Here is a 116,331-nt window from a genome sequence, read left to right as displayed (position 1 = left end):
AGGACCAATCTGATGTTCTCCCAGCACCCAACACCCAGCCCTAGTCCACAGCTCTGACGATTTTTAGAGGAGCTTAGTCACTTTGAAAGCTTAATTAGACTAAGCTCCAGGAGGGCAGGCCAACCTCCCTATTGGCAGCATCTTGCCCAGAATATAGCAGGCACCGAAAAGAGATTTACTGGATGAATAGAAGGGAGAGGAATGAAAAAAACTGGAAAGAATGCGGGGAAAAAGGAGTCCTCCAGCAGCTCTCCCCTCTCACTGTAATGGTAACCACTGGACAGAGAGCAGAGAAGGGAGCTGGCTCCAGGAAGGTGTGGGATGTGGGTCCCGGTGTCTGTACTAGGCCAGCCTAGAAGCCAGCCTCATAGCCATTGGAACATTCCAGAATAAAGTGAAAAACTGTGGGTGTAGGCCAGTCCGCAATTGGAGAATGGCGTGTGGGAATTCCACCGGCTTCCTGAGACCCTGGCGTTACCTTGATGGTGGTGGTGCTGCGCTCCTCGTACCTGCACTCGCACAGCAGGCAGTAGGCCTCCACGTCGTGGCCAGGCACTGGCATGGGCTCCACCACGTGCAGGCAGTTGCTGCAACAGAGAGAGACAGGGCTGTCGAGGCAGGGCCACCAGGTCTTAAAGCCTCAAGACCAGGGAAGCAGGTAGCCAGGGGAGCTGAGAGGTAGGGGCTAGGCAAAGGTGAAGGGTGCTCCCAGAGAAGGCCGAGGGCTTATAAAGGATTAGGCTGGCAGAATCCCTTCCCAACCCACAGCCTCACAGTCCATGTCCCTTGCACATCAAAACCAGCTCTCCAAACTGCCTACAGTGCTGGCTCCAAAACCATCAACGTTCCCAGAGTTCTACCCCCAGCCGCCTTCCTCATCTCATGCTATGCTCTCCCTGCATGAGCTCATCTGTCCCAAAGGTTCAACTCAGAAGCTGATGGATCTTTGATCAGAATCTCCAACCAGGGCCGCTCTCCTCTATGAGCTACAGGAGTCACTATTTGCATGTCCCACAGAGACCATGAACTCTACACCCGCCCCTGCACACCCTTTGCCCCCAACTCCCTACTCCTGCAAACTGGCTCCCCATTTGCAATGGCAGAGAGAACACCTCTACCGTCCACTTCACTGTCTGGGTCAAACCCTGGAAATCATCTTTGACACTGCCTTCCTCTCATCTAAGTAAAATCACCAAAGGCCAGTGATTTTACTTCCCTAAAAATTCCTAGAATCCATCTCCTTTATTCTCTCCCACTGCTGTGTCTTAGCTGAGGCCCTCATCCTATTTTCCTCGGACAACCGCGCCAGCCTCCGCACTGCCCTCCCGCCTCTAGTTTGGCCTTTCTGACACATACTACCTTCCCACGGCAGCCAAGTTTGTCTTCCAGAATGCAACTCTGGTCATGTCATTCCCCAGCTTAGGCCCGGTCAGTGCCTCCACAGAGCCCCTAGGGCCAATGCTAACTCAATTGCTCTGCCAGGGGCCCCAACCCACCTCACTCCAGTTCCATCTCTTGCTACGCCTCCCTCACCCACTTTCCCATCCTCTAGCCACACGGATCTGCCAGGCTGCTCTCTGAATGAGCCACACCCACACTCTCACCAGGAGGGCATGGCTTTGCCACCTCGTCTCATCTTTTAACTCTCAGCTCAGCCACCTGTGCCCAACAGCCAGCTCCCCCCAACCCCCCGCCAGTGCACTGCATTGTAATCCAATCTTTGTGCTGCCTCCCCAGGAGATATACGTTCCTTGAACACAGGGTTATGTCTCATACATCTCCATATTCCCAGTACCTAGCTGGGTGCTGGCCAGAGCAGGCTTAGCAACTACGTGATTCCCAAAGGAAGACTAGACCCACTTTCATCTAACAGCACTCTAGCGTAAGGTGGAATAAAGATCATAGGTTCCACATCTAAAAACAGGGAAAGAGGCTTAGGAGGCAAAGTGGCATCTCCATAGTCGTGGTGAGGCCAGAACCCAAATCTAGACCCTCAGCCACAGGTCTTTACTTCTGACTCAGCCTCAGGAGGGCCTGGGCTGGTACCTGGCTTGTCTCAGGCCTCTCATTCCCAGCCTTCCTCAGATCAGCATGGTTCCAACCCGTTTGGTTCATGGACCACACTGACAAAGCAAAAAACTCTACAGAACGCACCTTCATTACTACCAACGGGAAAACCCAAACCCCTCGGAGGTGTGCAGAGGTGAAGCAGGGGTCATGCTGCAATGCACCTGGGCTCTGTCCTGGCTCTGCCACCAAGTGTCTATAACCTGGGCCCGTTCTCTTCTCTGTGAGATAAAGTGGTTGTACCAGATAATCTTTAAAAGGCCCTTCCAGCTCTGACAGGAGTCCTGCAAGAGTCAAGCACAGCTCCCTTTTGAGCTATAGGGCTGGGTTTCCGGCAGAAGCATCAAGGGTGTGTGATATAAAGATCATGTGTTGGAATAAGAATGCGATGTGCTCTAAAAGACTCTGTTCTCCTAAAAATCCATATGTGGCATACATGAGTTTATCTAAACCATTCATGATCCAGTTCCATCTCTGTGTCCAACATGTTATTCCCTGCTGTGAGGTCTGCCCTGTTGTAAATTAAAGTACTGCTTTCAGGCCTTGCACGCTGCTTCCTCTGGGAGGGAGGGGTTAAGGGGCAAGGTCAGGGTCACCCAGGGCACTTGGCTATCATTCCTGTCCAGAGGCAATGCCATCTTCCCTTCTCCAGGAAGTCTCTACAAGCCTCCAGATTCCTCCCTTACCTGAGCTACACTGGGTCCTGGGTCTAGAAGGTCATACCAGTACTGCAGTGGAATCTATGGATTTCTCACAAGGCCAAGGTGTCAGGGGCAGTTTGGAAGGGCGACCTGAGTTCTTCAATGTGGGATCCTGCTACCCAGGGGAACAGCAATAAGGAGCTGAAATAGTTCTGCTGTCTCCAACTCTCCTGTGATTGGGGGCAATTTATTTAACTTCTCCAGGCCTCAGTTTCCTCATTTATAAATGGAGACTGAACTTGGTTAGTGTCTTTCAAACTGTACTCTTTTGGGACCCACAGGAACCACTGTATGGTGGAGTGGTAGTCGGGGAGGGGCTGAGGGACACTTCCCTCTCAGCCAGAGCAATTCCGACTTTATGTTTTATAGATTTTGTTTCCAAAACGGATTTTGTTTGCAGAGAAGTTCTATTTTAACAAGTTTGAAAGGCAAGGAACTAGCCAACTTACTAAGTACTTTCCTGCTCTGGGAGTGTCTCTAATAACACATCTCCTTGCCAGACCCACCAATGGGGCAAAGCCGGGGTTTTTGCCTTTTTATGCACATATGGTTATAAACTCTCAACACTAGATGGCAGGATACCTGTAAACACAGGAACATACATGGCTTGGCCATTAAACCTGAGGACCGCATCTCAGATGATTCTGGCTTTACTCTGCACAACCAAGGGGAAGGGTTCAAGTGTTCTTTAGCATGGACCAATGTGACAGCAAAGTGAAAACGTGGCAGAGACCAGAAGACCCATTGAAACTGGCCTCCTCTAACCCTAGCACTGAGGTACTCAGATCAATGTCAAGGCCCCACCCTACCCTTAAGGGGCTCCAGGCAAGCACAGGATGACTCCCAGTCAAGTTTAGTGTCACTGGGTCCTAGAATCCTGGAGTCTTTCCTCCAGCCTCAGTTTACACCCACCACCCTCAGTTTACACCCACCACCCTCAGTTTACACCCACCACCCTTAATGGAGCTGCCCTGAGGTTCCTGAGGTAAGGCTATTCATCAGGCAGCCCCTTAATTCTGACTTCTGAGGGTAAGGAGATAAACTATAGCCTGAGAGGTCTAGAAGGCATCCAACCTTGGGTTTTCAGGCCATCTATAGCTCCAGGACAGACAGAGTGTTCCTAAATTTGCAAGTGTCTACCTGCATAAGGAGTGTGGGATATAGCCTTGTTATCTGCTGAACTGCTAAGACAGCCCATCAAAGTTTTTACTGATGCTATTTGAACTATAATCACAAGATACAAGGGGGTTACTTGGACTTCTCCTAAGTAGAAGGCTAGTGCTTCAGGAAGAGCCCATTTTCTCAGTCTGTGGTGTAAGTTTAACCATGACTATCTATGTGGCCACCAGTAAGGCATGATAATATACATTAATATCAGCTAACATTTATATAAGCACTTACTGTGCGCCAGGTATTGTTCTAAGTGCTATAGTTACTTACCTGTGCACACACACGCACAACACACAAACACGTACATACTTAACACTCAAAATACTGCCACTATTTATAGATAAGGAAATCAAAGTGCAGTGGAGATTAAGTAATTTGTCACACAATTAACAAGCAGCTAAGCTAAATTTGAAGTCACGAAGGTGGAACACAGAGTCTATCTAACTAGATTGCCTCTCAGAAAATCACTGACAGTCTCAGAGCTGGAAATTCAACTAGTTTCAAAATTCTTGAGTGTTGCTCTGGATCAACTGCATCCTAAGCACCAAAGGAAAGAAAGGTTACTGCCTCCCCCCACCCTCACTCTGTATTTGAAGAATCAAAATCGAGGGGTGGTGGTGGTGGTACTGGAAATGTGTATTTTCTCAAAGCTCATCTGCTTTGAGAAAGCAGGAGGCAGCACTGACCTGGACCTCTCATCTGATGTTGATCTTTTCCACAGTGACCTCAGCCCATCTGTGCTCGGGGCCCTCCAAGGACACAGCTTCCTGGCTCCCAAAACTGCCTAGATTAGAAATGCTCCCTCAACTCATGCTTAAGTCAGTTTCCCTGAAGCTTTTATCCCTTGGCCCCAACTCTACACCAAGAAACCCCACTGAACGTAACTGATCCACACCAGTACCTGCTCCCACATGTACCACCTCCCATAACATGCCAGCTTTCAATCAATCATCGTGTGTCCCCAAGTCCTCTCCTCTTTATCCTCTTTAGGCTTTCCTTGCTTCCTTAAACCATTCCTTCCAGGACAATGTGTTGAAACTTCCCTTCACCGCACTAGTCTCCTTTCTCTGAATGAATTCTGGGTTATTCTTCTCTCTTTAAAAGTGAGGTACCCAGAAATGAATTCAACACTCTAAATTATTTCTTTGGGCCTCTGTCTCTGCTATTATAAAATGGGAGCAAAATCCATCCCACCTATTTTACAAGGATGCTATGAGACTGGCACAGAGTAACACATGTAACAGAGCTTTGCAAAAGCATTAGGTATCCTACAGTATGTGGCCAGAATACCTACATCTGCCAACTTCTCTACTACCATTCTGTATGCATCACTAAAGACCAATATTCAAAACAAAACAATAAAATCCACTTCTCTAGCCAGGGACCACTCGGCTAGAATTCAGACACCTGGATCCTGTTTCCATAGACAGCTGACAACTATGAAATTGGTTCTGTGACATGAATAATTATTCCTTTGAAAGGCTCTCCATAGGAATGGGAGAGCATGCTTATCCTCCAGGGTCCAAGAACTCTAGTAAACACCCATAACTTCAACTGGGTATAGCAGCCAGGGGCCTGTGTGTAATGCCTTACCAGTCCTTCTGGGATACATTCTGGTTGTAAATGTGCCCACTGATGTTTCTATAAGGTGGACAGATGCATTTGCACCGGATGTCTTCAGAACTCTGGAAGAGAAAGCACATGTCAAGCATACAGAGACCCTGCCTGGGGTTCAGGCTCTAGCAAGGTTGTCAACTTTCTGTTCCCCATCCTGTTAGGTGAACCATATCTATGCTCTTGAACTTTCTCCATCCCAAAGTTCAAGTCCAGCAAGGACTGCCACTGTAGGAAGCAAGCTACAGCACAGGGTCCTAAAGACAGAAAATGTCCAGGTGGCAAATGAGACTCACAGAAAGTTGTCTAGGCCTGCCAGTCCCAAAGTAGGTACTTACAGGAATGCGGGGAGAGGGATGGGGGGAAATGGGTGTGTGTGTGTGTAGCAAAGTGGCAGTCCTCTACCCCAGACTCCACACTTGTGTGTGCACCTCTGTCCAGTGTACTTGGCAGCCAGCCTCTTCCCCACATTCCATCTCCAACTTCTTAGGTAGGATTAGGGAAACATAAAGGGCAAGGGTGAATAAGAAAAAGTGGATCATTTCTGTGGGAATACTCAAGCAACCCCTTTGAAAGTTCTTCTCTTCTGAAATGGGTAAGAGATACCACCATAAATGTCTTTACTAATTAGGAATTCTGAGGAGAGAATGGAAGCAAACTCTCAGCCTTAACCTTACTTCAAAGCCTGGATGATCTTTAGTTCCACAGATCTACCCAAACAGCTCCATAGGAATGTAGCCTTAAAGAATGGAAGTTATCTCAGGAGTCCTAGAACTTAGGTGGGTCACCCTTAATAATGCAAACTTCAAACTGTATAGGACTTTACACTTACAGGGCATTTTTACATTGTTTGATTCTCCCTAAGTAGAGTAATAGATACAAATGCTACTACAGGTGGTAGTACTAGCATCCCTAAAACAAAAATGCAAAATGCTCCCAATCTAAAACTTGTTAAGCATGGAAATGACCACAAAGATGATGTTAACACTGCAGAAAAGCACCTACAGACATGGTAAAAATGAGTGACGGGCTTCTTGAAAGCCTAGAGCAGAGTGCATCCATAACAGAACAAGAAATCGTGTCAATCTATAAAATCAAAGAGACTTCTAAGACAAAAGCTTGTTAATGAATCAGGTGACTGGCAGAAACATTTTTAAAAGCCATCTGGCAGAATGCCTCCTCATCTCCAGAGGACCCACTTTCTGGTCCCTCTACTGCTTCAGATACTACTTCTCACCTAAAAAAATACTGTGCACAGTAACCTTTAACCAAAACACAGCATCATAGCAGGAGACAGAAAGCCTGATGCTGCTGTGTCTAACAGCTGATATAGGTATTCTGATGATGCTACTGTGCTTAGTTACCCTGAACACATCATTTATTTTCACTGTGTTAATAGTACATCATATTTTTTACTGCTAAGAATTTATGTGTAAGTGTAAGAAAATATTTATCGGTAGCATATAAATTCATTGTCAGGAATGGTGGTGATGCCAACCAACCAGACTATCCACATGGGTGCCTGAGACAGTGACACCTTTGCTTTCTGATGGTTCAGTGTAGATAAACTGTTTCATGCACAAAATTATTGAAAATATTGTATAAAATTACCTTCAGGCTATGTATATACAGCATATATGAAACATAAACGAACTTGAGGTTTAGACTTGGGTCCCCTCCCCACGATAGCTCATTCTGTATGTGCAAATACTCCCAAATCCAAAAATATCTGAAACAAAAAATATTTCTGGTCCAAAGCAAAGGAAGGTACGGGAACTTAGATAACTTCTCCAAACTTCCTTGCTGGAAGTCCACCACTGATATGTCTGATCAGAGTGAGCCAGAGCTCTGTGCCCCACCCTTCTTCACTCCTCCTCCCCCGCACTATCCTTAGGGAGGCCAGCAGCCTTGAACCTGAAGGAAGACCACTAAAAAAAGTATGGCCCATAGGTTGAGTGAGAGGCAGGCTTAAGGAGCAGCTAGCTACCTCTGAGTCAGCCCTGTAGACAGGGTGGCCGTGCACGGTGGTCGTGACCAGGTGCTGCAGGCTCACCTCCCTCACCTTGTTGGCTTCAGCTGGGGGCACCAGCAAACACCCGACCACAGCCACCAAAGATAAGAGCTTCATGCTTATCAGGCTTGCTGGGCCAGCAAAGCCGGACACCTGGAAAAAGAGATACGGAGTCGGAGAAGTGGAAGGGGGCCACACCGCAGCCAGCACGCTAGGCCCTTAACCATCCTGCTAAGAAGTGGGAATGGGGTTGGGGGCTGGGCTCCAGGATTCCAAGGCCTGCTAAACCCGGTCGCCAAACCCTGCTTCCCTCCCGCCCAACTCTCCGGCTCTCCGCCGGCCACCTGGTGGGACCGGCAGAGGGGTCCCCGAGGGGACACCGCTGCCAGGGGCCTCCACTTTCTTCTTAAGGCCCGGCTCTGACCCGCGCATCTCGTCCCACCGCCCTCCGCCATCTCCGCGTCTGCCCGCCCCGCAGCTCCTCCCCGCTCGGGCCCGTCGGGAACTTTTGGGTGCGAGTCTGGGACCCCTGCTCCGACGGCGAAGGCCGGTGCCCACCACGCCCAGAGGTCTTAGGCTGGACTGGGACTCCCAGTAGCCCCGCGACCCCCGTCCCCTCCCCCAATGCCGCGTCCACGAACCTGCAAGCCCGCCGCAGCCGCAAAAGACCCAGTTGGCCCCGCCTTCTCCTAGCTTCTATTGGCTGCCAGAGCAGCCCCTTAGCCCAACCGCGCTGTCGCCATGGCAACAAGACCCGCCTTCACCTGGGCGTGGAGACTCTCGCACAAGGGAGAGGCGGGCATTTCTCAAACCCGACCAAACCAGAAAAGGGAACGTCAGCTTTCCAAACTCCTGGGGAAGGGTCTTGCCTTTGTGTGGCCTGAGAACTCCCACTGCAGTGCTTCTCCCTTCCTTGTATTATAAAACTCAGCTTGTTTCATCTTGCTGTTTTAGAGAGAAAGCGCTTTATACACTGTAAGCTAGTAACGTCAACAAAAACGGTACGAGATTGAAGGGCTTTGTCGTCATTCAAAATCTGGAAATGTTATTTAGGGATACATGTCTTTGCTGCAGAAGACTTTCTTCTCTACCCCTACACACACCCCTGAGAAGAAGAAATTGAGGGTTGGTGATGGGGTGGTGTGGGCTGGGCCTGCGAAGAGTGTGCACAACAGCGTCCTCAGCCTGATCCCCCTACCCCATGCTGGTGCTGGGTCTGGCAAAATGGGGCAAAGTGTGCATGGCCAGGATGCAGGGGTGGGGGTCCCCGGCTGCTATGGGGCAGATGTGAACTTCTTGCCAGCTGTGAAGGTAAGAGGAGTCATCTGAATTCAGGGCACCAGACCTGGAGTGAGGACACCGGGGCTTTGGCCCTGGCTCTGCCCCTAAACAGCTGTGTTAGCCTGGAAAAGATACCTCCCTTCTCTGGGCCTCAGCTTCCCTTACTTCCCTTATCTGTAAAATGATTTGGTTGGATTCTAAGATACCCTTCAGCTTTGATATGTTGGGATTCCTTAGGGGTGGGTGGGAGGGGTATCAATATGGCCCAAACTTGAGGTTGCTGGCTGGATTAGCATATGGGCTGGGTCCAGGTGGAATCAAGCCCCTTGCAGGCCCTGTGAACTGAGGTGGGCACTTATCTGGAGGCCACTGAGTTTGTGTTCCTCTCTCCTATGCTTATGTCTTATTCCTCTTTATATCTTTGCCACCTGGCAGAGTGACCTGTGCTTGGTAGGTGCTCAGGAAGTGTTTGCTAAACTGAATTCTATAGAATTAAATTAAATCTAGTTGGCAGGGGGCAGGGGCAGGAGGCCTGTGCTGTGATGCAAAGGTCAGGGGCTTTGGAGCTAGAGTGACCAGGGCAGGAATCCTGGTTCCCCCCTTCCTAGTTGTGTGAATTTGGGTGGTTTCCTTTAGGACACCGCCCTTGGGTCTTTGGAAGTCTTTGGAATCCTTTCAGAAGTCTTGGTTTCCATGCCCATAAAATGGGATTAATATTACCAAATTTTCAAGATGGTTGTGGGGACATAATGAGTTTACATGTGCAAAGCACCTAGAACAGCATCTGACACAAAGAGGGAGCCTCTATAAATGGCAATGTTAGCTCATTGTGGAGGTCAGAATGGCTGCTTTGGTGAACAAGCTCAGGCAGAGACAGGATGCCTACCTCGTGGGGGCGGAAGGGATAGTTCAAGTACTGGAAAAAGACACTTCTTCCCCCCATATACGTTCTATATGAAAGTGGGACTTTCATGGGGACAAAAGCATGGGGCTGAGTCTGTCACCTCCAATGGATGACCCTCTGACACACAACACTAAAGATACCCAATGCTGAGCTCACCATCTTCCTCATCAAACAGAAGGGAGGCCTTCCACTGTCATTCCGCATTTCTGCAGGTCCTAGATTGTGGCATCAAACTATCTTTGGCTTCTGTCTCCTATTTCCACATCTTGTCTATCCAGGTGTCCCCAGGAGGTAGCTATCATCACCCTGCCTGTATCTTTCCTCGGCTAGCATTCTGCTCCCTGAAATGCACTCCCTTCCTGTGTCCTGCTAGGTCCATCCTATCTTCCTCCAATTCTGTTTTCAGCACATCGCTCATTGCTCAATCCCTGGTAGCAAGCACCCTGTTGCAGCCAATTCAGACCCCTCCACTCGGCAACCAAGCCAAGTGATTACCATTTCTGTGCTTCCCCACCCCATCTCATTACTGGTTACTCCCCTCACTGGCTGTCCCTACATTTGACTTTGCTCATTGCAGTCCTCCATAGGACATTATCACCCCCAGCCCTGCCAGTCCTTATCTTTCATCTTATTCAAATCTTTGCCCAAGTGTTTGCCTTGCAGAAGCTTTTCCCAAATAGTCCTACCTGACCCAGGGCACCTCATTCCCATACATCTTCCATGTGCCCTGTGTTTATGAGCCATACCAGTGAAGTGAGTCTGAACCTATTCATTAAACTCCATAAACATGTGCCAAGCACTATCTGTGAGCCAAACTCCAGGGCTCACAGATGCTAGGTACCCCAGGAATACAACAGACAAATCACATGCAACTCTGCTTTCAAGTAATGCACAACCTAATAGGAGACCAATCACACGGTCAGAATGTAACACAGAAAGTGATGTGTTGTAGAAGTGAAGCAGCCTTGTTGTCTGTGGTGACACTCAAGGTTTGTTGTCTCCTGGCCAGGAAGATCAAGGATGTAGACACACAAAGAGTGAGGTTAAGAGTGGAAATTTAATAGGTGAAAGAAAGAGAATAGCTCTCTGCTACAGAGAGGGGTCCTGGAAAAATGAGTTGCCGATTCGAGGTGAAATGCAAGGGGTTTGATAGATGAGCTAGTGGGGAGGCGGTATTTCATCTATACAAGGCATCTCAAAAAAAGTTAGCACCAGATGTGCCATCTGCATAGGGCACAAATCTCTGGCAGCTCCCAGCCCAATCTTCATTATGCAGGTGGCTTCTCTGCCTGAGTTTCTCCATGTTGCCCAGTTCGTTCTTACTGTACATGTGCTAACAAAAAAGGGAAGGTGGAGCCCCATGGTGAACATGCCTGGCCCCCTGGTAGCCCTTTTCTATGAGTACAGCTGCCGGCATTCCCCCGTGCAAGCTTCCAGCTTCCTTAGATATGTTTGCAGCCCAATCTTTCAGGCTGCTCTGTGTTAGAAAAGAAATGATTTCTAGGGCTGCTTCTTATTAGAAGGGAAGTTCTGCCAAGGACTTTTTTGTCCTTGCTATCTGCCTAAATAAGTTCTATCTCCCGTATCAGAAATGCTTTTTCCCTTCAAAAATTTTTTGAGCACTGTGCTAGGTGCTGGGGATATCTCAGTAAACAAGACAAACCCTGTCCCTGTTCCCACAGAACTTGAAGTTTATTGCAATAAAACGACAGATCAACAAGCAATGACAATTCAGGGTGGTAAGAGCTGTGCTGGGGGAAGGCTGCAGAGGCACTTGGGAAACCTAGACCAAGGGCCAGGGGAGCCCAGAATGGTAGAGAGGGGGCTTTGAGGGCAGTGAGGGCTACTTAGGCTGGGCCAGAGTGGTGGGCAGAACAATGTCGCACCCCCAAATGTCCACATCCTAATCCCTGGAACTTGTGAATATTGTCTTACACAGTAAAAGGCACTTGGCAAATATAATTAAATTAAGGCCCTTGGTTGGGGAGAGTGGCTTGGATTATCCAGGTGGGCCCAATCTAATTAGATGGCTCCTTAACAGAGGAACCTTTTCTGGCTGTGGTTAGAGAAGGAGATGGACATGGATGTAGGGTCAGAGAGATACTATGCTGCTGGCTTCGAAGATGCAGGCAGGGGGCCACCAGGCAAGGACTGTGGGTGCTGCAGAAGCTGGTCAAGGCCAGCCAATGCATTCTTCCCTAGAGCTTCTAGAAGGAATGCAGCCCTGTAGACACCCTGATTTTAGTTCAAGAGAACACCTCTGTCAGACTTATGGCCTACAGAGCTGTCAGATAATACATTTGTGTTGTTTGAAGCCACCAGGTTTATGGTAATTTGTGACAGCAGCCACGGGAAATAAATACTGCCAGGAAGGGTGGGCAAAATTTGAGACACAATTCAAGAGCAGGGTGATGGTGAGGAGGGCATTCTGGTGGGGGGTGGGGGTGGGGGTGGGGGCGGTGTAGGGAGAGCAAAGAGATGGAACTGGGGAAGTACAGGGAGAGGCATGTAGAGAAAGAGCCAACGGTTCAGTTTGGTTTGATCCCAGGACAAGCGAATGGGAAAGGAGGGCAGGGAGCTCAGTGACATCAGAGTCAGAATGTGAGCCAGGAGGGAGCAGGGAGCCCCTGGCTCAGGGCTCACTGAGAGGGTGGAGACCAGGTAACATCAGCAATGCACTCTCCCCAGCAGAGGAGGCCTAAGGAAGCTCTGGAGCCTTCCACTGCTTCCTCTCAGGACTTAGCCTTCATCCTACCTCCAAGTTTGGAGCTCTAGAACTCAGGCCAAAACCCATACCCTCTAGTTCATACCTGTTTTTATCCAACAACCCTAAAATCAGTTTGACTTGATGAGGCGAGGTCTTGGCATCCGTGCCACAGCTGTGGATCTGGGTTCCTCCTCACTCCCTGCCCCTACCGTTGGTGCTCCTGGATAGGGGATGAGTGCTGTCATCACTCCAAATGGTGTCTACTCTCCCTGGCATCAACTATATGCCCCCGCTTTTCCTGTAATCCCCACTGAAGCTTATCTGTCCAATGTCTCATAACCTCAAGCTCCTATGAGATGATTAACTTCCTAATTTTTGCATTAGCAACCATGTCTTAGACACACTAAAAGATCATCCAACCTAAACAGAGAACAAAGCTCAAGTGATAGAATACATATACGTGTTAACACTCTCAAAGGGGCAGTAATGTGGGGGTACAAAGGAGCGCTTGACCCACCTCTTATAGGACATTGCCCTCTAGCCACAGATGGCAGGTCAGGTGCCTGACGATGTCCTTGAAATAGTATGGGCACCATCCTCAGATACCTGAGTACCTCTTATCTCTCTGGCCACAGCAGGATTTCTCAGGCATCAGGGAAATGGGGGCACTGAGCAAAGGGCAGAGAGTGCCCTGCTGTGTAGTACCCTTTTCTAGCTTGGCAAGGCCCTGGACAAGCATGCTCTTTTTGGCTGGGGTCCCCACATTTGCCTTTTTATACACACACACACACACACACACACTGCTCTCTCAACACCACTTGACTAAAGCAACACTTAAGCAAATAGCAATTACACCTTTTTTTTTTTTTTTTTTTTTTTTTAAGAGATGAGGGTTTTGCTATGTTGCCCAAGCTAGTCTCAAACTCTTGACCACAAGCGATCCTTCTGCTTTGGCTTCCCAGTGTTGGGATTATAGGCATGAGCCCGTACGCCTGTCTGAATTACATTTTAATTGAACAAAACTTAGAATAAAAGCATTATTCTACCTAAAGCTTAATAAATGACAAACTCTGCCTGGTTTACTATTTTTTCTATATAAATGCATACACAGCTGTAATATGCACACACATATTTAAATTGATATACTAGACCCAGTTTATGTCAGGCATTCTACCAGCAGTTGCCCATTAGGCACCCTGATGTGCACAGTCCTAGGTGCTACATGTTCTGCTCTGTTGTATTTTTCCTGGTTCAGCTCCCACCACTGCATGTGCTCTTTTGGGTGTAGACTTCATGGCACTGCATAAATAGAGGATAACAGCTCACTTTTTGGTTTCAGTGTTCTTAATTTCATCAAATATCTTGGGTTTTTGTTTTTCAGCTCGCAGTAGTGAGTAGGAGGCAGGGTAGGGTTCTGGTAAGTCCCTGGGGCCAGAAATCATAAGTTCCGGCTTCTAGTTTGAACTTACTCCTGTCAAAGCACTAGTCCATTGGGCCTCAGTTTCCCCCTGAAAAGATTTGTTTAGAAGAGCAGTTTTTAAACTTTCAGGTCTTGTGTCCTTTTACATTCTTAAAAATTATTGAGGTTAGGCCAGGCATGGTGGCTCACGCCTGTAATCCCAGCACTTTGGGAGGCCGAGGCAGGCGGATCACCTGAGGTCGGAAGTTCGAGACCAGCCTGACCAATATGGAGAAACCCTGTCTCTACTAAAAATACAAAATTAGCCAGGTGTGGTGGCACATGCCTGTAATCCCAGCTACTCAGGAGGCTGAGGCAAGAGAATAGCTTGAACCCAGGAGGCGGAGGTTGTGGTGAGCCGAGATCGTGCCATTGCACTTCAGCCTAGGCAACAAGAGTGAAAATCTGCCTCAAAAAAAAATATATTGAGGTTATACTGGGGAAAAAATTGTTTTTAAAAAATTGAGGACCCTAGGGCCGGGTGCGGTGGCTCTCGCCTGTAATCCCACCACTTTGGGAGGCCGAGGCGGGCGGATCACGAAGTCAGGAGATCGAGAACATCCTGGCTAACACGGTGAAACCCCGTCTCTACTAAAAATACAAAAAATTAGCCGGGCGTGGTGGCGGGCGCCTGTAGTCCCAGCTACAACAGAGGCCGAGGCAGGAGAATGGCGTGAACCCGGGAGGCGGAGCTTGCAGTGAGCTGAGATCGCGCCACTGCACTCCAGCCTGGGCGACAGAGTGAGACTCTGTCTCAAAAAAAAAAAAAAATTGAGGACCCTAAAGAACTTTTGTTTATCTGGGTCCTATCAATATTTGCAGCATTAAAACTAAAACAGAAAATTTAAACATATTTATTTGTTTTGAAATAACAACAATAAATTCATTGTATGCATAAGCATCTTTTGGTCAAAAAAAACCCCTATATTTTCCAAAAGATAAAATTTAGCAAGAAGAGTGGCATTAATTTATTTTTTTGTAAATCCCTTTACCATCTGGTTGAATAGAAAACAGGTGCATTTTCACATCTGGTTCTGCCTTCAGTCAGTTGCAATATCATATGTCATCTAACCTTTTGAAAACTCCACTATATGCTTGCAGGAGAATGAGTGAAAAAAGCAAATAACATCTTAGTATTTCTAGGAAAATAGTTAGAACTTGTTTCCCTAAAAGAGCCTTGGAGACCCACAAAGTCCTCAGACCATACTTCAAAAATGGCTGGTTTAGAAGGTCCTAAGTCTCCTACCAGATCTGATAATCTGAAGTCTTTCTGATAATACTGTATGGTAGCATTTTTCAAAATACACTTCAGGGAATATGCTCCCAGGAACAGTATCATGGGATGTTATTGTACGTGGGATGCAAACTGTATGTGGGGAAAATGTGGTTTCTATGAATAAATTAGTTCGGGGAGCCTTAAAGTAAATGAAATAGGCACATTTTACTTCAGGACTTTTCAGATGCTTTCATGTGATAAAACATATTATGAATCCCTTACATTATTGTATATAGTGTTTCCCCACAGTTTTGACCACAAACTCTTTTTCGAAGAGTAGCCTTCAAGACTAGTGTACCAAGGAACACACTTTGGGAAGTGCTGCTCCAGTGACTTCTAGATCCTTTCCCTGAGTATTAACAGATCAGGTTCTATCATTTGGAACCGATTTTCCTCTAAATAAAATTCTACTTATACACTTTTTGGTTCTTTTAATGCAGAGACTTTATGATAGCCATTTCTAAGGCTAAGAGAACTTCAAGTTGCTAAAATAGATAAGGGGCATTTTTGCTGAAAATTAAAGAATATTGGTAACTATGTGAATAGTAGTATATATTAATTGGGTGATTGAATAATAATTCCATGTATTGAGCATCTACTACATGCCAGGAACCTTTTAATACATATGAGTGATCAAGAGTGTGTGGTATTAGTGGAGGTATAGACATATAGAACAGGGAACCCAGGGATAGATCTAAACAAATATGCCCAATTGATTTTTTTTTTTTCCTGAGACAGGGTCTCTGTGACCCAGGCACAATCATGGCTCACTGCAGCCTTGACCTCCAGGCTCTTGAGTAGCTGGGACTACAGGCATGTGCTACCATGCCAGGCTAATTTTTTTACTTTTATTTTTTGTGGAGACAGAGTCTTGCTATATTGCCCGGGTTGATCTTGAACTCCTGGGTTCAAGCAATCCTCCCACCTCGGCCTCCCAAAGTGCTGGGATTCCAGGCGTGAGCCACCATGCCAGGCCTTATGCCCCATTGATTTTTGACAAAAGTGTATAAGCAATGAAGTGGGGGAAAGATAGCCTTCCAATGAATGGTGCCGGAACAACTGGACATACATAGGGAAAAAAAAAAGAACCCTGATTGAAGTCTCATACCTTATAAAAAAATATAACTCAAAATAATCATAGACTTAAATATAAAACCGAAAACTTTAAAAATACTTAGAAAAAATCATAAGAGAAAATTATTGGAATCTAGGGCTAGGCAAAGAGTTCTTAACACCAAAAGCACACTCCACAAAGAAAAAAATGGTTAATTGGACTTCATCAAAATTAAAAACTTTTGCTCTGTGAAAGACCCTGTTAAGAGATGAAAAAGAAAATATTTGCACATGACATATCTAATGAAGGACTGGTATGTAATAGATATGAAGAACTTTTACAACAGTAAAAAAATACAATTAGAAAGTAGGCAAAAGACACAGACATTTCACTAAAGAGGATATACATATGGCAAATAAGTACATGAAAAGATATTCAACATCACAGCCATTAGGGAAATGCAAATTAAAATAATGAAGGCAGAGTGTGGTGGCTCATGCCTGTAATCTTAGCACTTTGGGAGGCTGAGGCAGGCAGACTGCTTGAGCCCAGGAGTTTGAGACCAGCCTGACCAACCGGGCGAAACCCTGTCTCTACCAAAAATACAAAAAATTAGCTGGGTGTAGTGGTGCACACCTGTAGTACCAGCTACTCAGGAGGCTGAGATGGGACAATCACCTGAGCCTGGGAAGTTGAAGCTGCAGTGAACCATGGTCGTGCCACTGTACTCCAGCCTGGGCGACACAGTGAGACCCTGTCTCAAATAAAAAAATAAAAAACAAGGCCGGGCGCGGTGTCTCACACCCATAATCCCAACACTTTGGGAGGCTGAGGCGGGCAGATCACCTGAGGTCAGGAGTTTGAAACCAGCCTGGTCAACATGGCGAAACCCCGTCTCTACTAAAGATACAAAAATTAGCTGGGCATGGTGGCATGCACCTGTAGTCCCAGCTACTTGGAAGGCTGAGGCATGAGAATTGCTTGAACCCGGGAGGCAGAGGGTGCAGTGAGCCAAGATCACGCCACTGCACTCCAACCTGGGTGACAGAGTGAGATTACGTCTCAAAAAATAAAAGTAAATAAATAATAAATGAAAAATATTTTAGAAATAAAAACAATGAGCTATCACTACATATCTATCAGAATGGCTAACTATGTATCTGTCGGAATGGCTAAAATAAAAAAAAAATAGTGACAATTCCAAATGCTGGTGAAGATGTGAAGGGACTGGCTCATTCATATGTTGCTGGTGGGGATAGAAAATGGCACAGCCTCTTTGGAAAACAGTTTGGCAGTTTCTTTAAAACTAAACCTGGAACTACCACATGACTCTAGGCAATTGCACTCCTGGGCATTTAGCCTAGAAAAAAGAAGACTTATGTTCACATAAAAATCTGTGCATGAATGCTTGTAGCAACTTTATTTAAAATAGCCCTAAACTGGAAACAACTCAGATGTCCAATTATGGGTGAACAGTTAAACAAACTTCAATACGTCTGTACCATGAAATAGAACCCAGCCAAAAACAAACAAAAAAGGAATCAACTATTGATATATGCAACAACTCTGATGAATCTCTGGAGAATTATGTTGAGTAAAAATACCAATCCCAAAAGTTTACATACTGTATGATTCCATTTATATAAATTCTTGAAATGGCAAAACTGTAGAAATGGAAAACACATTAGCAGGTGTTAAGGAGGGGGTGGAGGTGGATATGACTATAAAAGGCAAAGTAAGGGATCCTTGTAGTGATGGAAATGTTTTGTATCTTGTTTATGGAAATGTTAATAACCTGGTTTTAATACTGTACCATCATTTAATAAGATGTTATAAGTGATCTTTGTGTATTATTTCTTATAACTACATGCAAATCTACAACTGTCTCAAAAGTTAATTTTTTTTTTTTTTTGAGACGGAGTCTCGCTCTGTCACCCAGGCTGGAGTGCAGTGGCGCGATCTCGGCTCACTGCAAGCTCCGCCTCCCAGGTTCACGCCATTCTCCTGCCTCAGCCTCTCCGAGTAGCTGGGACTACAGGCGCCCACCACCACGCCCGGCTAATTTTTTTGTATTTTTAGTAGAGACGGGGTTTCACCGTGGTCTCGATCTCCTGACCTCGTGATCCGCCCGCCTCGGCCTCCCAAAGTGCTGGGATTACAAGTGTGAGCCACCACGCCTGGCCAAAAGTTAATTTTTTAAAAGTCTACCTGAATTAGTCAAGATGCTAACTTGCAATCTAACTCAAATTTGCTTTGATCATTAAGCTGAGCCATATAAAATTGCCAGTATTTGACTGCTTTTGACTTACAAAAATGGTGGTTTCATATGGTTCAACCTAATAAAAATAATAAATAGTAATGCATTAGCACACATAACTAGGAAATTAATGTGTAGAACCAGCTTCAGGCACAGTGGGATCCAATAGAGAAATGGTATCCTGAGGGCTCTATGACTGTCTCCATTTCTTGGCTCTGCTTTCCTCTGTGAACTTGCTTTATCCTCAGACAGGATCATTTCACATCGTTGGAAAGATGCTGCCAATGACCTCAGCCCCGCATTGTTGTGGCTTATGAACATCAAAGAAAAAGTGACCCTCTTTATCATAGCATCCATGCGGCCAGTCTCAGGGAAGACTCTAACTGGCTTTGCTTGCATCACAAGCTGATCCATCAACCGATTATTGTGGCCAGGTTGATGAATAACTCCGATTGGCAGTCTCCCTAGGGAGGGTGAAACACCATAATTAACTCCTGTCAGGCCCAATTGGATGCTAAGCAGGGAAAAAACAGATTGTTTGCTTGTTTTTCACAGGAATGGATAAGGAAAGAACAGTGGGTAACTTGTTTTTTATTTTACTTTTCCTGTAAAATTTTTCTTTCGTGAGGATGCATCACATTTTATCAATTTTTAAGATAAAATTTTATATATATATATATATATATATATATATTATACACACTCATTATCATGAGGGTAATATTTAGGAGAGATAAAAGTCCAGGATGAGCTGTGAGCTAAGTCTGCCAAAAATTCTAAGAATATTCAGCAACGGCTCTTTTATAAAGTTATATTAGTAACTTAGATGGAAGAAGGTATAGGTTTGCTACCTGGAGCCAAGGGTGTAATGCTCATGGTGAATACAGAAAAAAGAGAACAGAAATGCAGATGATGTTTTATGTCTATGGTTTCTGCTAAAGAGAATTGTCTTTTAATTTTCTTTTTCTTTCTTTCTTTCTTTTTTTTTTTTTTTTGAGACACAGTCTTGCTCTGTTGCCAGGCTGGAGTGCAATGGCACGATCTCGACTCACTACAACCTCTGACTCCCTGGTTCAAGGGATCCTCCTGCCTCAGCCTCCTGAGTAGCTGGGATTACAGGCGTGTGCCACCACGCCCAGCTAATTTTTGTATTTTTAGTAGAGACTGGGTTTCACCATGTTGGCCAGGCTGGTCTTGAACTCCTGACCTCATAATCCTCCCACCTCAGCCTCCCAAAGTGCTGGGATTATAGGTGTGAGCCACCGCGCCTGGCCAATTGTCTTTTAATTTTAAAGGGTGGGACCTTGCTTAGCCAGAATGGCAGACTGAAACGGAGGCCTTGATCGTAAGCAATTGCTCTCCACTCACGTCCCCTGATCACTTATGCGTGGAGTCCTAATTAGGGAAAAGGAGTTAGACTGTCAGGAGCAGGGGAAAGCAAAAAGAAAAAGCAGATAAGCTATAAGTCTGCCTTTCTTCGTGGTCCAGGACATATAGCCCTCCCGTTCAAATATCTCACAGTCTTTCTGTGACCGACTTATCACCAGACCCTCAGCTGACAGAAAAATGCAAGTTAGTTCACTGCAACCTTGGCATTATCAGTATTGCATGTAGCCCCCTCCAGCACACAGCACAGGCACCATCCTATAAAATCCCCAGCAAACCTTTGTCTCCTTGCAGTCAGCTCCTCTCTTGCTAATTTGTCCGTTGCTTTTTTGCAATGGAAAAGTTTTGCTACTTTCTCTAATCTGCCTTTCTTTCCTATGACTGTCTTGGTATATTCCTTTTACCACCCACACCACTGGCCCCAGTTAGTTAGTCACTACCTACCTATGATACTATGTATGAGCTTCACAATTTTTTTCCAAGTCCATCTAGTATTGGACTTGGAAAAAAAAGACTATGATTCTTTTTTTTTTTTTTTGAGACAGAGTCTCACTCTGTCACCCAGGCTAGAAATACAGTGGCATGATCTCAGCTCACTGCACCTTCTGCCTCCTGGATTCAAGCAATTCTTGTGCCTCAGCCTCCCAAGTAGCTGAGATTGCAGGCACCTGACACCATGCCCGGCTACTTTTTGTGTTTTTAGTAGAGACGGGGTTAGTCATGTTGCCCAGGGTGGTCTTGAACTCCTGGCCTCAAGTGACCCGCCTGCGTTAGCCTCCCAAAGTGCTGGGATTATAGGTGTGAGCCACCATGCCCAGCCTGACTTTTTATAGTTTTATTAGACTCCTCTACCAGTGGTCAAAAGGGAGAAAATAAACCCTAGTCCTGTCATATATTTTGTTTTTTTTTTTAATGGAGGTATAACAGATCTACCATAAAGTATATAATCCCCAGTGTACAGCTGCATGAATTTTTACATTGGAAAACTCAGGTCTAGGAGCCAGGATCCCTGGTTCTGCCACAGCTCTGCTGTTAAATCTCTGCGCAGGGCGGCTCTTTCCTCCTGAATTTCAGTTTCCCTAACTGTAAAGTGAGAGCCCTAAACAAGATCATTATTTTACAAAGTGTGCTATGTGTATGCAAGTCGATTCTAAGTGTATTTGGGAGAGATTTTTGATAGAGATGTATTTTTTATTTTTTAAACCTTCATATTGAGTTACAATTTGTATAGGATAAAGTATACAAATCTTAATTGAAGGGTTCAATGAATTGTTACTATAATCGCCCTATGGGTTTTTCCTTCCACCTGCACAAACAAAATCAATTCCTGAAGACCGTGGCACTGCAGTACACAAAGAGTTTAATTGATGCGGGGCCAGCCATGCCATGAGAGAGACAGAGTTATTACTCAAATCAATCTCTCTGAAGGCTCAGAGGTTAGGGGTTTTTCAAAGGTAGTTTGGTGGGCAGGGGGCTAGGGCATGGGGAATGCTGATTGGTTGGGTCGGAGATAAAATTATAGGGAGTCAAAGCTGTCCTCTTGAGCTGATTTGCTTCTGCATGGGGCCACAGGAGTGGTTGGCGAGTCCAGGTGGAGCATGGTGTTAGACATGGAAAAAACCTGAAAAAGCTGTTCTGGGGTTCTACAACAGTGACGTTATCTGCAGGAGTCACTGGGGAAGTTGCATATCTTGTGACTTCCAGAATAATGACTGGCGATCATTTATGTCTACACCTTAGCTGAATTCAGGCTTCTCTATCCTCCTGGCCTTGTGGTCTCTCATTAGCTTTGCAAAGGTGGTTGAGTTTGAGGGATGGGCTATTATCCTTTAAACTATAAACTAAATGTCTCCCAAAGTTAGTTTTGCCTAAGCCTAGGAATAATTAAGGGCAGCTTGAAGGCCAAAGGCAAGATGAAGTTTAGCTAGATCAGATCTCCCCTACTGCCATAAGTTTCTTACTGATATAATTTTTGCAAGGATGGTTTCATTACCTATGCATAAACTTGTGTAACTATAGATATAAATCATTCCCAGTTTCCCCAGAAAGCTCTTTGTGCCCTAGTTACCTTCACTGTGAAGGTAACTCGTATTCTGAGTTTTTTCAACATAGATTGGTTTTTGCCTGTTTTGAACTTCCTGTAATTAAATCATACAGTAACTACTCTTCATCTGTGCCTTGCTTTTCTGGGTCATCATTATGTTTGTGAAAATTATCCATATTGTTCTATGTAGCAGTTCATTCATTTGCATTGCTAAATAGTATTCCATTGTATGAATATACCACACTTTACTTATCCATTCTATTGCAGCTGGACATTTGCATTGTTTTCTTTGGCTATTGTGAACAAAGCTACTACTATTGTAAATGTCTTTTGGTGGACATGTGCACTCATCTCTCTGGGGTATATGCCTAGGAGTAGAATTGCTGAGAGATAGGGTACTCAGTGTTATCACCATACACAATCTTGTATGAATCTTGTATGAATATACACAGGTGTATTTTAGGGGAGGGAAATAAAGATGATCTTAAACTTTTTCAGATTCTTACAGGGATTTTCTAATTTAAAAAGGTTTTTAGGCCAGGCATGGTGGCTCATGCCTGTAATCTCAGCACTTTGGGAGGCTGAGACAGGTGGATCACTTGAGGTCAGGAGTTCAAGATTAGCCTGGCCAACATGGTGAAACCCCATTTCTACTAAAAATACAAAAATTAGCTGGGTGTGGTGGCGCATGCCTGTAATCCCAGCTACTTGGGAGGCTGAGGCAGGAGACTCGCTTGAACCCAGCAGGCAGAGTTTGCAGTCAGTTGATATTGCACCACTGCACTTTAGCCTGGGCAGCAAAGTAAGATTCTGTCTCAAAAAATAAATAAAATAAAATAAAAATAAAATATAAAATAAAATAAAATATAAAATAAAATAAAATAAAATAAAATAAAATAAAATAAAATAAAATAAAATAAAATGGGTTTTAGTGTCCTGGTAAACAATCCTGGGGCAGGGGGCATTATTTTTATTTTTATTTACTTATTTATTTTCTAGACAAGGTTTCACTGTGTCACCCAGGCTGGAGTACAGAGGTGCTATCATGGCTCACTGCAGCCTTGACCTCTTGGGCTCAAGTGATCCTCCCACCTTAGTCTCCCAAGTAGCTGGGACTTCAAGCTTGTGCCATCACGCCCAGCTAATTATATTACATTTTTTTTTTTTTGTAGAGATGGGGTCTCACTACGTTGCCCGGACTGGTCTGAACTCCTGAGCTAAAGCGATTAGAGGGAGGGTTTTAGAATGCACACATCTGTGTAAAGAACTTAGATGAGGAGAGAGCACATGCTTAGAAAATTGCGGAAACTGCAAAACTGTGTGTAGGTATAGAGGTGGGTTGGGGAGGAGGGTACAGGAGCAGGGAACATCAGGATCCAAAAAGATACCGTAAGGTTGAAATGAAGGCTGAATCTAAGTTTCCCACTTACACAAATATGAGAGGGACAGGTGAAAGTAACAGGATAGCTTGGTGAATAGTACGAGTGTAAAGTGACTGACAAGAACAAACAAGCTAATTTGACCTCAGGCTGAATTAGAGGAACTTAGGATCTAAGAACTCATTTTCTCTAGAATAAGGATAGTGGTGATCCACCCACTCTGCACCAGTAGCGTACAGCTGGGTGCTCTGTTCCATGTTAGGGACACATGCTCCAAGGAACACAGACCAGAATGCATTTAGAGGACAGTGGCCAGTATGGTGAAGGCCTCAAACCCTGCCACATGAGGAACAGCTGTAGGAAATGGAACATTGTCCTGGAAAAGAAAAATCTTGGTGGTGATAGCAGTCTTTGGCTCTCTGAGGGGATGTCATGTGGAAGAGAAATGAGTTGCCCAGAGAAATTTCTTGCTATCACTGAGGGTGTTCACACATTTTTTTTGGATGGGCACTTGCTGAAGCTATTTCAGACGGAGATTAAATATCAGATGAAAAGTTTGATTCATGACTCTGAGTTCCCTTTTAACTCTGAGATCCTGTGAATCTGGCTATGTGACCTTGACTTGGTCACTGAACTTCTTGGAACCTTAGTTCTTCATCTGTAAAATAATAGGTAGACTAAGGATTCTTTAGTGCTGAACACAATCTACTGAGTTGCTTCCCAGAGAAGCTAGGTGGTGTTACATATTCCCAATCTTCAGCTGTGACTCCTGCAGTTAAGGTGCTTTGGTCGTAAGCAACAGAAACTGACCGTTTATGGAAAAAAAGAGTTTGTTGGAAAGAAGTGGGAAATTCATATAATCTATGAAATGACTGAAGAACAAGACTTGAAGAAGAGAGAAATTAGAGCGTCCTTCCCTGGCATGCCATGGGGGTGCATTGGCTGTGATGGATTTTTCCCTTATTCTTAGGTCACTATTCAGCATTCAAAGTCCAGTTGACAGAGTCAGTCCCTTGGACCTAACTTGGCCTCAAGCCTGCTGCTTGGCAGGAAGGTCAGGACACCTTGATTATCAGCCCAATGTCATCCCCCGAGATGAAATCAAACGCTCTTACTAGAACAAGAGCCAAATAACATGTCCCCTACAACCTCCACCCTTTTCTCTTCCATTTATAATAGCACATCAGACTCAAGAGAGTGAGCAGCATTATGATGGAAATAGTCTTCAATCTATTTCAACTTACCTTTAAAAGTGAAAAATGCACTCATCTGGATGCTCACATTTTTACCAGTAGTAGCCCACGTGACATGTCATAACTGGGTGCTGAAATGCTGACAAGTCTGAGAACACGACTCCCCTAGGAGACAGACACGCTGATGGGCTTGAGCATTCACAAACAGATATCGGATGCCTACTATGTGTCAAGCCCTGTGGTAGACACCGAGACTCATTAAGTCAGTGCAAAAAATGGAAAGGTTAAATATAAACGGAAAGGGCAAGTGCATTGCATCAGGGTTAAACAGGGTGGCGCCGACCAAGGAGGGATTCCTTTCAGGCCCGGCCTCGCAGCCCAAGCGTGGCCCGCCCTAGCCCCACCCCCGAGTGACCTCACACTCCAGCCGTCCAATCCCGTCACCACCCCGTCCAGTCTCCACCCCGGGAGGCTCCACTCCGGGTCCAGGCCGCCTGGGGCGTTTGCAGTCCTCTGTGGGAGGTGGCGCCCCCCAGAATGAGAACATTTCTGTCCCGGGCCAGCAGGTGTTACCTGAGTAAGATTGAGATTCTCTCACCAGGCGACAAGGCTTGTTGTGCCCGAGACAGGCACAGCTCAGATTCCCTACCCGTGGTAATTAACCTGGGGAAAAATGTAACCAATCCCCGAGACTCGGGCCTCCAGCCAGCCGCCCGCTTGCTCCGTCCTTCCCCACGCGGGAGCCGAGCCTGGAAGGATTGCGGGGGGCGGAGGGGTGCGGTGCGGCGGGTGGAGGTGGGAGGGTTTGAAATGGATCCTGGCTGGGAGGACTTCCCAGGCCCCCTGCCGGACGGCGAGCTAAAAGCGTGAGGCGAAGGTCGTGGAAAGCCCGCGGGAACCCACCGCGGAGGTGCACTGGCCGCTGGGTCTCAGGCGCCGCGGGGATTTACCGCGCCTGGAGGTCACCGCTCCGCGTCCCAGGGCGGGGCAGGAGGCTGGGTCCTGCTGATCCCAGAAGACATAGCAGCACGGAGACACTAATCCGCTGTTTTTACACATCAACACTTCACACGAGAGAGATTACGTACCTCACATTGCAGTCATAGAGGGATCTGTGGGTGTTAGAGGCTTTCAGCTCCTGCTCTCGGGTGCATTGTGGGACAGAGCCTAGCAGGGAGGGAGCAGAGGCCGCGGCAGCCTCTCGGGTTCTAATCTCCCACCTGCCGCTCGCCCTAAATCATGGCGGCTCCCTGGACCTCAGTTTTCTCACCTGCGCAGTGGTTAAGCTAAAACCTGTGCATCTCTCTGCTTTTTAAGGATAAAACTGAGACTCCGAAGAGTGTTTGGAAAGAACACGTCAGGAGTGTGCAAGGGTTTCTTTGAACTGTGGATCTCACATCCCTGTCTGGCCTGCACATTTGCTCACCAAGGAATGCCAATTTCGTTGTTTTTTGTTTGTTTGTTTTTTAAATGGTGATAATTGACTTGAAGGAAACCAACCTAATTACTTGGCTGGATAAGTGTAGAGAGGCAGGGGATGACCAGGTGGAAGAGGGCTGCTGCTTTGGAGAGATTCTCTCAGGGAAAGAAGGAATGGGACTAAGGCCTGGAGTGTGATTTTTTTTTTTTTTTTTTTGTAAAGATTCCTGTATTCAGAACCACTCTTAAGTCTGCTGAGTAGAGTAGGAGACTGGGAATCATTTTGAATCAAACCTCTCATTTAACAAATAATGAAACCGAGGCCCAGATAGGAGAAAGTGACTTACCCAAGGGCACGAAGCTGTTGGCTTGTTGGCTCTGGGATCTCTCTGAGGCTGATTGAAACTACCTTCTCTGACCTGGACTTTAATTCCATCTCGCCTAGGCTCCACTCCATGTGAAACCAGGTTTTAGGATTTGGGCCTTTCCCCCAAAGAATTCATGGAGTTGTTTCCTGCTTCCAAGGCACTTTGAATTCCTCTGGTTAAAGGTACTCTCTGTCACTATGTCTGTCAAACGAGGCAAGGCAGGAGGTTTCGGGGGTTAAGGAGTGGGTACTCACTGGTGTGGAATTTAGCAGAGGTGAGATTTTCATGGGCACTGTGTACTTTATCAGTTTACAACTTGCTGTTAATAGAGGCCATTAATCACAGCCAACTGCAGCTGGCTTAGCCTGGGACAGGGACGGTCCAGCCATGGTTAGGAGGGGCAGGCACAGGCAGGAGTAACCAGGGAAGGACCTCCTACAGTTACCCTTGAGGCCCGAAAATCGTGCTAGGAAGAAGACAGTGGAATAAGTGCTCCCAAAATGAAGACACTGGCACATATAAATGGTCTCACTGTCTCCGGCTGAGTCCTTCCAAATGACCCAACCTGCGTTAAATGCCTAACAGTGTCTGGCACACATTAGGTGCTCAATGAATACTCTGGAATTTGAAAGTCCTTGCCCCAAACATCAAGATATCATTTTATTCCCACTTTACAAGCATGGAAACAGAGGAATAGAAAGGTTAAATTATTTCACCCAAGTTATAGAGCAAGGAAGTGGCAGAGCTGGGATTCAAACCCAGACCCTCTGGCTCCAGAGTCCATCCTCTGAGCCACCCAGCAGGGATGGGCCTGGGAAGAACTTACTAACAGTCTAGTTGTCAGCCTCAGACTCCATCCATCCAAAATATCCTCCCTCCCTCCAGCTGGGTGTGTGCAGCTCTTGCTGGAGAAGGGGTGATCAAGATGACCTCTGGAGGCCCTTGCAGATTTACAATCCTCCAATCCGCCCCTGGAGAATTCCCCCCTCTCAGACTTCACTTGCTTCTCTTTCTGTACTGTCCAACAGGCCAGCCTGGGCCTCCTGACTGAGTTCAGCTGTCATTGTGGGACAGAAGAGGAGTGTGCAAACCCTGCAGGATTAGGGGTGCTGATGAGGCAGCCATCAGAAGACATCACTTGACAGGGCCTCTCTATTTCATGAGTCATGAGGGCTGAGCATGGAGCCCTCTTCCTGCTCCTCCAGAAGCCCTGGCCTCCCCATGACCCAGCCCTTCTTGTTTCCACCTGATGCTTCTCTCACAGCTGCCATGATTTCATAATCTTTTGTCATAACCTTCCACGTCATCCCTCCATCATCTGGTCTCAGCTCACACAGAGGGCTAGGAGGTAAAAAAGTCTACTTCCTGCTTCTCTGCTGGATGACCCCTCCTCCATGCCCAACTGAGAGCTCTTCTTACAAATCTCCATAGAAGGGGGTTCTTCATGTTTCTTGTCAATGTTTCTCAGTGTTGACAACTTATAAGGCCGGGGTATTTGGTGAAATGGAATTTCTGGGGGCTGGCTTTCAGGGATTTGTTGGGGGCATATATAAGGATTTAAAGTATTCAGATAATCTAGCTCAGGGGTCTGCAAACTTTTCCTGTAAAGGCCTAGACAGTGAATATTTTAGGCAGGTTATACAAGTTCTGTGGCAACGACTCAGTTCTGCTGTTGGAACACAAAAGCAGCCACAGGTGATATGTAAATAAATGAGTGTGGCTTTTTCCAATAAATTGTTATTTATAAAACTAGGCTGTAGACCAGGTTAGGTTTGTGGGCCATAGTTTTGCTGGCCTCTGATAGAAGTGGTTTAAGGTTGGGGCCTGGGTGGTCACCCCAGGGGAGAGCAGTGGGTAATTTCTGTGTAATGCCTTTGGCTGGCTAAGGTGCACCCTGGACCTGCACAAGCATGGGGCACCTCCCTCACCCATCCTACCAGAGGTCATCAGTGGACAGAGGGCGTTGGGGAGCACTAACCAAGGGTCAAGATTGCTCTTCTGTAATGGAGCTGTGGGATGCTGTGTCAAGAGGGAGAAGACCCATAGGTCTTTTTTTTTTTTTTTTTTTTTTGAGACGGACTCTCACTCTGCTACCCAGGGTGGAGTGCAGTGGTGTGATCTTGGCTCACTGCAACCTCCACCTCCTGTGTTCAAGTGACTCTCCTGCCTCAGCCTTCCAAGCAGCCGGATTACGGGCATGTGCCACCACGCCTGGCTAATTTTTGTATTTTTAGTAGAAATGGGGTTTTGCCATGTTGGCCAGGCTGGTCTCAAACCTGTGACTTCAGGTGATCCGCCTGCCTCGGCCTCCCAAAGTGCTGGGATTACAGGTGTGAGCCACTGCGCCTGGCCCCCACAGGTCTTCTGACCACTGTATTCAGTCCTGACCTGCCCAGACAGCCTTCTCCCTAAGGAAGGAGTCCCACACAAATCTCATTGGCGAATGCCCTGATCTTCTGCAGCTGGAGCAGCAGCTTACTAGGCCTTTCAGATACACTTAGGAAGAAATCCTGAAGCAGAACCTCATTAGCTTGTGTGTGGCTGGTGAGGTGGTTTTTGCTCAGGACAAGGTGCCCAACAGCTCTGGGAGGTCTTTGGTGAGGAGGTGCCTCGAGGAATTATCTCAGATGTGATGGACTTATTTCATTTCCTCTGGGGCACCCCCTCTTTCTTCCACCTCTAAGCCTCTGCATATGCTGCATTCTCTGCTGTTTCTTCCATCTTCTCCACATAGCTAAGTCCTTCTCATTCTGTCAGCTCCTCCAGGAAGCCTCCTCAGATTGCTCTCCTCTCCCAGTTTTTGGTTGGTGTTCCTGTATGTGCTCCCACTGAGCTCTGATTGATAGTCACCCACTAAAGCCTTTGTTATGCTTCTCTGTGATCACTTGTTTCACCTGTATCTTCCACTAGAATGTAAGTTAGACTGAAAACTCTGTGAGGACAAGGACCCCAGCACGTTGCACAATATCTGATCTACAGAAGTAGCTCGATAAATATTTATTAAGCGGATTAATGAATTTCACTCACATCAGTGGGCAGAACTTTCCTTTAACTATTGTGAAAATGAATGTGTCCATCACATTCTCTGTAAACTTCCCAAGAAGTTTGAGAGAGCAAAGGTCCTTTCCTGTGGTTATAGAACCAAACTTTCCCTTTCAGCTTCTCTTCCTATTAGTATGTGTGCCGCATGTTCCAATAATTGTTTGAACAGAGGCAGGCATCTTGTTTCAGTGAGCCTTCATTTGGAGAGGAAAGTGAAGGGAGGAATATTTTCCTGGACTCCTCCTGGAAGGGGAACTTCCTGTCTCCCTTTATTCTTAAGCACCATATTATTTCTCTGTGACTTAGTTCCCCTTCATAAGTATGAAGGTATACCCAGAGCTCTGGGAGGCCAAGGGAGGAGCATCGCTTGAACCCAGGAGTGCGAGGTTGCAGTGAGCGATGATGACTGTGCCACAGCACTCCAGCCTGGGTGACAAAGTGAGACCTTGTCTCTAAAAATACATACATACATACAAAATAAGTACAAAGGTACTGTGTGTGTGTGTGTGTGTGTGTGAAGGAACCCTTGGTAGAGTGAATGTTTACGTTGGGAGTATTTTGAGGGGTTTTCTTTTGAAAGGGGTGTTCCTGAGCTCATTGTGTTCTTCAGAAAATTCCAACTGTAGCTGGGATTAGGATTTTTACACCACCACAGATTAATTGCAGACCACCCCCAACCCTCCTCTCCTGGGGGTTGACACAGTCCCCCAGCTGGGGAACAAGGCCTGGGTTTACAGCCTAAGGGTTCTGATAATACCCCTTGGACTCAGCAACCATCTCCCAAGGAGCAGCAAGAACCTTCCAGATGTCATCATACCAACCTTCCCAATTTCCCCAGAAAGGAGGAGAGGCACCCAGATGTGTGTTGCAGAGTCAGGGAAACTGAAACACAAGTTGAAGAAAATCAGGTGAAAGGAGTCAGTGAGAATTTGAATTCAAATAGCAGCCCACCCTCCCTTCTGTGCACCGCCTTGCTCTAGCCACACCGCTGTGTTCCTCAGTGCCCTCATTGAGGCCATTGGAGGTGGTAGCTCTGCTGCCCCAGGCTGGTCAGCGACCAACTTGTGAGTGGACGGGAGTTGGGGAGAGGAGGAAGGAGAGATGCGTTTCCAGCCTGTTCAGGCATCCTCCATGCCCATCTCTCCTTATCTCTTTGGAAAACCTGTCTTGACCTATTTTCACCCGTTTTTTGGGGGCCAGCCACAAATGGCCCCAATCACAGCCCTTGGGTAGTGCCAGACCTGTGACTCAGGAGTTGCTGACTCTCTTGATTTCAGGATTTTGTGACTTTGATGGGATAACCTTTGAGGAATTCTTGGGGGCAGCTGGAATGAGCCTGCTTGGAAGCTCAGTTAGGCCTTGGTTATGAGCAAAGCATGTTTATGGGATATTAAAAATAGATTTCAAGCAAATATATAAATCTCTTTCTCTCCTGGCCCTTTGTCTCTGGCCTCTGGCCTCTCACCTCCTGGGGTGGCCCTCAGTACAGGGGCTTGATTTGCCCAGGTCCCCTTTAGATTGTAGAGCCTCTGCAACCCCCTGCCCTGTAAGACTTGCCCTCCTTCCCCATAGTTCAGGTTCTTCTTACCTCCTCTCCTCATCAGAGTGTCCCTGGCAGAAAAGCTAACAATGAACTGAAGGCAATTAACAGCCTGGGCAGCTCATTCATTGCTAGAGCTGGATAGGTACTAAATCTTCTCCAGCCAGTCAAGGGCAACCTCCTGTAGGTCATTTAGTAGGGGAGGTCCATGTCAAGTTCTGAGACTGGCCTTGCTGGGTGAGAAGCCTCATCCTAGCACCTGTAGTCCTGAGCCAGCCACTCTCTGATTGTCCCGTCCACACCCCTCTCCATTCCTCAGGCAGTCATTTGGTAAACATGTGATACGCTTAGTCTGCCCGGGTCTCTGCCCTTAAAGATCCCATCTCCTGGCGAAACACCCAGGGCTGAGTAATTCCTGGGCGGAACCCAGGCTGAGGTGCTGTGGGGATAACCAGAGGGAGAAGGAGACACCGTCCTCTCCTTAGGGAGCTCACAGGGATTGTGTATTGAGTGTGTATGTGGCAGGGAGGGGAATGGATAAGACATGCAGGCCTGGTCTCTGGCAGGCATTCGTGTGATGCTGGAATGGCAGCAGATGGAGGGGGAAATAGGGAGGAGAGGGCAGGAGGAAACTGAGTCAAGAAGAGTTAACCAGGGAAGATTTCTGGCAGAGACAGTGCTTCAACAAGCTTTGAAGAATGGCGCATGACAAAAACAAAGAGATCCAAATTCAGAGCAGATTAAGTGACTTTAAAATAGGCTCAGAGGCAGCAAAGGGGACCTTTGATTGGAAGGACTACAATAAGGCTCTTGTAGGTATGTTAGGCTAGAATAAAATTCCAGTATCACCAGAATTTTCTCTCTCCAGATTAGACCTAGGAGAAGAATGATGAGGCAAGAAAGGCATCACATTTCAGGGCAGGACTTGCAATCTGAAGACTAAATTGCCTGGTGCCTAGAGGGGTGTGTGTGTGTGTGTGTCATATGTATGCATGTGTTTACACACACATGTTAGACAACCAAATGTGTGAGGTTCTTCTATGGGTGAGGCAGTGGAGAAAGCAAGGAGTGTGTGCACTTATATGTCACAGGTAGCAAGGTGAGCTGTGTATGGGGGTGAGTGTGGGCTGTGGCCACAGCTATGAAACAGCCTGTGAACATGTGTGAATCCCTGCTGAAGACAGGGATGGTGCATGATGGCCTGGTGAGGGAGGATCACTAATTTAAAAAGAAGATGACAAGGCTGGGCACAGTGGCTCACGCCTGTAATCCCAGCACTTTGGGAGGCTGAGGCAGGCGGATCACATCAGGAGTTCAAAACCAGCTTAACCAACATGATGAAACCCATCTCTACTAACAATACAAAAATTAGCCGGTCATGGTGGCACGCATCTATAATCCCAGCTACTCAGGAGGCTGAGGCAGGAGAATTGTTTGAACCCTGGAGGCAGAGGTTGCCGTGAGATGCGATTGCGCCATTGCACTCTCCAGCCTGGGTGACAGGGTGAGACTCTGTCTCAGAAAAAAAAAAAAAAAGAAGATGACATGGGTCAGAAGAGGGGCATCCCTGTATTTCTGTGCCCCCCTTTCTTGTGATCCCCTCTGTTTTTCTCCTTCAGACCCCAGCCATGGTCTGCTCTCTGGTTGTCCCTGAGGTGCATTCACGCCCTGCCACACACCTCCACATGCACTATTCTCCTCCTTCAGCTTTGCTCTCATATACACATGCCCCTTGGTATGGTTTGAATGCCTCCTCCAAAACTCATGTTGAAATGTGATTGCCATTGTGGTGGTATTAGGAGGTGGGGCCTTTAAGAGGGGATCAAGTCATGAGGGCTCTGCCCTCATGGGAGAATTAATGCCATTATCTTGGGAATGGGTTATTTATCATGGGAGTGGGACCCTGATAGAAAGGATAAGTTTATCCCCCTTTCTCTTTCTGTCTCATGCACTCTTCTGCTTTCTGCCTTCCACCATGAGATGACATTCACCAGATGTTGGTGCCATGCTGTTGGACTTCCCAGCCTCCAGAACGACAAGCCAAATAAACTTTTATCATTCATAAATTACACAGCCTGTGGTGTTCTGTTACAGCAGCATAAAACAGACTTAGACACCTCTTCAACCCCAATATCTCCACCCACCCACATCCATTTCTACCCTGTCCCAGAACCACCAAAGGCTACAAAAGAGGAGGAAGTCAGATATAGACCTTCGACTATTGGTGCCCAGGGAAGAGCACAAGCTAACAACTCCATGCCTCCCAGTATTTCTGATGTAAAGTCCACCCCTACCATGCCAGTGAATCAATGTCACTGGTGGACTGATCTCAGAGGAGCACCTACACTAACATTAGCCATAGAAAAGCCCTGGTTCCATTTCTGTCTTCTTTTGGCCCCAGCCTCAATCCTCCATGTGACTCTCCCATCTCCTCCATGTGACTCTCCCATCTCTTCCCTCTCTTTGTCCCTGTGATTATTCAGGCTGCTGCCTGAGTATGTCCTTCTCATCTCCACATTTCCTTCCCCTCCACCTCCAACACCACTTTTCTACCACTCTCCCCGTTTGTCCGTGGCTGCAATTCCTCTCTGGCCTCAGCTCCAACCAACCTGTCACTTTGCTGTGGAGTCAGAGAATTGCTGGAGAGAAGTGGAGAGGGTGGGCAAGAGAGAGGTGGCTTAGGGGGCACAGCAGACATGGCTTGTCAAGATGTTCAGGTTTCATTCCTTCATCAAATATTGCTGAACTGAGCTCAACATAGGAAACTCATCAGTGCATAAAATACACATATGATTCTTACCCTATAGAGTATTCAATTTAGTAGATTAGATAAATTCTTAAAAAAATAACTACTCAGTTATATAATGATAAACTGTGACAAGTCAGTAAATCCTTAGAATCCACCTGCAAGTACATCTAGAATCTGACTGCTCACCATCTCCACTGTGACACCATTGTCCAAAGTGTCATCTTCTCTCACTTAGATTATTGCAGGGGCTGCATATCTGGGTCTCTGACTTTCCACCCTTTTTTCCCTTCAGTCTATTTTCAACCCAGCAGCCAGGCCAGTATCTTAAAAACATGAGTTACATCTTGTGATCCCTCTGCTCAAAACATTGCAACTGATTCCCATCTTATTCAGAGTAAAGGCCAAGGTCATTACTATGGCCTTATAGCCCAATGTGATCACTGGCCCCTTCACTCTCTGATAATTCTCCTCCCACTTCCCCTCTGCTCCATCCACTCCAGGCTCATGGCCTCCAGGTAGTAAAAGTGGGATTTAAACCTGGGTCTCTCTGGTTCAAAAGTCCATGCTCCTTCCACTAATAATATTGTCATCCCTTCTTACAAATGAGGAAACAGACATTCAGTGAGTTTAAGACTAAGCTATAGTCACTTGACTAGGAAATGTCAGCATACTTGTAAATCCTGAGAGAGTCTCCATGACAATTCTTCTAGAGGATCATAAATGTCCTCCAGTGTGGACCAGGATATGATATTGTTGATAGTTCAGGTCCCTTCCACTGTACCAAATTCCTCATAATCCTCCTTTCTGCCATAGCTTGTGGTCTTGGTCCTTCTAGCTTACGGTCAGTTTAAAGTGATCTCAGAAAGTCAACCAGGAAATGAAAATTTCTCTTCCTTTAAATTCTTATGCTACCAGAATGTAAGGGCAGTTTTTTTTCATTCCCACGAGTTTTTAAAATAAAGTAGAGGGTAGCACCTGGGAAGTCTGCTCCCAGCCTCTTGTAGAGAGGGCAGTCAGGGCACTCTAGGAGATTCAGGAGATGCCAATGAAAGCTTTCATTGTATCATCAGTGGAGCCATCATGGGGAGACAGTGAAAAGCCCTTTAGACAAGAAAGCCCCAGGAGAGAACCAGCAGGCTCAAGACACCATTTTCCATTCATGTGGGTCAGATCACACCCATGCAATGAGAAGAAATGGGGAAGAGAGTCTCAGAGAATTTTCTTCAGCATGGAGATGAAAACCAGTGTTACTATCTTCAGGATGGACGCAAGACTGAACCAAGAATGGATCTTGGGTCTTCAGGTTCTCAGTTCTGTGAAGCCACCGTACTGGCACGCTGTCAAGTGGTTTCTGATTGAGTTCCTTCAGGAACACAAATCAGTCACCAGGCAGCAAAGCTCTTTTCCACCCTGGGCATTAGTGAGATCCAGCCGGCTCCGTCAATCTCCCGGGAGCAAGCATCTAACAACCTAGGCTGACAGGTGGCCCCCTGGGATATTGTCTAAGTTAGCCCAGGGACTGCCTGGGGCACTTTCCAGAATTAACTGCAGGGAGAGTGGGAGGAATGGGGGTTTTAGGAAAAGGGAAGCTGGGACCAAAGAGGGAGAAGCACGCTCTGGCTGCCTGAAATCACTGGTTGATGCTGTCTGGGCATTTGGACAGAACAGCACCAAAGGATGTCACTGAGCTAAACAAACCAAAGGGTTTGTCACCTTTTCTCATGACTGGTACTAATGGTATTCCTCTGGTGAAATTCTCCTTTTCTTCTTCTTCTTCTTTTTTTTTTTTTTTTAGGTTTGTCTTTCTCTTTCTTTCTTCCACATGCTGTCTCTCCTTCCTTCCATCCATCCCTTACTCCCTTCCTTTCTTTTTCTTCTGTCTTTTCTGGTTCTCTAGGAGGACTTCTGTAGGGGGAACAGAACAGGGTTGCTGTCATGCACATCTTGGTTTCTTGTTTTATAAATGGAGGAGCCCAAATTTTGAGAGGCCAGGAGACTTGTGTGCCGGTTCCATTTCCAGCTCTGCCACTGCATTGATTAGGGCTCACTCTGTCACCTAAACTGACTTTACCTCTCATGTCTCAGGTTTCCTATGTGTAAAGCAGGGAAAAGAATCCCACCTTACAGGGGGGTTGTGGGATTGAAGGTCTCCATACATGTAAGAGCCAAGCATGGCACCTGGCACTAAGCCAGGGCATAAAGTTACTGTCCTGCTAAAGGGCTTCATGTTCACCCGACCTCTCATTCACTGGACTCTGACAGTGGCACAAACCTCCCAGAACATGGGATTTAATTTTTAGAAAAGAAACCCCAAATTTATTTGGGGCTATGTTTGAGAAATTAAATGAGTAGGGATTAATTGTGGTAAAAACTTCTGAGAAGTCAAAAAAAGATGCAAATTTAAAACAGAAAGACCTCACAGGGCAAGGTTTTCCACATTGCATAGAGCCAAATGCCTTGCATATCACCAAACACACCCCAAATCCTGGTTCTAACTTTAGAGTGACTGATGTTACTCCAGCACTCGATGGTTATTTCCTTTTGCTGCCCTTTTGTACTTGTGTTTGGGAATATTTAAATATTTGAGGAAGTTTTAACACTTTGCATCACAAATTCTGACTGAATCGTTGAAGCACCAGTTGCTCTTTTCAAACCAAAATCAATAGAGAAGTGAGTTTGGCTTTCTACTGTGGAGCCCTTTGAGTCTTCAGTTGTTAACCAATTCTCCATCGCTGTTCAGAAATTGGGAGGGTGGACAACTTTGGTAATCCATTTGTTGACTGTAAAACACTGTCGTAATGCAAAAGTCAGGGCTGAGGAAAGAGAGGGTTTCTTTATTAATCCTACATCATGACCCTATTCTCAGCCCCTAGCTTTAAGGCCCAGCCATGCTTGTTTTTGTTTTGTTTTGTTTTGTTTTTTGTTTAGATGGAGTCTTGCTCTGTCATGCAGTGGTGCAATCTCGGCTCACTGCAACCTCCACCTCCCAGGTTCAAGTGATTCTTCTGCCTCAGCCTGCCAAGTAGCTGGGATTACAGGCACCCACCACCATGACTGGCGAATTTTGTATTTTTAGTAGAGACAGGGTTTCACCGTGTTGGCTAGGCTGGTCTCGAACTTCTGGCCTGAGGTGATCCACCTGCCTCGGCCTCCCAAAGTGCTGGGATTACAGGCATGAGCCTCTGCACCCAGCTCAGCCACATTTCTAATTTGGCTCCTAAAGTGTGTAATTCCATTCTCACTCAGAATCTCATTGTTCTCTTTTATGTGGAACCTCTCCCTTCCCTGTCTTCAAGTTTTATTATACGAAGCCTTAATAGACATCTCCTCTCTCGTAGTTACAGTTACAGAAGAGTCTCCAAATATCTCCAGACTTAAAATCAAGTCATGGTGGTAAATAATCTATTCTTCCTCACCCTCCCCTACTCCCTCTTAAAATTAGAGTCAGGTAAACTATTTGCAGATTCTCTCAGGCCCTGTTCATTTAATAAGTGAATGCCAAGCACTATTCTCAAAGTCAGTGAACAAGACAGAATCCCTCTCATGGGGCTTGCAATCTAAGTTGCATTTTACGTGAGGAGAGAGCCCATAAACCAATACATGCCCTAAAGATGGATGAGATAATTGCAATGACAATAAGTGCTAGTTACTTTGCGTTGGACAATCGAAGGTCATATTAAACCAATCTGAAAATAAGTCAGCTAGGCAGAGGCTACAGCGTGTACAAACACCTCTCTACAATCCACAGTGGAAACAGTAAAATGAAATGAGATAATTAAAGAGAGAATTGCACAGTGCCAAGTGCCTTGCACAGTCACCCACTGTAGATGCATACTACCTGTGAGCTTCCATTTCTACTTGTCATAGACAGGACTGGCTGTCAGAGCCGACCATAGCAATGACAGATACCACTTAATGGTGACCTGATAGTGAAGATCGTGTCTCTTCAATCAGAAGACTGAGTTTTTGCCTCTGCCATCCTAGGTGGAAGCCTGAGGCTAAGCCTCTTGTGGGCAGGAACTGTCTCCTCACTAGCCCTCAGGGGAGGGTCCTGTCCCCGTGTTTCTTAGGCAGGGGAGTGTCAGCCACCTTTCCTCCCCATGGCTGGGCTTCCCAAGGACTTGAGGTGCCCAGCAGGCCCCAGCTGCTCCCTGCCCAGCCCTCAGCCTGTCCTGCCCGCGGTGTTCTGCTTTGGCTCAGTATCCCAGGGCCAAGCCACTGGGCAGGGATGGGGTTTCAGCCTGATCTTTACCACCAGCTGTGTGTGGCTGGGCTGCTGGGAATTTAGGAAATTGGTGCCAGAAAGAGGACAGATGATCCAGGGAAGGAGCCACGCTGGAGGCAGGGGGACTGTGTCACATGGTTGCATCCCCAGGGTCCATTTCTGGGCTGGCCAGGGGGAGTGAGGGTTCCTGGAGATAAGTTATGTCCCCATCAGCCTCAATTTCCACCTCAGGTAAATCAGTCCACAGGCATTAAGCTTTCCCTGAGTGTGTGCCCAGGCTTGAGCATAGGAGTTGGGAGTCCCTGTCCCTGCCCTTGGGAGCCCCCCAGTCTGATGTAGGAGACATGGTCCCTACGCTTGGGAGAGTCAGGTCCTGGCTTCAGAATTTTTTCTACTCCAATCTAACCAATGCACACCACCCACGGGCTCTTTCTAGCATACAAATATATTATTTCTCTGCCTGAGAGCCTCCCATGACTCCTCATCCGCTTCAAAATTAGTGCCAAACTCCATAGCAAAGTACAAATGACACTTTACAGCTTGCCTGGATGTGGGTGGTCCTGTTGGTAATGGGCTCTTTCCTGTCATGTCACGAAATTTGACCTGCTTGAAGCTTGTTTTTGGGAATCTGCTAAACACATGTTTAGCCAGGACTCTCTTTTACTTAAAGGGAACTCTTCCTTGCAGGGTGGGGATGGGAAAGGGCCGATACAGCTTCTGAGCATCTCCCGACTCCAGGCTCAGGAGAAACTGCCCTATCATAAAGCTTCTGTGATCAGAGCCTTGTCCTGAGGTGTGGTGGGCTGTGGAAAAGTGAAATAGAAGGAGAGGCCATTCTGGCTCTTGGGAAATTCCCAGGACTCAGAAGGAGACAGAGTGTCTGCAAGACAGACTGAGACCTAAAAACTGAGGTGAATTAATGCAGTCACATGGAAATGCCACTTAATATGGTGATCACAGGAAGGCAGGGAGGTCAGCATTCCAGGCAGGAGGGAGAACGCAGTGGGGAAGAGAGGCCAGCCTGCCTGAGTTGGAGGGAACACTCTGGGAGGTCAGTGGCGAGAGTGTTGGTTGGTGTAATGCTCTGGATGCCGGGAAGAGTTCAGATTTGTCATAAGCCAGGCTCCACGCGTGGGCAGGAGAGTGCCCTCTTCAGCATGGAAGAGTGACTCCACTCCAAATCCAGCCTGATGGAGTCTGTTTCTAATAGAAGAGTCTGAGTCAGGTTGTCCAGCTTGGGGCTTCCAGGAGACAGTTCCAGGACTCAGGTCTCCTGGCTCCCCCCAGCCCAGTCTGCCTCAGGGTCTCCCAACTCAAGGTGGCTGGCTCCTCCAAACTGCCTCACTGCTACTTACCCAGCATTCTAGCTCCTTTTGGACTCTGTTTCTGCACCTGAGAAAATGGCTTTCAGCCCTGGGTTCCAAGACTTGCTCAGGGTGGTGACTTAGCTGAGAGCTGGGTGAGGATTCCACAGGACTGCAAGGTGGGTTCTGCAGTCCCACCCCTCCCCATCTCCTGCCAGCATAAAGCCTCTTGCTGCGAGGCCCAGGGCCACCAGGAGAAGCAGCAGTGGTGGTTGTCAGAGGCATGTGGCATGGCTGCTCTGAGTTGTGGGGGCAACAGCCCCAGCCTTCTGACCGCTCTTGGAAGAGATGGGTAGAAGGGCACCTTTTCCCAGCGACTTGCTACCACCTTCCTCTCTGCCAGTCACTAGGTCAGTCTTCCAAGGCCATTGTGAGCTGGAGCCACTGTGCGGAGACAGCCAGGGCCTGGAAGGGGTGAGGCAGAGCTTCCTCTAACCTCCTGCAGACCTGCCTCCCTTGCTGGGCTCCTGCCCTAGACAGAGCCTGTCATGGGAATGGGGAGGGGGTGCTTCTTGAAGAGCCCAACACTATATACAAATGATTTATCCACACTGCCATGGAAAAACCACTGATGGAAATGAAAGAAGAGAATACTCATTTTATACCTTTAACCACAAATAGTGTTTATTCCTGGTAAACACTATTACCCTACGGGTAGGGCATCAGGAATGAACTATTTTAACTCACAGGCACAAAATGCCTTGCAATGTAATCATGCTTTTCATAGACTATTACAGGATTTATAAAAGTTTTAAGTGGTTTGATGTAAATATTTTAAATGTACTACCCATTATTTCTAGTCCTATTTTCTTCTTTTAAAAAAATACCAGAAGACTCAAAAATTGCAAGTGGCCAGGTCCTTCTCAACTTCCAATAGGCCCTGTTAGATCTTTTGAGGCTAACATTGATGATTAAAAGAATATAGCCATGAAGCCTGCAAAATGTGAGACTATGTCTATTTTTAAAGAATCTGATATCTAGGGCAGGAGGCAGAAGTGTAGTAGAATCAGATGGCCTGGTTTACATCTTTTCTCAATCACTCACTAGTTGTGTAACAGTGGAAACATTATTTAGTTGCTGTTAGCTTCAACTTCCTTCTCTGTAAAATGGAGATATGTTTCTACATCACAGGGTGTTATGTGGGCTAAATGAAATAACCCATGTAGAAAACATCACACAGTAGGTTGGGGGCCAGTGAGTGCTGTGATTTGCTGATTATGAAAATAGGCAAGTGTCTCTGCAAAATGAAAATGCAACATTAGAAAGCTGAGTGGGTTTGCATCTGTTTGGCTGGAGTGGTTTATTTACCTTTTCACCACCTGATGGAGATTTGAAGGGAGCAGCTTTCTGGAATGACTTAGGGTTTGGTGCTTCATTCCCACCAGGAGGCAGATCTGGCTGCAAAACACTTCACTGTGTGCCTTCCAGGAGGAAACCACTCCTCTCCAGGCCCCAGTGTCCTTATCTGAAAAGAAGGGAGTTGGATTGGATCCACAGGACATTGGTCGTTAAGAGTGTAGACTTGGCACTGGATGGCCTTGGTCCACATCCTGGCTCTGCCACTCATCATCTGTGTGACCTTGGCCAAGTTACATAATGTCTCTGTATCTCAGTTTCCCCTTCTGTAAAATGGAGTTAATGATAGATTCTGCCTTTTGGATTTGTAGTGAGGGATTAAATGAGTTAACATAGCTAAAGATTCAAAAGAATATCTGGCATGTAGCAAGAACTCTATCAGGGTTAAATACTGTTGTTACTGCTATAATGTTATTGCTGTTGTTAGATGTCCTCAATGGTCCTGTCCAGCTCTGATATTCTGTGAGAGTCTACACTGCCTCAATAGACTGAAGCCCGTTGTGGCTCAAGCATTCCTGGAAAGTGGAGTGGGATTTCCTCCCCAGCTTCTCCTCATTGAGGGTCCAAAGGACCCCCTCCTGTAGCCCTTGCGCCAGCTGAGCCTGCTGGACTAGGCCCTTCCAGATTAGGGATTGGCTCCTGACTCAAGTTTCTCTGTCACTGAAAGCCAGCTTTGCAAACATGAAATTGCCCCTGGGGTCTCCAGGGTCTTCTTTCACATGAGGCTACATGGGATTCATTACACTGCAGGTGGGGTGAGAAAGACATGAACTAAGGCTGACACATGGGCTGGACTGGAGATAGGGAGGAATACTGGCCAGGCAGGCAGCTGGGGGGCGGAGTGGATGGTTCAAGGGAGCAGGTGGACTGGACGGCATCCTTGACAGTGGCCAAGGAGGATGGTGGGAAGCACAGGAGGGGTGTAAATTTGCCCCATGGAGCCTCATTTATATGACCCTTTTTAGCAAGGACATTTTCATCATCCAAACCCTTAACTTTTCAGCTAAGCTGGTTCCTTGGGACCTCTGACACCATAAGTCACACAGATACATAAAGCCACTGCCCTCTTGGGAATCACACCTCAAAGTGGTATCAAGCAGGCAGCAAACTTTGGGCGTGGGAGGGAAGGCAGCCAATAATGGAGTCACAGACACAGAGTCCACTGAGAGTGACCAGGAAGTCACTGGTTTGTCCACTGGTCCTCCCAGCTCCATCTTCCTGGGTAGGGACTGTGGTTGAAATAGAATCTTATGCCCTAGCTCCAGGCTTAGAGAAGGCTCCTAGCCTCTGGAGCCATCTCCACAGGGCAGCTCGTAGTCTTCTACCTTTCACAAAGACCCGCTCTGTTGGTGTTGTGTGGTGTATGTGTATGTTTGTGTGTGAGCATGTTTGCATGTCTTTGGTTAGAACCCTCCTCTGCTAACCCATCTACATGGACCCATTGGGTGCAAGAGAGGACACCCTCCTCTGGTGAGTACCCTCAGTGACTCACCCAGCTGGGACAGAACCAGTTTTACACCAAGCATAGAGGCAATGAATGCCTGTGAATGAATTTAAACTCTCTCCTGAGTCACATGGACTGCTTTTCAAGTCCACACGGCCTTCCCCATTCAGTCATAGGACTGTGGAAGGTTCAAGTTGGCCAGGATCTCAGAGATCATCTCATCCGACCCATGCCATCAGGAGTAAAAGGGTCCCAAGAGAGGCCTTTATGGGGCCTGAGCCTCTTGGTACCTGCCATATAATGCATTTCGTTCTTGTGGGGACAGGAGAGCATTAATGAATTGTGACCCTATCCCTGCCCAAAGTCCCTGAGCCCTTTCCGTAAGGCACTGAGGAACAATGAATAATGCACACAAATTCACTGTCCAGAGTTCTTTTGACTTGGATAGTCCCCTAATCGATGAAGGTAAGGTCTTGTCTCTCTCTTTTTTTTTTTTTTTGGAGATGGAGTCCCACTGTCGCCAGGCTGGAGTGCAGTGATGCAATCTCGGCTCACTGCAACTTTCGCCTCCCGGGTTCAAGCGATTGTCCTGCCTCACCTCCCAAGTAGCTGGGACTACAGGCATATGCCACCACAGCCAGCTAATTTTTGTATCTTTAGTAGAGACGGGGTTTCAACATGTTGGCCAGGATGGTCTCAATCTCCTGACCTTGTGATCCACCCGCCTCAGCCTCCCAAAGTGGTGGGATTACAGGCATGAGCCACCGTGCCCAGCCAGGTCTTGTCTCTTTATCTCCCAAAGGAAAAGTCTATCAGGAGGTGTAATAAGATTATACCCTGGGAAGTGGTGGTGGATGGCTGGAGATCCAGACATAGCTAAATATTATTGGACATTACGTTTTATAGAGGATAAAGTGGGGAGAGTGGTAAAAACTGTGTAACTCATCTTAGCTCCTTGGAGTCCCGAAATTTCCGTTTTATTGCAATGACAGGGATCCATGTATGACACAGTGCAGAGAGGAGTGGGTTCCCTAATGTGGGCTGCTGTTAAAACATGGAAAATGGGGTGAGTGTAGTGGCTCACGCTTGCCATTCCAGCACTTTGGGAGGCCGATGCGGGAGGATCACTTGAGCCCAGGAGTTTGAGACCAGCCTGGACAACATGGCAAGATCTCACCTCTGTTTAGAAAACAACAACAACAACAACAACGTGGGAAATGGAGGCCAGGTAGCAGGGCACACCTTGACTCATGGATCTGCAGGCCGTCCCCAGGCCCCAGGGAAGAGCACATGGGCTATCTAGGGGGACAACAGAGGCACTTGAAATGCTAAAGGACTCTGCACTGGGCCATGTTCACAGCCTCCTCCTTCCCCACCCCCGGAATGATGCAGCATTGTGGCTCAGGAGGCCCCTGGAGCTCAGGGCCCCACCATGAGAAAGAACACCCTGGGGTGTTCTCCTGGGACTGCACTCCTGGGAGGTAGACTCCTGCTTCTCACTTCTTCCTTCCTCCAATCCCTTCCATCTCTGCAGCCAGAATGAGTTCTTTTAAAATGCAGATTGGATCCTGTCACCTCTCCAGCTTAAACAAACCTCAGTAACGCTTACAATAGAGATCAAAACTCTTCAATGGCCTCCAAAGCCTACCTGTCCAAACTCAACTCTCACTGCCACTCTTTCCCTTGCTCTCCAAGGTCCAGCCCTCCCCTCACACTCTCCATTGTCCCCTTCGGAGCCCCCACATCTGCCTGACCCATTAGACTGCGAACTTCATGATGGGAGGGCCCTGTCATTTGCTTACCTTTGTATTCCCAGGGCTTGACACAGTGCCAGAGCCAGGGCTCAACCCAGGGTAGGTGTTCAACACATGTTTGTTGAACAAATGAAAGATCAGCCCTGACACTCAGAAACACACAGGGAGGACACACAAATGCATGTGTGTGTGCATGCACGGACACACAAACACACACTTGCGCAGACAAGGTCAAACACCTCCCCTCTCGGAGCACATCCAGAGGTGGCACCTGTAGAAATCGGCAAGGTGCTAATGAACACATGTAAATATTCAGTGTCCTCCCCTGGATGAAAGCATTCACCCCATTTCCCTTCTACTTCACCTGAATCCTCAATCAAGCCTCACTTATGGGTGGCAACAAAGCAGTTCTCTGTCCTTAAGGAGAGAGAAGGTGGCTCTTTCAAAGCACACCAGGTGGCCTTATCTCCTGGGCCTCACCTGTCCTCCACTCTCCTTAAGAAAATCTGTTACCAGCCATTGTATTTCCAATTTCCACTTACCATCCATCTGTCCAACCAAAAACCCAACCACCCGCCCTGCCAACTTCACCCCCAACCCTGCTGGTCAGGTCACCCCTTCTATTCCTTGGAAAAGCTCCTGAGCAAGTTCACCTTCTCCAGCAGGCCTCCTGACTACACAATTCCCAGGGTCTCCTCCTTCCTGGTCACTCTCAGTGGACTCTGTGTCTGTGACTCCATTATTGGCTGCCTTCCCTCCCACTCCCAAAGTTTGCTGCCTGTTTGATACCACTTTGAGGTGTGATTCCCAAGAGGGCAGTGGCTTTATGTATCTGTGTGACTTATGGTGTCAAAGGTCCCAAGGGACCAGCTTAGCTGAAAAGTTAAGGGTTTGGATGATGAAAATGTCCTTGCTAAAAAGGGTCGTATAGATGAGGCTTCATGGGGCAAATTTACACTAAGCCAGTCTGGTTAAGAGCTTAAAGCTCTGCAAAGTGAGGAGTTGGATGGACTGATGTCACAGGACCCTTCCATCTCTGACCTCCTCTGAGCTAGAGCGTTAGCCCTGGGGGGCCTTGCCCTGCCAAGCCTGGACTGGAGGAGGAGGAGGAGGAGGAGGAGGAGGAGGCGGGGTGAGGGGGAGGGGCAGAGGGAGCAGAGGCGCCTGCAGCAACCGACACCTGCTCTAGCCCTGCCTGTTCACTACCAGTCGATCCAGAGCCTCCAGCAAGCAGCAGCTGGAAACGCGGAAGAGGGAGCAGACACGAAGCGGGAGGTCAGCTGTACACCCAGGTAAGCGGGCACTCACACCTGGCTGCCCTCCCAGGCAACGGTAGGGCCAGAATGGAGACACTAGCCTGCTGTCCAGCTTTTCTATGCAGGAAGGGGCAGGCAGTGGGCAGGACGTCTGCCTGGGGAACATTCCCTGGCTGGCAGATCATATGCTGGGGTGCACCTGTATCCCCTCTAGGTTACTCCAGGATATGTGGAGGAGAGAATTTCAGTGTGTCCTGTCTGGGCGGTTCTGTCCTGGCTCTAATTTTCTGGACACATCTTGACTTTGGGTGTGATACGATGACCAGATTAAAAATATCACTAGCAGTCCAGCATAAGGACCTCGGGCTGGGACTTGTTATATTTTGGTTAGTATCATGGTCAAAGCAGTTGAGAGAACCCCGTTTGGCTCTTCCTGCCTCAATTTCTACCAGTTGAGAGGTAGCAGGGACCAGCTGGAGGTAGCAGGGACCTGGATCTGCAGGATGGATCCAGGGAGGGTAGGGAAAAAGGATGGGGAGACATAGGTCCTGGAGAGGGACCAGGGAGACACTGTCCCAGGATCCAGTGCTGAGAATGTTGTTGGAACAGCTGAAGTGAGGACACAAGCTGCTGTTTGCTTCTGGGAAGAATTGGAATTCTTCTCAAATGTAGGAATGAATTATGGAGGAGAGAATTCATTTCCTTTGTCATCCCTTCCAACTGAGACCACAACCTGCTAGTCTCCAGTCCAACAGATATCTTCCCCTACGTCATTGACTTTGTACCAAATCTGGCTTATTCTAAAAGAGAGTGGAGCTCCAGCAGTGGATGGCTTAACATCACATCCCTAAGTTCCCCCAAGAGCTTTGCTTCTTTTGCCCTCCTCAGCTGGGAGCTGTAGGCAGGAGGCTGGAGAGAGAAGAGTGGTATCAGCGTTATCCTTCTTCACATGTGACCAATAGCTGAGTAACAGGATGATAGCTGCTCATGGTGATGATGTGGGTGGCAATGGGGATGATGACTCAGATAGCTGTGTTGAACTCAAACTACTCCAGTGTGGGGGTCACCAACTGGCGCCAGTGCACTTGCATCTACCAGGAGGCTGCACTGAGGAGTGGGTGGGACGGGGGGCCCTGCAGCCCTCCCCCTGGCCGTGTCCAGCTGGGTCCTTGTCCATTGGTGGCTGCCTTCCCTCCCACCCTTCCTCGTGACTCCCTTCGGCGTAGTGCCTGTGGCACCCGTGACCGCTCCAGAACGCAGTTGGCGTACCATGGCATTCCAGCACACTAGGGTGCAGCGGCTGGGCTGGTGAGGGGCTGCCAGGGGCCAGAAGTGCCAGTGGGTGGCCGGTGTGAAATGGAACGATCTCCATGGGAGAGAGGAATTTGCTCTGTCATGTGTGATTCTATATCAATAATAGGGCTCTTTGGGCAGAAAATGGAGTCCCCAAAATGGAACTGCTTGGCCATGGGCCAATCGCACAGAGGGTGGGACTGCTGGAGAATTCTTTCAAGACATCCCCCCACCCCCATTTATGGCTCTCATCCCATCCCAGACCCAACCCCCTTCCTCTCCTGTGTGGGACTCCCCATTGGCCATAACAGATGGATGCAATTAAGAGGAAATCGGGAGACATGGCGGTGGTGAGAGAATGGAAAATACTCCTATTCACCTGACACTATAATTCACTGGCTTCTGAGGGGAGCAGATGGATTTATGGGGATCCTACGGGCCTGGGCCAAGAAGAGCTTAAGAGCAGCAAAGTTGAGGCCTCTCCCCTGCAGACCTTGTGACCGGAAGGATTCTAGATTGGTGGAGTGTGGGAAGTAGAGGGCTTCGGTGTCCTGCCAGAAAATCTCAGAGTTGGGGAAGGAGCCAGGAGGCCCAAAGAATGTCCTTGGAGAATTCCCATTCCAAAGTCAATGGGGCAAGCTGGTTACACAGCTGAAAGGATCCTGAATGGGTCTGATTTCCTCAGGTTTGGGAGGGTTGTGTCTCACCCTCTGGGCAGGGTCAGGTCTGGGGTCCCACCAGGAGGCCAGGCCACCAGCACAGTGTGCAGGCTCAGCTTATGGTTCCCTTTACCTGGGAATGTTAACAACTGGGTAGCATGCTACGCACTCCCTGGTCTCTGGGAAATTGGTTTTGCTGGGGACAGGGAATTGCAGGAAACTAATCAGTGCCATTAGTGGGTTAGAAAAGCTCTTGGGGGCAGCAGCTTTTTCCAGCTCCCACCCCAGACACTGGCTGATGCACTGATGGTGTGGGAGGGGTGGGGTGAGACCAGCCTGGATTTCTCAAAAGCAATTCCATTTCTGTTCTCAGGAAAATAGAACTTCTACCCTCAGAGGAGTCAAAGAGGAGGCAGAACTATGGCAGGTGAGAGAAGAACTAATCTCCCCTCCCCAGCCCTCTCTGGCTATCCTTACCAGGACAGAGAAGAGAGAAGTGGTAGGGATCAGAGATTTCTGGGAACTCGCCCATCTTGTATTTTTTCTTTTCCTTATTTTATTTTATTTTTTTATTGTTGTTGGGTTTTTTTGAGACAGAGTCTCACTCTGTTGCCCAGGCTGGAGTGCAGTGGTGCGATCTCAGCTCACTGCAACCTCTGCCTCCCAGGTTGAAGTGATTCTCCCACCTCAGCCTCCAGAGTAGCTGGGATCACAGGCACCCGCAACCATGCCTGGCTAATTTTTGTATTTTTAGTAAAGATGGAGTTTCACCACGTTGGTCAGGCTGGTATCGAATGCCTGACCTCAGGTGATCCGCCCACCTCAGCCTCCCAAAGTGCTGGGATTACAGGCATGAGCCACCATGCTTGGCTTTTTTTTTTTTTTTTTTGAGTCTTGGCTTTGGGTTTTGATTTGTTTTCCTGAGTAAGGAGTACAAAGCCCCCACATGAGCTCCTGCTTCTTGGCTTCCTGAGAAGAAGCCCTTTCCCACTCTTTCTTCCCAGCTTTTCCCCAGTGACACACTCAGGGACTTCCTAGGGTGCCCCACCCACTTCCTAGAGGCTCCATTCACACTGCCGGAGGGGTGCCACCAGATTCCCACTAGAGAATTAAAAAGCACTGTGCACAGGCAGGAGGTAGGACAAATAATCCTGACCCAAAAGTAGGGCAAGAAGGGGCTTCTTGCTCCTTCGGTGAGTGGGTGGATGCCCATTCTGTTGAAGGGCCACCCAATAGGGAGAAGGCGGAAGGCCCATCTCCTTCCCTCCTGCGTTCTCCAGGAAAGCTCCGGAAGTCCTACATCCCTGGAGTGAGCATCTGGCAGCTGGTGGAGGAGATCCCCGAAGGCTGCAGCATGCCGGACTTTGAGCAGAAGCCCGTCACCTTGGCTCTGCCAGAGGGTGAGAACCCAGAGGGGAGCTGCGGAGGGGAGGCAAGATTCCTGCTCTCCTACCTCCCAGGGGAGAGGGCTGGGGCACCCACCTTCCTGGGGACCGAGGCCCTATATCCATCACCAGGCCATAGCCTGTCTCCCTCCTATCCTTGAGGGAGTATGTGCTTACCTGGAACCCTAGAAGTGACAAGGGGCCTGGGGAAAAGAGTGGATAAAGAGAGTGAAGAGATACCATGCTATTCTGGTGTGAGAAATATCTGGGGGGCAAGGATGGAAAAATGCTAAATTGGGGAGCAGGGAGAGGTTGTGGTGTTTCCTGGTCCCTCTCTCCTTGCCTCAAAGCCACTGCTGCAGAGAGGCACTGTTGAAACAGTTAATTTGACTCCCCCCAATCCTCGCCTCCAGGCAGCAGCACCTGCTATGGCTCACAGGCTGGGCTCAGGAAGGCCCTTCTAGAAGGCCACATAAAAAGGTGTCCAAGAAAGTGAAGGGAACAAAGGCTTATTGGGGAAAAAGTGGGAATTGGCGTTCTTTCCCCAACACACACCCTGCAATAAATTTTAGTTCATAGCATCCTGGTAATAAGAAAAAGAATGATATTTTGTTTTTCTAAATCTGGAACAAGGTAATGAGAAATTGGGAAGGGCCCTTGGGCCTTTGGTCTATATTGCTTTCTACTGAGATGTTCTTGGTAGGAGGCTGAGGGATTCCTTGAGGGCGGGCAGTTCCCAGGCCTCCATGACAGGCATGGAGCTTGGGGTCTTTTCTGAGGCTGGAACCTGTGTCTCAGGACCAGCTCCTTCGGGCACCAAATAGCCACTCCTCCTCCCTCTAGCTGTGATTCCTCCTCCCACTAGAGAGTAGGAAGGGAAGCCACACAATCTCTTTCTTTTTTTTTTCTTTTTTTGAGATGGAGTCTCACTCTGTTGCCCAGGCTGGAGTGCAGTGGCACAATCTCTGATCACTACAACATCTGCCTCCGGGGTGCAAGTGATTCTCCTGCCTCAGCCACCCCAGTAGCTGGGATTACAGGCACATGCCACCATGCCTGGCTAATTTTTGTATTTTTAGTAGAGATGCGGTTTCACCATGTTGGCCAGGCTGGTCTCGAGCTCCTGACCTCAGGTGATCCGCCTGCCTTGGCCTCCCAAAGCGCTAGGATTACATGCGTGAGCCCCTGTGCCTGGCCGGAACTCACAAAATCTCATTCCCTTCCCAGTCTTGGCAGAGGCTTCAGACTCCTTGCTCACCCACTCTCAAAGAAAAGCCCCTCTCCCCTAAAGCCCTGCTGGCCTCCCCTTTCACCAGGGCCAGTCCACCTGTCTCTTTCCCTCAAGCAGCCCAAACTTCTGCAATATAGAAAGAGGAATGACTGCCTTCTGGGTGCCTGGAATCTGCTGCTTTCCACCTGCATGTTCTGAGTCCCGAGTCAAGGGGACCAAGGCCTGGCACCCTTTTTGGAAGGGGCAGTTGAAATACGTAGATGAGGAAGACGATATAAATTAGAATTTAAATAAAGTATACAGTTACCCTCTCCCAACTTGTCAGTCTCCTTGCTCATCTCTTCCTGCTGCAGGGAAAAATGCTATCTTTCGGGCTGTCGTCTGTGGGGAGCCCAGGCCTGAGGTGCGTTGGCAGAACTCCAAAGGTGACCTCGGTGATTCCAGCAAGTACAAGATCTCCTCCAGCCCTGGCAGCAAGGAGCACGTGCTGCAGGTAAGAACCATAGCTCTTCCCCCGACCAGGGTCTACTCATCTTTTCCCATCCCCTTGAAGGTCTCTTTGGCAGCCTCCAATCCCTAGAGGAGTAAGACATACTCCTCGTTGAAGTTGAATCCATTCAACTCCATCTTGTGACTCAAAGTTGCCTGAGCCAAGAATGGATCTGGCAGGCTCACAGATACCTCTGCTGATAACCTGGGAGGTGGTGTAGACTGGAGCTTAAGAGCTCAAGCTCTGCAGAAGTCAGACTGCTGGGTTACAATCCCAGGCCCACCACCTTGGCTTTAGAAAGTCACTTTACTCTTTTTACCTCTGTCTCCTCATTTGTAAAAATGGGGTAATAATAGTACCTACTTTAAGGAGTTGTTGTGAGTTGTTGTTGAGACAGATCTCGCTTTGTCACCCAGGCTGGAGTGCAATGGCATGATCTCGGCTCACTGCAACCTCTGCCTTCCAGGTTCAAGCGATTCTCCTGCTTTGGCCTCCCAAGTAGCTGAGATTGCAGGCATGCGCCATCATGCCCGGCTAATTTTTGTATTTTTAGTAGAGATGGGGTTTCACCATGTTGGCCAGGCTAGTCTTGAACTCCTGACCAACAGCGATCCGTCCGCCTTGGCCTCCCAAAGTGCTGGGATTACAGACGTGAGCCACTGCGTCTGGCCAGGAGTTGTTATGAGGATGAAAGTTTTATGTAAAGTGTCTAGCTAGTGCCTGGCCTATAGTGAGTACTCAATCAATCTTGGCTAATCTGAGCAATATTATAAATACTAACCATGGGATACCTACTACGTGCCAGGCCCTACTATGTCCCAGGGGCTAAACATGTGACATAGATTATATATTTAATTCTAATCATTCACCACTTTTTTGAGGTATTATATTCCCATCTTACAAATGAAGAAACTGAAGTTGAGAGAAGTTAGGTAACTTGCCCAAGGTCCCACAGCTAGTAATACAGGACAGAGACTGTTTTCAGGCCCGGATCCATCTGACCCTCAGAAGCACACTCTTTCTACTTCGCTACATTGCCTGTGATGGCAAAGAATTGATACATCCACCCTCTGTCCCAAACCAGGTTTCTGTTTTGGGGTCTGTCTTTCCTGATAAAGACTGTGAGCTCCATGAGGACAAGGACCATGTCTTACTCACTTTATATCCCCAACACATAGCCATGTCTAGTAAATGGAGGAAGGGGATGTGGTAGCCCTGTTCCTCTGCCCTTGGCCTCTCTGCAGATCAACAAGCTGACAGGCGAGGACACGGATCTGTACCGCTGCACAGCAGTAAATGCGTACGGAGAGGCCGCTTGCTCAGCGAGACTCACCGTCATCGAAGGTGGGCTTTTCCCTGAGTTTGTCTCATTAGTGCACAGGGCAGAGACCCACAGAGGAATCAGAGGCCCCGTGGCTAGTGAGGGAGGGGAGGGAAGGGAGGCCCATCCAGGCTGCTGCCGCTGCTGCAGCCCCACCTTGTGCTGGGCCCCCGGCTTCATCCACATGCACACTGAGTCTGCATGTGTTTAAAAAGGCACACCTTGGCAGATACTCTGAAGGATATTCTCTTGGCCCAGTAAATGAGCAGGACCTGAAAGCTGGCTTCTAGTCCTAGAACTTCTGCTAACTCATTCAATGGGCTTTGTTCTCCTCTCTGGGTCTCAGTTTCTCCACCGTGCAAAGGATATTTTGGACAGGCCTATGCCAGAGGTGACAAACAGGTCACACAAAAGCCAAATTCTCTCTCAGACATGTTTTTTTGGCGTGCGTGGTGTTTAAAATTTTTAAAATTGTCAACCTGTAGTAATTAAAAGGTAGATATCTCTTGAGGAAGCAGGTCTAGTCTCACCATTGGTTATGCTTACAATTGATCTGCCTACAAGTAACAGAAAATCCTACTAAGAGTAGCCTAAGAAATAAAGATATTTCATTCCTTCACATAAGAAGTTTTGTGAGTGGTGCCCAGGGCTCATACCACAGCTCAGGGCTGCCATCAGAGAGCTGATTCCTTTGGTCCCACTGCTCTGCCATCCTTAGCAGATTGGCTTATCACCTCATGGCCATAAGAGGGCTGTGGCAGATCCAAACATAATCCATGTTCAAGGTAGGAAGGTGGAAGAGGTGGCCCAGGTCCATCTGCCTCTCTTATTTTTATTTTTATATTTTTGAGATGGACCAGAGTCTTGTTCCATCGCGTAGGCTGGAGTACAGTGGCGCAATCTCGGCTCACTGCAACATCTACCTCCCGGGTTCAAGCAATTCTCCTGCCTCAGCCTCCTGAGTAGCTAGGATTACAGGCGTTTACCACCACGCCTGGCTAATTTTTATATTTTTAGTTGAGACAGGATTTCACCACGTTGGCCGGGCTGGTCTCAAACTCCTGATCTCAGGTGATCCACCCGCCTCGGCCTCCCAAAGTGCTGGGATTACAGGCATGAGCCACTGTGCCTGGCCTTTTATTTTTTATTTTTTGAGACCTGTTGCCCAGGCTGGAGTGCAGTGGTGTGATTATGGCTCACTGCAGCCTTGACCTCCCAGGCCCAAGTGATCCTCCCACCTCATCCTCCCAAGTAGCTGGGACTACATGCATGTGTCATCACACCCAGCTAATTTTTTGATTTTTTTTGTAGAAGCAGGGTCTTCCTGTGTTGCCCAGGCTGGTCTGGAACTCCTGGGCTCAAGCTATCCTCCCGCATTGGCCTCCCAAAGTGCTGGGATTACAGGCATGAACCATCACGACCAGTCCATCCACCCTTTTTATAGAGGAAGCAAAGGCTTTCTCAGAAATTCCTGGAGCTCACTGGTCAGGACAGTGTCACATGAGCACTGCTAGTTGCAAGGGAAGCTGGGAAGGCAACTGTTTAGCTTTTTCAGCCTCTCTAGTGGAAGCAGATGATGAAGATTACAAATGGCTGCAGGATTAGCCAAACAGCAGTGTCTGACCTATTTGGCAATATTGGGCCTATACCCTGAAATGGCAGCTCCCGGGTGGAGTGAAAGAGCAGCTGCCCCTTTAGATACTCTTGAGTTTGTTGTGGTTGCCAGTGTCTGCTTCACGCATTTATGCCACCTCCCTGGCTCCTGCGGACACAAGACTGGGCCTCCCCTGCATGAGATGATGCTTAGATTGGTCTCCTTGGTCATGGTAAGGCCCTGGGGTAAAAAAGCTTATGACCCTCCACTCTGCTCCATCCCTCTTGCTGGGATCGTCCACGCCTTAGAGGACAGTGGGGAGAGAAGGGCTCTGGGACTCCATCAGTTTCTCAGGAAGACCATCAGCATGTCTTGCTTCTCTCCCTGCTTGTCCACATCAACTGCTTCCTCTCCTCCCTGGATGTTCCAGTTGGCTTTCGGAAGAATCGGAAGAGGCACAAGGAACCGCAGGAAGGTAGGTAGATTCGTCAGAAACCTCCTTGGGGCCTGTGGGGGATAGGCTACTCTTTTCCTGGTGTTCCCTGCTTGGTTGAGCCACCGTGCACACCTTGTGCGTCACCACCAGTCTTCAAGAGAGCCCCTTCCAAAGGCTCAGTTGTCAGCATGGACCACACAGAAAAGCTCTGCATCCACCCTCAGTCCTCCCACCTGGGACTGAGGCCTCATTCCTGCTCCTTTTTCAGACCTCAGGAATGAGCTGATGGACTTCCGGAAGTTGCTGAAAAAGAGGTGGGTTTGGGCCTGTCCATGAGGGATTTTGGAGGCTCCCATAGTATTCACCCCCTGCTATTTCCATAAGTAAGCTGGGCTTGGGCCCCACCTCTACCCAACACAGCAGAGAGATAGACTGCCAGTAGCAGATGGGAGGATGGGGAGGGGACTGAACTGGGAATTCCAGCTGTGCCATTTCAAAGCTCTATATCCTCGAGTTAATAATCTCTCCTCTGATTTCCTCATTTACAAAATGTGGTGGTCCACCGGAACAATGATGTAATTTTTTTTTTTTTTTTAAGCAACAGAACAATGCAACACCCACTTTCCCCAGACATCTTCCTCAGAAATCTACAATACAAGTTGTCAGGAGCATTTCTCCTGAAAGTTGTGGGGTGAGGCTGAGGCTCGCCCCACCCATCTCTGAATCCTTCTGGCCTCAACAGTGGTCAGTCCCAGAGATTCCAGGCTCTGTGTTTCCTCGAGTGCAGATAGAGCAGCTTCCCAGAACTACTTGGGGCACCAGACCCAGGTGGCCAACAGAGGAGCAGGGGTTCCTCTGGCCTCTGACCTGCCAGCCTTGCTCCCCAGGGCCCCACCAGCCCCCAAGAAAAAGGTGGACCTTGAGCAGATATGGCAACTGCTGATGACAGCAGACAGGAAGGACTACGAGCAGATCTGCTTGAAGTACGGCATCGTCGACTACCGTGGCATGCTGCGCAGGCTGCAGGAGATGAAGAAGGAACAGGAGGACAAGATGGCACAGGTGCCTCACCACATGGTCACCCCTCACCGCATGCCCACCCCACACACCTGGACCACAGGTGCCTCACCCCATGCCCACCCCTCACTGCATGCCCACCCCACACACCTGGACCATAGGTGCCTCACACCTGGAGGTGGGCTTGGAGGCAGAACTTAGGAAACCAAGTATGGTCGAGGGGCCTGTCTCCATCTAGTCCCCAGTGGGGTATCTGGCTAAGGCCCTGGGATACCAGGTTGGTGTCCTGCCTTTGCCACCTGGTTCTGATACTTACTAAACTCTGGAGCTTTGGAAGAGTTAGGGCCTCTGTATCTTGGTTTCTTCCTCTGTAAAATGGGAATTATAGTCATGCCTACCTTGTAGGGTTATTGGGAGGATAAATGAGAGAATGTAATTAAAGTACTTAGCTTAGTGCCTTGATTTTTGCTATCATTATCATTGTCACCAGATGGGGGGGTACCTTTTTTTTTTTTTTTTAAGATGGAGTCTTGCTCTTTCGCCCAGGCTGGAGTGCATTGGTGCGATCTCAGCTCACTGCAAGCTCCGCCTCCCGGGTTCATGCCATTCTCCTGCCTCAGCCTCCTGAGTAGCTGGGACTACAGGTGCCCGCCACCACACCCGGCTAACTTTTTGTATTTTTAGTAGAGACGGGGTTTCACCGTGTTAGCCAGGATGGTCTCGATCTCCTGACCTCGTGATCCGCCTACCTCGGCCTCCCAAAGTGCTGGGATTACAGGCGTGAGCCACCGCGCCTGGCTACCTGGTTTATTGCTAAAGGCTTTCATGGAAGGGAATTTCACAGTTCCCATTAGCACTCTGATCCCAGAATCTTATCAGCTGTACAGGAATTTCTTTCCTGTGTCTAACTTAACTATAGCGTAAGTCTAATTTTTCTTCTGAAAACGGAAAACAACTAGTTTTCATTATCCTGAAAATAGTATCTTATCCCCTTGAAAGATAAGTTTCCTTAAACCTAACACCTGGGGTCTCAGCCTTCTCTCCTCCAAGCTTTCTCATTGGCTTTAACATAGGACCCAGCACAGAGCTTTGCACACAGTAAGTGTTCAACTAATGTTTGTTAGAAGTACAGATAAATGGAAAAGCCCTACTGTGTTCTAGCACCTGGACACCTGGGGTCTTTTCTTGGTTGTCTTCCTGATCTGATCTCTCATCTTGGAGAATTTCCTTCCTTGAGACGCTTACTTTTCCCCACTTGTAAAAGGGGCCAATGCATGCTCCTCTGGAATGCTATGGGCCTGGGATGTTACCAGGGCCTATGTTACCAGGGTTTGGAGTACCCCAAAGAGAGAGCTTCATGAACTCTCCTGGTGGGTTTGTCTGCTTTGTAGTACCTCAATGCCATCTCCAGCTTAAGACACATCAGGGTCACCAAAGATGGGATTGCAAAGTTTGACCTGGAGCTGGATCTCAAGGATTCTCAGAGCAAGATTTACCTGTATAAGGTGAGGCTGAAGGGGCTATGGGTGGGGGGATCTGGCAGGGATGCTGCAGGTCTAGTGGGGAGGGAACTATGGGTACCCAGGATTCCTCCATGGGAACAACCAGAGCACACAAGTGGTGAGCCCCTCATCCCATGGAGTTCCTGGCTGGATTTGGGCCAAGCCCTGGTGTAGACCATCCATCCACAGGGACTTCTTATCTCATACTGAGCAACTAGGCTCTCCAGCTGGGCCTGTGATTCTCTGTAAATTGTGTCTAACACCAGAGCACAGGGGTGAAAAAAGGGTTCTGAGAAAGTGCACCCCTTTCCATCTGAGCTTTCTTTCCAGAGACTTCATACATCCCTATCTGGGCTCTAGGAGTAATTACCTGCCAACCAGATGGGGGCAGAGGCAGGTGGGGAGCAGCTGGTAAAATTTGGCTAGTTTTGTAGCCAAACTCATCCAGCTTCATCACTTATAAGCTGTATGACCTCAGACAAGATACTTATCTTCCCCATGCCTCGGCTTCCTCACTTGTGAACTGGGGATAATATAGGACCTGCCTCATGGTGTACTGCAGCGCTAAATGACATAATGCGTGACTTACCCCTTCCCTCACCTCTCTGCTCATTCCTGCTTCTCTTCCCCTTGTCCCTCAGTTCCTGCCCCATTGGCCTTGTCCCTGTTCCTTTGCCCAGGTGTTCCCTCTGCTTGGCATGTTCATCCCCCATATCAACAGGGCTAATTCCTTCATGGCAAAGAGACTTCCCTTGGCCACTCCGTGTGATTCCACTATGTCCCTCCAGCCCCATCCGGGCACTCAGGAGCCCTGGACACATATCTACCTTTTTGTTCCCTAGTTTTCTCTCTCTTTCTCTCTTTCTTTTTCTTTCTTTCCTTCCTTCCTTCCTTCCTTCCTTCCTTCCTTCCTTCCTTCCTTCCTTCCTTCCTTCCTTCCTTCCTTCCTTCCTTCCTTTTGTCTCATTCTGTTGCCCAGCCTGGAGTGCAGTGGTGCAATCTCGGCTCACTGCAACCTCTCCCTCCCAGGTTCAAGCAATTCTTCTGCCTCAGCCTTCCGAGTAGCTGGGATTACAGGTGTTTGCCACCACATCCAGCTAATTTTTTGTATTTTCAGTACAGACAGGGTTTCACCATGTTGGCCAGCTGCTCTTGAACTCTTGGCCTCAAGTGATTCACCCGCCTCAACCTCCCAAAATGCTGGGATTACATGCATGAGCCATCACGCCCGGCCAGTTCTATTTTTTTCTAACATAAATTATTTACTTATTTATGACATTTATTATTTATATTTTTCCTCCGTAGGATTTTAGCTAGTGAGAGCAGGAATCTTTGTTTTATGCATTGATGTGTCCTAAGTACCTGAAACAGTGCCTGGCACACAGTGGGCCCCTAATAAGTATTAGCTGTTGTTAATATTCAGCAAGTAGCAAAGCTATCTAGGGCTTAGTTAAAGTAGGTATGCATATAGATGACTGGGTTTTGTAGAGCCTTATGGATATCTGATGTTATACTCTGCAAGTTCCTGTTGGTGAATAAGTTGAGCTGGGGCCTCTGGGCCATGGGTGTTGTGTCTGGCCTCCCCTGTATCCTTGCAGGGCTGCTGGGGAGTAACCCTACTCACAGCCTGAGCTGGAATGTCAGCAACTTCAGGTGCCCCTTTGTATAACACTTGCAGACTTTTCACTCCATGGACATTGCTAGAGCATGGATTCCCATCCAGCTCATAATCCCTGTTCCCATGTCCTCCAGGCCCTGCTGTCCACCCCATCCCAGCTCCTCTATGGTTTCAGGAATCTGTTGTCTGGTGACTGGGCCCGTGGGAGAAAACTGCTGGTTATAGCCAGAATGGGACTGGGGCAGGAAGCACTGAGGACCCACTGAGGCCCGCCTCCTCTTCCTTTTCTGGCCTTAGGATGGTGAGATGATCCCCTATGGCTTCAACAACCAGACCAAGCACTGTCTGCGCCGGCTGGGGAAGCGCTATGAGTTCCAGATCCAAGATCTGAGGCCTGAGGATGCTGGCATTTACCAGGTCAAGGTGGAGGATGCTGTGGTCTTCTCCACAGAACTGGAGGCCGGTGGTGAGTGGTCTACACTGCCGAAGTTGGAGTTGGGGAGATCTGTTAGAAATGGAGTCCATGTTGGTGCAATGTGTGTGTTGGGGGGTAAATGTGACGTGGCCCCAGCTGCAAAGACAATTGGGAGAGGGACACATACCTAGATGGCCAAATTTTGATGCTTTCTGCTTTCCAAAGCCTTGGTGCAAGTTATCTCTCCTGGTGCTGAGCTGGGTTCTACTGAATTACTGTCACAGACATAGAACATACGTGTCATGCCTCTGCTTAGACCTTCTGCAGCCACCAATTAGTTTCGGATCAGATCCAGACTAATCGCACAGCCTCTAAAACTCCTTTCTGTTGCATGCCCTCATCTCCCACAACGCCCTAGCAAGAATCTCTGGGTTAGGCATCCTCGAGCTCCATACCAGACCTTTCCTTTCCTGCTTCCTGTATTCCTTCCCCATCTAGGAACTGACACTCCTCCTTCATCAAACTCTGTCCCATCCCCATGAGTACCTGTGTCCACATCACTCTCAGAGCACCTGCCAGCTCGAGGGGGTTCTTGAAAGGACAAGGAGAGGCCTGGGGAAGGCAGCTTTGGACAGACATGTCATAAGAACATGGCCAAATCAAAGTTGGGGAAGAAAAAAGGGGGTTATGTGTCCCAGCATGGGGAGGTGCCCAGATGGGGCTTTGGAAAGCAGTTTGGGAAAAGGAGTATGGGTTTGGGAGTCAGCCAGACCTGGGTGTGAATCTTGGTTTCTCTTAACTGCGTAAGACTGGGGCAAGTTATTTAACTTTTTAAGCCTCAGTTTTCTCACCTGTAAAAAGAAATTGATAATACTTACCTTAGAGATGGTCACAAGGATGAATAAGATAAACTACTGGCTCTTAGCATAGTGGTTTCCTTCATGCATCCACCTTGTCCCAAATACAACTTTTGGGTTTAGAAGTATAGAATCCCAGAGCTGAAAATAAGCCTCGTTGCTCATAATTGTAACCCCTCATTTTATGTGGGGGGAATTGACACCTGAGGTCCGGAGGTGACCTGTCCAAGGTAACACGGGGAGTTTGTGGCTGAGCTGGTCTAAGCCAGGATTTCTGAACGGCCAGCCTTGCCGCCTCAGATCACACTGTGTCAAACCATCAAGCTGATATCCCCATTCCTGCTTCTCTGGCAGCCATCCCCCCAAGAGTGGCGGTCCCACTGGCGGAGACCCACTGTGAGGAGCAGGGTGACGCAGTCTTCGAATGTACCCTCTCCAGTCCCTGCCCTAGTGCAGCCTGGCATTTCCGGCACCGGCTACTCCACCCCAGTGACAAATATGAAGTGTTCGTGTCCCCCGACGGGCTGACCCACCGGCTGGTGGTGAGGGGGGTCCATTTCTCAGACATGGGCCCCTACTCCCTGGGCACTGGGCTCTATACTTCCAGCGCCTGGCTGGTGGTTGAAGGTGAGTGCTTCACAGCTCTGTCTTTCTCTGCCTCCAGGGAAGACCTTGGGGCTGCAGAGGCATGAGGAAGATGAAGCAGTGGGATTTCCTTTGGTCAGTCATTTGCTCTGGAACGATTCCCTTGCTCAGGGAGAATAAGGAAGGCTCCTTAGATTATTCTCCACCCACTGCAGTGCAGACCTTCATGGCCAACCCAACCCTTCTCAGCTATGCCTGCTCCACTGGGTCTGTTGGAATTACTCTGGGGCACAGATGGCTCTAGGGTCCTAGGCAGCCTTGGGACAGTGGCCCAAGTTCAGTCTGGATGAGAAGCCCCTGCACCAGACCAGAGAGCACTCTCAAACTTCCCTGGGGATTGAAATTTGGGTTCAAGATGTTCCCAGGAAAGTGTAAATTGGACATAAGTAAGGCAGGTGGTAGAGCAAGTCGATATTTTAAAAACCATGCACCTGCTGCGGCAGTTTGATAAACAAATGACTTTTGGCTTACACGTTTTCTCCAAAACCCTCATGAAGCCTGTAGCAGGGTGGCCTATGGGTATAGGACTAGGGAAGGTGGTGATGGGATTCACCCATCCATCCCTGGAACACCCTGGCTTCCTTCCCAGGTGGTCACCTTGCTTCTCTCCTGGGGAAGCCCAGGTCAGGCAAGCAGTTGGGCTCAGGCGGGTGCTTTGGCCAGATTTAACAGGAGTTTTGGTATTTTCTCTTGTCTCTCCATGTGGGCACTGACCTTCCATATGAATAATCCCTCACCGAAGCTGGGAAGGATAAAGACCTTCAGTCCACAAGTGCTGACCACCAACTGCAGAGGCAAGGAGCCCAGGCCTCAGGAGCAGAAAAGTCTGGGAGCATCAACAGCCAGGGAGAGAAATCCAGAGAGCAGGGCCCCAGGGAGGGCTCCCTTGAAGGGGCTGGGCCGGCTTCTGGGCTCCAGCACATAGCCAGCCCAGACAGGGATGGCCTTGGCAGACATGGCTACTCCTTGATGAGGGACAAAGGGGCAGCTGACTCAGCCTGGGGCCCTGGACAGGAGGGCGAGGGCTTTCTAGTAGCAGAGGGAAGTAGAGCCACTCTTCCCAGGGAAAATCAATCCCGCAGAGAGGGAGGCTGGGCCAGAAGCCTTGCAGAGAGGCCCCATCTACAGGGAGAGAGCTCAGAATCAGGGTTGGGCCTCCCAGAAAAACGACAGCAAGATCGTGGCAGAGACAGCAATGGTGATGAATGCTGGAGGACAGCAAGAGGCTGGGAAGCTGAGTCCAGTCTGCTTCAGTCTGGAGGACTGGGGAGCAGAAGGGAAGGAAAGGAGCACAGAGGGGTCAGTGGAAGACAACTGGACAGGCACGCCCCAGAGCAACTGTGGGATGCTCGACTGGGACCTGGGAGAGGAAAGAGCGACCTGCAGGGATGCCAGTCTGATCCTGTAGGGTCCTGGCCAAGAGGAAAGCAGATAGAGATTTCACAGGATGACAGCCTGGCTGAGATGGACAGAGGGGATGCTCCAAGTAGGGAAAGGGGGAGAGGAATAGAAGTGTGGGGTAGTGGGACTGGCCTGGGAGAAGCTGGAGACAGCAATGGGGCAGGAGGTCCTGGCACCCTGGAGTTTACTGGAGGAAGAGGTTCTGGCTCCAAGGTAGGCATGGGCCCTGAATCCTGGGGTTCTCAGGGAGATAGAGATACTGACTATTGGGAAGCCAGGGGCTACTGGGGTTCAGGAGAGTTTCTAGGACAGACACCTGGAGGCAAGGGCTTCCAGGAACCATCAATATCAGGTGGTAGAAAATTCCTTCTGGGAGATGTGAGTCCTGAGCTCAAAGCTGAAGACTCACTGCAGGAGGCAGATGGTCTATGCCAGGGGGAGTCTGTAGTTGGAGGAAGTGCCTACAAAACTGGCCCTGGAGGCCCAGGAGACCCCAGAGGCTGCGAAGGTGGCCTACAGGAGCTCAGGGGAGGGGATGGCCAGGAAACAGCTTGGGCCTCGGGTGAGGTAGGGGATGACCCCAGAAGCTTCCAGTCTTCCCAGGGCTGGACAGCAGGTCAAAGAGCAGCAGGGGGTGTTGGCAGAATAGAATCTAAGGGCACAAGTCCTTGGGATGACACACCATCTAGCCTCAGAAAAACTGGGGCCCACCATGGGCCTGGAGTGCTGGGGTCCAGTGGAGGGCAAGAGGGTATGGGTGGTATCTGGGTGGCTGAACTGACGGAGTCTGGTCAGGGGGTGGATGCCAGAAGCTGTGGGCTAACTAGGGCTCCAGGCCTGGGTGCTCAGGGATCTGGGGGGACACTAGGAGATAAGGAAGGATTAAGAGGTCCTGGGTCAATAGGGTCTGAACTAGATTTCTGGAATGGGTCAGGGAACTCCAGAGTAAAAAGACCCAGAGGTGGGACAGGCTATAAAGATGGCTTGGAAGGTCCCGGGAGAATAGAATCTAGGTACGAGGGTGGCTTAGGATATTCTAGGAGAATAGGCCCTAAAAGCGGGGTTGGTTATAGCTATGGCTCAGGGGTTCCAGGAGAAATGGGATCCGGCCATGGTGCTGGTTGTACAGTTTCCCCTAGGGCACCTGCAGAAATGGAGTCTGACGAAGGGGGTGCGTATAGGCATGGCTCCGGAGTGCCTGGGGGAGTGTGGTCTGGAAACGAAGATTCTGGCCCTGCAGGAGGAGGGTCTGGGAGAGTTGCCAGTCTTAAGAATGGCTCAGGTAGTCCTGATGGAGCACCCACGGATGACACCAGGAATTGGGCCTCTGCATGCCAGGGCGGCATGGACCCTAGGGGAGGGCACCATTCAGATGCCAGCTTAGGGAGTCCTGGGGTGACAGGGTCTGTGGGTAGAGGTGGTCTCAAGGCCCCTGGAGTAGTGGAGACTGCTGGGATGGGATGTGTGGAAGCAGAACCAGAGAGCTCTGGAAAAATAAGGCCTTGGGGTCAGACTGGAAATTATGGGGGCTTCAGAGCCTTAGAGGCCCTGGGGACCTTTGGAGAAGGAGGCTATGAAGATGGCTCTAGGGGTCCAGGAGCCATGGGACCAGGGTCTCTGAGGGCAGGGAGCAAAGTGGGTGAGGGGGATGGGGCAAGATGCCCTGGTGCTAGGGCCTCTGGAGCTGGAGCTGGTTATAGGGATGATACCAGGCACCCTGAGTCACTCGCACCTCACACTGGGGCTGCTTCTGAGAGCCAGTGGGCTTATGGGGCTGGCAATGTGCTGGGTTATGAGGATGGATCAGAACTTCCAGGGCCTCAGGGAACTGGGGTCAGAACAGCCTATGGAGGAAGGTCAAGGGCCCTTGGTCCTAGGAGTACAGGGCCAGGGGGTGAGGCAGGCTTTAGAGATGGTTCAGGAGGCCTCCAAGGAATGGGATCAGCAGATGGGCCAGGTTGTAGGAAGGGTATTGGGGAAATGGGGTCAGTGGATAAGGAAGGTTATAGGAAAGATTTGGGGGCTCTTGAGAATATGGGTTCGGGGAGCAAGGCAGATTATAGGGATGGTGTAGGGGGTTCTGGGGCAATGGGGTCAATGGATGAAGCAGGTTATAGGAAAGATTTAGGGGCTCCTGAGGGAATAAGTTCAGGGAGCAAGGCAGATTATAGGGGTGGTTTAAAGGGTTCCAGGGAAATGGAGTCAATGGATGAAGCAGATAATAGGAAAGATTTGGGAGTTCCTGAGGGAATGGGTGCAGGTTATAGGGGTGGTTTAAGGGGTCCTGGGGAGATGGGGTCAGTGGATGAGTCAGGTCATAGGAATGGGATTGGAGGTTATGGGAAAATGGGGTCAGGTTATAGAGAGGATTTGGGGGCTCCTGAGGGAATGGGCACAGGGAGCAAGGCAGGTTATAGGGATGGCTTAAGGGGTTCTGGAGAAATGAGGTCAATGGATGACGCAGGTTATAGGAGAAATTTGGGAGCTCCTGAGGGAATGGATTCAGGCAGCAAGGCAGGTTACAGGGGTGGTTTAAGGGGTTCTGGGGAAATGGGGTTAATTGATGAGGCAGGCTGTAGGAAAGATTTGGGGGTTTCTGAGGGAGTGGGTTCAGGGAGCAAAGCAGGTTATAGGGGTGGTTTAAGGGGTTCTGGAGAAATGGGGTCAGTGGATAAGGCAGGTTATAGGAAGGATTTGGGGACTCCTGAGGGAATGGGTTCAGGGAGTAAGGCAGGTTTTAGGGATGGTTTAGGGGGTTCTGAAGAAATGGGGTCAGTGAATAAGGCAGGTTATAGGAAGAATTTGGGGGCTCCTAAGAGAATGGGTTCAGGGAGTAAGGCAAGTTTTAGGGATGGTTTAGGGGGTTCTGGAGAAATGGGGTCAGTGAATGAAGCAGGTTATAGGAAGGATTTAGGGGCTCCTGAGGGAATGGGTTCAGGGAATAAGGCAGGTTTTAGGGATGGTTTAGGGAGTTCTGGGGAAATGGGGTCAGTGGATGAGGCAGGTTATAGGAAGGATTTGGGGGCTCCTGAGGGAATGGGTTCAGGGAGTAAGGCAGGTTTCAGGGATGGTTTAGGGGGTTCTGAAGAAATGGGGTCAGTGAATAAGGCAGGTTATAGGAAGGATTTGGGGGCTCCTAAGGGAATGGGTTCAGGGAGTAAGGCAGGTTTTAGGGATGGTTTAGGGGGTTCTGGAGAAATGGGGTCAGTGGATAAGGAAGGTTGTAGGAAGGATTTGGGGGCTCCTAAGGGAATGGGTTCAGGGAGTAAGGCAGGTTTTAGGGATGGTTTAGGGAGTTCTGGAGAAATGGGGTCAGTGGATGAGGCAGATTGTAGGAAGGATTTGGGGGCTCCTAAGGGAATGGGTTCAGGGAGTAAGGCAGGTTTTAGGGATGGTTTAGGAGGTTCTGGAGAAATGGGGTCAGTGGATGAGGCAGATTGTAGGAAGGATTTGGGGGCTCCTGAGGGAATGGGTTCAGGGAGTAAGGCAGGTTTTAGGGATGGTTTAGGGGGTTCTGGAGAAATGGGGTCAGTGGATGAGGCAGATTGTAGGAAGGATTTAGGGGCTCCTGAGGGAATGGGTTCAGGGAGTAAGGCAGGTTTTAGGGATGGTTTAGAGGGTTCTGGAGAAATGGGGTCAGTGGATGAGGCAGATTGTAGGAAGGATTTGGGGGCTCCTAAGGGAATGGGTTCAGGGAGTAAGGCAGGTTTTAGGGATGGTTTAAGGGATTCTGGAGAAATGGGGTCAGTGAATGAGGCAGATTATAGGAAGGATTTGGGGGCTCCTGAGGGAATGGGTTCAGGGAGTAAGGCAGGTTTTAGGGATGGTTTAGGGAGTTCTGGAGAAATGGGGTCAGTGGATGAAGCAGGTTATAGGAAGGATTTGGGGGCTCCTAAGGGAATGGGTTCAGGGAGTAAGGCAGGTTTCAGGGATGGTTTAGGGGGTTCTGGGGAAATGGGGTCAGTGAATAAGGCAGGTTATAGGAAGGATTTGGGGGCTCCTAAGGGAATGGGTTCAGGGAGTAAGGCAGGTTTTAGGGATGGTTTAGGGAGTTCTGGAGAAATGGGGTCAGTGGATGAGGCAGGTTATAGGAAGGATTTGGGGGCTCCTGAGGGAATGGGTTCAGGGAGTAAGGCAGGTTTCAGGGATGGTTTAGGGGGTTCTGGAGATATGGGGTCAGTGGATGAGGCAGGTTATAGGAAGGATTTGGGGGCTCTTGAGGGAATGGGATCAGGGAGTAAGGCAGGTTTTAGGGATGGTTTAGGGAGTTCTGGAGAATTGGGGTCAGTGAATGAGGCAGGTTACAGGAAGGATTTGGGGGTTCCTAAGGGAATGGGTTCAAGGAGTAAGGCAGGTTTTAGGGATGGTTTAAGGGATTCTGGAGAAATGGGGTCAGTGGATGAGGCAGGTTATAGGAAGGATTTGGGGGCTCCTGAGGGAATGGGTTCAAGGAGTAAGGCAGGTTTTGGGGATGGTTTAGAGGGTTCTGGAGAAATGGGGTCAGTGGATGAGGCAGATTGTAGGAAGGATTTGGGGGCTCCTAAGGGAATGGGTTCAGGGAGTAAGGCAGGTTTTAGGGATGGTTTAAGGGATTCTGGAGAAATGGGGTCAGTGAATGAGGCAGATTATAGGAAAGATTTGGGGGCTCCTGAGGGAATAGTTTCAGGGAGTAAGGCAGGTTTTAGGGATGGTTTAGGGAGTTCTGGAGAAATGGGGTCAGTGGATGAAGCAGGTTATAGGAAGGATTTTGGGGCTCCTGAGGGAATGGGTTCAGGGAGTAAGGCAGGTTTTAGGGATGGTTTAAGGGATTCTGGAGAAATGGGGTCAGTGGATGAGGCAGGTTGTAGGAAGGATTTGGGGGCTCCTGAGGGAATGGGTTCAGGGAATAAGGCAGGTTTTAGGGATGGTTTAGGCAGTTCTGGGGAAATGGGGTCAATGGATGTGGCAGGTTATAGGAAGGGTTTGGGAGCTCCTGAGGCAATGGGTTCAGGGAGTTACACAAATTACAGGAATGGTTTAGGCGGTTCTGGAAAAATCAGTTCAGGGAGTGAGGCAGTTTATAAGAATGTTTTAGGGGGTTCTGGGAGGATTCCATTAGGGAGCGAGGCAGGTTCTAGGGGTAGTTTGGGGGATTCTGGGTGCATTTTGTCATGGAATGAGGCGGGTTCTAGGCAAGGCTTTGGGGAAACTAATGGCATGGGGTCAGGGAGTGAGGTCAGTTATAGGGGAGGCTCGGGAGGATCTGGGGAAATGGGGCCAGAGGGTGAGATGGGTTATGGAGATGGTTCAGGGAGGCTTGGAGTACCAGGCTCACCAGCTGGTATAGGACATGAGGCTGGACCCAGAGGCCATAAAGCCATGGGGCACCGGTCAGGATATTGGGTAGCATCAGAGGGTGGCACGAGCTCCAAGGATGGTCCAGAGCGAGCCAGGGATACAGGGCTTGTGGATGGGGCAGGACCTGGGGTGGAACCTGGGATGGCTAGAATGTCAGGCACTCCAGGTGGCATGACACACAGAGACAGCCCCAGGGGCCCAGGGGTGCTGGGGTCTCAGGGAGGGCGACAGACTCTTTCAGATGAGCGAGGCTCCACCAAAGATCTTGGGGGCTATGGAACTTCAGGGATCCCTGAGGCCTCGGAGGCTGCTGGTGCCAAGGGAAAACCAGATGTCAAAGAATGGCAAGATAGTTCTGGGACTCCAGGGTCTTCTAGAGACAGAGGGGCTCCCAGGGTGAAGGATAGGCCTCCAGACCAAGCAGGGATTATGGGGGCTTCTGGGTTTCTTGATGGCAAGGGGGCAGTGGAAGTTGAGACCTGGGCAGGAATGGCTGCTCTAGGGTCTGGACATGAACAGGACATCTGGAAAGCAGGCCCAGGAATGACAGACAGGGGTAGAGTTGCTGGCCAGGGGGGGTTGGCATCTCAGGGAAGCGGGGACTCACTTTTGGGAAGCAGAAGGATAGGCTCAGGGAGTTCAGCGGGGACAGGCCAGGATCTGGACTGCAGCTCTATGCCTGGGGGAAGGGGCAAGTCAACATCAGGGCCTGCTGATGGACAAGGGATGAGCAATGCTTGGGCTCCTGATTGGGAAAACCAGGGGTTTAGCCGAGGCAGCATAGGTGCTGGGAAGCAGCCCGCAGGCTCCAGAGCTTCTGGTTCTCTGCAGGAGAAAGATGCCGCTTTTAGTGGGACCCATGAAGGGCCACGGGGCTTTAAGGGCGGGGAGGGTGCACCAGGCCAAGAGGCGGCTGGTGGATGCCGAAGCCCATGGTCCCAGGATAGCAAAGGTTCAAGTCCTGGAAGGGGCAGTTCTGGTGGTGCAGAGGACTCAGGTATCCTGGGCAAGGGGAATTCTACTGAGTGGGGGAATGCCCTCACTCCAAAACCTGGGGAGTCGGGACCTCAGGGAGCCTGGAATGGCTTAGATGGTCCCTTTGGCAGAAAAGCCTCTAGAGATAGGTCAGGAGGGACCCAGGACCTGAGCTTTCAGCTAGGCAAGGGACAGAGAGGAGGAAAGAGGTCCTTCGGGGAGCAGGGGTCCCTGGAAGCTGAGAATGGTGAGGTCCAGGGTCCTGGGGCCCTAAAGGAGGATGAAGGGCAGGGAGTGGAAGAGGCTGGGAGGTCAGGCAGGAGGCCTGGCTCACTCAGGAGCAGGTCTCAGGCACAGTCAGGGGCTGAGGTTGGAGGAGGAAAGAGAAGGGGAGCAGATGAGGCTGGAAGCATGGAGTGGCAGCCTATGGGGGAGAACTGGGGGTGCCTGGAGGAGATGCTGAATGAAGATCAGAGCTGGGAGCCCCCTGGTCACCTTGGTAGCAGGAGAGGTGGCAAAGACAGCAGGTTGGACATCTATGGAGAGAGGAGAGATGCTACCCGGAGTTCCACATCCAGATACAAGCCTGGCACTAGCAGTTTCTCCAAGGATGCCCGAGGTAGGTGCTTCTCCACTGAGCTGGCTCCCATGGGTTAGAGACAGTGGGGAGCTCCCTGGCCACTGGGATGCTTGGGTCTGTCCCAGTTCTGCCTCCGGCCCCAGGACTTTGTCCCTGCCAGTGCTCCCCATTCTCAGGAACCTTTTGCAAATTTAGGGAGCAACCTCTTCCTCTTTACGCAGATGGGGTCCAGCCTGTGAGAGGCTCAGAGGTCTCCTAGGTATCTGCTCTTGAAACCTTATGTCCACAGCACCAGAGTTGTTGACCCAATTCTCTGTGGGTTACCAGACTTCTCACCTATGGCAGGGGGGCCCTTCATATACCTTACACCCCAGGTCTCCTGGACCAGCCTAGGTCCTACTGAGAAAAGCAGCAATGCATGGGCTCCTGTCTGGGAAGACCAGGGCATTGGAGGCAAGGCAGCATAGGTGCTGGGAACCAGCCCTGCTGACACCAGCTGAGCCCAGTTGGCAGGACCATGGTGGCCTTACAGGGCACAGCGCAGGCCATGGCCTGGGGGGCTCAGTCCTGGGGACTCCCTCTGTGTCTCTCCAGGCCCCATGGGCCACTTCTCCCAGGGCCTGGCTGACATTGAGGTGCATCAGGGGGAGGCTGCCACACTCTCCTGTACCCTCACCAGTGACCTGGGACCTGGCACCTGGTTTAAGGATGGCATCAAGGTACTGCCTCCCCTCACACCTTCTCTTTACCAGCGGGAGGGACAGAGGTAAAGCAGAGAGGAGGAAGAGGGTAGAGGCTTTGAAAGAAAGACTTTTCATTCTTCATTTTGCTAATGTATCTACCTTGGGAGAAGTTTAAATCGCCAATAACTTGGTGTGTTTAAAATAAAATTGGATTTTTAAATGACGTGTATCCTACACCCCTCAGCATACCCCTTGTTCTTCCACCATCCAAAACACCGCTTCTATACCCATACCTGCTGAATCTTACCCATCCTTCAAGGCCTTGTAGAAATGCCATCTTCTCATCCCAACCAGAAGGGGCCCTCATCTCCCTGCACAACCCCCCATCCTCCATTAAAGCTGTCACCCCAAGAGAGACATCACAGTGACTCAGGACATGGGGCTTAGTGTCAGCTAGGTCTGGCTTCAGATCCCAGCTCTGCTACTACCAGTTATGGGACTTCAAGCAAGCTGGCAAACAGTCTGGCTTCCTCATCTATAAAGTGGGACAAATAATAGTACTTACTTCATAAGGTTGTTACGACAATTAAATAAGGTGCTAAGCACAGAGAGCATTGGCACGCAATAAGCATTCCATTCACACAGCTGTTATCAGGATCCCAGCATCAGTAAAGGGCTCTGGTTAGCTAGCCTGGATGAGCTGGGATGGGAGTGGGGTGACCTTCTCCTGCTGTGGCCCTGTCTCCAGCTCACCGCCCAGGATGGAGTCATCTTTAAGCAAGATGGTCTCAGGCACAGCCTCTTCATCACGCACGTGCAGGGGACCCAAGCCGGGAGGTACACCTTTGTAGCCGGTGACCAGCAGAGCGAGGCCACCCTGACTGTCCAGGGTAAGGCCCAGCCCTGCCCTGCCCTGTCCCACAGTCTCTTTGTACCAGCTGATATGCCTTGCTTTAAAACACCTGAATTTGTGGCTAGTCTGCAGCCAGTATCTAATCTCATCCCCAGAGAAGATGATTTAAAAAGCTGACTCATACCCTGTCTATTCCAGCATCTTAGCTCTTTCCCTGTCAGGAAGTTCTTGGTGAAGTCTAAACCTGGTCTCTCCTGCTGCAGATGAAGCCCTTCCGCTTGTTTGTCCTCATGTGGTGGGGCAGGGGATTCCTTACTCTTCCCCCAAACTTCCTTCTCTGGGTCCTCCTTTCTATATTCCCCAGGTGCCCAGTGCCCTGGTCTTCCTCGACTGTCTTGTTTTATTTCTAGATTCCCCTACCATTGCTCCAGATGTGACAGAGAAACTGAGAGAGCCACTGGTGGTCAAGGCTGGGAAGCCGGTGACAGTGAAGATCCCCTTCCAGAGCCACCTCCCCATTCAGGCTGCCTGGAGGAAGGACGGGGCTGAGGTGGTGGGCAGTGGTGACAGGGAGGCCCAGGTGGACCTGGGGGATGGCTACACGCGGCTGTGCCTCCCCAGTGCAGGCAGGAAGGACTGTGGCCAGTACAGCGTGACGCTGACGAGCGAGGGAGGCTCTGTGCAGGCCAAGCTCACTCTGCAAGTCATAGGTACCAGCCCTGTCTTCCCCCAACCAAGGCCTGAGAATCCCTGGGGTTCTGGGCCCTCCCTGCCATCAAGGGCAGGCCTGGGGTATGATCTCTGCTGGCTCTGATCCTCATTTGTATGCGGTTTAAGATCTAGACCTACCCCTGACTCTGCTCAGACTGCTTAGGAAGAAGTAGTTGAGATCAACACAGTGCTGGGCTCCTGCTGGGGGGGAGGAGCCGGTTATGCTTCTCTGACCCCAATACACTGGGTCCTCAGGAAGTTGCTGGGTAGGATGGTGGTCCCCAGCCCTGAGTGGCGCCAGCAAGGTAGGACTGCTCTGGGCCGAGCAGGTGCCCATACCAGCCATCGGACGGTGGGGCTGGGAGGGGCTGGCTCATTCCATGGCACATCCCTGGGTGCATGTATGTGTTGGGGGTGGAGACATCTCAAGAATGTGTGGCCCTCTGGGTAATGCCCAAGGCTCTCTGGACAGTCTGCCCCATTGCAGGCTTATCTGCTGATGAGTGGATGGGGGTGGGGGGGGAGTCGGGGTGGGGGGGAGTCGGGGGTGTCGGTACTGCTCCCCTCCAGCTCCTCTGACCCCTCCTCTTCCCGCTCCTCTCTGTGGGTCCCCAGACAAGCCTGATCCCCCACAAGGCCCCATGGAGGTTCAGGATTGCCATAGGGCTGGAGTCCGCCTCCGCTGGCGGCCCCCAAGGGATGATGGGGGCCGGACTGTAGAGCGCTACGTGGTGGAGAGACGGCAGGCTGGCAGAAGCACTTGGCTGAAGGTGGGCGAGGCCCCCGCTGACAGCACCACCTTCACGGATGCCCATGTGGAGCCAGGCAGGAAGTATGCCTTCCGAGTGCGGGCTGTGACCTCAGAGGGGGCTGGCGAGGCCCTGGAGTCTGAGGAGACATTGGTGGCTCCTGAGGGTGAGAGAAAAGGCTGGGGCTGGGGGTGGGGGACACTCCTGGGCTCCCCACTGTGCTGAGGAGGGCAGGCTGTCCCAGAGGCTGAGTGACACCAGCCTGTGCTCGGGGCTTTGGAGGCCCTTCTGTAGCACTCTGGAGACTCCTTCCCTCAGCTGCATTTGGGATCTGGCACCCAGATTAGGAAGTGTTTTACAGAGTCTCCGGGAATGGGTGTATGGGCCAGCAAAGCCCACTGTCGTGGGCCCCAGGGAGAGAGGAGCATCTTCTTCCAACATCTTGTCAGAGGACTGGAGGCTGAGGGGCCTCAGGGCTGGTTCTAGGCTCCGAGGCTACAGTGCCTTCTCTGTCCTTTCATTCCTTCCCTTGAATAGCCAGAACACTGACCTAGGGCGGGCTGGCTCAGCCCCGACACTCACCAGGACAGGGCGGAGTGTGTCCTGTCCCAGATGCCTGTGCCCCCTACCCCCAGGGGCTCCCCATGAGCTGGCACCTTTCCCAGGCCTCTGGCTGACTGGAATCTTTCTTGCCCCCAGCTCTCCCCAAGGCCCCTTCTGCGCCAGCCATTTTGTCGGCCTCCAGCCAGGGCATCACACTGACATGGACAGCACCTCGGGGCCCTGGCAGCGCCCACATCCTGGGCTACCTGATCGAGAGGCGTAAGAAGGGGAGCAACACGTGGACAGCAGTGAACGACCAGCCGGTGCCTGGTGAGCATTGTCCTGGCTTCCAGAGCTTCCTTAGACCCCTCCTGGCACCAGGATCCCAGGGACTTTTCAGTTCAGATTGGTTTAATACAGTCATTCTCATCTAGGGTGGTTTGGCAATGTCTGGAGATATTTTTCATGGTCACAATGGGGTGGAGGGTAAATGTTACTGGCATCTAGTGCAAAGAGGTCAGGGATGCTGTTAAACATCCTACAGTACACAGGACAGAACCCACCTCGTCCTCTCAAAAATCCCGAAGAAGAATCTGGCAAAAAAATTTCAATTGTGCTGAGGTGAAGAAGCCCTGATTCAGAAATCCCAGCTGAGAGCCAGAGATGAAGCCGTTAGCCTTGGCCCCTCTACTTCCGGCCTTGACCTTGGACAGTTCACTTCCTCTCTAGATCTGAATTTCCACACCCATAAAGGGGAGAGAAGGATTCCCTGCCCCACTAAGTAGTTTCCGAAGAAACAAACTCCATTCTGAGATCAGAAAGAACTTGGAAAAGCCAAAGGGCTGGGCAGATGCTGAAGGGTCTTGTGATAACACTTAGCATTTCTTTGCTCTGCATGCATGCTGCGGAAGTCCAGGTTTGAGGAGGAAAGAACAGGCTTGGAAGAGCTTGCCAGGAGACCTGGATTCAGGTCATGGTTCTGCTACTTAGAAGCTGAGGCCTGTCAGGGCTTCAGTTTCCTTATCTCTAGAAAGAGAGAGATGAACATTCTTCCAATTTCACTATTTAGTGATTCTGCTTTATTTAAATATGACAGCAACTCTGTAAGGCAGAGACAACCAGAGAGATTAAGGTACTTGCCCAAGAACATCCAGCAAGTTAGTGGTGGAACCAGACAGGGATCCGAGGCTCCTGACGTCCTGAGCAGTGCTCTTTCCACCTTGGAGGGAACTGAGTCACAGCGGGTGGAGGGATGTAGGGAGGAATGTGTTAGGACCCCAGGCTTGGTGTCCTTCAGAACTTGGAGGCACCCAAGCTATCTCCCCATGTCCAGCCCCATCAGGGTGGGACTCACATGGGCGGGCTGTTCACAGAGAGGAAGTGGACGGTGGCGGACGTGCGGCAGGGCTGTCAGTATGAGTTCCGGGTCACAGCTGTGGCTCCCTCAGGCCCCGGAGAGCCTGGACCCCCATCGGATGCCGTCTTTGCTCGGGACTCCATGAGTAAGTAGGGCACCAACCCAGGATGGGGGTGGAGGTGAGCACGGGATAGCCCTGAAGCTGGGTGGGACTTGATGGGAGGTCAAAGGTCACAGGTTGGGGCAGTCCTGAAGGAGATGGTCAGGAGGGCTAGGATATAAAAATCAAAAGGCCTCTTGGGTGAGCTACATCTTAGGGGCCCTACATGAGATCAAATAGGCCCAGAAGCCAGGCAGTGGGATTAGAAGATTCCTTCCCTGCCAAGTGTAATGGTTCCTACTTGTAATCCTAGCATTTGGGGAGGCAGAGGCAGGAGGATTGCTTGAGCTGGGAGTTTGAGGCTGCAGTGAACTATGATTGCACCACTGCACTCCAGCCTGCATGACAGAGGGAGACCTTGTCTCAAAAAAAAAAAAAAAAAAAGAAAGAAAAGAAAGAAGAAGAAGAAAAAAGGAGAGTCCTTTTCAAGATCACTTCACTCACTCTTTGGCCTCTAGGCAGGCCAGCCCCCAAGCTGGCCACCTGCCTCAGTCTCATAAACATCCACTCACTCTAGTGTGCCCATCAGGCAGGGCAGAGGGCAGGTAACAGAGGAAGCTCAGCATCAATTCTCTATCCAATGAATATTTGCCCATCACCTACTAAATGGCCATCATTGTGCCAGGAAGTAGGTGAATCAATCCTGATCTCTGCCCTTGAGAAACTTACAGTCTGAGATAGCATTTCCAATCTGAGACCTGTGGTCTCGGGAACATGGAGTGTATTGAGAGATGCCAACAGACATTCTGAGAATAACAGGAACAGCAAAAAATGTCTGTGATCAAAGATGTGTATGATGTGAGCTTATGATGTTTCCAAGTCCTGCAGGGGAAAAAAACCTGTCTAACCTTGATGCGAATCTAGCTTTTTCACAAAATGCCTATTAAAAGCATCACTCCAAGGCGTACAGCTTAGAAAATGCTGCTCTGTATTTCTCATCCCCTAATCAGTTGCCTACGCCAAGTCCTCTGGGGAGCAGCACATTTCTGGCACTTGACGGATGGGCCAGGTGGTCAACACCTGGAGATCATCTCTGTGGCCCACAGGACCCAGCCCACTGCAGGTGTTCAGGCTGTTTGAATGAACCCAACAAGACCGGAACATTCTGTACTTTTCATTGTTCAAGTGGTATCTGAGTTTTAGTCCTAGGAAGGGCAAAACGTGGAATAGAGGGATGGGGGAGGAAAGCCGGCCCATGCAACTTACTCCTTGCAAATGGACCAAGCCTGTCCTATCTTTTCTCTTTCTTTTCTTTTCTTCTGTGTTCTTTTCTTTTCTTCTCTGTTCTTTTCTTTTCTGTCTCTCTCTCTTTCCTTCTTTCTTTCTTTCTTTCTTTCTTTCTTTCTTTCTTTCTTTCTTTCTATCTCTCTCTCTCCCCCCTTCCTCCCTCCCTCTCTTCTTTCTTTCTCTTTCCTTTCTTTTTCTTTTCTTTTCTTTCTGTCTCTTTTTCTCTCTTTCTTTCTCTCTCTCTCCCCCTTCCTCCCTCCCTCTCTTCTTTCTTTCTCTTTCCATTCTTTTCTTTTTTTTCTTTTCTCTCTCTCTCTCTCTTTCTGACAGGGTCTCACTCTTACCCAGGCTGGAGTGCAGTGATGCAATCTCGGCTCACTGCAGCCTTGAACTCCTGGCCTCAAGCAATCCTCCTGCCTCAGCCTCCTAAGCAGCTGGAACTATGAGCATGTGCCACCATGCCCTGCTAATTTATCTTTTTGTAGAGACAGGGTCTCACTGTATTGCCCAGGCTGGTCTTGAACTCCTGCTTTCAAGCTATCCTCCTGCCTCGGCCTCCTAAAGTGCTGGGATTACAGGCATGAGCCACAGGCCCACAGCCTGTTAATCTCTCTTATCAGTGGTGGGAAGTAGAGACAATAGATAGGATAAGCAGTGTCTAACAGTAGCCACAGCAATCACTACATTTTCTGGATTCTTGTTGCTAAGCAAGGCCCATGGCCCAGCAACATCATCTTATTAGAACTTGTGAGAAATGCTGAATCTCAGGCCTCACCCCAGACCTACTGAGTCAGGGTCTATATTTTTTACCAAAATCCCCAGGTAACTTCTATACTAATTAAAGTTTGAGAAGTACTGCCCTAGCCCAGTGGTTTTCAAACTTCATTGCATATTTAGAAACACCTGGAAAACTCTTAAAAATGTTGATGCCTAGACTGCACCACAGACTAATTAAATCAGAATCTCTGGGGTGGCATCTAGGTGCCAGCATTTTTAAGCTCACCAGGTGATTCCAACGTGCAGCCAGGCTTGAGGGCCAGAGCCCTTTCACACTCACTGTGCTTTTTGCTTGTTCTAAAACCTCTGTGGGTAGGTGGGGCTATTATTTTTTTTTTTTGAAAAGAAGTCTCGCTCTTTCACCCAGGCTGGAGTGCAGTGGCGCGATCTCTGCTCACTGCAGGCTCCGCCCCCTGGGGTTCACGCCATTCTCCTGCCTCAGCCTCCCGCGTAGCTGGGACTACAGGCGCCCGCCACCTCGCCTAGCTAATTTTTTGTATTTTTAGTAGAGACGGGGTTTCACCGTATTAGCCAGGATGGTCTTGATCTCCTGACCTCGTGATCCGCCCGCCTCGGCCTCCCAAAGTGCTGGGATTACAGGCGTGAGCCACCGCGCCCGGCTATTATTATTGTTCTCATGTAACAAGTGGAGAACAAGAAGCCTGCACTGAGTGCCCAAAAGGCAGAGTCTTGACTCTAAGAGCTTAGAGTCCAGAATAAAAACACATAGAAGTCTAGTCTTACGGGATAATGGAACCCAAGAGTTCATCAACTAAAATATCAGTTTTCAGGAATTACAGAAGGATAGTTAGGAGAAGGCGTTTGGCAGGTTGGTGAATGAATGAGGGGAATGAGTTGAGGGAGGCTTCCTGGTGGAGGTGGCCTGGCATCTGTGTGCATAACGGAGACAAAGTGCTGGTTACAGTAAGAATTTGGAACAAGGTAGGTGCTTCAGGAAGAATCTAAAGGCAGAATTGCTAAGTGAAAACAATTCCCAGTCTCCCACAAGGAAGGCTAGTCAATATCCACACTGAGTGGCCTCCCTCAGGAGATGCCATTCCTGACTCTCCCATGCTGCCTGGCAGGACCCCCTGGGCCGGTGAGGAATCTCCAAGTCACAGACACATCGAACACCAGCATCACTCTGAGCTGGGCTGGGCCAGACACCCAGGACGGGGATGAAGCCCAGGGGTATGTGGTGGAGCTGTGCAGCTCAGACAGTCTCCAGTGGCTCCCATGCCATGCAGGCACCGTGCCAGTCACCACCTACACGGCCAAGGGGCTTCGGCCTGGAGAGGGCTACTTCGTGCGGGTGACAGCAGTTAATGAAGGAGGCCAGAGCCAGCCCACTGCCCTGGACACATTAGTGCAAGCCATGCCTGTTACTGGTGAGTGCTGCCTCCTTCCCTGACCCCTGAGCCCTGCAGGCCCCTCCTGAGAGGGGGCCCCTGAGTAGCCGCCATGCACTTGCTAAGCCAGGATCCCCACCCTCAGTTTCAGGAAGTAACATTTATTGAGCACCTACTAGGTGCTAGGCACTGGGCTAGGCAGTCCCTTCTTAGAAATGTTTTCTCATTACAACTCATAACTATACTACAATATTAATGTTTTATTCCGAAGTTACAGAGAAGGAAACTGAGGTTCAAAGTACTTTGCCCAAGTTGTCACTAATGGTATGTGGATTTAAACCTGGAGCCAGGATTTAAACCTGGAGACTCCAAAGTTGATGTTCTGTAGGAGAGAGAGTGGCTGCTTCCCGGGCATGGCCTTCGAAGGCCTAAGTGCAGCTCAGCTCCCATGGTTCACGTTCAGAATGGGACATGCCCAGCTCCCCGTTATTATTGAAAAGAGGTTTGTCTTTCCCTTTGGGCTTTAACCACCACAAGCACCTGATCTGCCTTTGACCCAAGCCGACACCGGGCCACCCCAGCTGACCCTAGTCATCACTGTGGCAGTAGGGAGACACAAACACAGCACATGGAGTCCAGAGTCCCAGAATCTTGTCCTGGCTCTCTCCCGAGCAAGGTGTGACCTCAGGCAAGTCACTTCCTGTCTTAGATTGGTGTTTATCTCATCTGCAAAACATACGCGCTCTGCCACATATCAGTATCTTCCTCTGTTCCAGCCTAGTCCACCCCTCTCCCTGCAGGATCCCTTCCTCAGCTCCTGTCTCTCCCCTGCTAGCATCTCCCCACCAGCCTCTGGGGTCCCCCCTGAAGATTCTGCTCCCAGCTGCACTCCAGTCTTTTAGAGGCCCCAGTGTGTTGGGATCTCAGCATCAATCCAACTGGCCCAGTCTTCCCCTCCAGCCCTGCCTTGCTGGGGACCTAGGGCTGGGGTCCAACTGCAAGGGAAGAGGGAGGTAACCAGTCCTCTTGTGTGTTTCAGTCTGTCCCAAGTTCCTCGTGGACTCCAGCACCAAGGACTTGCTGATGGTCAAGGTCGGGGACACTGTTCGTGTGCCCGTCTCCTTTGAAGTGAGTGTACCTACAGGGATGTGGGGAGGAAAGCCCAGAGAGGCCAAGGGGGCCAGACTCAGCCCTGTGGCTCTCTTTTCTTCCCTGTTCCTTTTTGGCCCCTAGTCAGTGCCCTGGGCTTGTGGAAATCAGGCGAGAGACATGAGGAAGGAAGGATTCAGTTACTCCTTGAAGGTACCTCCCTCACTTGGCCGCTGGGTGGCCATCCTGCTCCAGGCCTGCAAATCCCTCTAGTGGTAGCTTCTGCTACTGCACCTCCAAACTAAGGCTCTTAGGTTCTCCACCTCTCCTAGTCTTGGGAATTCAGGGAGCCGGCCGTGCGGATGATCCCCTTTGACTTCACAATGTATTCTTGTGCAAGCACATGACCTACATTTGACTCAGGGTGATCCTTAACCAACACCAACACCACCTGACTTTACAACAGTAGGATGGTGGCTAAAAGTACAAACTGCCTGGGTTCAAATTTTGATGTCATCACTCACAGCCGTTTGACTTTGGACAAATATTATTTCTTTATTTATTTATTTTGAGATGGAGTCTCACTCTGTCGCCCAGGCTGGAGTGCAGCGGCGCGATCTCGGCTTACTGCAACCTCCACCTCCCGGGTTCAAGCGATTCTCCTGCTTTAGTCTCCCAAGTAGCTGGGATTACAGGCGCCCGCCATCACGCCCGGCTAATTTTTGTATTTTTAGTAGAGATGGGGTTTCGCCATGTTGGCCAGGCTGGTCTCGAACTCCTGACCTCAAGTGATCTGCCCACCTCGGCCTCCCAAAGTGCTGGGATTAGAAGTGTGAGCCACTGTGCCCAGCCAGGACAAATATCTTAATGTCTCTGTGTTTCACCTTCCTCATCTGTCAAAAGGAGATAATAATAGTAACCTATCTCAAAGGTCTGAGGGTTCAAGGAATTAATATATTGAAAGTGTGTATGTAGGGCCTGGCATATGGCAGCACCCAATATGTTTTAATATTATTATTGTTTAAAATCATCATCATCTGTGTAGGAAGCTCATAGCACACGGAGCCAGATTCAAAACAGTCTATCTTACTCTAAATGACTTGTTCTTAACCACAATAATGACAATGATAATGATGACAAAAATATTTAACGCACATTGAGTAGTTACCATGTCCTAGGCCTTGTTCTCTCTGCTTTCCGTGTATGTATTATTAATGCCTTAAATTCTCAGAACAATCTTGTGAGGTCAGTTAGTGACTATCAGCATCTTCATTTGACTCTGGTGCCCACCGTGCCCTGTACTGATGGCCCCGTAGGGAGCTGGCGGCAAGGTCACCAAGCAGCTGGGCTGGCCTTCCCACCCTGCTCAGGGTCACCACAGTTCAAGGCCAGGACACTTCCTCCTAGACTATTGCCAAATTATCTCCTATGTGGTCTTGGCTGCCAGGGTGGTTAACACTCCCCTCCCCACACATCCCTTCTCATTCCCATCCCACCCCCTGCCATGTGAATCCAGAACTCGTTATGCTTTCCTGCTCAGAATCTGACAACAGCGGCTCCTGGCTTACAGGATAACGTCCAGATGTCTGTAGAGGTGTCACGTGGAGGGCACTTTGCATTTTTGCCGAACCTCTTCGTCCAACTTCCTTTCCTGTTCTACCGCCCCCCACCATACCCGCCTGCCAACCTCACACTTTATCACCACCCCTCTTTCCCATCTGTGTTTTCTTGTCGACGTTCTGTGTTTTCTTGTTGACTTTCTCCTTGCAGAAGACTCTTCTCACCGCTTCTACCTTTGGCTTAGCTTAAATGCCATCACCTCCATGAAACTGCCAGCTGCCCCTTCTCAACTTTTCCTTCCTCTCCTTTCTCAGGCCATGCCCATGCCTGAGGTGACCTGGCTGAAGGATGGCTTGCCCTTGCCCAAAAGAAGTGTGACCATTACTAAGGATGGCCTCACCCAGCTTCTGATCCCTGTGGCTGGACTCTCAGACAGTGGTCTCTACACTGTGGTGCTGAGGACCCTGCAGGGGAAGGAGGTTGCCCACAGCTTCCGTATCAGGGTGGCAGGTAAGGCAGGCCTGGCTCTGGGCTCTGGATGCTGGCTTGGCCACTCACCAAGGCAAAGAGGTGTCCACTGGTCTGATCATAGGTCTCAGCCACTGTACCAGGGCTAAGTATGCAAGGTGACCATTCTCCACCTTTCCTCCCTGCTTGATGATAGAAAGTAGAAAGGACCCTGGAAGATCCCCTGGGGACTTCCATTGTCCTTCTGCCTCAGGAGCCTAGAGACAGTCATGTCATATCTCCTCTCCAACCTCAGTTATCCTTCCCTTTGAGTCAGTGAGCTGAGGCAGTCACCACTGTTACATCACTCCAAAGACCCAGGGGACAAAATTGTCTGTAGCCATTGCATGGGATAAAGGCTTTCCTCCCCAGCTGTGGCTCCACGCAGCCCCTGCCCTGGAGGAGCTTCTGGATATCCAGAAATGATCAAATAGACTAACAGTGGGGGCTCTGTAATGCAGCCTCATGAGAGCCTTGCCTCTGTCCAAAAATGCATGCCTTGTCCTGTGTCATTTTACTTAAAAACTGAAGTGAATTTGGTGAAACCCCGTCTCTACAAAAAACACAAAAAATTAGCCAGGCGTGGAGGCGGCCACCTGTAGTCCCAGCTACTTGGGAGGCTGAGGCAGGAGAATGCGTGAACCCAGGAGTTGGAGCTTGCAGTGAGCTGAGATCATGCCACTGCACTCCAGCCTGGGCAACAGAGCCAGACTCCGTCTCAAAAACAAACAAACAAACTGAAGTGAGTTAAAATTACTCTTTTGGGGAGATTTTCTACCCTCTAGAGATAACTGCGGACCTCTGGCCAAGCTTACTGTGGCTCCAGCTACTTGTGTGGCAAGACTGCATTCCCCAGGACCCTCAGAAGTCCTGGGACCCGGAGGGGGCTGGCAGCAGCCCTGCTGGGTCCCCTCCACATGACCTCCCTCTGCCGTCTCTCTTGAAGCATGTCCGCAGGCGCCTGGGCCCATCCACCTGCAGGAGAACGTGCCTGGGACGGTGACCGCCGAGTGGGAACCCTCTCCTGACGAGGCCCAGGATGTCCCGCTGCACTACGCGGTGTTCACACGCTCCTCAGCGCACGGCCCCTGGCGCGAGGCAGCCGACCGCATCCACACCAACCACTTCACCCTCCTGGGCATCCTCCCTGGCCACGAGTACCACTTCAGGGTGGTGGCCAAGAATGAGCTGGGGGCCAGCAAACCCTCGGACACCAGCCAGCCCTGGTGCATCCCCCGGCAGCGCAGTAAGCAGCCCCTGAGAGGGAGGAGCAGGCAGGGTGGGGGTTGCTCTCTGCAAGGCAGCGGGATGCACCCAGGCGTGGCAGGCACACAGGATAGGGACTGTGGCAGAGATGGCCTGGAGCATGCCAAATAACAGCCAGCAGCCCCGAGCTGCTGCTCTTCTTCCCGCTCCTGCCTCGCACCCACCTGTACTGGCATCCTCTGCACCCCTGACCTCCGTGGGGAGAATGAGATTGGTGTGGGTGTTTTGGTGTCTGAGGTGCCTTTGGGAGGATTTTCAAAAGCAGCCACAGACAATAAGGCAAATAGAGGTTAATGTTTCTCTGAAAACAAAGTGTATTTTACAGCAAAGTAGATGTGGACCTTAAGATCAGTCACTAGAAAAGCAGGCTATAAAATCAAATGAAAGTTTCATTTTCATAAAATACAAAAATGTCAGGAAAACTCTACACCAGCATGCCAGTTATAGTCATCTATAGGTAGTGGGATTATGACTGGTTTTTATTCTTTCTCCTTTGATTCTCTGTGTATTCTAATTGTCCACAGTGAATGTGTGTTAGCTACAAAAAAATTCATAAAGAATTTTAGGAAAAGGATAGAATGAGGCAAGCCTTGGGGTCCAATTTGCAGGCAAGATGTGGCAGGAAATCCCAGATAAGGCCTACGTGGTAGCATCATGAGCTCTTTACCCAGACTTGGGTCTCAGCCAGGCCTTCCTCACTTTCTCACCCTCCTGTCTCACCCTGGCTTTCACCACAGACAGGTTCACAGTGAAGTCTCCGAGCTACAGGGAGCCCGACCTGAGCCAGAAGCCCCGGTTCCTGGTGGGCCTGCGGTCCCACCTGCTGCCCCAGGGCTGCGAGTGCTGCATGAGCTGCGCCGTGCAGGGCTCGCCCCGGCCCCACGTCACCTGGTTCAAGAACGACCAGAGCCTGGAAGGAAACCCTGCGGTGTACAGCACCGACCTGCTGGGCGTGTGCTCCCTCACCATCCCCAGCGTATCCCCGAAGGACAGCGGGGAGTACAAGGCTGTGGCTGAGAACACGCTGGGCCAGGCAGTCAGCACTGCCACCCTCATTGTCATAGGTAATGGTGGCTGCCCTGGCAGTGGGGCAGGAAGGAGACCCAGGACAGCAGCCACCTGCCTGCCTTCAGGGAGCCTCCGGGGGGTGCCTAGAGGGATTCAGCCGGGAGTCAGGAGACCAGGACTCTCTGCCTGACTCTATGAACTTTCAGCTATTTAACTTACCAACACTGGCCCACATGTGGTCTTGATTTGCCCACTTTTTAAAAAATGTATTTTTATTTTTAGTTTTATTTTTTTGAGATGGAGTTTTGCTCTTGTTGCCCAGGTTGGAGTGCAATGGCATGATCTCGGCTCACTGCAGCCTCCACCTCCTGGATTCAAGAGATTCTCCTGCCTCAGCCTCCCGAGTAGCTGGGATTGCAGGCATCCGCCACCACACCCAGCTGATTTTTTTGTATTTTTAGTAGAAGCGGGGTTTCACCATGTTGGCCAGGCTGGTCTCAAACTCCTGACCTCAGGTGATCCACCTGCCTCAGCCTCCCAAAGAGCTAGGATTACAGGTGTGAGCCACTGTGCCCGGCAGATTTGCCCACTTTTAAAATGAGATATTTGAACTTGGTGAGCAACTCTTGATGGAGGGGCTGTGTACTGCTCACCTAAGCTTCCCAGTGGGGCCACGCGACACATTGCAGGCTGAGAGATGAACAGGCGTCCGTATTGCTCTTTCTTAAGTATGTCGAGATATGGACGTTTAGTGCCTAGAAAGGCATGCTGATTCTCTCATTGGTAGTCTCCTTTTCAGTAGCTCAGATATATATGTTAATAAAAGTTTTTCCTTCAATAGTACTTAAAACACTTTATATTTTGAATAGCAATAAAAGGCAAGCCTCAATTGACCTTCATGGAAAAATGACCCCTCTGCACTGGAGCAGAGCATCTCTCCTCTCTGTAGCACCTGTGCTTAGGCATTTAGGAAGCCACTCTCAAAGCTCCCCAGCTTGTGTACATATGTAGTCCTGGAACAAAGCTGGCATTAGGGGTGGTTATGGTTCCCCGAGGGGCCAGCAAAGGGCTTTGCCCAAGCTCAGAGAGCACATGGTGGCTCTGGATTTGAACCCACACCCCCTGATGGCAGAGCCTGTAGCCTAAGCCCCATGCTGAGTTTTCTTCACCACTGAACAGGTGCGGGGTGGGGTGGCTGCCCCTCTGGACCAACTGGAATATCCTGTGTCTTGCAGAACCCAGCCCCTAGCTTCACCTCACCCTGGGATGGTCCTGGACCCTTGAAGCTTCACTTCCGACACCTGCACTGGCCCGGGAAGCCAATCCCAAGGATGGAGGCTGTGCCCAGAGCCCCAGGAAAATGGGAGTGAGAAGATGCCTGGCAAGGTTTTGGCCAGGAAGACATGAAGTCCTTGCGGAAGAAAAACAAGGGAGGAGGGCATTCCACCGCCTGGCTCCAAGCTAAGTCGCTCAACGGAATGACAGCGAACCTCCTGGACCCTCACCTTATGGGTTTCTTTCTTCTTCGCTTCAGGAGATCCAGAGGGCACTTGCCTGCAGGATGGGCCGGCTCCTTATTTTCCTGGGCTGAGCCCTTTGGAGGGAGGGTGGGCACAGCTGGGCCTGCTGTGACCACTGGGAGGGAAGAGAAGAGGAGGTCAGAGGACCTGGGTGAGGACTAGGGCATCGAGGGCATGTGTGTGGGTGGGGGCAGCCTCCACTTCCTGGATTCAAGAGATTCCAGGGGTGCAGCATGTGCTTTCTGTATGTTTTCTTCATTAAAACATTAGGCTAATACGGGCAGATCATTGGCAAATTTACTTGGGGTGGGTGTGTTGGAGGAAAGATTTCCAAAGCAGAGCCTTTATTCCAGTCTTCAGTTGGGAGGATGGGTGGGTTCTGGGTGGAGGGAAGGATGGGCTCAGAACTGGACTCTTCTCCTGCAGCCCAGGCCTGCATAGTTGATTGCAATGGCGAGAAAGCCAAGAAAGGTTAGAGGGTAATGGAGATGCTTCTCTTCCTCCTGGCCTGTGTTTCCTGCACTCTTCTGACTGGCAGAAATCCTGTGAGCAGCAGAGCTGGAGGCCTCCCCAGGTGTTACGTGTGTGGGGACCACAGGGCTGGGGTTGCCTAGGGTTGGCCTATGTCTGTCACTCCCCAGGCCCAGAAAGAGACTGAGTTAGGGAGAATCCCACTCCAGGATCTGAGCCCCTGTCAGAAGGGGAAGAAAGAGGCTATTAAGTGCACGAGGGTGTGACTCTCACTCAAGGCTCCAGGAGGCCTCTTCACCTTCACAGTCCCCACTGCCCCATGTCACAGGAGGGATGGCATGCCTCCCTTTCCCAGGTGGGTCACCCCACCACTGCCCCCAGAACTCTTGCACTCCATTATCCTCAAGGCATGGCCCCCAAACTCTCAGCCTCCCAGAAAATATTCCAGAGTTCCCAGGAGCCAAAAGAAAGGAAGGAGGCCCGGGGAAGGCTGAACCCCACTCTCTCCCAGGGCATCAGCTCTGAGGCCCAGCAGGTGACCCGATGAGCTAGAACGCTGTCTGCCCTTCACTCCCTCTGCTCAGATCCTGGCTTCTGCTTCCCTCAGCCTCCCTTTGCCACTAGTTGCAGGTCAGATGCATGAAGGAAGGAGGGTGAATCACAGGAGGAGGGGTTAATGCCAAAAATCTGTTTCTGAAGAGTGAGAATATGTGACCAAGGGAAGGTTCTCTGAACCGGAGAGGGAACTGTTCACCTAAAATAGACCAAGAGTGTCCCCCAGAGGCAGGGGCGCAGACCAGACAACCTTTTATAGCTCATTCCTTCTCCCACCAAAGAAACCTGCATGAGCTGTTTTCCTTGGAATTTCTCTTGTTATCTCTACCTTGCTAACACAGCAGGCCAACACCATGGCCATAGGAAAAGAAGGAAGTTCTTAGAAACTGAGAGGCAGTGGCTGGACACCTCAGCCTGTGTGGGGCAGTTCTCATGAGTTCTTTCCATGCTGCACAGTCCTGGAGTTGAAGGAGGGCAGGGCCTCAGGCCAGTAGTCTGTGGTTTCAGAAATGCAGAGAAGAGGTTGTTTGCACAGAGGTGGTAACCCAGTGCCTGTGGCATGCCTAGCTCTGAGCAGACACTCATATTGAGGATGAGAAGAGAGACCTTTCTGTACCTCTAAGAGTGGGCTACAGGGGACTGACCTATTGAGGCAATATAAGGACAAAAGACTATAACTCATGATGGCTTCATAAGACACCTTCATTTTTTTTTTTTGATGAGCCTGGATCAGGGACTGTGGAGGTGGAGATGAAGATGACACAGATATGAGTCCTATAGCCAAGGGACCCATGGCAGGGACACAAGACTTGAATACCAACAGCCATAATCCAAAGTAGCCTGTGATGCATATTCTAAGAAAGGCACCAATAAAGTCCAGAGGAGTTCAGAGGAGGAGAGATGCTGCAGGCTGAGAACCTCAAGGAGGGCTTCCTAAAGTGGTAACATGCTTGAGGGAAAAGTAGCAACTGGACAGGCAGGAATGGGCAAGGGTCTATCAGGGTGGAGAACACCATGAACAAAGGCAAGGAGGTAGGGAAGCACAAATTGGGTTCGAGGGCTGGCAAGTGGTTCAGATTAGACAATTCAGGGTGACCTGTGTAGCTATCACAGCCCTTTGGTCTAATGCCAAAGGGAAGCATTCTGGGACCAAATTTACAGGTGTATGTGTGCTCTGGGCACCAACCACGATGGAGGCAGAGTTCCTGCTCTCGGAGGCCTGGGACAGTGAAAAGCAGTGGTCTCTTTTGGCAGTGGACAGCAGAGTGCCAATATCCTGGGGCAGGCCAGGTTAGGTGTCCCTGGGAGGGGCTAGCATACTTCTGTAACTGGGGTGGGATATGAAGGCAAAAGGAACGGTCATGGCATTTTCATTCATTTCCACACAAAGACAAAAAAAGTCCCTGCCAGTCAGGTATAGAACCTGAGCGTATCTCAAAATAATAAGAGCTATCTATGACAAACCCACAGCCAATATCATACTGAATGGGCAAAAACTGGAAGCATTCCCTTTGAAAACCAGCACGAGACAAGGATGCCCTCTCTCACCACTCCTAGTCAACATAGTGTTGGAAGTTCTGGCCAGGGCAATCAGGCAAGAGAAAGAAATAAAGGGTATTCAGTTAGGAAAAGAGGAAGTCAAATTGTCCCTGTTTGCAGATGACATGATTGTATATTTAGAAAACCCCATTGTCTCAGCCCAAAATCTCCTTAAGCTTATAAGCAACTTCAGCAAAGTCTCAGGATACAAAATCAATGTGTAAAAATCACAAGCATTTCTATACACCAATAACAGAAAAACAGAGAGCCAAATCATGAGTGAACTCCCATTCACAATTGCTACAAAGAGAATAAAATACCTAGGAATCCAACTTACAAGGGATGTGAAGGACCTCTTCAAGGAGAACTACAAACCACTGCTCAACGAAATAAAAGAGGACACAAATAAGTGGAAGAACATTCCATGCTCATGGATAGGAAGAATCAGTATTGTGAAAATGGCCATACTGCCCAAGGTAATTTATAAATTCAATGCCATCCCCATCAAGCTACCAATGACTTTCTTCACAGAATTGGAAAAAACTACTTTGAAGTTCATATGGAACAAAAAAAGAGCCTGCATATCCACAATTCTAAGCAAAAAGAACAAAGCTGGAAGTGTCACACTACCTGACTTCAAACTATACTACAAGGCTACAGTAACCAAAACAGCATGGTACTGGTACCAAAACAGATGTATAGACCAATGGAACAGAACAGAGGCCTCAGAAATAACACCACACATCTACAACCATCTGATCTTTGACAAACCTGACAAAAACAAGAAATGGCGAAAAGATTCCCAATTTAATAAATGGTGCTGGGAAAACTGGCTAGCCATATGTAGAAAGCTGAAACTGGATCCCTTCCTTACACCTTATACAAAAATTAATTCAAGATGGATTAAAGACTTAAATGTTAGACCTAAAACCATAAAAACCCTAGAAGAAAACCTAGGCAATATCATTCAGGACATAGGAATGGGCAAAGATTTCACGACTAAAACACAAAAAGCAATGGCAACAAAAGCCAAAATAGACAAATGGGATCTACTGAAACTGAAGAGCTTCTGCACAGCAAAAGAAACTACCATCAGAGTGAACAGGCAACCTATAGAATGGGAGAAAATGTTTCCAATTTACCCATCTGACAAAGGGCTAATGTCCAGAATCTAAAAAGAACTTAAACAAGTTTACAAGAAAAAAACAAACAAGCCCATCAAAAAGTGGGCAAAGGATATGAACAGACACTTCTCAAAAGAAGACATTTAGGCAGCCAACAGACACGTGGAAAAATGCTCATCATCACCGGTCATCAGAGAAATGCAAATCAAAATCACAATGAGATACCATCTCACACCAGTTAGAGTGGCAATCATTAAAAAGTCAGGAAACAACAAAGGCTGGAGAGGATGTGGAGAAATAGGAATGCTTTTACACTGTTGGTGGGAGTGTAAATTAGTTCAACCATTGTGGAAAACAGTGTGGCGATTCCCCAAGGATCTAGAACTAGAAATACCATTTGACCCAGTGATCCCATTACTGGGTATATACCCAAAGGATTATAAATCATGCTACTATAAACACATATGCATACGTATGTTTATTGCAGCACTATTCACAATAGCAAAGACTTGGAACCAACCCCAATGTCCATCAATGATAGACTGGATTAGGAAAATGTGGCACATATACACCATGGAATACTATGCAGCCACAAAAAAGGATGAGTTCATGTCCTTTTCAGGGACATGGGTGAAGCTGGAAACCATCATCCTCAGCAAACTATCACAAGGACAGAAAACCAAACACTGCGTGTTCTCACTCACAGGTGGGAATGGAACAATGAGAACACTTGGACACAGGGTGGGGAACATCACACACGGGGGCCTGTTGGAGGGTGGGGGGCTGGGGGAGGGATAGCATTAGGAGAAACAGCTGATGTAAATGACGAGTTGATGGGTGCAGCAAACCAACATGGCACCTGTATACCTATGTAACTAACCTGCACGTTGTGCACATGTACCCTAGAACTTAAAGTATAATGAAAAAAAAAAAAGAATCTGAGTATAAATTTAAGGGTTTAGAGACTAGTTCCGCTACTAACTAGTTGTGCAAGATCTTTAACCTATCTATGCCTTGTTCCTCATTTGTAAATTAAGAATAGGAGTTGCCTAATCAAGGTCACAAAGATTTTTCTCCTGTTTTCTTCCAGAAGTGTTATGGTTTTACTTCTTGCATTTCATTCTATGCATTTTAAGTTAATTTTTGTATGTGGTGTGTGTGGTGTGAGGTGTTAAGAGTCAAGCTGGGTTTTTTTGTTAGAGTTTCTTTCTCTCCATTGAATTACCTTGGAATGCTTGTTGAAAGTCAATTGACCACACATGTGTGGGTCGACGTTCAGACTCTTTATTACTTACTCCTCTTCTATTTTCTGGAAAAGTTTGTTTAGAGTTGATGTTACATCTTCGTTAAGTTTGGTAGAATTTACCAATAAAGCCACTGGACCTGGAGTTTTGTTTGTGGGAAGGATTTGACCTCAGACTCAATTTTTTCAACAAACATGTAGGGCTATCCAAGCTACCAATGACTTCCTGAACGAACTTTGATAATTTGCGACTTTTAAAGAATTTGTCAATTTCATCTACATTGTTGAATTTGTTGGTACAAAGTTGTTTATAATATTCCCTTGTAATCATTTTACTATCTATAGGCTCTGTAGTGATATCCTCTTTCATTCTTCACAGTAGAAACACGTGTCTTCTTTTTGTTCTTAATTTGTTACCTCATTACCTTTTCTCACTTAATTATCTTTTGATTTGCAATTTTTGTTGAAATGTCTGCTATCGTTCTTATCTTTGTTCTTAGGTACAAAGAACACTTTTCTCTGCTTTTAATATTTTCTCCTTATCAGCAATTTAATTACAATGTATCAGCTTGCGGGGTTGTTGAAAGTCAATTGACCATATGTGTGGGTCTACTTTTAGACTCTTTATTACTTAATCCTCTTCTATTTTCTGGAAAAGTTTGTATAGAGTTGATGTTATATCTTCCTTAAGTGTTTGGTAGAATTTACTGATAAAACCCCTGGGCCTGGGGTTTTCTTTGTTGGGAAGGATTTGTGAGTTCTAATTTTCATCAAATTTAGAAATGTTTGGCTATTATTTATTCAAATATTTTTCTGTACCTCTACTTTAGTGGCTCCAGTTTCACTTAGGTTAGAATGCTTGACATTTGAACACAGCTCATTAGGGCTGTATTCTTTTTGTTTGTTTTTCATTCCATTTTTCTCCGTGCTTCAATAACTATGTATTGAAGTTCATTGAATTTTTTTCTTCTGCAGTGTCTAAACTACTGGTGATCTCATTTTGTATGTTTTTCATTTCAGATACTGTATCCTTTAAATCTCTAGAACTTCTAGAGGTATGTATCTTTTGTTTCTCTTACCACATTCACGTGTTTCTACCTTCTTGAGTTTACGGAGCACATTTGTAATAGTGGTTTTAACATCCTTGTCTGCTAATTCTACCATCTCTGGGTAATTTCTGGATATGTTTATTTTGATGGATTTTCTCCTGGTAATGGGACATGTATTCATCATTGACATGCCTGGTAATGTTTTATTTTATGCCTGGCATTGTACATTTACACTGTTGTATCTTTGATTTTGTTGCATTCCTTTAAATAGTGTTGGTCTTTGTTCTGGCACACAGTTAAGCTTCTTGGAATCAGTTTGATCCTTTTAAGGCTTATTTCACCAAAGGTCCTACTTCATGTCCCTCTACCCCTTTCATTAAAATTGATAAACTCGAAAGTGTTGATGATGGCACAACACTCACTTGACACTCAGGATTTGTGCTACCAGTTTATTTTTGGCCTCTGAGGATTTTCCTTTCTTTCTTGCAATCTCAGCTATGCATTTAAAATTACATTTAAAAATATTTTGTGTAGCATTTTTTAGGTGTTTTGCAGCACTGGGTTTTCAGGATTTTTTTTCCATTATATTGCTAGAAATAGAAGGCTCCTAACCTATCATGTTTGTTAACTTAACCTATGGTGCTTTTTAGTAAACAAAAATCATTAATTTGGATGTAGCAAAATCCATTATTCTTTTTCTTTATAGTTTGTGCGTGTGTGTGTGTGTGTGTGTGTGTGTATGTGTGTGTGTGTTGCAAGGGAGTTTTGTTTAAGAAATTCTTCCCAACCCAAAGTCACAAAGATATCCCACTACATTTCCTTCAGTTAGCTGTTTTACCTTCACATTTACGTCTTTAATTCGTTTGTAGTTCACCTTCATAAATGGATTGAGGTAAAAGCTATCTTTATTTCTCTCCATTTAGTGATCTAGTTTTCCTAATGCTATTCAATAGTCTCTTCTGTTACCACCGGGGAAAGTTCTCGTATATAATTTTGTATGTTTCCGGTCTCTGTATTCTATTATTTGGTCCATTTCCTGTTTCCACACCAGTAGTATAGTGGTGTAATTTTTAGTATGACTTCATATCTGATAGATTAGATCCCTCTTTTGGATTTTCTTTTACAAAATTAGCATGGCAATTTGTAGAACTTTATTTTTTCAATATAGACTTTAGTATAAGTTTGGGTTTTAAAAAATACTGCTGGAATTTTCATTGAGATTACATTGATTTAATGTAATCAAGGGGATAATGGACAAATTTACAATATTCAGTTATTCTACTGATGAGTGAGATTTAACCTCTTCACTTATTCAAGTCTTTTAAAAGACTTTATTAAATGTCTTTTATTAAATGCCCTTTATTAAATTTTACATTTTCCCTATGAATGTGATGTGCATCCTTTGTTAGAGTAATTCCTAGCTACTTTGTAGCTTTTTTAACACTGTGAATGACATTCTATTGTCTACTCTATTTTTTAGTTGGTTATTGATGGTGTAAAACAATGATATTGATTTTTTAAAAGTTAATCTTGTATTCAGCAATTTTGCTGAACTTATTCATTATAATAGTTCATTAAATCTTTTCAGTGTCTAAATATTTTATCATATCATCTGCAAAAATACAGTTTTATTTCTTCTCTTCCTGTTTTTTACACCCTAATTTTCTTCACCTATTGCATTGACTACTGCTTCCAACACTGTATTGAACTGCTGCATGGATAACAGGCATCCCTGTATTGTTTACCATGTTAAAGGAATGCGTCTACCATTTCATTATTTGTCTTTTCTGTATATTTGTCTGTCTCTCCAACTAGAACATTAGCTCCGTGAGAGTAGGTACGGGATCTTATTTGTTCTTGTCTTCACAACTTTTTCCTCAGTCCCTGGGATATAGTGAGCTCAAATATTTTTTATTACTTCTCAAGACGTGATCCCTCCCAATCTCTCAAGAGACCCACGTATAGAGACAGCATTACTCACATATCTTATCCTCTCTCGGCTCTAATTTATAAAAAGGAGAGAGAGTTTAAAGAGACACAATGAGGCAAATGTACAGAAAATGAAATAAATGTTTGATGTAAGTGCAATTTTTGGTCATATTTGGTTGAGGAAATCTACCAAATGCCATATGGATGGAGAGAAAGACTTTATTCAAACAAGCAAAAAATAAAATGCTTAGTTTAAAGGTGAAATAAAGATGGCTTTTTGAGTAAGGACAGAAATAGTACTTGGATAATTGATCAACTAGTTGGGAAAAAATTAATTGGATGCTTACTTCATACCATACACCATAATACATTTCAAATGGATTAAAGAGAGTTATAAAACATGCATAAATAAAAGTAAAAGAAAAAAATCTAAGTTATTATTTATTTCATCTTGGGACTGGGAAAGGGCTTTCTGAGCCCTTTACATCAAAGACAAAAACTTTTTATAGAGTTGACTACATAACAAAATAATTTTGAATTTTAAAACGACTATAAACAAAGTTAAAAGACAAATGAAAAATTGTTTTAAAATTTTTACAACATATATGGCAGTCAAATTTTGATAATAAATAGAGTTCTCATAAGTCAACAAGAAAAGGACAACATTGTAATAGACAATTGTACGAAAAGGAATCATGGAGTTTATAAAAATTATGAAGCAGTGTATTGCAATTATGTGCCACTTGTCACCCATCAGTTTAGCAAGAGTTAAAGAACTATAATAACTAATTTTTCAGTGTATCAAAAATATAAACTTTCATATACTGCTGTTCTATAAATTAATAGAATATATCTGCAGGAAAATTAGTTAATATATACCAAAACCTTAACATGTATAGATCTCTTGGTAATACAATAATTTAACTTCTCTGAATGTGTTATTATGCAGGCAAAATAGAGACTTTTTCAGAAAACAGAGCTGGGAGAATTAACCAATAAACTGAATAACTTTCACTCATTAACTTCAGATAGAAGAAAAATGATTCTAGAGATAAGTTCTGAGAAGCAAAAAAGAATGATCAGTATAGATATTTTAAAATAAAAAAGTATATAAAAAGTCCATACATCTGGAAATTCAAAAGCATACCATTGAACAATTAATTACAAAAAGAAAAAATCATAATAAAAAAGAAAATATATAGAACTAAATAATAATTTTTAAAACTACACATCAAAACTTGTAGAATCCAGTGAAAATAAAATGTAGAAGAAAATTTGTAGCTTATATGCTTACTCTGAAAAAGAATAGAAAGGTTCAATATTAATAAGATAATGATCCACGTCAGAGACAATTTTCCAGCCTCCCACAATCTGCTATGATCATGTGACCGAGCTCTGGTCAAGGGAATAAGGACAGAAACAATGTGAATAACGTTACTTCCTGTACAAGCATCCATTCTTTCTCTCCTCCTTCAGCTACCAGCTGAATGCAAAGCATCTTTTGTAGGACTCTTCAATCCAGAGTATAGCGGAGCCAATTGATGAAAGCATCTCCAGTTCCTGAGTGACTTTGGGTGGAGCAAGGTCCTCCATGGCAACCTACATTGGACTGAGAAATGAGAAATAAACTTTAACTGTATTAGGCTACTGAGATTTGGAGGTTGTCACAGCAATTAGCATATCCTGACTAACATAGAAAATAACTTTTTAAAAATGAAAAAAAAATCAAAATAAATGTAAAAGAACTTAAAAGAAAACAATAAAAGGCAGCAATTAATGATTTTAAAACACATTAAAGAGTGGATAATCAAACTCAAATATGGTCTTTTTGAAGTGGCTATTAATATTAACAAATGTGACACGACTAATCAAAGAAAAAAGAGATGTCAAATGTTATTAAGAATGAAAAAGCGGACCCCTTACAGATTCAGAAGAGATAAAAGATACTATTTAAAACAATAGGTTAATGCAATTGAAAAGGTCAATGGCATGTGAAATTTCTAGGAAAAAAAATCATTTACCAAAACAGACTCAAGAAAAGATAGAAAACCCGAATAGCCCTATATTATCAAATAAATCCCACTGGCAGTTAAGCATTTTCCCACAAAGAAAACACAGCCCAAAAATCTGATAGGTGGAAAGTTCTTCCAAATGTCTGAGGAACATTTACAATCTTTACAAACTTTTCCAGTCCATTCAGTTCCTGTTATGGACTGAATGTTTATGTCCTCCCAAAATATGCATGTTGAAGCCCTAACCCTCAGTGTGATGGTCTTTGGAGATGAGGCCTTTGGAAGGTAATTAGGGTTAGATGAAGTCATGAGGGTGGGCCCCTCATGGTGGGATTAATGTCCTTATACGAAGAGACACTAGAGAGCTTTCTCTCCCTCTTCATGTGCACACACCAAGGAAAAGCCAGGTGAGTGCACAGCAGGAAGGGTGCCATCTGCAAGCCAGGAAGAGAGCCTTCGCCGGGAGTGGAATCAGCTGGCACCTTGATCTTGGACTTCCTGGCCAAGAACCAAGAGAAACAAATTTCTGTTGTTGAAGCCACCCAATCTATAATATTTTGTTGTGGCAGCCTGAGCTGACTAATATACTCCTCAATTTATTAAATAAAATTAGCCTAATATTGACACTAGAATCACAAGGAGAGCACAAAGGAGAAAATTTACAGGCTAATCTAATTTAGTAATATAGATGCAAAATCTTTAACACAATTCTTAACAAATGTCAGTGAATTGAATTCAGCAAGAAGGAAACATGTTTAACATCATGACCAAGATAGATTTATACCAGAGTTGCAAAATGGGGTTAATACTAGAAAAATGATTAATATAATTCACCACATTGATAAAAGAAAAAAACCATACAATCACTTAAGTAGATGTAGATAAAGGATTCAACAAAATTCAACATTCAGTGAGAGGTAGTAGCATGTTATAAGAGGGACTCTGGAGCCAAACTGCCTGGTTTCGAATGCTAATTATACTATTAAGAAACTTTACAACCTTCAGCAAGCTATTTAATCTCTCTGAGCTTCAGTTTCGTTTCTTAACTATACAGATAAAATTAATAATAACTTCTTCATAGGTATTACCTATGAAGTTGTGAGGATTAAAATAATTTACATATGTAAAGCATTTACAACAATCTTTTCTGGTAATACATGTTTGCTCTTATATTTGTGATTTTAAAAAACTGTTAGTTAACTACAAAAAGAAGGAAAACATCCGTAACCCTGGAAAGAGCATCTAGAAAGACCTGCAGGAAACATCATAATTAATGTTGGAATGTTGAAAGCATTCTCTTCAAAATCAGAAGCAAGACAAATCGTTACTGTCGTCAGTTATAGAAATTATCATTGTACTGGGGCTACTAGTCAGTGCAATGAACATGTAAGAATTGGAAAGAGAGAAGCAAAGCTGGCATTACTGCAGATGATATAACTGCCAACATAAAACTGCCAAATAATCTATAAATTATGAAAATTAATAAAACAATTTAACAAAAGTTCTGAATAAAATAATCTACATTAAAAAATTATTTGTATTTCCATGAACAGCTATGGTCAATTAGAAAATGTTACTTTAAACAAATATTGTTTTGCATAGCAACAAACATATGAAACACCCAGAAATAGATCTAAGAAAAAGTGTGCAAAAACTACATGAAGAAATTATGAAACTTTATTGAAACAAATTTTAAAAGGCATAAATAAATGAGCATGCTATGTTCCAGGATAGGAAGATAATATTTCAAAGATGTTAATTGAGTCTGTAGATTCAATGCATTTCAATAAAAATCCCAACAGGATTTTTCATGCAAATTGACAAAGTGATTATAAAATTGATGTGAATGAGCCAAGAATCAAAAATAGTGAAGACATTGCTGAAGAAGAAAAAGGAAGGGGGAAAATGTGCCCTATTAGATATCAAGACTTATTATTTCTATAGTAATTAAAACAGTGTGATATTGGTGTATCAATAGACACATAGAATAGTAGAAAACAATAGACCCATGCCTATTTGGAAACTTAATTTACGACACAGTGGTTATTACAGGTCAATAGTTTAAGGATAAACTGTTTAATGCGTTGTTCTGGGACAATTGGTTATCCAAGTGAAATTGAATCCCTACCTTATACCATATACAAAAATGAATTCCAGATGTATTAGACATTTATATGTAGGTGGCAACACTAAAAATATTAGAAGATGCTATAGGAAAATATCTCTGTTCCTCTTAGGTAGAGAAGGATTTCTTTTTTTTTTTTTTTTTTTTTGAGACGGAGTCTCGCTCTGACGCCCAGGCTGGAGGGCAGTGGCGCGATCTCGGCTCACTGCAAGCTCCGCCTCCCGGGTTCACGCCATTCTCTTGTCTCAGCCTCCGGAGTAGTAGCTGGAACTAGGCGCCCGCCACCGCGCCCGGCTAATTTTTTGTATTTTTAGTAGAGACGGGGTTTCACCGTGGTCTCGATCTCCTGACCTCGTGATCCACCCGCCTCGGCCTCCCAAAGTGCTAGGATTACGGGCGTGAGCCACCGTGCCCGGCCGAGAAGGATTTCTTGAACAAGATTCCAAAAGCAAAGCCATAAAGGAAAAGATTATAAATTTGACTATATTAAAATTAGACATGTGTTTTCATCAAAAGACAATAAAGAATGTCAAGGGGTATGCCACAGGGTAGGAAAAATATTTGCCACAGAAATATCTGTCAAATTATTGTACATAATTAATATTCATGAGAAACCCTTCAAATCAGTGAGAAAAAACAATCTCAAGAAAAAAATTGGCAAAAAATAAAGACATTTCAAACAAGAGATAATAACAATATTGGCCCATAAACTTGTGAAAAGATACTTAGCATCATTTATAACTCTAGAAGTGCATATTTAAGCCACAATTGAATATTTCATCTCTATTCGATTGGCAAAACTTAATAGCCTGTTACAAGTTTTGGTGAAACTGAAAAAATGAGAACTCTCACCCACTAATAGGAGTGCTGGTAGGAGTATAAACTGGAGAAACTCTGCCGTTACCTGATCAGGTTGACCATGGGAATTATGTCTTTTTTTTTTAACGGAGTCTAGCTCTGTCGCCCAGGCTGGAGTGCAGTGGCCCGATCTCGGCTCACTGCAACCTCCACCTCCCAGGTTCAAGCGATTCTCCTGCCTTAGCCTCCCAAGTAGCTGGGATTACAGGCACCTGCCACCATGCCCAGCTGATTTCTGTATTTTTAGTAGAGACGGGGGTTTCACTGTGTCGGCCAGGCTGGTCTCGAACTCCTGACCTGATGATCCGCCCGCCTTGGCCTCCCAAAGTTCTGGAATTACAAGCGTGAGCCACTGCGCCCGGCCAGGAATTATGTTTTTTGAGCAGAAATTCCAATTTATATGTCTAGTATATAAGCTAGATGATAAGCTTTTGCATATGTGTCCTGTGTAAAAGAATGTTCATAACAGCACTGTGGCTATTCAATAGCCACAAACTGGAAATAACCCAATACCCTCCGTGGTAGAATAGATATAAAATACAATAAAGCTTTGAAAAAGCAAAAACAACTGCTTTATTCATCAATGTGAATGTATTGCAAAAACAATTTGAGAGAAACAAATAACATAAACTACAAACAGTACAAGCCCATTATATAAAGGTCAAAACTAAATATAATAAAGCTATACATGCAGGATGGATGCATGCATAGGTGGTACAGCTATAAAGAAAAGCAAATGGGTAATTAAAATAGGTGTCAGGATAGTGGTTGTTCCTGAGGGGAAGAGGATAAGATAGGGGAGGAACTAAGAGGAGGCCTTTAGGGAACTGGTAATGGTCTATTTCTTCATTTCTTAATATGGGTAGTGTAACATGGAGTTTATTATCATTCTTTAAGCCAAAAAATATTTGTTAATAATTTCTCATATGGATGATACATTTAACAATAAAATAAGTAAAAGTAATAAACAATTGCACAAAACACTTCTCTCCCTCCCTCTTCTTTCTCTCTTCATCTCTCCTGACTCCCCTTAACTGAATTAGATACATAATATATAGTAGTTCAAAGAGTGCTGTTGATTGTATTAATTTAGATTCCAAACCTAAATTTATTAGATTTGATTGCAGATGTATTCGAGTTATGTGTTTTCTGTTCCTAATTTTAGACTCTGGACAGGATAAAAGTTGTTACACCTGCACTGACATATAAAAGATAATATTGCATTATTGTTCTGACGACCCTTGAGCCTCCTTCTGGGACTTCGCAGGTTGGGCTCACCTAGGCCGGGTGCAGGGTGCCAGGCCTGCGCCTTAGGTTCCTGGAGCTTGGTGTTGTGGGGAGCGCTGATTGGGGAGGATGTAGTTTCTGGCTCCAGACTAGCATATCCCCCTGCCCCTGTACAAACAAGAAAGAGGATCACCGTCATCTCTGTCCTTTCTGGCCCCCACCCTCCAAACCCTAAACACACAAAGAACAGATGATCCTTGTGGGGAAGTCACTGTTTTCTTTGGCCAAGGAACCACCCCGGGCCTCAATTTTCTCCTTCTGTAAGATTGGGCCATCCCTCCCTTACCTGCCACTTGCCATGGTTGGGCCAACGAAGTGACTTGGTAGATGTGGAGTGAATGAGAAACCTGGTGCCAAACCACCCACAGCTGGGTAAACTTGACATCTTTCATTATGCTTGGGTACTGTATCCAGTCGCATTGTCTTAGGGAGGCTGTTCCTGGCGTGCCTGTACCTCTCTGAGCGCAGCTGGTGGTCTTGGCCACCTTTGTTCCAGCCCCACTGGTCTCCTTATTGTCCCCCTCCCTGGAACATTCTTCCTCCAGATACCCGCACGGCTGACTCCCACGCCTCCTTCAGGCCTGTGTTACAAAGCACCTTCTCCGTGAGGCCTTTTCTGACCACCTTATCTAAGATGGCAACCTCCCTTCCTGTCATCAATCTCTGTCCATTTTCCTTGCTTTATCTTTCTCCAAAGCATAATATCACTATATGACACACTGCTTTTATTGGTTTGCCTTGTATCTGTATCACTCCTATGAGAATGTAAGATTCCTTACCTGCCACTTGCTTTTTTACAGACTTGTTTTTTCTTTTATGTTCACTGCTCTATTTCCAGTCCTAAAATAGTACCTGGCACAAAACCGATACTCAAAGATTTGATAAATAATGAATAGGGTAGTGTTTTAGTCTGTTCTCTGTTGCTTATAACAGAATGCCTGAAACTGGGTAATTTATAAGAAAGAAAACTTATTTCTTACAATTATAGAGCCTGAGAAGCCCATGGTCGAGGGGCTGCATCTGGTGAGGGCCTTCTTGCTGGCGGGGACTCTGCAGCGTCCTGGACCCAGGGCATCCCATGGCAAAGGGACTGAGCATGCTAGCTCAGGTCTCTCCTCCTCTTCTTACAAAGCCACCAGCCCTGCTCCTGTGATAACCCATTCACCCACCAACCTATGAATGGGTTAACCCATTCATGAGGGCAGAGTCCTCATGACCCAGCCACCTCTTACATACAGGCCTCACTTCTCCATACTGCCACATTGAGGATTAAGTTTCAACATAAGTCTTGGAAGGGACGAACATTCAAACCATAGTGGTTGTAATTCAGTTATGGGCTTTGGAGTTAGACTAATGTCTCAACTCAGTAAACTGACCGGCTATGTGATATTGAGCAAGTTCCTTAACCTCTCTGAATCTCAGCTTCCTTATCAGCAAAATGAGCACAAAACAGCACTCCTTTCAGAGTTGCGAGAAATAAAGCAGGAACTGGATGAGCTTCGGATGGTGCAGGCCCAGCTGGGGCTGAAGCTCCAAGAAACAGAGGTACCCAAGCAGGCACTGGCCAAAGCCCCCCCTAGAGAGATTGGCCTAGGCACTCTGGGGCAGGGTGGAGGTGCAGGGCCAGTTGGCCATGCTGCAGGAGAGGCAGGCCTGCCTAGGAGCAGGGACCCGAGGCTGCTTAGCCAAGGACTGGACTGGGGCCAGGCATCAGGCTCCCGTTTGGTGTGCCTTGTCTAGACCCTGGCCACCAGCCTCTGGGAGACCCAGGAGATGCTCCAAGCCCTGGAGAGAGAAGTATAGGAGGCACAGGAACCAACTAGGCCAGAGGCTGGGGGATGTAGCCCAGAGCACCTTGGAGGTGGAGAGGGTGCTGGGCCAGGTGAGCTGCTCTCCCAGGCTCTGCAGCTACAGCTGGACGGGAGCCAGCGGGAGCTGAGAGAGGTGAAAGAGAGTGTGGCAGAGTTGACAAGTGGAGGCTCTGGGGTGTAGCAGCTGGAGAACATCTGGTGAGAATAGGGGTGGTCAGTCGGACTGCATGGGGAGTCAGAAGGGTAACCCTGCCCTGCGGGGAGGCCTTGGGTACCTCACTTAGCCACCCTGAGCCTTGGGCTTTCCTTAAATGAGATGAGATGCTGTCCTGCCTGCTTTGCAAGGTTGGGAGGATGAACGTGCTTCGGGCACTCCCAATACTGGGTGATGTATAACTGGCCCCGCTGGGTCTCCTTCGTTGTCCTGCTGATGCTGGCGAATGTCAGCAGGCCCCTGGGTTTTGTAGGGAGGAGTATTGATGGGGCAGAGGAGACCCTGCTGTCTCACTTCTTCCATTGTGGATGTTTTCTGAGCCCCAAAGCCTCAGGATTTCCTAAGCATTATTCTCATTAATGTATCCATTCCCCCATCCACTAGTTACGGAGTGCTTGCTATGTGCCAGGTATCATCTGGGTGATAAGAGAACATGATATGGCCTAGAGTTGCCCCCAGTTTAGGAGACACTGGCCAGTGGCCAGGCAGTTGCATTATTAGCAGGTAAGTCCTAGCTTAGATAAACACAGGGTGCCATGGGGGTGCTTCAGTGGGATACCCAACTCAGCCTAGAGGAATCAAGGAAGGCTTCATGGAGGAGGTGGCACCTGAGCGGTGTCCCAAAGGACAAATCAGAAATTGGAGCATCATAAAGGCAAGGAGGAAGTTCAAGATAGAGGAGCCATTGAGAAGTGGGTGCTCTGGGAGAGAAGGAGGTGAAGTTCATGGCTCTTTGTGATTGGCTGTCAGCTGAGAGGGGCAGTGATGCCACTCCCTGAGAGATGGGAAAGGTAGAGATGAGGTCATTTTAAACACAGCATGTTGACTGGTGGGAAGTTGGGTCGGGGTATTGGGGTTGGAAATGTGCATTTGGGAGACATCACCATCCCTTTAGTTAGGAGCACATGGGAGGGGTTGAGGTCGCCCCGGGATAGGTGCCGACTGAGAATACGGGTGAGCTGATGGTGGGCTCCAAAGTGGACAGAGGGTTCAGAAGCAGCCAGAGGCCAAGCAGCAAGGCTGGTGGGAGGGACACCCACAGAGTGCCAAGGTGGGAGGATCTGCAGAACTGAGCGAGACGTTCTGGGCAGAGAAGGATGCGCATAAGCCAAAGCATGGGGGAGATGGTGCTACCTCCTTGGGGCACTGAAGACTCTGCCCACAAGGGCAGACCTTGGGAGGAAGTGGCTGCTCGTGGGCCCAGCTCATGGAGCCCCATGCCCTCCAGCTCCCAGTCCCCTGCTACAGAAGCTGTAGGCCGAGAAGCTGGCCCGGGAGCAGCAGACACAGCTTGCCCCGCAGGGCCACTGGCAGCAGAGTGCAGAGCCAGGCAGCAGGGCCACCATCCTGGAGACCTCTCCAACCGCCCTGTGTGGTGCCTGACCCGGGTTGGGGGTGCTGCTGGGATGTAGAGAACGGGCAGGGATGGTGAGGAAGCCAGGCAGGGAGAGAAGTCTGAAGGGGCTGTAGGGAGGGGAACAGCGGCAGGCAGCCAACTTCTCATGGCCACTTCATCGCCCACACTGCATTGTCCTCATCTGTCAAATGAGGTAATAATACCTGTATCTTGGAGTTGTTGGGATTAAATGAGGAAACATGTGTGGGAAGAGCTTAGCACCTAGCAGGTATTCAATTGCTGTCAGGCTACTAATAGGCTACTAGTATTAGGCTATTTATAATAGCAGTAATAACAGGCTTCAATGTCAGGTTGCTAGGAATTTAAATTCCCCAGGGAGCAAGATGTTGGTGAACAGAACCCAAGGGGGAGGAGGGCTCTGCTCCTGTCTCTTGCCTGGAGGAATCCAGTCCTTCAGTCCTACCCTATCCCCTAATCAACAGCACTGTGTCTTAAAGGACACAACTATGTGGGGAGGTGGGTCAGGGACTCTCCTGCCTCCATGGGGACTCTTCCTGTAGCACCCAGGACCACAGACAGTGCAAGAACCCTGGGCCAGGACACCTGGCCTCCGACCTCAGCTCTGAGAGGCTGGCAAGTCCCTGCCTCATCTGTGCCTCTGTTCACTTCTCTGTGCGTGAGAAGGCTGGCCCAGGTGACTCCCAGGGTTCCTTCCTGCTTGTCCTGTGCTTCTGACACCCTCTGGCCACAGTGGGGCTGGGCCTCCTCCCTCCTCCTGGCATTCTACATGTGTCCACTCCCCAGGTTTGCGCTCAGGGGCTAGGGGGTGGCAATGTGTCAGGCACCTTCCCAGGATGCCTGTGATGTGGATAACAGCAGGCTGAATCCAGGGCTGGAGGAGGACCCCAAGCAGCAGCCTCTCCTCTCCTCTATGGGAGGCAGGAGAGGCAGAGCTTCTGTCTTTAGGTGGACAGAGGGTGCAGGGGGTACAAAATGTGTGAAAGTAAGTGTGGGGCCAGATGCCATGAGCAGGTGGCGATGGACAGTTACAGCAGGCTGCACACTAAAGTGCTTAGGCATTTGGAGCATCTGCTGCATGCCATGTGCAGCACTGGACCCAGGGTACAGCAACATGCTCCCTGTGAAGCTTCCCAGAGGGCTGACTGTACCAGTCAAACTAGTACCTATTCCATAGAAAGTGCTGGGTGCCGTGGGGCCATATAACACAGGGACCCGAGCAGGCCTGGACTGAGGCCTGGCGGGGCAGAGGCTTCCAGGCTAAGCGGTGAGGGGACAGCATTCCAGGGCGGAGAGGCCCGTGCAGTGGGAGGCCCGGGAGAGCACCTCTGACAGCCAGAAAGAAGCCCGAGGGGACTGGAGTCCATGGTGCACGGGGAGTGAGAGGAGGGCTTTGAAGGCTGCCTTCCAAGGGGAAGCCAGGGGCTTTAAGGAATTGTCAGAGGTGCTTCCTGGAAGGAGGAGAGGTGGGGCACAAAGGAGTTGTCTTGGAGCCTTAACCTGCAGTCTGTGAGGGCCCATTTCAGACACCACAGTCAGAACTCAGGGTTTCATTTAATACTTTCCTGTGGGAGCTGCAGCCGCTCAGCCAAGCCCAGCCAAGCCCAGCCCTGCAGGCAGCAGCCTGGACCTCTGAGCCCAGGGCCCAGCTCCAGCTCGGGAATGCGTGGGATTGCCTGGTCTGACTCCCCCAGGGTAGAGAAGGCCCCGACAGAGAAAGGGCCTTGCCCTGAGTCCCACGGTGAGTTAGTGCCAGAGCTGGGCTTAAAACCAAACTTCTAGTTTACGTTCTTTCCACTCTCCCCATCCAAGGCTAGCGCTTGTCCTGGGATTGAGGCTGTGGACTCCATCAGCCTCTGCTGGGGGAAGCTCTGGGGTTCCTGCATGTGTGTTTCAATGCAGTGTCATGTTTACTAGTTGCGTAGCCTTGGGCAAGTGACTTAACATCTGGAGGCCAGCTCCTCATCAGTAAAATGGAGATAATAGTAGACCCTCCCCCAGAGCACTGCGAGGGTTCAAGGTCACTCCGCATCATGGTGCTGCTGTTATTTCCAGATCTCTTCTCACACCCCTGGTGGAGGTTAGCATGGCGTGGCTCTCCAGCACACCCAAGGAGCAGCTGTGAACACTGCGGCTGAATCAGTGGGGGCCAGCAACATAATGGCCAGAAGCCCCAGGGAGAGCAAAGCAAGGGTTGAGTGGGTGAACAGAGCTGGAGGGAGCAGGAGAGGCCTGGACCCCTTCTCAAGTCCCTGGGGTCAGCCTGCCATCCCAGACATGACCACCAGGTGGCACCACAGGCCTTGCGGCGGGGCTGGAGCCTGGGAGAGGACAGTGGGCCCTTTGAGACCTCTGGGGACAACCTGGGGCAGGGAACAGGTGAGTGGGGTGGAAAGTGGGCTGGAGCTGGAGTGGTGGGCGCCGGCAGGTCTCTCGGAAAGACGGCATGCTGTCCCCAGGAGGCCTGCACCTGGCCCCGGGTGAGGGGTGCCTCCTTCTTCCCCTCCGCAGTGTCCTCCATGGTCCTCAGCCCGGGGTCTTCTGGGTGTTCTGGAGGTCAGGACTCAGGCTCTGGGTATCACAGAGGGTCTGCACAGTGGAGGTCGGTAGGGCGGGCCCTGGGAAGCCCCGGGGTGTGTGTGAGGGAAGGGCTAAGTGGCCCTCGGTGCCCCAGCCTGGCGCCACCCTCTCTCGCCGGTGCGCCCGGCCCTCTTGGCCTCCTCACTCTACTCCCCACACCCACCGCCGCGCAGCCGCCCCTCTTTCCGCTTCCTTCCCTCAGGGATGATGGCGGGATTCTAGACTCCCTCCTCCTCCGCCCCTGCGGGACCCTGGGGTCAGAGCGGGTGGAACAGAGGCCGGACCCACACATCAGACCTCACCTCTTCTTCCCAGGGTCTCCAGCTGGGGTCTCTCTGAGAGTCAAGGAGAGCATGGCAGCTCCCTCAGGACCTGGCTCAGATGACCTGGACAGGACTGCAGAGTGTCCCATCAAGGGACAGGAGCTGGAACAGAGGACACTGAGGCCAGGAGCCGGCACTGGGCTCGCTGGCAAGACATGCTCCCTGGAAGATGGCGTCGGACCCTTTCCCTCCACCCTGCAGCCCTTGGCAGGGGAGCCCGTGGGGGTGGCCAGGAGACAGGAGAGCGGCCTCAGGGGCGCGGCCTTGGCTGCTGACAGCACTGTCGCACTCCTAGGACATGTGTCCTGGGTGAGGCGCCCGGGATATGGGGCACAGGCTCAGTGAGAGGCCCAGAGGGAAGGGACAGGCTCTCTCCTCCGCAGTTGGCTGCCGCTGATGCTGCAGAAGCCGCCAGGCTGGAAGGGGCCGGAATCCAGCTGCTGGGGAGGGCTCCTCTGAGCCCTGAGTGATGGGGTGAGATGGAGTGATCAAAGAGTGATGGAGTGAGATGGAGTGATCAAAGAGTGATGGAGTGAGATGGAATGACGGAGTGATAGAGTGAGATGGAGTGATCGAGGAGTGATGGAGTGAGATGGAGTGATTGAGTGAGATGCAGTGATGGAGTGATGGAGTAAGATAGAGTGTGGAGTGATGGAGTGAGATGGAGTGAGACAGAATGATGGAGTGAGATACAGTGATGGAGTGAGGGAGTGCTGGAGTGAGATGGAGTGACGGAGTGAGATGGAGTGATGGAGTGAGATTGAGTTATGGAGTGATGGAGTGATGGAGTGAGATGGAGTGATGGGGTGAGATGGAGTGATGGAGTGAGATGGAGTGATGGAGTGATGGAGTGACGGAGTGAGATGGAGTGGTGGGGTGAGATGGAGTGATGGAGTGAGATGGAGTGATGGGGTGAGATGGAGTGATGGAGTGATGGAGTGAGATGGAGTGATGGAGTGACGGAGTGAGATGGAGTGATGGAGTGAGATTGAGTTATGGAGTGATGGAGTGACGGAGTGAGATGGAGTGATGGGGTGAGATGGAGTGATGGAGTGAGATGGAGTGATGGAGTGATGGAGTGACGGAGTGAGATGGAGTGGTGGGGTGAGATGGAGTGATGGAGTGAGATGGAGTGATGGGGTGAGATGGAGTGATGGAGTGATGGAGTGAGATGGAGTGATGGAGTGATGGAGTGATGGAGTGAGATGGAGTGATGGGGTGAGATGGAGTGATGGAGTGATGGAGTGATGGAGTGATGGGGTGAGATGGAGTGATGGAGTGATGGAGTGATGGGGTGAGATGGAGTGATGGGGTGAGATGGAGTGATGGGGTGAGATGGAGTGATGGAGTGATGGGGTGAGATGGAGTGATGGAGTGATGGGGTGAGATGGAGTGATGGAGTGAGATGGAGTGATGGAGTGATGGAGTGATGGAGTGAGATGGAGTGATGGGGTGAGATGGAGTGATGGAGTGATGGAGTGATGGAGTGATGGGGTGAGATGGAGTGATGGAGTGATGGAGTGATGGGGTGAGATGGAGTGATGGGGTGAGATGGAGTGATGGAGTGATGGAGTGATGGGGTGAGATGGAGTGATGGGGTGAGATGGAGTGATGGGGTGAGATGGAGTGATGGAGTGAGATGGAGTGATGGGGTGAGATGGAGTGATGGAGTGATGGAGTGATGGAGTGAGATGGAGTGATGGGGTGAGATGGAGTGATGGAGTGATGGAGTGATGGAGTGATGGGGTGAGATGGAGTGATGGAGTGATGGAGTGATGGGGTGAGATGGAGTGATGGGGTGAGATGGAGTGATGGAGTGATGGAGTGATGGAGTGATGGAGTGATGGAGTGAGATGGAGTGATGGAGTGAGATGGAGTGATGGAGTGATGGTGTGATGGAGTGATGGAGTGAGATGGAGTGATGGAGTGAGATGGAGTGATGGGGTGAGATGGAGTGATGGGGTGAGATGGAGTGATGGGGTGAGATGGAGTGATGGGGTGAGATGGAGTGATGGGGTGAGATGGAGTGATGGAGTGATGGAGTGATGGGGTGAGATGGAGTGATGGAGTGAGATGGAGTGATGGAGTGAGATGGAGTGATGGGGTGAGATGGAGTGATGGGGTGAGATGGAGTGATGGGGTGAGATGGAGTGATGGGGTGAGATGGAGTGATGGGGTGAGATGGAGTGATGGAGTGATGGAGTGATGGGGTGAGATGGAGTGATGGGGTGAGATGGAGTGATGGGGTGAGATGGAGTGATGGAGTGAGATGGAGTGATGGGGTGAGATGGAGTGATGGGGTGAGATGGAGTGATGGAGTGATGGAGTGATGGGGTGAGATGGAGTGATGGGGTGAGATGGAGTGATGGAGTGATGGAGTGATGGAGTGATGGAGTGATGGGGTGAGATGGAGTGATGGAGTGATGGGGTGAGATGGAGTGATGGAGTGATGGAGTGATGGGGTGAGATGGAGTGATGGAGTGAGATGGAGTGATGGGGTGAGATGGAGTGACGGGGTGAGATGGAGTGATGGAGTGATGGAGTGATGGAGTGATGGAGTGATGGAGTGATGGAGTGATGGAGTGAGATGGAGTTATGGAGTGATGGAGTGAGTGTCTCACCCCCTCAGGCTGCTGCCTGCCGTCTCCAACCTCCACTTTTGGGGATTAGGGTGCCCCGCAAAGCCCCGTCCCCTTCAGCTAAGGCCAAGCCCTGCCAGCCTGCACTCTCACCCCCAGTGGTTCTCTGTGGAGCTCTTGTCCCTCTGTGGACATCCCCCTTTACCCAGGAAGCTCAGCCCTGTCCCTCTGTTCCCCTCCTCTTCCCAACCCATCAGTGGTTCACAGCCCCAGGGGCCTGTTCCCCACTCTTGAGGTCTCTAGGGCACCCTCGTAGCTAATGGCCGGGCTGTGGAGGAGACACATCCTCAGGCAGAAGCCCACCCTCCTCAGCCACTTCCCTGTTCTGAGGGCCACTCGTATATTGGCTGAGGAGCAGTTCTACCGTCCACAGCGCAGTGGACTTTGGACGCCTCCACCTGGCGTTGAGTGCCCACCACTGCTCTGCTGTCCCATTCATCTCTGATGTTGGCTTCAGCCGGTGCAGCCCACTTATAGCTCAAAAGCTGGAAAAACGTGTGTGTTGGCCTGGGAGCAGTGGGCCCTGGGCGAGGTGTCGGGGCAGAGCTGGAGGGAGGCAGGGCTGCAGTGGGGGGCAGTGGCGGTGGCATGGCACTGCACAGCACAAAGATGGCCCTAGAGGTTCCGGGCCAACCCTCTCCTGTTTCTAGACTTGCTGCTCCCTGACACTAGGAAGAGGAAAGGCCCCCAGTTCTGCTGAGCTTACCGTTTTCAAACTCCTTCCTGACAACTGGAGGAGGGTTTGTTTTTTTTTAATGATTAAAAAAAAAGTCAGTGAGTTGGTCCATGTTGGCTCAACCTGGCAGTATCACGGGCACTGCCGAATCCTGAGCAGCCCCAGGAGCGGGGGACTGCCTTGGGCCACTCTGCTCCTTCTCTGGTGGCTTTCCCCATAGAGGTCGACAGCATGAGCCTCCCTCCTGGAGCTGGGGGAGGCTGGGCTTGGGAACGTTACCAGGACAGCTCAGCAGGGGAAGATGGCAGGGGCCAGTCATGCCTCGTCATGGCAGTTACAAGGTTAGGGATGGCAGAAGGCGAGTTTGACTAGGGAGGCCTGGGTGGGGGAGCTCTCACCTGTTATAGGTAAGAGGGGTGTGGCCTGGTTGTTTGGGGGCTGCGGTGGCGGATCCGCCCCTCCCCCAGGCCTGGCCTCGCCCAGAGAGCCGCCGTCTTCCGGGAACCTCCTGCTCCGGAGGTAGGAAGGGCTGCCCCTTCCCCACCAAGAGGCCAGGCGCGAGCTCCACCAGCGTGTGGACCCCCAGGGAAAGTGCGCCAGGTGCCTGGGATGCTCAATGGGGGACTTGTTCCGGGACTGGGAGGCTGGCGGGGTGGGGGCTGCTGTTTCCCTGGAGAAGCACCTGTCCCCCACCCCCACCTCCCGCGTCAGGGGAGCTGTTGGCGCTTGCACCCGGCTTCCCAAGCGATGAGACACGGCTCCCAGCCAGCCGCCCCAAGCCGCTGGCGGCTCACATCCTGTCATCTGGGGCAGCTCCGCGGAGTGCTCCCAGAGCCTCTCTCTGCAAATGGCCTGTGCCTGCCCCAATTTCCCTCTGCAAGAGGGAGGCCCGTCGGTGGACTGGAGGGGAATGAAGCTGCGGGCGGACAGATCCTCCTCCTCCAAGTCAGGGGCGAATTCTCCCAGCCTCTTCCCCAGACCCTGACGGTGTGGCCGAGGACAGGAAAGGGACCAAGAGCTCACTGGCTTGCGCCCAGCCTGGGGGCAGGTCTTGGTGTGTCCTCCAGGCTGGAGAGATGCCTGTGCGGAGGGAGGGTTCTGGTAAAAATGTGCACACGCAGATGGGCGCATCTGACCTGGGCTTCCTGACACAGAACCCATCCGGGCACCCCCGGGGGCCCCTGCTGGGATGGGCAGCCACACCCATCTCTCCGTGGTGTGATGGAGTCCTTTCTTCTCTGGGCTTTGTGCAGTAGGCACATACCTACCTGGTGGTCCCCACTCAAATCTTCCTCCTTCCTAGTGTCTCCCTCAGGTGATTTTTTAAGTCATTGATGTTACATTTTACATACAATAAAATGCTCAGACTGTGTGTATCTTGATGAATTTTGATGAATGTATAAAATTGAAAATACAGCACATTCCCATACCCTGAAAGTCTTTCTCTGTAAATAGTGACTTGTGTTATGATCACCTTCACATCCCGCCAGCACCTGGCACCAGGCACCAGTCTGTGCATGGAAACCCTTTTCTTGATTGACTTGCCTTCCTTGTACACAGGTGCCCCTCACACTCTGTTCATATTAGAGGGGATCTCTGGGTACTCAGGCTTATGTCCAGAGACTTCCGTGAGTGTAGGACAACCCTATTGCACTCAGAGAGTCCAGGCTGAATCCACTCCCCGTGTTCTTGGCACTCCCTGCCTCTGAGCTCTATACGTACTCACCTCTGGCGAGATGCCTCCCTGTGCCCACAGAATCCGGGAAGGTAAGAAGCCAGGAGCTGAGTGCCCTGCCTGAGCCAGGGGTGTTGATAGCTGAGTCTGAACTCTGCCCAGGGAAGCTGTGGGGCATTAGTTAGCAGCCCCCTTCCCCCAGCACTGGAGCGAACCCACTTGTAGCCACAGAGCTCTGGCTTCATTGCTACGCTCTGCACCTCCTTCTCTCTATGACCTTGGGCAAGGCCTCCATTTCCCCAATCTATAAAATAAGGAGGTTAGAAAGAAGTGACCTCAAACTCTCAAGGCATCAGAAATTTCAAACAATGCTGTTTGGAACCTGAATGCATAAAGCAGACAAAAGTGAAGCCACTCCGAATTAGGCAAGAAGGATCCAGAACCCCACCCACCAGGAGCAACCTTCTCCCTCTTCCCCCAGTAGCTCCAGTGAGATCCTTGGGTTCCACGACACTTGCTTTGAAGTTCCTGGTAGTGGGGCCTTGCCTCAGAGAGAGGCACATGGATCCCAGGCTCTGCCGGACACCCCAAAAGACCCGTCACTGTGAGCAAGGGGGTGATGGTGGCTAGGCTCTCCCTAGCATGGAGCGTTCACCATATGCTGTGAGTCTTTATGACCTAATTTCATTCTCACAACCATCCCAAAAGCAGGGGTTACTACCCCATTTTACAGATGAGGCTGTACATTGAGAGAGGAGAGAGGTATGCGCCTGGGATTATGCAACTGGCTAGTGGCAGAAACCCTGCACCCTCTAGGAATGTCAGGTTGCGATGAGGAGCCCAGGAGAGTGGGTGAATCCTGGTCTGGATGGGCGTCTCTGTTGAGTTGGGAGATTTACATCACCCAGCAGTCACTCAGCAAGCACGCCAGGCATGAAGTGAGGAGTCTGTGTCATGGCAGGAAGGGGTAGTCTTTGTCCAGCAGCTGTTGTCACCAGGAAGGCTGACTGTTGTGATTTCCCACTCTCAGGACAGCAGGAGGGAGCTTACCTTCTTTCAGGAACTCTGTGACCAGGCAGGCCAGCTTCCCTGGTGGGGCCTGAGAGTGGCCGGCGGAGGGGGTGGTGGAGGGAGAGTGGGGATGGGCTGTGGTGAAAGACAGGGCATCAGTGGACTGAGGACACCTGGAGTGGAAGGTGGGGAGCAGAGGACTGGACCCTGCGCAGTTGGGAGCTGCTCTTTGGGCGAGGAGGAGCTCTCCAGGCGTCCGTGAAGGTCTCCAGGTCTCAGTCTCTTTCCAGATGAGTGTGAAGCCTCATGAGCACCAAGGAAGCCTGCTCCACTTTGAAATGGAAGCTCCATGAAGGCAGGGGCCCACCTGGTCCACTTGTCACTCCTCCCAAAGCCTGTTGCTGGGCTGCCATCATAAACATGTGTTGAATGAAGTTGTGGGGAGACTTGAGGCTAGATCCCCTGTCCCCAAATCCCCCAGGGCCAGGGACCCAGAGGGACCTTTTCTATTCTATTCTCTGTCCCTCTTCTCTCCTCTTCCCCTCCTCTGCCCTTCCCTTTCCTTCTTTTTTCCCAGGTAGGGAACCTGCTGAGAGCAGAGTTGGGAATGAAACCCATTGGGTAGGGGACTCATACAGTGAGGAGGCCTCCTGCTAAGGGCCTGGTAGGGGGAGTGGGAGGAGCTCGTGGCGGCTGGCTAGCTGGATGAATATTTCACCATGCTTCCTTTGTCCACGCCAGTCTCCTTGCCATCACACTCTTGGTTTCTGTCTTGAAAATCTTTGCTGTCTAGTATCACATGTGACTGCAAAGCACAGGTTTCAAACACTTCATAGGAGAAGGATGCAAAATAGCTCAATTTTTATATTAATTACATGTTGAAATGATAATATTTTGGGGTAAATAAGACATTAAAATTCACCAGTTCTTTTTACTTTTTAAAATGCAGCTACTAGAAAATTTTAAATTGCACGGGTGGCTCACGTCATGTTTCTGTTGGAGAACTGTGGTCGACAGGCGTCTCTTTCCGTTCTCCTCCAGCCCTGGAATCTGAAGTCTCTCTCCAGCATGCAGCCCAGCCCTGCCCTCCTGACTGGCAGAAATCTGACCCAAGGCCAGGGCCTATGAACAGGGTCAGGTGAGCAGAGGCCAACTAGACCCACAGCCCAGCAGCTGGTGGGAAAACTGATCCCAGAGAGGAAGCCTGACTGTCCAAGGCCACCAGCCAGCACCCAGCTCTAAAGTGGTCAGGGGCCACCAGCCAGCACCCAGCTCTAAAGAGGTCAGGAGCCACCAGCTGGCACACAGCTCTAACAGAGGTCAGGAATGTGAAGGAAATCCATGACCATGACAGTAAGGAATGGGTTCAGCAGGAAGGAGTCGCCCTCATTGGGCATCTGCCGTGTCTCAGCCACCTTATTTGTGCTGGCCCATTTAAGCTCCATGACAGATAGATGGGTAGATAATATCTCCATTTTATGTCTGAGGAAACTGGGGCTGAGAGGTTAACTAACTCAGCCTGGGTCACACACCTAGTAAGTGGCAGAGCCATGATTGAAATAAAATTTATTGGACTTGCGAGCTCATACTCTTCACCTCTAGCTTGTCCCATGAGATGGTTTCTGTCTCAGAGGTGAGAGTGGGGCTTGGGAAAATTCCATCCATGGAGAGGGAAGGAATGAGCTTCAAAGGTCAAAGCAAGGATGGGGGCAGGACCCATGTTCTCTGAAAACATTCTAGGCCCTTCTACGCATCTGCATTAGAATATTCCCTGCCATTTATGGTAGGAAGGGCTGAGGGGCTTCGCTGAGGTTGCCCGGTGGGTAGGTCATGGGCGTGGACTTCAAGGCCAGGACTGCTGTACCATGACAGTTCTGCCATCCAGGCAATGACCAGTTTCAAGTGGAATATTGAAGCTCAGATACAGCAAGGCAGCTGGCTCAGGACAGAACCCTTGGGTCATGAGTCCCAAGGCTCTGAACTCTGGGGAAGATGAGGAAGACTGAGACCATTTTATTGTCACTTGCTATATAATTAATGACTTAATGACCTTTTGGGAGGCAAAAGGAGCAGGAGAGTCATTTATGATCTCTGAGAGCGTGACCCCATTTGAGATCTGAGTCTCTGTGCCCTGCAGGTTCGGCTGGGTACAGTCACCACCATGACCTTTGCCTGCTGCTGTGGCTTCAGTCTTCCTCCACCTCCCCTCTCTTGGGCATGGCATCCCCATGGAGGACCCGCAGCCTCAGCCAAGTGCTGCTCGCCACTGCTGGGAGCTGGTCTCCAGCGCCCAGGACCCTGTCTGTGGTGGCATGGGAGATGAATACCCATCATTGCTCCCTCCCCTGTCAGGTCTCCTTGCCATCTAGTTCAGAAGACAAGCCTTGTTGTTTTCAAACACACAGCTACAAGGTCCCACCTCAGAGCCTTTGTACGGAACCTCCCTCACTCAAACTGGGATAATCTCCTCCCCAGAGTTCTGCTCAACTGCCCTTGGAGGCCAGGTCTGAGCACTGCCAGTCAGAGTTCCCGCTGCACTTTCAGTTCCCAGAAGTGCCTGTGCTTTGTGCTTCTGCCTAGCATGTTCTTCCCTTACTGACACTCTCTGGCCTCAGTTTCCTTATTCTTGAAATGGAGTACATACTTCCTACTCCACAGATCTGGGAAGATTAAGTAAGATAATTCATGAAATGCCTGGCAAAGCAGATGCTCTCCAGCACTCAGCTCCAACTCCATCTCCTCCAAGCAGCTGTCTTCTGTATCTGGCCATCCCTGTCGGAGAGGGTCAACAGGTCTCACGGAGAGAGGCCAAAGCCTTCGTCACATGCCAGCCGGTGGTGCCCACCCCTTCTGCTCTAGAACTGATTTTGGACTACACTCACTTTAACCTTTCCTTTAATGTTTCTAGGTAGTGATTTTGGTGATTTTTGTCAAGATGATACATGCTTATTATAAAAATTCAAGCAGCACGAAAATTTGCAATCACTCCAAATCCCACCACCCAGAAAAAAACAACATAAATATTTGCTAAACATCAGTCCTGACATATTTCAAAATATAAACACAGATACATTGGTCAGTAAATAAATAATAGATAAATCATTTTCTAAGAATAGGGTCATGTGTTACATTCTCTTATTTATTTTTTATAGAGACAGAGTCTCACTCTGTCACCCAGGCTGGGGTGCAGTGGTGCAATCATAGCTTGTCACAGACTCAACCTCCTGGGCTCAAGCAATCCTCCTGCCTTAGCCTCCTGAGTAGCTGGGACTAGAGGCGCATGCCACCACAGCCCACTCGTTTCTAAAATTTTCTGTAGAGATGGGTGTCTCGCTAGGTTGCCCAGGCTGATCTCGAACTCCCGGGTTCAAGTTATCTTCCCACCTTGGCCTCCTAAAGTGTTGATATCACAGGAGTAAGCCACCATGCCTGGCCCATACTTTTAAAATATGAAAATGTTAAATGTATTTGTCCTTACATATAATAGAAAAAAATGGAAGATTAAGCTGAAGGCATTATTCAACCTTGGATAAATGTTTCATAATTTCATGAGACACTTGTACCTATAAGATCCCTCTATGGATAAGAAAAATCATTTTTCAAAATTGCTTTAAGAAGCTGTAGTCATTGACTTTTAAAATTATGCTTTCATTTCAGTCTGGCTGACTCCCTGCTATGAAAGATGAAATGACTAGCACCCCGTACTTCATCTCATCTCCGCTTCCCCCACCTCTCGATTTTTGTTGTTTACATAATTTTCATTTTGTTGGGAGCTTTACATGTTTTTATTCTGCTCTGCAACAGTTCTATATTTAAATGAATGCAGTGCTCACCACCAGCCTTTTATTCTCTGGGTTCTCTGGGTTAGCTCAAATAATTCATGGTTTTCTGGCTTGTGTGTCAGATTGCGTGTTCAACACAGGCTTATCATGTCTGAGATGCCTCTACTGCCTTTAGACCTGATGCAACTTATCTGGTATAGCATTTGTGGGTCATGCTCTTTCTCATTCAATATTTTGTGGACATTGCTTTATTTACTTCTGGCATTGAATGGGATGTCTGAGTCGAACCTGAGCTTTCTCTCTTGTGATGACTTTTTTTTTCTGCCTGCACTCTTGAAAAATTATTTATGCTTTGAAGTTCAATAACTTAAACAGGATATGTCGGTGTGGACCATTTTCTATTTTTTTTCTGGTATGTCATGTGCCTTTTTTTTTTTTTTTTTTTGCAAATTCAGTCCCTTATTGAAGAAAATTTTTTTTCTGTATTATATCCTTGAATATCTTTTCTGTTTCATTTATATGGTTTTCTACTTAGGGATATTAATTTTTCTTATATTGGCTAATCTTCCTTCTCTCCCTCCCTCCCTCACTCCCTCCCTCACTTCTTTCCTTCCTTCCTTCCTTCCTCCCTTCCTTTCTTTTATCCTCCTAACTTCCCATCTTCTAATTGCTTGAATCTCTGCCTCTTTTTTTCTCTGCATTGATTATGACGGTTTCAAGCCTTTCCTTTAGCCATTCTATTTTTGGACTTTTATGTTGTTGTTTCTAACTAGTTTATTAGCTATGTAATTGCATCTAGTTCCCAACTGTTTTCCTAACCCTGCAATCTCTTCATCTCATTCAGTTTTATAATTATCTAGTCTTTGCATTTATATTGTATTATCATACTCTGAAACATGAAACACTGGTGAGGAATTTGTTTCTGTTTTCAGCTCAGGTTTTCTTCTAGCCTGGACTCTTTCACCTGTTTTCAGGCTATATTCCTTCCTTCTTGTCCTCCTGCCTCCATAGTATATTTTCATAGTTGCTGTGCTATTTCTTTTCATATTGCTTATGCTAACATGAACAGCTCTGTCCACACCCTCTACTTGCTTTGATATAAAGCGGATGAGTCACAGGTGTCTCATATTGTTCCCTAGATTGCCTCATGCATGTAAGTCTTGCCTGAATGCCTGTGGCCTCCTCAGAAACGAGGAGCCTGCTTCATTCTCCTCTAGCCTCGGTGCTATTCCCTGGTACGTGGCTGGCCACAGGCGCACAAAATTGGGTGTCTGGGTTTTGACTCTAATTGTCAGAAATTGGGGATATATCAGGTTCTTAAATCCTAAAAGGCATTTAGAAAAATAATGACAGGATTCTGAGCAGCAGTTCTGGGAGCTTACTGAGGATAAAACAAGATAAAATGTATTTAAATTACAGCAAGAGAAATAGAAATTACTCAGAAAACATCGCTTGCTGAATTCCAAGCATTTACCTGCTAACTTATACTAATTTGCAGTGGCAGAAACCTTAGTGATATTTCCGTGAGGAGAGGGGATTTTATTTGTCTCATCTTCTGTGAGTGTGGAGTTTGCTTTGCAAAGTGCTACATCTCATATCTATCCTGTCAGGAAAAGCTTTCTGGAAAAATTCCAACAAACGCCACCATTTATTAAATACCTGCTCTGTGCCAGAAACTTTATATGGACCTTCCCACTGAATCCTCTCAAATGATCCTACAAGCGTGTTTTCACGTCTCCTTTTACAGATAGGAAAACTGAAGTTAGAGCAGTTAGGTAAGTAGTCCGAGGACACAGACTGGTGATCCTCTGAGACAGGTGCACAGACCCACCGGTCCAGCCCCAGAGCCTGTGCCCCTCCACCGTGCTGCCTCCCAAGCTGGCGATAAGGAAGTGAGATTTAGATAGGTTTCAACAAGGCAAGGGAAACAGAATGGGGCTTGAAAGATAGAAATCAAGAAAGCATTCTAGGCTATGGGAGTAAAAGGGGTGAAAGGGCAGAGGGGCACGTGAGAGAAGGGTCTGGATATACACCCCGAAATTGAAAACAGGGACTTGAACAGAGATTTGTCCACCCATGTTCATCGTAGCATTACTCACCATAGCCAAAAGGTGGAAACCACCCACTGTCCATTGACAGGTGAATGGGTGAACAATATGTGGTCTATCCACACAGTAGAAAAGGAAGGAAACTCTGACATGTGCTACAATATGGATGAATCTTGATGACATTATGCTAAGAGAAATACGCCAGTCACCAGAAAACAAACACTGTATGATTCCACTTATATGAGTTGCCTAGAGTGGCAAATTCATAGAGGATGATGCGTCAGGCGCTAGTGGGAGAAGGGAATGGGAGTTCTTTTTTAATGGCTGCAGAGTTTCAGTCTGTGATGAGGAAACAATTCTGGAGAAGGATGACAGTGATGGCAACCCAACAATGTGAATGTACTAATGCCATTCAATTGTGCACTTAAAAATAGGTAAAATGGTGAATGTCATGTTTTGCATATTTTACTACAATAAAAACATGTATAATTATTTAGCTACACCTGAGTGCTCCTTAAAAGTTCATATTCCTGAGCCCCAGCCTAGACCTGGGTGGGTTCCTGAAATGTCCCTTTTAAAAGAAGTACTGCCAGATGATTCTCACGCTCTGTAGTTTGAGTATCATTGGCTGGAACGAAGAGGGCTGACTAGTGACAAGAAACTGGTCTGGAGGAGTATGCAGACATGGCCAGTCTTCTCACAGCAGGGGGCTGTGTCCAGCAGCCTGCAGGGACCCCTGCACCACTCCACTCTGTCTGCTGGCCTTGGACCCTCGACGTGGCAGCCTGCCCTGTCTGGGATAAGCTCGTCCTTGTCGCAGAATCCTGATCCAGCTGCCTCAGCAGCAGCTGCTGCAGGGAGGGAGGGCGG

General features: G+C 48.5%; 2 protein-coding genes and 1 long non-coding RNA gene across 9 annotated transcripts in view; 1 reads left to right on the top strand and 2 right to left on the bottom strand.

Annotated features, from left to right (window-relative positions):
- TMEM9 (transmembrane protein 9) overlaps positions 1-8,251 on the bottom strand; it is a 19,674-nt gene extending 11,423 nt beyond the window's left edge. Inside the window, exons 1-4 of one of the 7 annotated variants that reach the window (XM_055234221.2) lie at positions 8,205-8,251; positions 7,540-7,716; positions 5,532-5,623; positions 479-587 (exon numbers count right to left, since the gene is read on the bottom strand). In XM_055234221.2, the coding sequence (XP_055090196.1) occupies positions 479-587; positions 5,532-5,623; positions 7,540-7,680 (342 nt within the window). In that variant the 5' untranslated portion in view covers positions 7,681-7,716; positions 8,205-8,251. Of the gene's footprint in view, positions 1-478; positions 588-5,531; positions 5,624-7,539; positions 7,717-7,907 lie in introns of all 7 variants that reach the window. The other 6 variants (XM_055234223.1, XM_055234224.1, XM_055234220.1 and 3 more) reach the window with 6 other exon arrangements.
- Positions 8,252-18,802: 10,551 nt separating this feature from the next.
- LOC129458420 (uncharacterized) lies at positions 18,803-25,552 on the bottom strand. The gene is made up of 3 exons (XR_008649621.2): positions 25,454-25,552; positions 24,555-24,668; positions 18,803-18,965 (listed from the first exon to the last, which is right to left on the bottom strand). It is a non-coding gene; the product is annotated as an uncharacterized lncRNA (long non-coding RNA).
- Positions 25,553-44,971: 19,419 nt separating this feature from the next.
- On the top strand, positions 44,972-83,412 carry IGFN1 (immunoglobulin like and fibronectin type III domain containing 1). The gene is made up of 25 exons (XM_055234452.2): positions 44,972-45,056; positions 47,346-47,399; positions 48,253-48,372; positions 49,942-50,081; positions 51,323-51,422; positions 53,424-53,468; positions 53,698-53,743; positions 54,317-54,491; positions 55,838-55,951; positions 57,864-58,032; positions 59,193-59,465; positions 60,226-60,277; positions 67,700-67,815; positions 68,371-68,495; positions 69,208-69,349; positions 69,723-70,022; positions 70,639-70,938; positions 71,472-71,645; positions 72,689-72,817; positions 75,922-76,224; positions 77,225-77,313; positions 79,149-79,344; positions 80,288-80,587; positions 81,345-81,671; positions 82,851-83,412. The coding sequence occupies exons 2-25, from the start codon at positions 47,393-47,395 to the stop codon at positions 82,862-82,864; spliced, it is 3,756 nt and encodes a 1,251-aa protein (XP_055090427.1). The 5' UTR covers positions 44,972-45,056; positions 47,346-47,392; the 3' UTR covers positions 82,865-83,412.
- The last annotated feature ends 32,919 nt before the right edge of the window (positions 83,413-116,331 follow it).

The sequence above is a fragment of the Symphalangus syndactylus genome, chromosome 19 (genome assembly GCF_028878055.3).
Source record: "Symphalangus syndactylus isolate Jambi chromosome 19, NHGRI_mSymSyn1-v2.1_pri, whole genome shotgun sequence".
NCBI classification, from domain to species: domain Eukaryota; kingdom Metazoa; phylum Chordata; class Mammalia; order Primates; family Hylobatidae; genus Symphalangus; species Symphalangus syndactylus.
This window is presented reverse-complemented; position numbering and strand designations above follow the sequence as displayed.

What these genes read in the sequence shown, in the direction of transcription:
- IGFN1 (XM_055234452.2), top strand. An exon ending in CACAGAACTGGAGGCCGGTG is followed by an intron (nt 58,033 to 59,192) that starts GTGAGTGGTCTA and finishes CTTCTCTGGCAG; the next exon opens with CCATCCCCCCAAGAGTGGCG. An exon ending in CTTTGCTCGGGACTCCATGA is followed by an intron (nt 72,818 to 75,921) that starts GTAAGTAGGGCA and finishes GCTGCCTGGCAG; the next exon opens with GACCCCCTGGGCCGGTGAGG.